At 35.3% G+C, this 144,179-nt stretch overlaps 5 protein-coding genes and 1 long non-coding RNA gene across 7 annotated transcripts in view; 2 read left to right on the top strand and 4 right to left on the bottom strand.

Annotated features, from left to right (window-relative positions):
* Nucleotides 1-10,495: 10,495 nt before the first annotated feature.
* On the bottom strand, nucleotides 10,496-23,907 carry LOC111058869 (thioredoxin, mitochondrial). Of its 2 annotated transcripts, none has more exons than XM_039438517.1 (4): nucleotides 23,756-23,907; nucleotides 22,417-22,623; nucleotides 17,815-18,047; nucleotides 10,496-15,915 (listed from the first exon to the last, which is right to left on the bottom strand). In XM_039438517.1, exon 4 carries the CDS (start codon nucleotides 15,897-15,899, stop codon nucleotides 15,489-15,491), a length of 411 nt encoding a protein of 136 aa, XP_039294451.1. In that variant the 5' UTR covers nucleotides 15,900-15,915; nucleotides 17,815-18,047; nucleotides 22,417-22,623; nucleotides 23,756-23,907; the 3' UTR covers nucleotides 10,496-15,488. The 2 variants fall into 2 exon arrangements, with proteins under 2 accessions (XP_039294451.1, XP_039294449.1); XM_039438515.1 differs by having other exon boundaries at nucleotides 23,613-23,897.
* Nucleotides 23,908-24,860: 953 nt separating this feature from the next.
* LOC111058868 (eukaryotic translation initiation factor 3 subunit F) lies at nucleotides 24,861-40,026 on the bottom strand. Its single transcript, XM_039438518.1, has 5 exons — nucleotides 39,381-40,026; nucleotides 37,085-37,155; nucleotides 36,408-36,717; nucleotides 32,758-33,008; nucleotides 24,861-25,015 (listed from the first exon to the last, which is right to left on the bottom strand). The coding sequence occupies exons 1-5, from the start codon at nucleotides 39,487-39,489 to the stop codon at nucleotides 24,929-24,931; spliced, it is 828 nt and encodes a 275-aa protein (XP_039294452.1). The 5' UTR covers nucleotides 39,490-40,026; the 3' UTR covers nucleotides 24,861-24,928.
* Nucleotides 39,967-118,993, top strand: LOC111051701. Its single transcript, XM_039438519.1, is given in 26 exon segments — nucleotides 39,967-40,102; nucleotides 45,078-45,321; nucleotides 46,540-46,733; nucleotides 48,910-49,172; nucleotides 51,466-51,745; nucleotides 53,101-53,266; nucleotides 59,159-59,326; nucleotides 62,811-62,999; nucleotides 63,001-63,169; nucleotides 68,684-68,912; nucleotides 70,348-70,568; nucleotides 73,743-74,056; nucleotides 77,185-77,368; nucleotides 81,452-81,606; nucleotides 84,997-85,155; nucleotides 87,504-87,735; nucleotides 88,814-89,318; nucleotides 90,841-91,045; nucleotides 92,283-92,388; nucleotides 94,256-94,627; nucleotides 98,789-99,141; nucleotides 102,226-102,352; nucleotides 106,629-106,859; nucleotides 108,006-108,325; nucleotides 111,633-111,858; nucleotides 115,910-118,993. Coding segments are annotated over 25 exon segments (5,763 nt in total). The 5' UTR covers nucleotides 39,967-40,102; nucleotides 45,078-45,084; the 3' UTR covers nucleotides 116,068-118,993.
* Nucleotides 118,994-121,156: 2,163 nt separating this feature from the next.
* Nucleotides 121,157-132,283, top strand: LOC111051703. Its single transcript, XM_022338249.2, has 5 exons — nucleotides 121,157-121,455; nucleotides 121,693-121,815; nucleotides 127,297-127,560; nucleotides 129,776-129,901; nucleotides 131,861-132,283. Exons 1-5 carry the CDS (start codon nucleotides 121,426-121,428, stop codon nucleotides 131,993-131,995), a joined length of 678 nt encoding a protein of 225 aa, XP_022193941.2. The 5' UTR covers nucleotides 121,157-121,425; the 3' UTR covers nucleotides 131,996-132,283.
* A 242-nt stretch (nucleotides 132,284-132,525) lies between these two features.
* On the bottom strand, nucleotides 132,526-135,538 carry LOC120353714. Its single transcript, XR_005572536.1, has 2 exons — nucleotides 134,583-135,538; nucleotides 132,526-133,933 (listed from the first exon to the last, which is right to left on the bottom strand). It is a non-coding gene; the product is annotated as an uncharacterized LOC120353714 (long non-coding RNA).
* Nucleotides 135,539-135,852: 314 nt separating this feature from the next.
* LOC111051702 overlaps nucleotides 135,853-144,179 on the bottom strand; it is a 31,617-nt gene continuing 23,290 nt past the window's right edge. Inside the window, exons 5-9 of the mRNA XM_039437317.1 lie at nucleotides 144,172-144,179; nucleotides 143,944-143,995; nucleotides 142,754-143,019; nucleotides 139,354-139,551; nucleotides 135,853-137,589 (exon numbers count right to left, since the gene is read on the bottom strand). The exon at nucleotides 144,172-144,179 is cut by the window's right edge and continues 258 nt beyond it. Of these exons, the coding sequence (XP_039293251.1) occupies nucleotides 136,689-137,589; nucleotides 139,354-139,551; nucleotides 142,754-143,019; nucleotides 143,944-143,995; nucleotides 144,172-144,179 (1,425 nt within the window). The 3' untranslated portion in view covers nucleotides 135,853-136,688. The remainder of the gene's footprint in view (nucleotides 137,590-139,353; nucleotides 139,552-142,753; nucleotides 143,020-143,943; nucleotides 143,996-144,171) is intronic.

Consider the following 144,179-nt stretch of genomic DNA (forward strand, 5'->3'; position numbering starts at 1 on the left):
TAATTTAATTAATTAATAGCAATATTGATAATATTTTTTTGAAATAATGGGATAATTTTGAACGGCTACTCAGACTAGCCGTACAATTTACTTCAGAATATGCAGCGCAGAGAAAAATAGAGGGAGATTTGCCAATTACAGTTGCCAATTTGCCAGTCGTCTGACCGCTTTCAGACAAGGAGCATGAGTGGTAGGATTCACTAGAAGTTGGAGAACGCTGGCCGCTTCAAAACGTCTGCTATGCATGTCCATCCCAAGTCTCAAGTAATTCTGTACAGATAGCATACCCCCCCCCCCCCCCCCGAGAAAATGTTTCGTGGGTTTTACACGGTTTCACACGATTTTAGTGGCCAGTTAGTTTGGCTTCGCCTCTGCATGTCTGGAAATTTACGACACATTTACGACCTGAATTGATGAATTTTTCACATCCATATCGTCCAGTTTGGGCCAAAAAGAGTCGATAACCATTGGCGATAACCATATAGAGAGAGAGGCCCAGAGATGCCGAGATCTTGTGCGTAAATAGTTGACGCTGATTCCCCTGCACACTCTCTCTCAGCTCTCATTACATGTTGAGTTTTGAGATGAGAAGAAAATAAAAATATTGTGTTGGCAGGCAGACCCTTGCCAATTCATTCAAATAAGTAAAGTATCAATTATTCCTTATCAAAATTTGGTTCACAAGTAAAGAAGACTGACTACTAAGGAATTAATTAATTAATATGGCAGAATAGTGTAATAAATTCATGAAACCAAATTTCTTTTAGAAATTTCATGAACTAAATAAAATTCTATCTGCCTGACGCCTAGCCCCACTAGGTAGCTAGGCGCTCGCTAGCTAGTAGCTCGCTCGCTCGTTCGGGTTCCGTTCGGTGGTGGCAGGCACATAGGCCCTTTTTCCACAGAACTTATCAACCTCTCTACCAGGGCTGCATAACTAGTCACTGTCACTACCCACCCAGCATGATACGCGTTGCATACTGGCTGTGTTTGGAACTCGCGCGTTGCAACCACCTTGATACACAATGCCACACTTGCACAGCATTCCACACCTACCAATCAAGCTTCCGGTCGATGCTGGCAGCCTGGTACTCAAAATCGTCCACTTCGAGAACTTGCATCGGTGACATTCCACGTCGAACCAAACCAATAACGTCGATAGCTTTCCAATAGCTTCCTCCCCATCAACTCCTCTCACTTCCACCTCCTCAAATTCACGCCTCTCACTCTTCCACCTCCTCAAATCCACCTGCTTCAACACCCCCACCCACATTCCACCAACTTTCCCCTCAATGAGTCGACGCTAAAACCAAAATCCTTGTTCCCCTCTCACATTCCTAACCCCCTCACCCTAAATGGTTTGGTTGATGCGCACTGATGCGTGCGTATAAAACAAACCCTATTGAGCCTTACAAAGGTACCTTGCGTTTCCCTATATTATATATATATTGTAGAATGAGTGGGGGAAATATGAATTGGAAGAAATATGGATTTTTGGAAATATGAATGGATTCAGGAGTGCCATTTTTTTTTTTTTGAACTGGGTTCAAAACCCCAACTTTGAACTGGGAACTGGGTTTTTTAATTTTGTCACAATACATTATTTTATGGTCTCAGTAGTCAGATTGGAATATAGTCAAGAATTTATTAAAATAGGCAGTAGCAGTCGCGGCATTCCCATAGGATCTTGAAAAAAGGCATGCTCTGTAGTATTGAATTCGAAAAGATCAAAAGTTGAAGCCGTCTGCTACGCGCACTCTTAATTAGAGAGTGAAGCAATATGGTGAAATTATTTGAAGTAAAATGAAAGAACGATTGGGATGAAGTCGGCGAGTTCAGGATAGATAATTATCTATTACATAACTTACCGGCTAGACAGACAGCCGAGTTAGCTAAGTAAGAAGACGTTGCACCGCTTCGGGTTCGAATCCCGCCGAATCCTATCGAATAGGCATGGACGTTTGATAATACTCATACTTATTAATAAAAAAATAAATAAATAAAACTTCTTCTATCTTATTAGACCTAGAAACAGTATACACTGATTATTTTTATTATACACAGTTTGGGAGAAGATGTGAGCTATTATTATTATTTTCGAAGAAAATAGAAGAATTTTAGATAGAATCTGAAAAAGGCTTGAGTAAAATAGAGAAAATTAAAGACTATTTGAAATGATAAAAACGGTTCCTCCCCATTGATTCATTAAAATAGTCCAGAAAAGGTTTTGTCTATAGTTAGTTTATTAATTGTTATAATAGTTGTTAAAGTTGATTTATATAGTTCATTGTTTTTCTCCTTTGTCTAATAAAAAACATCTTCCTCCAAAACACTTGAAACAAACAAAAAACTTCTCTCAACTTTTGCTGCAATTTTCACTTTTTATTGATAGCGCTGATAGCGCCACTCTGGTAGAGAGAGAGATTTTTTCTCTCCATAACCTGGATTAAAGATGGTTTCAATTGAGGGTCTTTTTTTCATTCACCCACACCCCTTGAATCCCAAAATTTCAACAGGTAGGCAGGCGGTGTGTACTGTCTTCTCATTTCGGAGGGGCCATTGGCAAAGAGGGGGTCATAGAAGGTCATTCACATTTGACTTGTGTCTTTCTTGCACTGAACTCTTCGAATTATTACCAGGCAGGCAGAAAAGCTCAGGCGGATCACGGCCTATACTTACTGTGGGAGAGGGTCGACTATATTGTGAGGTACAGTATATTTGAGAATTGAGACAGATATAGACATAGAGGTATTGTGGAGACAGTAAGTAGTTTTTTAGAAAGAACTAACTGTTCAGTTTACTTGTTAATAAAAACAGTTCATAAAAAAACTAAAAGAACATAAATAAATAATAAACCAACTCTCGATATGTTTGGGTGATCTGCTCGGAACATTTAATTAGAGATAAATAAAAAATAAATTACTACATTATAAATATCATAATTTAAACACACTTTTTTCTATGTATTTTAAATCATCACCTATAATTTAAACATTATATATAATATCACTAATTTAAATAGTGGTAGTCTATTTCTGACAACATCCCAGGGTTTTTTTATTATGAATAAATGTATAAATAAATCTGAAATTCATTCATTTACAAAATAATTATTTTAATGAAAAACCACAGAGATTCAAACCGTCTGTTTCATCTGTGAAAAAAATAAATGTAAAGTACTTTCAAGTAGGCAAGGAAAAAGGTAAACAAAAAAAACCAACAAATTTAGTTAGGTAAAAAGGTAAATCAACTATTAAACTATAAGAAACTATTATTAAACTTCATATTTGTAAACTATAAGGGCTAATATTAGCCCTAAGGGTAGGTAGGTAGGTCCTATGAAAGAAGGATTATTTCTTAAAGTACCTAGATAAAAAATACTGTATTTGAGTATCAGATCTAATCTCAGCGTATCATGCTGGTTTAATTTAAAACCAAACAATCCATCTGTAAAACAATATTAAAAAACTATTCTACCTAGGTAGAGTATTTCAGATTGACCAGAGTATTTTGTTAATTTTTGTGTAGTTGAAGAAGTTGATTGATATTGAATGAAAAATTCAATTTTGTCAAAAACCCATTTTCTGTTTTTTATAAATAAAAAAAAATAAATATAATTCGGTTACCAAATAATAATAATAAATAAATTCAAAGATCACACAATAAGGACAAAATAATACAGCCATGCTGGTTAATTTAAACCAACCCAATCTGTTGAACAATATTAAAAAATTCTCTACATTCTTGACTACCTTGAATGGGGGGGGGGTGTTCTCCATTTTTAACGTTCCACGTTGAGGTAGTTAGTACGCTCGCGCGTTTTTTCCGACTGTTTTTCTCAACGACAACTAGTTAGTTGCTAGAGTTTAGTTATCGCAACTGTTTAAAAATTTATTAAACGGTGAGTGACGACGACGACTGACTTTTTACACACAGTTTGAGCAATTTGGACTTAGCTTGTTTTGCTCGAAAACCGTTGATTTCACTACCAGGCTGACATAACGTGATAGAAGCTGTCCTGTCTCTATACTTGCCAACTCCAGAATCAATGTTCATACCCTATTGTATACCTATGTAGTAGGCATATAGCTGCGAGAGAATGCTATATACAAACGTTAGGAGATGCAGAGCCGAAATTCGAAATGACCTCGGTCACGCTATCTAGAAGTAAAAGTTGAAATTATTTTATACAATGAGGCGGGAAATAATTCATCTTTCAATAGCACAGAGTAATATTATTGAGATGTTATATAATTGATAAGCACTTGTACTTGATGGATGTATTCATATATTTTAAACTTCATATTGCCTTTGGTAATAACCATGCATTTGACATAAACATACGGTAGGCCCCCTACTGTCCAATCTCCAATAACTTTCATAATTATTAGGATATTCCATTTTTATTCGAATTTAATCTATTTTTACTCTACCTAATAATAGTACTGATTCAATCCATTTCAAGATATATTATTAATTTAGTCTATGCGTATAGATGATGAATACTAGTCAAGTTGTATTAAAAAAGAACCGATTTTCCCTCAATAACTATGGTGTCTAATCATATTATGTGGGAGAATTTATATAGGTAATAGAATTATTATAGTACTCTTTTTTCTTCAGGTTTTGAAAAATAAATTTCAAATAAACGCTCTACGAATCAGTAAAACTAATCAGTTTTAGTAATATTATTATAGACTATTATTAAATTTATAGTAAAACGTTTATTTGAAATTTATTTTTTAAAACATGAAGATGGTGTAGAACACTGAAACTAGTTGTTGTAATTTGTATTTTTAATCTATTATTTTATCAATTTAAAAAAAGGGTAGGCCTACTATAATATTATATTTTATAAATAAAATTAATAAGTAGCCCTTAATTCATAAATTTTATGTAGAACTTTTCATCTCGCAATATGAATGAGCCCATGTGATCATTATCTTTATAATATTGCAGCAATTATTATAAATTTCAACAATAACTTGAAATAAATCATACTATAATACCAATTATTATTATCTGCTTAGTATTTCCACCCTCTCAAGTAAAAACCAGTAAGTTTTTACTGGAACATGAGAAATTGGATTGTCATGTTTTATGAGGTGAGAAAGATAAAAAAATCGAATTAGATTGCACCAATAATTTTAAATACACTAAGATGCGTTTACACCAAAGTTATTCACAAATTGTTTATTTTTCCGTCTGTATAAATACTATTAGATTAAACGGAGCTTGACTAGTCGCTCTTTTCGCTCTTTGCACTTTTCACTCAGTCGAAGAGATCAAAAATGGCTAGAACCCGAGGTGAGATTGATAGAGCTAATTCTTCAGCACAACAGAACCTCAATAATATAAAAAATGATCTAATTCACCAGGAAGTTGCTGACGTTGCTGTGACTATTCACGGAATACTTTCTGTGATCTACTGTAGCAAGTACTCTAGTGATGCGATCATTGACTTAGTTCCGGAAATCACATCATTACTGAACAGATAAGATGCTTCTATCAAGGTTAATGATGATTAACAAAATTATATTAGTAATTTGGCTGAAGAGAATACATTTTTAGTGAGTTCTTTGGAGTCGGAGAAAAATAAGAGACGAATTGATTTTGAGGATTCTTTGCAATGTGAAGAGGTAGCGGAGGGCGAAATCAAATCTCTGAGAGTGGAAAATGAAGAGTTGAAAATGAATCTGCTTTTATTAAATAAAGAAGTTCATGACAAGGATGCAATCATTGATCTACTAAAAATTGACTGTGAGAGACTCTTTCTGTCACAAATCATTTGACTGAGAATAAAGAAGTTGGAGATCAGATGAGAGCGATGTCTGTGACTATTGAAACCTTGGAGGCGGACAACAACACTTTAAAGAATGAGAACAGTTTTTTAAGAAGTAGCGCTATTAAATTGAGTAATAAAAATAAGAGCTTCTTGAGTTCCAAATCTAAGAATAATGTTATCAAGCAATCAGGATTTAAACCAAGTCGATCAAGATGTTCAAATTCAAATGTTGATAGTGATGCTGCCGTTGCAGAAGATTGTGAATCCGTGTCCGTCCCAGCATCTCCTAATCTCACAGTGCACCACTACGCCGACAGCCAGGGTAGAGATGTCGGAAGTCAGTTCAGGAGGAAGAGCAACATCAATTTCAACTCGTTTGTGAAGCCAGGAGCCAGGTTTCGTAATGTTGTGCCGGATAGATTGGCGGATTTCGGCAGGAAGGATGTTCTGGTGATTCAGGGTGGTTCTAATGACATCAGCAGAAATGAGGCAAATGAAGTCCTGACAGCTTTACGACAGTGTCTGCCAGCCCTCTATGGAACCAATGTCATCATTTTCTCGATTCCACATCGCTTTGATTTGGCGGACTGGTCGTGTGTGAACAAACTGATCAAAGACACTAATATATCTATGAAAAAAATATGCGATTTGTTTCCAAGTTTGTGGATATAAGTCATTTGGGAAGGAGATTCCATACAACGCACGGACTTCATCTTAATAAGTTTGGCAAAAAGATTATCAGCGATTGTATTGTAAAGTGCGTACAAAGTAATTTCATGATTACAGAATCTACTCCTGCTATTCCACTTTATAGTTCTTTTTTAGTTTAGACCACATAACTTCTAGCTCAAATTTGGTAATTGATAATGTTGTTCCTATTGAAAATCGATATAATCTTAATAATCTCATTGGTGTAAAGCGAATTTGTGATTCTTTAGATAATTGTAATAATCTACTTAGTAACGATCAGTCATCTAATTTAGTTGTTGCTCATTGAAATGTTGAAGGTTTGATTAGTAAATTGGATGAACTCACAAGTTTCAACTGCAAATTTGATGAAGACATATTATGTGTTTCTGAACATTGGTTGGATTCAAATGATCTGACTGAGATTGAAATTGGTGGCTATACATGCATCAGCGCATATTGCAGGCCTACAAGGCAAAGAGGTGGATCTTTGATCTGTGTTAAGTCATCCTTAATTGCAGTTGAAATTCCATATTTGGTTGAATTATCCGTTGAAAGGGTTTGTGAGATTTCAGCTGTGTTGATTGAGCAATATAATGTTATTTGCATTGAAATTTACCGTGTTCCTTTAGGGAGTAATTTTGAGGCTTTCATAGAAACGCTTCTCGGCATGCTTGATGTTTTAAATAGCAATAATAGTACTAATGCTAGCATTATCCTCTGTGGGGATTTCAATGTAAATTTGATGATAGATTCTAACTACAGTATGGTCTTAAAAATTTGCTGTCAAGTTTCAATCTCAATTTAACAATCAATGAAGTTACTAGACCAGGTGAAGCTACTCATTGTGAGGGGGCGTGTATTGACAATATTGCTACATCAATTCATTTTGAAAGAATTATCTCAGCAGAGGTTGAGCCGATGATTGTCTCTGATCATTTTGCTCTAGTGCTTAGCTGCCAACTTGATGTGACTGATCCTACAGCTTCAAAATATTTAATAGGTAATAATAAGTCTAGAAGAATTATCAGACCACTTAATTACACTAATATTGTTAAATTTCAATCAATAATTGCAAGAACTAATTGGTTAGATGTTTATGCAATCAATAGTATATTGAGGATAAATTTTCCCACTTTTTCAATAAATTTCTTTGTATTGCTGATGCAGCTCTTCCCATCAGATGTGTTGAAAGTGGCAGATGTCCTCCAGTAAAATTATTTTGGTACACTGAGGAGATAAAAAATATTAAGGAGCAATGTTTACTTATGTACGACCTCTATAAGATGTCCGGTTCTGCCACTCATAAAAGCATATATAATCAGTTGAAAAGATCTTTTAGAAAAATGGTAAAAAAGGCTAAACTCGATTACAATAATAATCGTATTTTGCGTGCTAAAAACAAGCCAAGGGAATTGTGGTCAATAGTCAGAGAGAATTTGAATAGGAATGAAGTAGCTAAAGGTGATAAAATATCTAGTCATACACCAGATGGTTTCAATGATTTTTTTATTGACGTTTTTCATTATCTTGACAATTACAAAAATTCAATGCCAAACTCTTCAAAACCCTCTTTCTCTTTTCATCTTACTATGTTGAGCAGGTTGATAGTGTAATACTATCCTTAAAGAATAGTGCTTGTCTTGATGTGTATTAGGTACTTGAATTCTTACTTGTTGAAACTGGCTTCTCCCCATATTTGTGAAGTACTGTGCTCTCCTGTTTAATGATTGTATTCTTGATGGCGTTTTTCCTGAATGCTTAAAAATTGTCAAAATAATTCCTCTTTTCAAGAAAGGTTCTGCAAGTGAGTATAATAATTTTAGTTTCATGCAAAGTTTCTCGGTATTACAGTTCAAAGCAATTTAAAATGGGACTTTCACATCAAAATATTATGTGGCAAACTGTCGAAGGGAATTTTTATGTTAAATAGATTAAAGTTCATTGTTGATAAGAGTGTTTTAATTTCAGTGTATTTTGCTTATCTTCATTCCCATTTGTATTATGGTGTTGTTGTCTGGGGTAATGATACGAATGTAAATAAACTATTTGTGTTACAGAAACGAGCAGTAAGGGTCATTGCTAATGTGAATAGTCGTTTTCACTGTGTAGATTTATTAAAAAAATTCAAGATTTTGACAGTACCAGCTATTTACATTCTTGAATGTCTTATGTATGTAAAAATTAATTTAGCAAGTATTTCTGTAAATAGCAACGTTCACAACCATTACACTAGAAATTCTGAATCGCTTAGGGTGAACCAGTGCAATTATGCAAAAACATTGAACTGTTTTAAGGAGTTCGGTATAAGAGCTTATAATAAGCTTCCTGCACATTTAAAAGAGCTAGAAGTTGGTAATTTTAAAAGAGTCATAAAAAAGATGTTAATAGAAATATGTCCATATAGAAAAGAGGAGTTTCTAATTTGAGGGTATTTTGTTTGATGTTTGTATTTTTATTTCTTTGAATGTAGCCTAAATACTTTTATTTACCATGTTTAATCTATGACGATGCTATGCATTTGTATAAATGTTTTCTGCAATAAAGAAATCTTGAATCTTGACAAACACATATGCACATCATGTGTATGATAAGTTATGTTCAATCTAATGAATCTATAAGGACGGAAAAATAAACAATTTGTTAAAAACTTTGGTGTAAACGCAGCTTGAAGGCTGCCATTCATAAAATGCTTTAGATAGGTAACATAACAATGGATTAAAATATTATTTCAAATAAATGTTATATCCTACTGTTTCAACAGCCAATATGTGAACAATACCTTGAATTGTATTATTTTACTATTCAGTCAGCAGAGCAGACCTTTATTGGAAAGTTTTTCTAATAAGATCTATACTAATAGTTACAGTATTTATTATAAAAATATCACAACATTTAAATGTAAATTATAAAACAAGGAATGTCACTGTTCGGTAGCATATTACTGTACTCTAAGGCTCAACTCACACTTACGCGACTCAGGTTGAGAAGAGACTCGACTCTAGTCGAGAGCATGTGTTTCCAAATGGTGACACTCAGATCAGTCGATTCTTGTCTCCGCGACGACACCCATTTAAAAACACATGCTAGAGTCGAGTCTCTTCTCGACCTGAGTCGCGTAAGTGTGAATTGAGCCTATATTTAGGCTTTAGTCCAATTAGTTCTTAGCTTTTAGAAGGCAGCCGAAAACTCGAGTTCAATTTTCCATAATAATAAAGGATGAATATTTCAATAAAGAAACTAGAGACACTTTTAAATATTTATTAAAATAATATAGGGTAAGTCAACAGCTAAACAATTATTACAAATAATTTCTGATATTATTATAAATTCTTATTATAAATTCTGAAACATGAACTACAATTGATAATATCAAATCACAATACCTGTACTAAAAATCTAATATAAACAAAATTAACTAGTTTTATAATTTTAAAGTAATTTGCTACATCAAAGAAAATAGTTTCAGAAATTTCAAGTTGTTTGGTTCAAATTTCAATATACTTTATTTTATTTAATCTAGCCTATTTATAAATGGACAAACAATATTCTCAATATTACAATTTCACCTATATTTCTTATAAATTGAAATATGATACATGTTTTGAAAAAATATTTCAATATTATTTGAAGCAAGCCAATGAATAGGATATTCAATATTTTGAAATTGCTTTCACTTTATAAAGGGACAAATTGTAGGTAGTAAATAATTACAATACAATATTCTTATAGAAAGTGACAATGGCAAAGAAAATAACTACTAGTTCTTCAGTATAAACATCAATTAATTTCTGTTATGTTTTATGTATTATTATTCTTTAAAACATTTGGAATAAACAGGTAAGGTTTCATAAAACTGAGAATAGAAAGCTTGTACCTAGATTATAAATGTAACAATGCGAGTCTTACAAGATGAACATTTTTATCACACTCTCCAAGTCCCCGGTATTTACACATGTAAATAACACGTTATCTTCATAGATAAAAAAATCTTCTGTTTGAAAAGCAATTCCAGTTGCGAAATTTTTATCAAGAAAAGCACTTGCAAAAATCACAGTGTAATCTCATTGGAGTAGTTGGTTGCTCATAAAAGCAGTATTTTACTCATTCATTAGATAAAAGCCTTGGGTCTTAAGTATAACAATGTACAGTACAAAAATTACACCTTTATTTGTTAATGCTGACCAAAGAGGCTGTACAATAAAGTAGACACATTGGCGTTAGATCAGCGTACATATTTGAAGATCCGTCATTAAGGGGTCTTTTTATTACCCACTTACATAAATAAAACCCTCTTAACGAATATTATTCAGCAATTATTTTGAAATAAAAATGTATTATTTACATATTAGTTTGTTAATTTATATCTTATAAGTTTATCAGCTGCGCCTCTTTTTAATCTGGATCTTCAGTATTATTTATTTTTGTCAAGTGTTTTATACAACCTCTTTGATATCAAATGTACAGAATATTTGAGAACAAAATAAATTGAATATTAATAACAATCACTACAGATATTTTACTGTTATTTGGTTATGAATTGATATGACTAGAATATTAGCAGTGGGATAATATATAAAATGTTGAACAACGTTAATAATAATATTGTTAGTAACAGTAGCCTATTAACTCACAAATTTACAATAATATCTATTAAAATTAGTCGAGCAAAGATAATTTCCGTAGATTATGTAAATTTTGTTTCCTTTCTTTGTATTCTTGATCAGATTCTTATTTATTTTCACTGTATGGCTATCATTCGCTTCACTTACTAATAAAAGCATATTTTCTTTTCAGATTTATGTCATAGCTTGGGTTATTTCCCGCTCTAAATCTCGTCTATCAATCATTCAAATTAATGTTATTTACATCCAGGAAAACTATTATATCCATCATATAAATTAATAGAAATTACCCAATCCACACTAAACTCAATACTCTACCAACATCATCATTTTCAATTATTTTAGAAAATTATTTTAATTACTCATATGAAAATGAATCATAGTTCATAAGCTTTGAATACAATCTATATTTTCATTGTGAAAACACAATTATTGATGATATAATTTGGGAATAAAACACAAGATTAATGATGTGAAAAAATGATGTAATTCCATAAATTGACTTGGTATTCTGAACGAATTGATAGGATAAACAATTCTTCGATAATGAAGATCTTTTCCTAGCATTAGGAAAACCTATTCCAAAATTTCATATTTAATTATTTTTAAAAATATACACTTCCTTAACAAGTAGATTTCCGCCTCTGAATCCCATTTATATAAAGTTCAAAATTGAATTGAAATATTTTACAGATTATTTTACTATTACTAATTATTGTACCTATTATTATCATGATTACTCTAAAACATGGCGTTATCAATTTTCAGCTAATAAGGACAAATCAACAGAAAATATTGGTTTAAATAATGGTCGACAATAACTCTCAATACATCAATCCACTTACACCAGAAATCAACACAACTAATGATGAACATATAGAATTTCTTTGACAACGAATGATTGACAAAGTGAATTAATTTTTTTAAACTAGGTAATGAAAATACATCAATCACTGATATAGAAATCAAATTATCTGCAATTCTAATATTATACAACAATATATCACATTAACTAAGATACGCGTGAATTCATTAATTTACATAATTTAATTTCAAATGAAAAACGTGATAAAAAACATGAATATTATGCATAGTTTGGTGTAAAACTTAGTTGGAAAAAGAACAGAAAAATAACATTAGTAGAGCACCAGTTTTCATTTTTTTCATTAAATTATTCCTACAACAATACTCTACGCAAATTCAAAGATTTATTCATTGAATTTGCCCTTCTTTATAATTGATGAAATAATAGGATGATTGTTAATTAACATAAATCAATAGTTCTATGGAAATAATTTACAATTTATAAGATAAAACGGTATCCTTTCTTATAAATTATAGAATAATATACCAGTGCCAGAAGTAGAAAAATCAAAACAATGCACTTTTGTTCTATTATTCATTTTCCTTGAAAAGTTTCAAGTTTTTGTAACTCATATCAAATCATAGAACAAAATGATATATATTTATCTAATCAAACCAAGTTATGCAAAATTGTTCAAAACATAGATTTCTTATCTCATTTCACCTCAAATCGACAAAAATATCTCAAAACCGTTAAGTTCTTTGAAATGCTAGAGTTTATGTTTATAATAAACACGTGTATACTTTTATAAGCCTTGAAAGAAAATGATTTGCGCATGATTACAATCTTATCGAAAGCCTTAAATTCAATGTAAGGCACTTTTAAAGTTCTTTCAACTTTTATTGTGATAGAAAATAAACAATGTAAAATGGTAAAATTTTAAATTTCATACCCAACATAGTTCCTCTTCTCATTAAAAATTATCAATAGATAAAATGAATTTGTGGGAATAGTAAAACACCCACAATACATTATAATAATATGAAATGGTATCAACATATTATAATATAAATATCAATTTATATTAACTATGCTAATATATATTAATAACAAGAGATTAGCTGCAAGATAGAAATATCTGAGTACCTATTAATATACGGAAAAATAGAATACCAATTTTCACACAATAGATAGAAAATAATGAAAAATAACATTTTAATATTATTCCTGCCTTAAAGCAGGAGTTAAACTTTCTTGAGTTTGTTAAACCATAAAGAATAAATAAATTCGACCAAGACCAAATTGTGTTTTAAATAGTTTAGTACAATATTAATGTATTTTAAGACATTAAAGATTTGAATTTTATTTTAATATGAAAGTTATCTTCATCTCATTTCTAAAGACTAACTTTTGAAGTTCTAAATAACGTTTTGGTCACTTTTTTAGAACTGTTGTAAATAATCTTTAAATTTTAGAAGTATCTCTAAAATCTAGTAGCAGTTCAACAAATGTAAGCAATCATTGCTATAAACTGCACACTCGACAGTTTAAAATTGAGTTTTCTAAAGTGAAGTTTAAAATTCACTAGAATTTTGCAGATCAATGAAGATTTTTGTCCCAAATCATTGGATAAACATTACAGTATAATAGCTATCTTATTGTTACTGTAAAAGCTATTATTAATAGACATTAGTTGGATGTTGACTCTCATGTACCTCTCTCATTTTTTGATGAATAATAATCATGAATTTATCCACAATCATAACTTACTGGAGCGGCGAAGGTAGGATAGAAGGTAGAAGAATGCGGGGACATTTAGATACACGCATTATTTCAACACTCTCAGCTACACTCTACCTTCACTGCTCCTCTATGTTTTGAATCTAATAAAGTCATAATCTGGCTCATGCCCGATTTCAGCAAGCTCAGTTAGATTTGATCATGGTCAAGCCGGGTATACTTTTCAAGTGTGCACTGGATTTATCGCCTTAGAAACCATTTTATGATCCAGTGCACTCGCTGTAAACAAGTTTTCAATTGAATTCAATTCAAAACGGTACCTTATTTTTGACCACGTAATGCCGTGACCGAGCTTGCTGAAACTGGTCATTGGGCGCCTGAAGCTTGATTCCTTCATATCAGTATCAGTAGAAGTGTTCGGCACAGTGAAAATATAATCTCCATGAGTCCTGATTGGACTATTCACACTCAACACGGCCGAGCGAGTGAATAGTCCCATTGGAAGTTATAGGGATAATATTTTCACTGTACCACTGACACGTGGGAATCCAGTTTAAGGCGACTAATCAAGTCACAAACCGACTCCAATTTACACTATCGATGCAGATTCCAACGGGAGGGGCTCAGTTCCTCTTGATATCAGTTCATCTAGTGCCTATTTTTACCAGTTCGTGTGAAACCGAAACAAGTGGGAAGTTAAGCCGTTTAGTTAGTAGAATCTCACAGAATTACGACAACTCAAAAGGATATTTTTAGTATGTTTCAAAGGTAAAATGGGTGGTTAAAGGGTTGGGTTTTCAATAATTAATTCAATGAGAGCTAATTATGTTAAAAAGGTAAAATAGTAGGTTACAGGGTTGGGTTTTTAATAATAATTAATTCGAATAAACAATGAAAGCTATATAAATAGAACTAAGGACTTCTGTTATTGAATAATTATATTTACCGAAGAACTAAATAGCAAAAGGAAAACTGTCATAAAAACAGATTAGATTTCTGCTTTTAGATGGCAATATGCTGGTATTATGAGAAAAATATTACTAATATATATAAGTGGTTTTATTCTTTATTTTGTGAATTTAAAGTTTGTTTCATGTTTTTACAAAAGTTTTACTATCACTCTATCTAAATTTAAAATTGTTTGTTTTATTCTAATCTATATTCTCAGATTGTGATTTGGTGTAGAAAATTGAAATGGACATAGCCTATGTATAATATTCGGATAATTTGAAACTAAATTAGGAAATTGAAGAAGTTTTGGCAATAGCCCGTTTTTCTTTTGCGATCATTGTATTGTTTGTGCTAACCTAATAAATAAATATCATTCGATAGCATACAGTATATAAATAAATATCATTCGATAGCATACAGTATCCATTGAACTTTTTGAAAGCAACAGTAACTAGCCGAACTAGCCGAAATTTTGAGAAACTGATACGCTCCCAGACAGCTGATTCGAGATCAACTGGAATATCATTCGAATATAATATGATACTGTATCCACTGGACTTCCTGAAAGCAACGGGAACTAGCCGAACTGAAATTTCGAGAAACTGATACCCTCCCAAACAGCTGATCCGAGATCAACTGAGATATTATTCGAATATTTATGATACTATATCCACTGGAATTTTTGAAAGCAACGGGAATAGACGAAGTGAAATTTCGAGAAACTGAGACCCTCCCAAACAGCTGATTCGAAATCAACTGGAATATCATGATACTTTATCCACTGGACTTTCTAAAAGCAACGGGAACTAGCCGAACTGAAATTTCGAGAAACTGAGACCCTCCCAGACAGCTGATTCGAGATCAACTAAAATGAATGTCACCCACTCTACCCAAATCAGGTCTGACTATCACTCTTAGCCTTGGCTGGACACAGCTTATTGATAAGACTATCAATCATATCGCCATCCACCAGTCCGATAAACTTGTCAATGACCAGTCCATTCCTGATAGCGATGACAGCCGGCACAGCTTTCACCTCGAAAGTGTGCACCAGTTCGGCGCACTTCTCCACATCCACTGTTGCCAGATTTATGTCGTCGCGCGTCTCGATCAGTTCGTTCAATTTGGGCGTGAGGATATGGCACGGTTCACACCACTCGGCGTGGAAGTTGACGATGACCGGCACCGAGCTGTTCATCACGTTTTGCACGAAATGGTCGTTGTCGTTGATTGTGAACGACTTTTGAGTGGCTCCCGCCAGATGGATGCTACGCCTCGACGCCAGACGCCTGCAGACCGCCAACATTTTCAACCCAGTTGCCCTACAACACAACACAATATTTTTTATTTCACATAAAAACAAATACTACGTATTTATAAAAACTTAGCACATAATAAAACTAAGTAAGAAGATATGGAGTGATCCATGGTCTAGTGGATAGTGCTTGCGTAGCCAGTGAGCATAGAATGTTACATTCTATAATTACTGTGCGTAGTAGCAGCCTAAAGATCCCGGTTCGAACCCGCTCATAGCAAAAAAATCTGTTGTGGCGCACTCACACAACTTTCCTTGCCGTTATGAGAATTTATCACCTGATGCTAGTGTTCACGCGCATCTCAAGTCTACTTATAAACAAATATACTGTTGGAGCCAGCTGGTGACAGGGCAATAACGCTGGAGACACACATGAGGTCTGCTATCTCTTCATAGTGAATGATTTAATAGAATCAACAGTTGCCAATAGTTTGCAATTGAATAATCACATTTTCTCGAATTTCGCGAGATTCAAAAACGAACATACCTGTCAAATTTCATGAAAATCTATTGCTGCGTTTTGCTGTAAATGTGCAGCATATAAACATTTAAACATAAAGAGAAATGCAAAACCATCGACTTGAATCTTAGACCTCACTTTGCTCGGTCAATTATTATTGTTATAAGAAGAAGATATCCTATGGTGTAGTTGGTTCCGAATTTCATGCCGATTTTTGATCACTTAAGCCGTTTACTGTCGACTATTATCTATTATTGCTGGTTTGGCCGGGTGAGAGTATGAGAACGGCACATAATAAGAGTTAAATAGCGTCACATAGCTTCACGAAAAGAACTACTAGGACCATCGACTTGATTTAATAGTGAAATTTGGAACATTAAGGCCCTATACCATGGATATCTTCTTGTGCTACCTTTTCTCCATGATAACACTCTTTTCACTGATTATAATTTGATTCATTCATATGATTTGCATAATATTATTTATTGTAAAATATAAAAATAGATAATAAAAAATCTATAGTGAGATTGACGTTATAAAGTCGGTGAGTGATAGAACGGCAGAGTTTCCAATTATCTGTTACAATTAATTAAATGACAGCTGTACTCATATATGAGGTGATCTGTGTGTGTGTAAGGCTCAAAACATAGTGGAGCGGAGAAGATAGAGTAGCGTTAAACGTGTTGAAAGCAGAACAGAGTTGATAGTGTGAATGCATATGCATAATACATGATAACTCATCTATTTATATATTACTATTGTTATCTTTTAATATTTGTTAATTCCAATTTAGTTGCTAGAAGTAGTAGTCCTGGTGAGAAATATCTTTTTCCTACAGTTACGTTGAAAAGTGGCCATTGCTGCACTGATTACAGAACGCAAAGAATCACTTTTCCGCTCTAGTGCGGGAAAAATTTTTCTGCACTCCAGATTTGCAACATGGCAACGAAAAATACTTAGTAGGTTATATGGAGCAACAGTGCAGCAAAATCAAAATGAAGTTGGTAACAGTGACTGCTGTGGCTGCTATAGTGAGCAGAGCTGCAACGAAGCACAACGCGCTAATTATTATTCATTATATATTATAACCAAGGACAACGAGGACTTTAGGATTTTAGGATTAAGGTTTTTATCAATAATAAAATTACACAGAAAAACATTTGATGCATTTCAGGCAATTTTACCCATAATTACCCACTTTTCATATTCAATGGTAACTGTAGGAAAAACTTAATGTGAAATACGTGCGCAAAGTTCCTCTGCTGCACTCAAGAAACCATTCCGCCCTCGCCTACGGCTCGGGCGTAAACGTTTCTTTCGGTGCAGCAAACTGTCACTTTGCGCACTAGTTGCACAAATAACTAATTTATATTTAACCCATTATTATATTAGGGAAAAATAGATTACAATAAAAAATTAAGAAAAAAAATGAAATATTTTGCTTACCGATCACAGCAAAGTAGAGCTGCCGAATATTTTCGAGAGATAGTTGGTTGTTGTTAGAAGTTGAGGTCAGGTTGTCTCAGATAGCCCAGGTCTCAGATGGTCCAGCCCTTGATTTGGCGAGCGTGCAGGGGCTGCATTACACTCTCAACAAGCAGTAGACAGGCAGCAACCACAGTGCACAATGCTAGCACTACGACCAGAATCACCCGCCACACGAAGAGGTAGTCGTATACCTACAACAAATCATCAACAAAATTTACTATGATATATATAGAATACGATAGATTGATGTCATTTTTACACTTTGAAACATCACAAGCGATGTGGGGGCGGAGATGAGGTCATAATAGCGGAGTGAGATGGTCTTGATAAATATATAATGTATCAATAAGTGAATGATTCAGATGATTGAAAAACGAAGAAATTACTGAATGATTATAGTTAGATTTACGTTATTGATTCAGTGGAAATTATAGAAAAGCATTGTTGCCTAATTTCCTTTTCTATAGCTTTCTACAGTAACTTACATAGCTGAGAGCCTGTTTTTTGATGTAATATGAATTGTTGGTTCTTCTGAATAATGTCAATTATATCTCTATTACATCAAAAATGTACTGTTAAACTATTAGATATGTCATTAAGGCTCTACTGGAATTTGTCTGTAAGAATTTCTATGTTTGTATCGAATAAATAAATGAATGGTATTCAGGGGATGAGGAGAATAAAAGGGAATAAGAAATACGAGAGGGAGAAGAATTAAAATAATGATGATAAGAAAGAAACAGAATTAAGAAATAAAAGAATAAGAAATAACGATATAATGAGAAACAAGAAGAGGAGTACAGTAGAAAAAGTGTGAGAAGAATATATTATTATTGTGATGAAGAAAGATGAAGAATAGAGAGGCAATGACGACGAGAAAAGAAAAAGGCAAGGGTGAAAGAGAAGATATATAGTATGGTTCCCTGTCAGCTAGACTAATTAAAAAACAATAGAGCAAAAAATAGTACTCACGTCAATATTTTAAAATACACAGAGATGGTTGAAAAGTATAAATAGTTTAGAAAGTAAGCTATAAAGATGAAGTTAGGAAAAGAAGAGAAGACAATGAATAAAGAAATTCAAGTAGCCTAACTGAAATAAATAAGGGTGCGTGAGTTCAAACTTAAGAAATTTAAAAGAAGGAATTCTGGTGCATCATTTTAAAACAGTTTAAATAGGAAATGTTGTCAAAATATTATCAGAATAAACATGTCATACAACTCTGCTTAAATACAAAAAACAAAACACAATAGTGATGCTGCAGAAGAAAAATCCACTTCAAGAGGAAAAAACACTTAAAAAGAGGAGACCTCTTAGACCCCACATATCAAGGAGTGTCTGTGGCATAATAATGGCTCTTATCTAAACGACCCTTACTTCAAAACTGCACCCCTTAATGTCAAGCAGTACTTTTGTCCAACAACTCTCTCTACTATGTTCCTGTCTGAATGTGAGTCACTGAATTCATATAGTAAGGTCCAAGTTATAATGACAGTATTTTATCAGCATTGCTGTTGCTATCCTTGTCTATCATTTGACAACGCAGATAGCGCTATCTTTTCCTAGCTCCGCAACGTAGCCTGACCGTTTTCAACAATGTAGAAAAAAAATATCATATAGAAATACATCAAACATTCAAATTTAATCAAATAAAATCAAATTTCTTGCCAAATTCATATAAATAATTCAAAAATACATGGAAAACAAAATTCAGTTTCATATAGGCCTATTAGAAATTTACTAACAAAATTATAAAAGCTTTTATTGAAACTAAATAATAATCTAATATATAATATTGGCGTTGCCAGCAAAACAAAGTTTGTGCCCTAGCAACGAGCATTCAGTAAGCACTCCAATTAGAGAGAAAAAGAAAAAAGTAACTGTATGAAACAAAAAATAGCATACACTTTCAAAAAAAAAAACACGATAGTGGAATAGTTTATAGCATAAACATAAACAAAATATACTATGATATATATAGAATACGATAGATTGATGTCATTTTTACACTTTGAAACATCACAAGCGATGTGGGGGCGGAGATGAGGTCATAATAGCGGAGTGAGATGGTCTTGATAAATATATAATGTATCAATAAGTGAATGATTCAGATGATTGAAAAACGAAGAAATTACTGAATGATTATAGTTAGATTTACGTTATTGATTCAGTGGAAATTATAGAAAAGCATTGTTGCCTAATTTCCTTTTCTATAGCTTTCTACAGTAACTTACATAGCTGAGAGCCTGTTTTTTTATGTAATTTGAATTGTTGGTTCTTCTGAATAATGTCAATTATATCTCTATTACATCAAAAATGTACTGTTAAACTATTAGATATGTCATTAAGGTTCGAACTGGAATTTATCTGTGAGCCTTTCTATGTTTGTATCGAATAAATAAATGAATGGGATTAAGGGGATGAGGAGAATGAAAGGGAAGAAGAAATACGAGAGGAAGAAGAATTAAAAGAATAATGATAAAAAAGAAACAGAATTAATAAATAAAAGAATAAGAAATAACGATATAATGAGAAACAAGAAGAGAAGTACAGTAGAAAAAGTGTGAGAAGAATATATTATTATTGTGATGAAGAATAGAGAGGCAAGGAAGACGAGAAAGAAAAGGGCAAGGATGAAAGAGAAGAGAAGACAATGAATAGAGAAATTTAAGTAGTCTAACTGAAATAAATAAGGGTGCGTGAGTTCAAACTTAAGAAAATTTAAAAGAAGGAATTCTGGTGCATCATTTTAGAACAGTTTAAAGAGGAAATGTTGTCAAAATATGAAAAAAAATAAACATGTCGTACAACTCCGCTTAAATACAAGAAACAAAACACAATAGTGATGTTGCAGAAGAAAAATCCACTTCAAAAGGAAAAAAACACTTAAAAAGAGGAGACCTCTCAGACCCCACAGATCAAGGAGTGGCTGTGGCATAATAATGGCTCTTATCTAAACAACCCTTACTTCAAAACTGCACCCCTTAATGTCAAGCAGTACTTTTGTCCAACAACTCTCTCTACTATGTTGCTATCTAGAAAGCATAGTCACTGAATTCATATAGTAAGGTCCAAGTTATAATGACAGTATTTTATCAGCATTGCTGTTGCTATCCTTGTCTATCATTTGACAACGCAGATAGCGCTATCTTTTCCTAGCTCCGCAACGTAGCCTGACCGTTTTCAACAATGTAGAAAAAAAATATCATATAGAAATACATCAAACATTCAAATTTAATCAAATAAAATCAAATTTCTTGCCAAATTCATATAAATAATTCAAAAATACATGGAAAACAAAATTCAGTTTCATATAGGCCTATTAGAAATTTACTAACAAAATTATAAAAGCTTTTATTGAAACTAAATAATAATCTAATATATAATATTGGCGTTGCCAGCAAAACAAAGTTTGTGCCCTAGCAACGAGCATTCAGTAAGCACTCCAATTAGAGAGAAAAAGAAAAAAGTAACTGTATGAAACAAAAAATAGCATACACTTTCAAAAAAAAAAACACGATAGTGGAATAGTTTATAGCATAAACATAAACAAAATATAATTCGTTATTAAACAAATATTCATTTTGATGTATCAAAAATTTGAAATACAGTACAGGATAACATTATATAAATTGAATTCAGTCTGAGAGACAACTTTCAGGTAGCAAAGGGGGAAATAATTAAATAAAACATGGAAATGAAGAATTTATAAATGCCTAGAATTAAAATATTTTGACTACAACATTTTCGGTCTTGATCCAGTTCTCAATTTTCGTTTCAAGTGCTTTTGAGGGTTTTATTTTTATAAAATGTTCTGGAATAATATTTATTAGTTTATTTAATGTGTAGTTGAGTTGTCTTCTGAAATTATAGTAAAGTCACTTCGAGGAACAATATATCTATTTGCAGATCTGAAAATATAATTAGTTTGATGCCGTGTGAAGATATCTGTATGATTGCTGATATATTTAATGAGATTTCTAATATATAGCTGTCTGACTGTCATAACTCCAAATTCCAGAAAAAGTTGGTGACTAAGATATCGTCTGTACACTCTCAAGCTGCCTATCGAATATCCTTTTGAATAACATTCAATTTTTTTAAATGTGCATTGAATCGCACCACCCCACACCCTAATTCCATACTGGAAGACTGACTGAGCATTATACTAGGTACGGTATACCATTTTACTTAAACCTTTGTCTTTGAGTAATCATTGCAAAATACATTTTCTTGGCAAATAAAGTATGATTTATCATTTTAAACAAAAATGAACAAGTTAATATTGGATCAGATATACCGATACCGCATCAGCTATCCTCTATAGAAGGCAGTGAAAAGGCAGAGAATCGGCAACGCTGTTCTTCTATCTTTCTCCACTGTCATTATAATGTAGACCTTACTATAGAAACCACTTTAGATCCTTAATCACTCCTACCGTCAATTTGTCTTTGAATAGATATAAGTTATTCAGCCGTTTTCAAACTTTTACTTAAATTTTATCAACTAGAGTAGTTATAAAGTAGAATAATATATTTAGTAGCTTATTAAAATACTTACTTTATGTATGGATTGCTCCTCACTCTGGGGTCCTCTAGGCAGAAGTAAGAGAACTAGCATAACAAGTATAGCCACTGAAACGGCAATTGGCCCAATATTTCTGTGAGTTCTCAGTGATATGCAGCAAAGACATAGAGCTGATGACCAGACTAACACCAGAATAAACGTTCCTACTCCGGTGCCAAATAACAGGGTGGTCATGACGACCTGAAAAAGGGAAAGTTAGATAAAAATTCCCTCATGATGGATTGGCATTACCTTCATTATCGGGATTAAAGTGGTGATTCACAATAATGTTTACACGCTATGGTGACTCCCAATGTTTACACTCTATGCTGACTCACATTCTATGTTTAGATAGAAACCACCAATATCATTGATAGATAGATAAGCCTACAATATCATTCTCATCTATGAATGAATAATAATCATCAGAGTAATTTGTCTGCAATTGTAAAGTTTTAGATTACCGGGTAACTTATAGGACGTGATATCTCTAGAACTAGAAGCTTATCTTCTTTATAATTTAAGTATCAAATCTATGATGACATAATTTGATAAATTCTGTATGTTATTTGTTTATTGAAAGGTTTCTTGGTATCCAGAGGTACAATCAAATTGGGGTTTCTAGTCTAATGGCTTCAAATGTCTGAATTTAAAGTATTTTAAAACTATAACTATAATATTACAGACAATCACTCTCTTTATATCAAACACGACTAGTTCTGGCAATAATTCTATTAGCCTATATCAGTAACCTTTCAAAATGCAAGATAATTTGTATTTTTCAAATCTGGAAATATTTTGGCATATTGTTCACAGAGGTATAAGAACCCAAAATTTTACGGTACCTACAATACAATTACGCCGACTATATTACTTGAACTTGGGCTGTTTAAATCCAAAATTTTCATAAAACATTTGAAAATCAGCTTATTATTTTGACCATTTTGTAATGGAACTACCTACTTAAGGTTAGGATTTCCCATAACCAATAATAAACTGTAAAATTACTGACAGATAGGTAGCACACATTTATATTGACAAATAATAAAGAATCATAATTCTAATGCAGGTGTCTACACCAGTCAAATGCTAATATTGGTAATAAAATCTCCAGGTCAAGGTATAAAAACAAATGAAGGACAGGACAAGGCATCATTTGAACAAAATCACAAATAAATGTATTACCATACCTGCAATCTATTCTAAAGTATTTCATGATCACAGCTTTGTTGAAACAAGATGTATTACAAACAATAATTATTGGATCTATTCAGTATTCATCAATATTTATAATGTTCTATTTTGGTAGACGACGTTATCACTAGAAACTTACTTGGTTGAAAGTTGAAGCAAAACTGAAGAGCTAACCTTCAACAAATAAGCCCTAGCGGCTGTAATTCGTACTAAACATAACAACCACACGTATTTGAAATTCCGCTTCAATCAACTAATTATAAAATGAAATGCGTCATTTAATTTGACAATGTGTTGGCTTCATTATTGAAAATTGGCAGTTCAACAGTCAACAATGAGGCCAATAGGAAATGTTTTGGCCGTTTCCATGGCAACCAGAATGTGACGTTCACTTTGAAAGCAACAATTCTTTTTGACGCTGCTGGAATTTTGTTAAAATTGAATTATTTCGCAAGTTGTAATGATATACGAATAGAAAATATTGATGTTACATTGTTAATAATAACTGAGGTTCCATGTTAATTATACAATAATAAAGGCTTGTTCCACCTAGGTTTCACCATTACAATATTGAATAATGCAATATTCTCTTTCATTAACAATATTCTAGTATATTGTTCAGTTATTTCTAATACAGTCATTAAATTTCTCATTAGCTAATGGACTTTCCAAGTGAATAGAACGATTCTGATATCCAATTAGTAAATTACAATTCTAATTTAATATGAATACTTTTTGTTCATATTAGAAGATACATTTTTGATACTTCCAGTAATAGATCAATGAATAGCCTAATGATACTCAATCAGCAAGTAAACTAAATGTGTAGTTGAGAAGTTGATATTGTGGTAATTATTCATATTGAATGAAAAAGACTAAGAAATTGTCAAAAAACCACTGATTTATTGATAATATTGGAAAGACCGGTTTCGGTTATTACTTGAATTACTTAAATCTCTTAAGAGATTGACAATGGTGTAATAACCAAAACCGGTCTTTCCAATATTATCAATAAATCAGTGGTTTTTTGACAATTTCTTAGTCTTTTTCATTCAAGTAAACTAAAATTGAAATGAGAAATACATTGAAGGTATTTAAGAACGGAGTTCTTATAATGTAATGTATCTAAATGACTCAAGTCTCAAGTAAATCTTTTAGCAAGAACAATAATTTACAAAATAGCCGATTTTTTATAATTGAAACAAAAAGCCAAAATACAGGGAAGAGGTAAATAACAACAATCGTACTGTTCATTTTAGTTTATTAAATTATGAATGGTTTTTAACAAAAGAGCTCTCTGACTGATGGGAATTCACAAAGATGTCAACAACGTTAATTTCTCATTGAGTTGCAGCTGCGTTTTGGTGAGTTGACATAGGGTCATAACCATCAGTAGATCCTGAAACAGAAAAACAAATACAATTTATTACAAATATCGTTTTTAAAAAACAATTTTCTACGTTTAGTCATATTGAGAATGGAAAGTTTCATCCATTTAAAAACATTCATCTATTCACAAACTTTTATCCATCATTCATAAAACATATTAAACATAACTGTTACAACAGTAAAAAATCTGGTAAGGTACACTCACACAACTTTCATTGCTAATTGATCTATAAGCCTCATTCTTAAAAGAGGATAATTTCGGGGAATAACATTATGCCGATTGGCGGCTAAATAATTAAAACTATGATTATACTATTGTTATTGTTTTCAGAGTACATTTTCCTTTGTTTGAATTATGAATTTTGAGGATTTTTTAAAAGTTGTCAAAACAGCTGTTCTACAAATAAAATATTGACATGTTGTGTTCTTTTGAATTAACTGCTCTACCTACCTACCTCACGCACGAGAAGGAGGTTACAAAGTAAATTTCTCAGGGATGGGGTGGACCCCCTGTTAGTTTCCCAGGGAGGAGACTCATGCCAGTTAATAGAGCTGATAAATAACTATACAGGGTATGAATTTGAAAAAAAATCGGTCAAGTCATTTTTGAGAAAATCGTGATAGAAATTTAACAAAATTCGTTCTTCTCAAGAATATTACGGAGCTCCTGCAATTTTCCCAGAAATGAGACTCATGTCAGTTGATAGGGCTTATAAATAGCTATCTAGGGTATAAATTTGAAGAAAATCGTTAGAGTCGTTTTCGAGAAAACCGTGAAAAATATGGTTTTCAGCCATTATCCGCCATTTTGAATTGAATTTTATTGAATTTCTTATTGTCAGATACTCATGGTATAAGGACCTTAAGTTTAAAATTTCAAGTCAATCGGTTAATTAGGAATGGAGTTATCGTGATCACAGACACACACAGACCAACACCCAAAAATCATGTTTTTGGACTCAGGGAACCTTGAAACGTATAGAAAACATGAAATTAGGGTATCTTAAATTTTTTTGGAAAGCAATACTTTCCTTACCTATGGTATAGGGCAAGGAAAGAAAAAATATATGACAGAGAAAAAGAGCTGAATTTAGAGGTGAATAAACTGAAACATGATGTTACTTTACTTACAATATTAACAAACATAACAACTTTAGGGATAATGTAAACAAACATGTGCATGTGAGAGCATATTCTGAAGCAGCAAAACCGATCTACAGCAACAATCTGCACATTGTTGTCATATACTGCTGAATAATGGAGATCCTTATTCAGTGTTAATTTATAAATTGGCCACCACTTGCTAGAACCTTATTCTACAGAGCCACAGCTAAGGCCGCAATTGAAAGAAATAACAGTCGAATCTTTGTGATTTCTTCAAAAATTGCTAATTCCGACGGCTGTGGCTCGGTATAATACGTCTCTTAAGAAGCGATTGCACTATCGAACTACGCAGCTATAGTAAGGCCTACGCTATAATGGCAGTGAAGAAAGATAGGAGAACAACATTGCCAACGTTGCCTTGCCACTGCCTTCTATAGAGGATAGCTAATACTGTTATATCACATGTGATATTAGCTGTTCATTCTTGTTTAAAACAATTAATTCTATTGCAGCATGAAAATATATTTTTCAATGATTGATTAATACATTTTTATAACTGAGAATATTTCTACATTGTTATAACCCGATCCGGCTACGTTGTGGAGCTAGAAAAGGATAGCGATACCTGTTTTGTCAAATGATAGACAATGATAGCAACACCAATGTTAGTCAAATACTGACATTATAACGTGGACCTCACTATAGCAGCCCCGGGTACAGTGAAGGTAGATATTTCTAACTTGACCACAGTTAGAGTTTGTTTGCACTATTGAAATCGAAGTTCATAGAAAGAGGTCTAGACACCAATATTGAATATGGAGCGGGCATAGTTATTTATATATTTATAGTAATCATTTTCTACAAATTATGAATGATTGGGAAATGAATAACAGGATTGAAGGCCAAAACTGTTCCTTCCCCAAATTTTGATAGAAATTGTCCAAAAATAGGTTATGTTATTCACTTCATAAGTTTTGTTCAATTCTGAGCCCAAAATCATATTATATTAAGCTAGCGATTTCTGTATATTTCTATATATTTTCATATCTGGTTATTCATGTTCAACGGATCTCCAAAACGGCTCTAACGATTATCACGAAATTTGGAACATAGCAGGTTTATGATATAAAAATTCGATTGCACTTAGTCTCATCCCTGGAAAAACTCGCTGAAGGACATGAAAAGGATAATAATTATTTATCCTTGGGAAAAACAGAAATATCTGTTCTATTTTTTGTTTTGAAGCATCTAAATTTGGAAATTTACTTTGTAAACATATTAGTGGTCTGAAAATTTTGCGAAGTGAAGAGCTACAATACTTAACCTATTTCGGACTATGTGTAACCATATCTAAATTGGGGAGAGGAATAGCACAAGGTTACCTTATTTTTCCTCTCCCTATCATTTATATGATGATGTATACTTATTATATCAATCAATAAAGAATTTCAATAAAGAATTTCGTCATCTGTCGATAACAGAAGATGCGTGTGTGGGAGAGATACAGAATTATATTCAGCTCTGTAATCAATCAGCTTACCTCAAGAGAAATATTAATCTAGAAATTTTAATCGACTTGATCAAAATAATCTGATTATTTGTTGACATGACATGGTATATCATTCTAAATTAGAGTATATCATAATTAATAATTATTTTACAGTTTTAAGTGATTAGTGAGTGTCATTTTTTTATTCAATTTGGTTTGTAAACAATCTAAATTGGTACTTTTATGTTTGGATTGGAAATTGGACCTGAATTCAAGTGTATGGAACATAACCTACTTTTTGGACTAATTATAGTGTATGAATAAAAATTCGGAGAAGAAACAGTTTTTGGCTTTGCATATTAGTCCTTCCCCAATCATTTTAAATATTTGTGTTTTGTTTATCAATATTTATTTATTTAGCGTATGGCAGTATACACAACACATTTATGATCACAAAATTCGAAAAAAAGAAAACAATAGAAAATTCATATATAAAACGAATGAAAATATCTTAGTCACTTTTGACCTGGAAATTAGAGGCATGCTTCCAGGGTATTTAAGTAGGCTATTGATGCTGGTTTAGCCACCAGGAAATCTTCATGTGCACCCGTGTATGCTGATCTGGGACACTCCTCCACAATGTGTCTCATAGTCTGGACTGCTCCACACTCACAGAAAGGGGAGTCAGCCTTCCCCCACTTATGCATCAGATAGGCACATCTACCATGATGAGTTCGTACCCTATTCAATGCCGACCATGTTTTACGAGGCAAATCGAAGCCTGGTGGCCTTTTGGCTACAAATGGGATGTCAATGTTCTGCTTTGCTGTCCACGCTTGTTGCCAGGCCTCAGTTAAACGGAAACCTGTATCTAAGGCTGTAATTACCGTCCTAACCGGTGGCTTACGAGATTGCAGACGGCTCTGATTGGCATCTTGTATATCCTCATGTATTGGCAGGCTTCGATTTTCCTGTATCTTCTTGTACTCTCTAGTGAGGGCATTCATGCGTCGAAGATTTGGGGGTGGGATGTGACTCAACACCGGGAGCCATTCCACAGGGGTAGATTTCAGAACACCACCTATCATTCTCATTGAGTTATTTAGCTGAACATCAACCCTATGAACATGAGAGCTATTCATCCAGACTGGAGCACAGTACTCAGCAGCTGAAAAGACAAGGCTTAGGGCTGTAGAGCGTAATGTAGATGCTGAAGCTCCCCATGTTTATCAATAAATAAATAACGAGCGAAGCTCGGTACCCCGATATTATATATTAACTAGGAATTTAGAATTTAGATAAGTTGAATAGGTATCAAATCGAATAACGATATTTCACTGCATCAACAATGATAACTGGAAAATACTGTATTGATTGAAACTTTTTTGGAAACTTGAAAAGAAACTCAAACTTACTTTTAATATTAAAGCTATTATGTCGGCAAATTTTAAAGACAAATCAAAATTCTATTGTAAACTAGCTTGAATATGGTCGTTTTGTAATGGATCGTGTCTCAACCTCTTTATATAGATCTTGATCTAGCTAAGCAACAGTTGCTTATATGATAGTTACAGTACCATCATTAACTACTTAATGACCGACCTTGATGTTAGAGTTGAACATGTCCTGGAACTGTTGATGTGTCATGTTGGGCACACTGTGCACCATATCGAGCAGGGCTCTCCCGACAGTGTTGTCAGGTTGTGCATGGCCTGCCAGAACATCGTCCACATAGGCCAGCACCGAGTCTAGGAGGCCACTCAGCTTCTTCGCCGCCTCTGCGATCTGAGCCAGGTCGTTCATCGGCTCCACGGTCTTCTTCTGTGTGTCCACTGTTTTCTGGCACAGTCGGACTGCAAATAGACAGAACAATTCAAATTTATGCTATTGTTCCAACATTACAGAAAATGTAAAATGAAATCAAATACAAACAAGTCAAGTTAGTAACAGTATTGACTGAACAAATATCTTAAATTTTTTTGGAAAGCAATACTTTCCTTACCTATGGTATAGGGCAAGGAAAGAAAAAATATATGACAGAGAAAAAGAGCTGAATTTAGAGGTGAATAAACTGAAACATGATGTTACTTTACTTACAATATTAACAAACATAACAACTTTAGGGATAATGTAAACAAACATGTGCATGTGAGAGCATATTCTGAAGCAGCAAAACCGATCTACAGCAACAATCTGCACATTGTTGTCATATACTGCTGAATAATGGAGATCCTTATTCAGTGTTAATTTATAAATTGGCCACCACTTGCTAGAACCTTATTCTACAGAGCCACAGCTAAGGCCGCAATTGAAAGAAATAACAGTCGAATCTTTGTGATTTCTTCAAAAATTGCTAATTCCGACGGCTGTGGCTCGGTATAATACGTCTCTTAAGAAGCGATTGCACTATCGAACTACGCAGCTATAGTAAGGCCTACGCTATAATGGCAGTGAAGAAAGATAGGAGAACAACATTGCCAACGTTGCCTTGCCACTGCCTTCTATAGAGGATAGCTAATACTGTTATATCACATGTGATATTAGCTGTTCATTCTTGTTTAAAACAATTAATTCTATTGCAGCATGAAAATATATTTTTCAATGATTGATTAATACATTTTTATAACTGAGAATATTTCTACATTGTTATAACCCGATCCGGCTACGTTGTGGAGCTAGAAAAGGATAGCGATACCTGTTTTGTCAAATGATAGACAATGATAGCAACACCAATGTTAGTCAAATACTGACATTATAACGTGGACCTCACTATAGCAGCCCCGGGTACAGTGAAGGTAGATATTTCTAACTTGACCACAGTTAGAGTTTGTTTGCACTATTGAAATCGAAGTTCATAGAAAGAGGTCTAGACACCAATATTGAATATGGAGCGGGCATAGTTATTTATATATTTATAGTAATCATTTTCTACAAATTATGAATGATTGGGAAATGAATAACAGGATTGAAGGCCAAAACTGTTCCTTCCCCAAATTTTGATAGAAATTGTCCAAAAATAGGTTATGTTATTCACTTCATAAGTTTTGTTCAATTCTGAGCCCAAAATCATATTATATTAAGCTAGCGATTTCTGTATATTTCTATATATTTTCATATCTGGTTATTCATGTTCAACGGATCTCCAAAACGGCTCTAACGATTATCACGAATTTGGAACATAGCAGGTTTATGATATAAAAATTCGATTGCACTTAGTCTCATCCCTGGAAAAACTCGCTGAAGGACATGAAAAGGATAATAATTATTTATCCTTGGGAAAAACAGAAATATCTGTTCTATTTTTTGTTTTGAAGCATCTAAATTTGGAAATTTACTTTGTAAACATATTAGTGGTCTGAAAATTTTGCGAAGTGAAGAGCTACAATACTTAACCTATTTCGGACTATGTGTAACCATATCTAAATTGGGGAGAGGAATAGCACAAGGTTACCTTATTTTTCCTCTCCCTATCATTTATATGATGATGTATACTTATTATATCAATCAATAAGAATTTCAATAAAGAATTTCGTCATCTGTCGATAACAGAAGATGCGTGTGTGGGAGAGATACAGAATTATATTCAGCTCTGTAATCAATCAGCTTACCTCAAGAGAAATATTAATCTAGAAATTTTAATCGACTTGATCAAAATAATCTGATTATTTGTTGACATGACATGGTATATCATTCTAAATTAGAGTATATCATAATTAATAATTATTTTACAGTTTTAAGTGATTAGTGAGTGTCATTTTTTTATTCAATTTGGTTTGTAAACAATCTAAATTGGTACTTTTATGTTTGGATTGGAAATTGGACCTGAATTCAAGTGTATGGAACATAACCTACTTTTTGGACTAATTATAGTGTATGAATAAAAATTCGGAGAAGAAACAGTTTTTGGCTTTGCATATTAGTCCTTCCCCAATCATTTTAAATATTTGTGTTTTGTTTATCAATATTTATTTATTTAGCGTATGGCAGTATACACAACACATTTATGATCACAAAATTCGAAAAAAAGAAAACAATAGAAAATTCATATATAAAACGAATGAAAATATCTTAGTCACTTTTGACCTGGAAATTAGAGGCATGCTTCCAGGGTATTTAAGTAGGCTATTGATGCTGGTTTAGCCACCAGGAAATCTTCATGTGCACCCGTGTATGCTGATCTGGGACACTCCTCCACAATGTGTCTCATAGTCTGGACTGCTCCACACTCACAGAAAGGGGAGTCAGCCTTCCCCCACTTATGCATCAGATAGGCACATCTACCATGATGAGTTCGTACCCTATTCAATGCCGACCATGTTTTACGAGGCAAATCGAAGCCTGGTGGCCTTTTGGCTACAAATGGGATGTCAATGTTCTGCTTTGCTGTCCACGCTTGTTGCCAGGCCTCAGTTAAACGGAAACCTGTATCTAAGGCTGTAATTACCGTCCTAACCGGTGGCTTACGAGATTGCAGACGGCTCTGATTGGCATCTTGTATATCCTCATGTATTGGCAGGCTTCGATTTTCCTGTATCTTCTTGTACTCTCTAGTGAGGGCATTCATGCGTCGAAGATTTGGGGGTGGGATGTGACTCAACACCGGGAGCCATTCCACAGGGGTAGATTTCAGAACACCACCTATCATTCTCATTGAGTTATTTAGCTGAACATCAACCCTATGAACATGAGAGCTATTCATCCAGACTGGAGCACAGTACTCAGCAGCTGAAAAGACAAGGCTTAGGGCTGTAGAGCGTAATGTAGATGCTGAAGCTCCCCATGTTTATCAATAAATAAATAACGAGCGAAGCTCGGTACCCCGATATTATATATTAACTAGGAATTTAGAATTTAGATAAGTTGAATAGGTATCAAATCGAATAACGATATTTCACTGCATCAACAATGATAACTGGAAAATACTGTATTGATTGAAACTTTTTTGGAAACTTGAAAAGAAACTCAAACTTACTTTTAATATTAAAGCTATTATGTCGGCAAATTTTAAAGACAAATCAAAATTCTATTGTAAACTAGCTTGAATATGGTCGTTTTGTAATGGATCGTGTCTCAACCTCTTTATATAGATCTTGATCTAGCTAAGCAACAGTTGCTTATATGATAGTTACAGTACCATCATTAACTACTTAATGACCGACCTTGATGTTAGAGTTGAACATGTCCTGGAACTGTTGATGTGTCATGTTGGGCACACTGTGCACCATATCGAGCAGGGCTCTCCCGACAGTGTTGTCAGGTTGTGCATGGCCTGCCAGAACATCGTCCACATAGGCCAGCACCGAGTCTAGGAGGCCACTCAGCTTCTTCGCCGCCTCTGCGATCTGAGCCAGGTCGTTCATCGGCTCCACGGTCTTCTTCTGTGTGTCCACTGTTTTCTGGCACAGTCGGACTGCAAATAGACAGAACAATTCAAATTTATGCTATTGTTCCAACATTACAGAAAATGTAAAATGAAATCAAATACAAACAAGTCAAGTTAGTAACAGTATTGACTGAACAAATATCTTAAATTCATGAACAATTCGTTTTTATTGTAAGGAAATTATGTCAACAAGTAGAGCTTTCATATTAAAAAAATATCACAATTTCTTAAAACATTTGGTAACTTATTGAAAAGCCTAATGTCATATTCTATAAACCCATTTAAAGTGTGAGAATAATTACACTGACTAATTTTTAGTACCGAAACCGAAGTATATAGTATAATGAGTATGAACAGAGCCAACGGAACTGGAACACAAGGCAAGTTTTTCTTAATGCATAGAATACATTCAAAAGCATGGAAAGCAGGCAAAGTCAATATTTTCAATTGCTGAAATAGTTATTTGTGCAACTATTGCGCAAAGTGACAGTTTGCTGCATCGAAAGAAACGTTTACGCCCGAGCCGTAGGCGAGGGCGGAATGGTTTCTTGAGTGCAGCAAACTAACTTTGCGCACGTATTTCACATTAAATTTTTCCTACAGTTACCATTGAATATGAAAAGTGGGTAATTATGGGTAAAATTGCCTGAATAATGTATGTGTGTTTGAATGGCGGGGGGCAGCTGTGTGGTGTGTGCTGTGATGGCACTGTGCTGTCGTTGTCCTTGGTTATAATATATACTTAATAATTAGCGCGTTGTGCTTCGTTGCACCTCTGCTCACTATAGCAGCCCACTCACTGTTACCAACTTAATTTTGATTTTGCTGCACTGGTGCTCCATATAACCTACTAACTATTTTGCATTGTCATGCTGCAAATCTGGAGTACGCAAAGTACTCACTTTGCGCACTAGTGCGGAAAAGTGATTCTTTGCAGCCTGCAATCAGTGCACAAATGGTCACTTTTCAGGGTATCTGTAGGAAAAAGTGGTTTACAATGTGCCTGGCTATGAACATGAGCAATTATCCTTGCAGCTCTTTTCTGCGAAATAAACAACCCTTTACATAAGTGTCATTGCCCTATGCAACAATGCCAATGCCGTACGGCTGGCTAGGCTGTACAAAGGCTAAAAATTAACTTTATACTGGTGATATTTTCAAAGTTTTTCGATTTGTATATCATCCAGCTATCAAAATGAAAAGTTTTCTCAGAAAAACATTTTTTTCCCGATCATTACTTTTTGAGATATGAGCGTCTAAAGTTTAAATTTTTGGGACAACATTTCAAATTCGGTAGGAGAAATCCATGAGATTTTCAGGATTAATTCTTCATGTTATTGTTGATTGAATGAAAGAAAAATTTCTGAAAATATCAAATTTTGAAAAAGTTATTCAATTTACTAAAAATGACCAAAAATAGCTTTTAGTTGAGTTATTTTTCGTAAATTGAATAACTTTTTCAAAAATTAACTTTATACTGGTTAAGTTTAAATTTTTGGGAAAGAACATTTCAAATTCGGTAAGAGATAAATCCATGAGATTTACAGAATTAATTCTTCATTTTATTGTTGATTGAATGAAAGAAAAATTTCTGAAAATATCAATTTACTAAAAATGACCAAAAATAGCTTTTAGTTGAGCTATTTTTCGTAAATTGAATAACTTTTTCAAAAATTGATATTTTCAGAAAATTTTTCTTTTATTCAATCAAAAATTCCATGAAGAATTCATCCTGTAAATCTCATGGATTTATCTCTTACTGAATTTGAAATATTCTGTCCCATAAATTTAAACTTTAGGCGCTCATATCTCAAAAAGTAATGATAGCGGAAAAATGTTTCCTGAGAAAAATTTTTCATTTTGATAGCTTGATAATATATACAAATCGATAAACTTTGAAAAAAGTTACCAGTAGAAATTTTATTTTTAGCCTTTGCACAGCCTCAACAGTAGGATATGAATGATTCACATGTCGTTATGAGCTCCTCACCCCTCACTCATACATGGTTGTTTGGTGTGCATTATCCCTCAGGTTACTTCTGCTTCTAACTGCTTAGTGATGAAATGTTTCACCAGTATTAAACCTATGTAATTTTTCTAATAAAGCTGATCGTTTTATAAATGTAAAGGCTTGAGAGTGACATAATTTCAAGATTTTTAAAATGGGACCGAAAGCTTATACGAATTGATTCTCCTATAATCTCTCTCAATGACCACTTCTGCAATCTAAATACCAACACGACGCAGCTTGAATTTCCCCCAATACCATATGTTAGAGGGGAGTGAAACAAAGCGAAGTAAACACTTCTAAGAGCCCTAAGGTCCAGAGGTGTTTGTAAATTTCTCACAACAAAAATTGCTGAGTTGAGTTTTTTAAGGTCTTCGTGGTGCTGTTTCTATGGAAGGTTAGATTAGATTAGAGTTCTTTATTTATGTATGTTACAATATTTACTGGCTTATACCCTAATTTACATAAAATGACGGTAATGCTAATTATTCACGAATTTTACAAAGTATAAAAAACTAATCAATGAGAATAAAGATTGAATGCAATTAGAATAACGATAATATAATATTGTGGTGTAACTTCATAAATCGGCGGTGTTTCAACAATATAATATTGTGATGTAACTTCGTAAATCGGCTGTGTTTCAACAACATAATATTGTGATGTAGCTTCATAAATCGGCGATGTTTCAACAATATAATATTGTGGTGTAACTTCATAAATCAGCGGTGTTGCAACAACATAATATTGTGATGTAACTTCATAAATCGGCGATGTTTCAACAATATAATATTGTGGTGTAACTTCATAAATCAGCGGTGTTGCAACAACATAATATTGTGATGTAACTTCATAAATCGGCGGTGTTTCAACAATATAATATTGTAATGTAACTTCATAAATCGGCGGTGCTTCAACAAAAAATTGCCGATTCTCTGAAAAGGATATAAAATAATAGCCTTCCCATCAACACACGACCGGGACAAGAGCCTATTACAAAGGTCAGAGCCTATTACAATTCCCAGCACTATAATATTATTCAAGGATACTATTTTGTAATATTTGACATTCAAGTTTACCCTCTCTCGTTGTTCAGAACGGCATTTCTTTAGTTTTACTAGTACTCATAATAAAATTGTTAGCAGATAACCATTTTTCTAGTTTAATAAGGGCAGTATGTTCATGGCGCTCAAGTCTGTACCCAGCTATAAATGAAGACATGAAAGAGGTGAAGAAGAAGATAAAACAACAAGATTGTGGTAAGGAACACTTATGAGCAGTGACTGTTGTTCTTTCCATCATTTTCTTGAATAGTGTTTAATTCAGTTGGATAAATTAAAGGCATTTCAAAGTTTTACGTACAGCGTTCAATTCAATGGAGTAATGAATGAAAGCCACTTGCAAGTTAGTGTACTCACTTCCGACAATCTCCGGCTCATAGCTGACAATCTCGACCTGGATGGGCGTGAACATACTGCCCGAGGTGCCACCAGGGACCCCGAGGGGCACATTGAGATAGGCCTTGATGCCCATATGCGCGCCCTGCAGTGTCGTGTCGACCGTCATGTGGACTGGGTTGACGCACTCGCGCGAGTAGTAGTCGTGAATGACGCACGAGTATGACGTCACCTCGTTGCCGGTCGCCCACCACCCAACTATTAACTCCTGCTTGTTCACCTTCTGGTTCATCTCGTACAGGTCCTTGGCATAGTTCAGTTCGGCTTCCACCTGGAACATCATACAAATTCATTCATTTACTCACCATTCATCAATAAGGAAAGGAGCTGTCTAATACATGAAATGAATACGAAATACATTTTTGACGCATGAACTACTGAGCTGAATAACTTAAAATCTATATCTATAGTATATAATATAAAGTAAGGAATTGTTAGCTGAATAAAGAATTATAAGAATGTCAGCTGTGCTTTTCTGGCTCTGAATTTTGTAAAATTACGCAACAATTTCTCTATGAAATATATTTATATTATATAAAATGCTTAATAAACTTTATGGATCCAAACTGACAATCTACAGAAAACTAAACACAAGACATAGCCTACTTGAGAAGTATTTTTAAATCATCATAGCTTACCATTTCTTCAAATTCTTTATGTGGAACACAAAAGCAGTTGGTCACTTCAACGATTCCTTTATCTGCACTCCCTGTAACAAATAGGAAAATTATATTGATATTGTATCTTAAATAATAATGAGATAATTGAAGGGCAATTTAAACTTATCAGGTGTCAAACTTGCAAAACTGTAGAAACCAATATGGAACGTAAAAGACATTGGATATGTTTTTTGGATATCTTACAAAAGAATAATGAATAAATTACTATGAGGAAGATTAGTGGGACATTGAGACCAACAGAGACTGAGTGGTTGCCTGTGCTTAGTAACATCATGCCTCCAGATCTCAGAAGGTTGGAGAAGAAGAAAAAGTTCATTTCCCAGTTACAACACATTCATGAGGATCTCCCAGTCTCTAGAGATTTGGCTAACCCTCCACCAAGGCGCCTCAAGTCAAGAAGATACTTGAGACTTGATGAGCAGGAGGAAATTAGAAGTGCAAGGGAGTTATGGAGACTGAGATGGTTGCAGGGAGAGGTCAGGAACAAAGGCCTTGTGGATGACCCTAATAACATTGTTCCTGGCACCCAGCTGAGATGTAGAGAGTGGTGTGGCCTTAACCGGTTCAGGACGCAGGTGGGAAGGTGTGCTGAGCTGATGACAGCATGGGGATACACATCTGATCCTCTGTGCCAATGTGGACAAATCCAATCAATGAACCACCTAATATCTGAGTGTCCACAACACTCCTATCATGGAGGGCTGTCGGCCCTCCATGATGCTGGAGAAGATGCGTGTCAGTGGCTCCAGAACATTCTAAATTCTATTGGTATTTGAAATATTAAGTGTAAAATTATGTTTTTTTTCTAATTTTGGCCTATGTATGCATATGCATATATATATATATATATATATATATATATATATATATATATATATATATATATATATATATATATATATATATGAATAAATTAATTTATTTCCTCCACAAATTACATAACATATAAGTAGAAATTGAATAGTATTTTGGAAATTATATCGATCACGTTTCCAGTAGTGTGATCAGATAGACGAAAACATTAACAAGGTAAAAAATTATGAAATATAATAAATAATATGAATAAAAAAAGAACTAGTATAAAGTATGAATTAAAAGATTTGAGTTTCAATGCAAAGATTACAACATTGCTGTGATTCTTTTTATTTTGAGAATCCTGAAGGTACAATTCCTTAGCATAGCAGCGACTCGAGACGCGTGGTTAGAGCCGCCGCTAGATCACATAGGCCCGGTTGCACAACAGCCGGTTAAATATTAACCGTGATTAATTCCGCGAGAACCAATCAGAGAAACCGTCTTTTCAAAAACGCCTTCTCTGATTGGTTCTCGTGAAATTAATCACGGTTAAAATTTAACCGGCTCTTGTGCAACCGGGCCTTAGTCTTGATTTCACTGCCATCTGAACTGTTACAGTTTTCTGAATGTGTTTTGATTTTTTGATATCATCGATCCAAAAATTGTGGGTAATGGATGAAGCTGAAGGTATTAACAGTATTAGTCAATAATTTCTTCAAATTCGATGACTTATTGGACTTTTATGTTGTATGAAATTTATAGCGGCAGATGATTGTTATTAAAATTAATATTGCTTTTACGATTTATATCTAATAAATCGTTGAACCTAATGATATTATAGGTTATGATACTTACTTGATACTTGTATGTACTGTAAACAAGTATATATACTGTACTCTAGTCGCGGCGGCTCTACTTAATACATGATACTTGAATATTATGATACTCTAAACATGCGTCTCAAGGCGTCTAAGGAATTGTACCTTCAGGATTCTCAAGATAGAAAGATTCAAAGCAATGTTTTAATCTTTTTTGTGGAACTCACAACTTTTAATTCTTACTTTATAACATACTAGTTCTTTTTGCACCTCAACTAATAGGAACCTAAAAGTCATATAGATATGTGATAACTTTATCAAAGATTTGATTCTCCGTAAGACCCTTGTAAACAATCATATATTTAATTTACACAAGAGAATGGAGATGCATAGCTGACAATAGTTATTTCACAACTATGATTGTGGTAGACCTTAGAGAAGGAATTCAAGACATATAAGTAAAGTATAACCTCACTTTTTTGAACTGTTTCCTGTGCTTTAACGCACAAACTAGATATTTATAAATCCATACAGCTTAAAATCTTGATGATAATCTCAAAATCAGTTATGAATTGAGAAGATTATAACTGTAGGCATTAAAATTGAAGTAAAATATGATAAAGTATGGTATTATAACCTACCCAACAGTGTACCAACAACTCTGTCTGCCTCAGCATTTCTCCTTTCGTAGGCATCTACAATTTGAAAAAGCACCACTGGATGAACTTTTACTACTAAATTAAGCGACATTTTGCAATAAATTGATAACAGGTGGATTAATTTCAAAGACAGGAGAATAAATTCGACAACGTGAACAATTCACATCGACAGCATCACAGGCAAAATCGCACACACTCACACAACAAACTAGATAACTTCTCACTGCTATAGTAATCATGTAGTAGTTTCTCGTTCTTTTTACAAAAATTATAATATGTAAATTTGTTAAAATTTGATGGAAAATTGGCTATATGATGCTAAAAATATTTAAAAAATTTCTTCAAATATGGTTTTATTAGTATGAACGATTTTAAGATAGGAAATTAACATTACATTCCAAGGGAACATGAGTATTATTGAGATATTCTCTAAATGAACCACAAAAAAAGTTTATATCAAAGAAATTGATTTATTCACGCTGAAAAAATAAGTACTTGGTAATAAATTTTAGAGAATTAAATTCATTTAAATTGTGGTAACATTGATTTTCGTAATGTCTACCAAAAATAACAATAATCATGGTTCTTGTTCTGTCCGCTATTACCTCCTTTGCTAGAACGTATATTATCTGCAATGCAGAACGGGAGACACAATATAGGCAGATGGAAAAATTAGATAAAACTTGATACTCATCCTTTACAAGGTTGGTGATATTTATAAAATTAAAATTAAATATCATAATTTTACCGCCACTTACACCAATGAACATAGCCGGTATTCAAAGTTCAAACTCTTATTTGAAAATTGTGAATAATATTTCACTTTCTGTACGTGATTTTGACCTTAATTATTGCATTCCTACAATGAAACTTATAGCTCTTACATTGTTTATTTCTTTTGTCAGATTGTCATTATTTGTTATGTCAGGAATTTCTTATATTTAAGTAAAGAAACTACCTATCAACTCAGTATGTACTAAGTACTGTACTGTAGTACCTGCTATAACTTTGCAAAGTATGCTGTGACCTTTTTCATGAATGAAAACTTCACTAATACACGTTCAGTTGAAATAAATAATAATACTTCTGTCTCAATTAATTGTTATTCATAATATAAACTGAGGTAAGAGCTCATAAATAGTAATTAATTGAAATACCTTAGACCTAACCTCAAATAGGTCATTAGGACACCTTTGCTGTATTTTACCATTACTGTAATTAATTAGTTTATGCATAATTGTTTGTTATATTTTGAGTTGAAGATGTTCATTCTACTTTCATAGTTTTGGGAAATATTTTTAAATTTAATGAAACTGTATTATTTTGTATTTGCTGTGCTTTAGTTCATACTAGCAGGTAACCCATGCTCTACAAGGGTCTAATTGGTGTTACTAAAATCTTCAATAATTTAAAATGTGCCTATAATCATCCTCGGTATATTGAGAATCGATATGCACAGTTTCAAGCTCATCAGTCCAGTAGTTCAGATGTGATGAAGCGTCATTCGTGAATTTCCTATCTAGTAAGTGTGTAGGCAATTCTTTCCCTTATTATATTACAAAAGATTTCTGTCTTAGACTGCGAACTCTGCTAGGGCAGTCATATTATACAGCAGGTGACCAGTCGACTCTCCCGCGTATGCTTCCTGCTACTCAATATGAGGTATCTTAACTGAGAGGTATTTTGTGATGATATTTCACGCTCTCTTCTATTGCCAAATCATCTATGGTTTGCTCTTATCGGCAAATCCTGTGGGACCTCTCAGCAGAAGCTGCTGATGTCTTAAGGGTGCAAAAGAGTGATATGAAAATCATAATGCCGCAGCGACATGTTGGCCCTTGATACTTCTGTAATCTTCACCAGCAGCCAGGGCTGCGGGAATCGTCAAATTGGCCCAATGAAGGCCAATGTTGACCAGCGCCAGTGTCTCATCAGCATTAAATCCTCTTGTGCTTAGTGTATGTCAAGAGGACATCATTCTCTGGCTGCCCGTACTCTCTACCACAACACCAGTCACCGTGAGCTGTTGGATGTCCCCAGGAGACTCAATTGAGTGATACTATCTCCGACCCTAATATTTTGTACAATAAGTTTCACACAATGGTAATCTTATATTTTGAACAATCTTTCCCGCGAAAACCTCATACAAAAGAAAGATTACTCAACTGTGATAAGGGATGGATTACATCTGGAATACGTAGATCATGTGCCAGGGCCAGGGAGCTACACATGCAAGGCAGATCACGTGACTGCTCTGAATTCAGAGAATATGTGAAACAGTATAAAAAAATATTGAACAGATGTATTAGACAGGCGAAAATAATATACAACAGCAATAGAATAAAAAATTCTGACAATAAGACAAAAATGGCGTGGAAAATTGTTAAGCAAGAAACAGGCATAAACACTAAAGAATTGAATCTATCTAAAGTATTTGAAAAAACTCCTATAGAAACCACACTGAACTCATTCAACAACTTCTTTGCTAATATTTGCCAAACACTCAATCTAAATATCAACATGCATGCAGCTCTTGATTATTGTAGAAAGCAACCAGAAACAAATAATATTCTCATTTCATTTAATCCAGTCACAGAGCATGAAATAATTAATCTAATGAAAAAATGAAGGCATCAAAGGCACCTGGATGGGATGAGTTCCCTCCTTTCCTCTTAAAGAAATGTATTGTAAACTTGGCTAAACCCTTAACCTTCCTAGTCAACCAGTCTTTTAGATATGGAGTGTTTCCCGATCTCTTAAAGTACAGCAGTGTGCTACCCTTTCTGAAAAAGGGAGACCCACAGGACTTTGGAAATTTTCGACCCATAGCAATACTATCTGTATTTTCAAAAGTATATGAAATGGCGGTCGCAAGCAGGTTGACTGCTCATCTTGAAAATAATGGATTATTTAATGAGAATCAGTTCGGTTTCCGTAGGAGCAAGGACATTGTAGGTGCAATTTATGAATTTGTCAGGGTTATGTCGCATGCGATTGACAGGTCGCAACATGCTGCTAGCATCTTCTGTGACCTGTCAAAAGCTTTTGATTGTGTGAATCACGAGATATTACTGAAAAAGTTAAGCTATTATGGAATACATGGCACCGCTCTAAAATGGTTCAGCTCATACCTTTATAACAGGCAACAATGTGTGAGAGATAAATTGTCCGCTAAATCTTCTTCATATGCTTTAGTCCCAAATGGAGTCCCTCAAGGATCCGTACTAGGACCTTTGCTTTTCTTAGTATATATTAATGATCTGACAAGTGCTGCACCTGATATAAGATTAATTATGTATGCAGATGACACAACTGCTCTGGCAACAAGCCCCGATCACATCACTCTTGCAAGTAAATTGAAGAGTGCACTGTCAGCAATGTCAAAGTGGTTTGAAGCAAACGGTCTATCGTTAAACTATAATAAAAGCCATCTTATTCAATTTAGCTCTGCTCGTAATCAAACAGCAGTGAACAGAGTACATCTTCCAATAATTGAAGACAGTGTTGAAGTGTCCTCTTCAACAAAATTCCTGGGACTTATAATAGATCAGAGTTTTACTTGGAAGGAGCATATTCAGGTCCTTGCAAAAAAACTAAATCAAGCTTATTTTGTAATTCTCACCCTCTCTCACTCACTAGACAAAAGCACCCTATTGGCCGTCTACTACGCATATGTCTACTCATATCTAAGCTATGGAACCATTTTCTGGGGAAATTCTGTTGATAGCGGTAAAATTTTTATAATCCAGAAAAAAATAATAAGAGTCATTTGTGGATTGAGATCAAGAGATTCTTGCAAAGCATTCTTCAAAAACCTAAACATTCTAACGCTACCATCTATTTATATCTATCAATTGTTGGTTTTTGTTAAACAGAATTTAGATAAATTTCAATTTTGCACAGATAATCACGGGTATAATACACGCAATAGTAGTCTCATTGCTTTTCCAGTACATAGACACACAGCTCTAGAAAAAACTCCATTCTACTCTGGAATACGTTATTTTAATAAATTACCTGCAGCCATCAGAAATCTAGATTCAATAAACAAATTCAAACTAACAGTCAGAAAAATGCTAGTAGAGAAAGCCCTATACTCTGCTGCCGAATTTTAATTTGTGAAAAGGGGCTGTAGAGTGTAACTTAACTTTTTGTGACTTTCATTTCCATGTGAATTTGATGAGATACATCATAGAGTGTATTTATTTATTTTACTTTTAAGAAGTTAGAACTAAGTCTTTTAGATATAATTTTGTTCTAGTATTGACATGTCACCAGTCAAATGAGTGTTACTCAAAAATTGATGTAATGTGACGATAAATAAATGAATGAATGAATGAATGACAACTTCACCAATCACAGGATCTCTATTTTGAAATTGCCTTCTGGAAAACAAACTGCCTCCTGGTGTGAAACTGTTGGTTGAGGTCCCCTCCAAGAGAACCGTCAGAAAGCTGCTGTGACAACGCATATTCTAGTGTGAATATATCTACAGATGGAAATTACTGAGATATTGCATAATTATTCCTATTAATTCATTAGCATTTGGAAAAATGCTATATCTCAATAATTTCCATAGTATAAAATGAGCGCTGCTATCCAGAGATTATTAGTTTGGTGTAAGGGTAAGCATTCCTGACTAGCAATCAGGAGGTACCGGGTTCGATTCCCGGGCTGACAATTAATTTTTAATAGTAGCGCTCATCGAATTTCCATCTAGCTCTACCCTGATGTCAATATTTGCAGTAGAAGAATACTTAGGGGTGATTTACAGCATTTAATTTGAATTTCCGTTTAATAATAATTATGAATATATTTATGGGTGATGATTGAAGTTTTATTAAAAATGGTCACTGTTTTTGGATCTGACATCTAAATAGTTGCGTGATTTAGTGATTTGAGTTGCGTAATAGTGAGGTCCACGTTATAATGGCAGTGGAGAAAGCTAGGAGAAAAACGTTGCCGATCCTCTGTCTTGTCAGTGCTTTCTATAGGCGGTAGCTGGTACAGGTTTATTGATGTAATATTAACTGCTCTCGTTAATAATCAATTATATTTTGCTAAGCAAGAAATTATATTTTTCAATAATTTTATAATGAATTTTCATAATAAATATGAAATATTTTGTTAATTATTAATTCTACATTGTTAAAAGACTATCTGGCAACAGAGTAAAGCGGGAAAGAGATAGCGCTATCCGCTTTGTTGAATAATAAATTATAGCTGAGAATATTTCTACATTGATAAAATCCGATCTGGCTACGTTGTGGAGCTAGAAAAGGATAGCGCTACCTGCTTTGTCAAACGATAGACAAGGATAGCAATACCATTGCTAATCAAACACTGCCATTATAACGTGGACCTCAATTTATAATCGAAATGCGGCTTAAGTGTAAATACAACCAAACTGACAAACGTTTTGAACATTTTCTGAGTGGGACCAAGCTTTTGTATTTTATATATTCTATAATATATTATGATAAAGGTGATAAATATTATGATAAATCCACACAAGTGTGGATTATGGATGAAGCAGGAGTTATTATAAGGTGTTTGGTTGTTATTCATTGAAGTTTTTTCAGTTACCTCATTGATAGTTTGACACCTTGTGGGACCAAACTCCTCAATTACAGCAGAATAAATTGATGAAAGTGGAAATATTAATAATTTTTTTTTTAGAGAAACGATGGATCCATCCATGAGTTGGAGCAATATGTCGACAACGGCTTCGTCGTCGGACGGGGAAACCGAATCGACCTGTTCGGATGACTCCGATGAGGCTGATCGAATGGAGGAGGCCCTCCTGGGCAATTCCACCATTCTACTACCTCAAGGTCTTTGCGAGTCCCCGGAAGTATTCAAACAGCTGTTATCTCCAGAGTTATGGGAGAGCTTATCAGATGAACACAGAAAACATTTGAAGGTAAGAACTTATCGACATCGGTTATAAAACATTCAAATTGAAAAAAAATCTGGTGTGGTACACTCACACAACTTTCCTTGCTCATTGAACTGTAAGCCTCATTCTTAAACGAGAATAATTTAGGTGAATAACATAATGACAATTGTCGGCAACATATTATTTGAAACTACTGTATTATCAGACTACTGTATATGTGTATAAATATAATTGTTTTCAGAGTACTTTTTCCTAAAGTGTAAATTGTGAAATTCGATGATTTTTTTAAGAGTCGTCAAAACAGCTGTTCTACAGATGAAATATCTCGTCTAAGTTATGTGTTATCTTTATAAACTGCTCTACCTACCTACCTCATGCACGAGAAGGAGGTTATCAAGTCCATTTCTCAAGGATGGGGTGGACCCCAATTAGTTTCCCAGGAAGGAGACTCATGCCAGTTGATAGAGCTGATAAATAACTATACAGGGTATGATTTTGAAAAAAATCGGTCATGTCATTTTTGAGAAAATTTTGAAAAATTTGAAGAAAATCGTTAGAGCCGTTTTCGTGAAAATAGTGAAAATCATGGTTCTTTAGTGATTAGGCCTATTCGCCATTTTTCTCAAGAATATTACGGAGCTCCTGCAATTTTCCCAGAAGTGAGACTCATGTCAGTTGATAGGGCTTATAAATAGCTATCCATGGTATAAATTTGAAGAAAATCTTTAGAGCAGTTTTTGAGAAAACCATGAAAAACATGTTTTTTTTAGTAATCATCTGCCATTTTTTCCGCCATCTTGAATTGAATTTCTTATTGTCGGATCCTCATGGTAAGGTTTCCTTACCTATGGTAATAGGGCAAGGAAAGTAATAAAACGCAAGTAGATGTTTCTGCGGCAGACCTGTTAAATGTATTTGAGAGAAAGATTTTGCAAAGAATATATGGACCAAATGCAGAGATAGCAACACTCTATAGAGAACCCCCACTATCGGCCCACATAAGTTTGATGCGGCTCCGATGGGCAGCACATTTGCATCAGATGCTAAATATACGTGTGGCCAAAAACATGATTTATATGTTTAAGTGATGAATTTTCTTTCAAATGTATTATATTCCATTATCATTACCAATTTACAAGTTAGTTATTTCTTACACTTGCACAAGTTGGGTACTTTTTTGAAATCTTATTTTGTGGAAATAAATATATTACATCTATTCATATCATTTTTCCATGATTCCAGACTTTTCTACCGCATTTTCCTGAGAACGATGAAATGGAAAAAGAAGTTACCTGCCAAAGACTGTTTAACAGAGAAAACTTTAAGTTTGGGAGTCCCCTGGTGGATTTTCACCGCAACCTTCAGGCCGGATATTTTAGACCCGACATTTGTCAAATGCGCACTCTTTTGAAGAAAGTGCAACATCGTCAGTACAAGTAAGTCCAAATATTAGATATATTGTAAAGTAATCAAAAACATAAGAAAGGAGAAATTACGTTCTATAGTCCTATAGTTCGTTCTCTGTCCTGAAGAGATAGTCAGAGCTAGGTAGAGAGAGAAATAAACTAAACGCGATAATCAAGCACTGTTCTGCTATTCAAACCAATCAGACATAGCTCATTTCGACACTTGAGAATGGGAGAAATGTTCAGTAATAGTTGTGTTTTTTATAAAAATATAGCAAAGGTAATATAATTTACAAATGGAAATTACTGAGATATTGCAATTATTCAAATGCTAATGAATTAATTATTATTATTAAACGAAAATCCAAATTGAATGCTGTAATTCACCCCGAAGACTTCTGCTACTGCAAATATTGACAACAGGGTAAACAGCTAGATGGAAGTTCGATGAGCGCTACTATTCAAAAATGAAGAGAAATGATTAGGGAGAGGAAAAATAAGGTTACCTTGTGCTATTCCTCTCCCAAATTTATATAAGGTTACACATAGTCAGAAATAGGTTGTCTTTAAGATCTCAACTTCACAAAATATTTCCTGTATCTGTGGGAATCATCCTACAAACTGCATTTTTCTCCAAATTGTTGTGTGTTGGACAATAGTAGCGTCGCTACCGCTTTATACACTGAGGAAGATCCTACAGTGAGGTCCACGTTATAATGGCAGTAGTCTATTAACATTGGTGTTGATATCCTTGTATATCATTCGACAAAGCATATAGCGCTATCCTCTTCTAGTTACACAACGTTGTAAGATCATTTTTCAACAATATAATTAACAAAATATTCAATATTAATCATGAAAATTAATTTAATCGTTGAAAAATATACTTTCTTGACGCATAAAATAGAGTTTATTATTTCAAACAAAAATGAACAGTTCTGTTAATATTACATCAGATATACGGAGAATACATCAGATATCATTACACCGGTATCAGGTATCTTCTATAGAAGGAAGTGGCAAAGCAGAGAATCGGCAACGCTGTTCTTCTATCTTTCTCCACTGTCATTATAACATGATGCAAAAGCACAACTTTTAAAAGTAGGCTTCCTCTTTAATTTTCTTCCTCAAACAAAGATGAACAGTTAATCACATCAGACAGGCATCAGCTTTCTTTTATAGAAGGCAGTGGCAAGGTAGAGAATCGGCAACGCTAACGTGAACCTCACTATAGTATTGTTTATTGTTTTTGAAGGGACGGATTCAAGGATTCAAAGTTTCAAAGAACCCCACACGTCAACCGAAACTTATTGTGTTCCCAAGTAGTATGTTAGTTGCGCAAACCAATACCTGTGTCCTTTACAAGAACCAGAAGTTTTTCTCTATACTATCATTCCATTCATCACCTGGTTGCAATCCTTGACGCAATCCAGTGTGATATGCTTGGCAGTCTCTCCAGACTGATTAGTCCTCGTGACCTACGTGAGTTCTACTCCTGGCCTTCTTTGTAGGTCCTTCCACTGAGGAAGGGGTGACCAAGTTGCCTCTAGGGCGCTCGGCCACCCTTGACTCAGCCTCTTGACCCACATTTGTGCCTGGTTTTTCACCCATCACTGGTCTCTTGGGTTTTTTCTTTTTGCCCCTCCGAAACTTCGCAGGGTCAAAAGCCTCACCTCTCCCAAGAAGTTTTGCCTAAATGGCCGCCCTTCTTTGAGCAGTGGTGAGTTTTAGCCTTTCCACCCACAAACTCGTGACCTACGTGAGTTCCACTCCTGGCCTTTTTTATAGGTCATTCCGCTGAGAGAGGGAACGCCAAACTGCCTCTAGGGCGCCCGGCGCCCGGCCACCCTCGACTCAGCCTCTTGACTCCCACTTGTGTCTGGAGTTTCACTCATCTCTGGTCTCTTGGGTTTTCTTTTTGCCCCTCCGAAACTGCCCTGATGGGGCAGATCCCGTGGGTTTGAAGGCAAGGCATTTTCTGGAGTTGCCATGAGGTCCATTTTAGTCGCCTCCTACGACAAGCATGGATGAATTCTGGTTTTCAACACATTCTTGAGTACGATGATCGACTCAAAGCTCCCCCAACCCACAGGGGACATAGTATAATATGATTCTCTTCATTAGAAAACTCATGGAAAGACTGTTTGTTGTATGTGTGGGAATCCTCATTTTAACTGAAATTTCCTTCTCAATTTTTGTTTATTAGACAACAACAGCGTCGCTACCACTTTCGCACGCTGAGGAAGATCCTAGTGTCGCGACACAAGTTGCTGGAGAGTGTGTCGAAGGGTGGCAACCTCGGGCAACCTATGTTGCGCAACTCGGATTGCAAAGTGTTGCTTGGCGCATCGCAACAGCGGGCGAGTGCCGTGGAGCAGCGGGTCAAGAGACGCTACTTCCAGGAGTTGAACGCCGTCAGGGAGGAGGTGGGAGAGGTGGGACTCAGCTCTGACGATGAGAACTACCCAGGTAATTATTTTTTCCTACAGATACCCTGAAAAGTGACCATTTGTGCACTGATTGCAGGCTGCAAAGAATCACTTTTCCGCACTAGTGCGCAAAGTGAGTACTTTGCGTACTCCAGATTTGCAGCATGACAACGCAAAATAGTTAGTAGGTTATATGGAGCACCAGTGCAGCAAAATCAAAATGAAGTTGGTAACAGTGAGTGGGCTGCTATAGTGAGCAGAGGTGCAACGAAGCACAACGCGCTAATTATTAAGTAGATATTATAACCAAGGACAACGACAGCACAGTGCCACCACAGCACACACCACACACCACACAGCCGCCTCGCCATTCAAACACACATACATTATTCAGGCAATTTTACTCATAATTACCCACTTTTCATATTCAATGGTAACTGTAGGAAAAATTTAATGTGAAATACGTGCGCAAAGTTCGTTTGCTGCACTCAAGAAACCATTCCGCCCTCGCCTACGGCTCGGGCGTAAACGTTTCTTTCGGTGCAGCAAACTGTCACTTTGCGCACTAGTTGCACAAATAACTAATTTATACATTGTTACATACAATATCATTCTCAACTATGAATGATTGGGAAAGGAACAACAGGCTTAATGCCCAAAACTGTTCCTTTCCCAAATTTAGATAGAAATTGTCCAAAAATAGGTTATGTTTACACTTCATGATTTTTGTCAAATTTTGAGTCTAAAATATTTATAAACTAGGAAATTAGAATTTAGAAAAGTTGAAAACCAAACTAAATAAGAATACTTCACTAAATCATCACTGAAAACTGAAAAATACTGTATTAATAATTGAAAATTTTAAAACTTGAAAAGAAACTCAAACTTACTCCTAAAACAACAGCTTATTTTTTTATTTATCTATTCATATTATATCACACTATTGCCTGTTCGCTAGCAGCACGTAGGTGGAGGGGATTTATAAAACGTCGGAAGCGCGCATGGCGACATTTTTTCTAATTCAGCCTAGTTCGCCAATCAGGCCACAATTTAACACAGGGATGATAGGGATTATAGTTGCATTAAAAACTCAAAATAGTTTTCCTTTATAATAAATGGAAACAACCTACACAATGAAATATATATTTTTTTGTCATAATCATTCAATCTCAGCTGTTTTCCATGGATGAAATCATTCCGGTAAACAGCTGTATGCAGAACAAATAAACATATGATTCTCATTACAGTATACTCTACTGTAATGGAACCATTATGTTTTCTCTACAGTCGAGTATGTTTCCTAGTTCTGAAATAGGAACAGCAAAACTGCTACAAAAAGCCACCTTCAGCACTCCAGGTGGAAGTTTTGTCAACATTCACAAAATTCCTGATTCTGAATTTGCAAACTAGGTTATGTTTATAGTTTTTTTTTCTAATTATCAATAAATCAGTGGTTTTTTGACAATTTCTTAGTCTTTTTCATTCATTATGTTTATAGAATGCATGTAGTAGGTACAAGCTGGTAATGCTTTCTATTTCTCAATTATTCTTCTTTAGATTATTATGACAAAAATAGTGTACGTTACTTGGATGTGAATGTCTTTTGCAGTGCTTGAATGAAATTCTAGTCTCGGCTGACGCCTCGACTAGAAACATCATTCTCGCCTGCAAAAGGCCCCTTCCCGTCCTTGTGACGTAAGATACTATTACCATATTAAATTTTTACAACATTTAATTTTATTCTTCAATTAATTTATTGATATTCCTTTTGTCCACAACTGCTTGGGAATTTTTATGATGTACTTATTGTATGAATGAATGATTAAATAAAAATAAATCTGCTTGAAGATAAGCAATTTGTTTTAAATTATTGAAAACTTCAATGTCCTCCCAATCAGCCAGTACATTCTCTTGAATAGTTTGATTTCAAGTTTTTCTATTTTCCTCTTTACATGCTCCTTCCATTATTTAAGCTTGGCATCTAGCGTCATGCCTAGATATTCTACAGTGTTGAAGTAGGGTACATTATTCCACTTTGCTTATTTGTGAAGTTAAGATGAAATTTATTAATTTTTTGTCACAGCTATGTCCAAATATTGATTCTGTTGACTGCCATCTGTCATAATGTAGATAAACATAGTATATGACTCTGTAGAGTCTTTTACAGTTTCACAAGCTGATAAAATTGCAGTGTCATCAGCAAATGTTGCTATTGTTACATTTTCGGGCCGAGGTATGTCAGAGAATTATTAATCTAATTAGATGCTATAGTAATAATAATAAATATGGAAAAAATTATTGATATTCTATACTAATTCGTTTGTTGTTTTCAGAGGGTCCCCCGATCGGCCTGAACAAGCGACAACGGCGCCATCTGGCCCACCTGGAGCAATCGCTGTCTCCCGACCTGCCAGTGGTCACCTCCACACTGTGCACGCGACCCGGTCCCGGTCTCGACCTGGAGGCGCGCGTCACGCCTGCGCACAACCCGTTCGACATTAGCGACGACGCCTATCGTCACATGCTCGCCAAACACAAGCGCCGCAGACGAGCCAACCACGCGCATCCCGATATGCAGACTCGCGGCATCACCTTCAACGATATCCTCTCCAGGTAAACTGTAGTAAACTCCACTTTATAATAGCTGTATTTCATTGACAATGGTGTTGCAAACCTTGTCTATCATTCGACAAAGCAGATAGCGAATGTATCAAATCATAGTGTTGTGTATGAAGTTGAGATAGTTTAAAAAGAAGAGGTAGATATGAACATTCTTTTCCTCTATTTCAGTGTCTTGGATGTTTGCCTCTTAGATATATCATGTATGTGTTCAAGGACCAGTATATGTTCTATGTAATGTCTGGAAACGGTGGTCATGCGTTGCTCAGGGATATCCCCAGCTATCAAACAAGGAGAGTGACAGCTGATTTACTGAGACTTCCCAAATCATATACCACTTGTTTCCAGAAATCGTTTGTATTTCTTGGCCCCAAGTTTTTTAATAACATCCCAATTGAAATCAAGAGGATTCACAATCAACTTGTTTTCAAAAAAAGAATTCTTAGATGGCTCAGAGGTCTTATGCCTGACCATTTAGAATCCTTATTCAATGTTATTTCTTAGTTTAAATGTAATTTTGGTGGCTTGAAATAAGCATTAGTAAGATGAGCTGTTATTGAAAAGTGTGCAAGTTGAGTGAATGTGAGAGTGAATGGTTGCTAGTCTTTTCTTTCTCTCTTCTTTTTCTTTCTCCATCTATTCAATAATTTGAAATTAATTGAAGTGATATTCATTCCTACTTGCAAACGTGGAGTATTGTATACTTCCGGCAAGTAGTATTTTTTGTTCCAATTCACGAATTTATTTCTAATAAAACATACCAGTATTTATTTTATTAATCTTTTATTAATTATTTCTTATCTTACTGAGCTGTGTGTTTTTGTTTTTCTAATAATTGATTCTGATTGTAAATATTGTGAGTTTGAATAAATAAAATTTGAATTTGAAATGGTACTGTACTATGTGTGGTGATACTGTATCATATATTTTATATTGCGTATGATGCCTACATGAGCTGTTTGCTTGTGCGTGGGTAATGGGAAATGCGAGGGTGATTTATGAGATGACCAAACGTCCATGCCTACTCGATGGGATTCGAACCCGCGACCAGGTAGCACTAGCAGGCTAAAGGGTGCAACGCATTAGTCAACTCAGCTATCTGGCCGGCAAAAGTTTGAAATAAAAAAGCTTGAATCGTATAAATTCCTAAACTAGACCTACTATCTTGTTTTATGAATGTAGTAGACTCCACAGGATGTTTTAACTTGAATAAATTATATTTTATACAAATTCATGCTCTTCCAGTATAGCAAAGTTATGACAGAAAGTATTAATTACTGTCAATTTGTATTAATGTCAGAAAAAAATACCTATTGATTCAAATTTTTAATCAATAAAATTTTTTTCAGGTGCCAGCTGAACAGAAAGCCTTTCCAGATAAAAGCTGAACGGGATTCGAACACACATCATCATCATCATCATCACCATCATCATGTAAAATCAGCTGTTGCTCCTGCCGCCTCACGTAAACCCAAGGTCAAAGTCAAGGTCGAAACAGCTACTGCTTCGGTGGGGGTGAGTTGATTCATTCAATTCTCCTTTTATTATTGATAATTGAAGATTATTAAAAATCTTCTAGGCTATTATGAGACCACCTTATATAGTCAGTGGAATTTTTTTTTTTTTTTTTTTTTTTTTTTTTTTAAGATTACGTCCTAAAGACTCCAGTCATGGAGTATAAGACAAGTCATGTTATTACATAATAATTCTAACACTAAGTAGTTCAACCTAGTTTAGGTTTGAAAGGAATTCTTGAACACTATAAAAAGCTCTATCAACTAAATATTTTTTAATTTGTTTTTTGAAAATCTTCAAATCATCATTACTTTTCAAGATTTGAGGTAGCTTGTTATAAAATTTCCTACCAATATAATCTGGTTTTTGTTCAAATAACCTACTATTGTGACCCATTATATGATAATCTGCTCTGTTTCGCGTATTATACTCATGAACATCTGAATTCTGGATCACACCACTCGTTTTCACATGCATTACAACTTCATATACATACAAAGATGGCACAGTTAATAGACCAAGCTTTTTAAATAAAGGCCTACAAGAGTCTAACCTATTCACTTTCTCTATACATCTGAGTGCCTTCTTTTGAATCTTAAACACCCTGTCCATATTTTGTTGAGATGAATTACCCCATACTAAAATAGCATACCTAATATGAGATAGTATAAGTCCATGGTAAGCAGTTAACAGTAGTTTTTTATCATTCAGCCTAGCAAGCTGCCGCAGGACAAATACCCCAGATGATATCTTATTACATATCCTCTCAATGTAAGGATGCCATGTTAATTTCCTGTCCAATAAAATTCCCAAGAATGCTACTTTCTCTTCTTGGTCTAATTCATTTTCCTCTACAAACACATTTATTTCTCTATCCTCTACTGAATTATATTTACTTTTGAATTGTAGGAATTGACATTTCTTACTATTTATTGTTAATTGCCTTTGCTTCAAGAATTGGACAATTGACTGTACTCCAGTAAAAGCATTTATTTCTAGACTATCTAATAAATAATTGTTAAAGATAAGCGATGTGTCATCAGCAAACAACAGAGCTCTGTGATCTTTTAACTCTTTTGGTAATTGGTTCACATACAACAGAAACAGTAAGGGACCCAGAATTGAGCCTTGAGGTACTCCAGCCTGGACCTCCAGTTTTTGAGATTTAATTTTTACTATTTCATTCCCATCCACCTTGGTAAGCTCAACACACTGGTTTCTACCTATGAGATATGATTCAAACCATTTTAGTTCTATACCATTCACACCTACAGTTTTTAGTATTTCCAATAATATTCTATGGTTCACACAATCAAAAGCTTTGGATAAATCAAGAAATATTGCGGCTGCCTTCTCACCTGAATCTATTATATCTATTAGTCTTTCAACAAGGGATACTATTGCAGTCTTAGTAGATTTCCCTTTCTGGAACCCATGCTGTTCATCACATATGAAATTAATTTCTTCCAGGTGCATCAATAGCCTATTTAAAACTACTCTTTCAAAAATTTTACTTATTACATTTAGAATACTAATGGGTCTATAATTTTCAACTCTTTCAGAATCACCGCTCTTGAAAATTGGCAAAATTTTTCCTTGTTTCAGATCATCAGGGAAAATACCCTGCTCTAGTGAAGTATTAAGGAGATGCAATAAAGGGTCCAGTAATTCATTTTCACATTCTTTTAAAATTTTGCTTGAGACCCCATCCAATCCTACTGTTTTTTTGTTATTCAAATTTTTTATTATTCTTGACAACTCATCTCTTGATAATGGATGAAATTTAAATACCTTTTCAATTGGCTCAGCATTTAATGTAGTTGTATTATAAGTATTAGTGTTCAGTGACTTTTGGAGATTATATGCAACCTGTTGATAATACTTATTGAAAAAGTTACAAATGTCTATACTATCATCCATATAATTTCCATGTTCATCGATTATCCTAGGGACATTAGTAACTGTATCTTTTTGAGCTGCTCTCCTATTTCTATTAATTACCTCCCAAACAGCAGAGTTAAAATTGGTACTAGTTGTTAATATTTCAGCTGTTTTCTTACACTTAGCTTTCCTCACTTCTTTTGCATAGTTTTTCTTTAGACATTTGTATTTGACTTCACTCGGAACATCCCTCACTAATTTAAATTCCTCATAAGCTTCCCTAACAATATTTCTTTGAGTAAGAATATCTTCAGTTATCCATTCATCTACTTTGTTTAATTTACTTTTTACTTTGACTTTTTTTATTGGACAGCATACACTAATGTGAAATCTTAGAGTATCAATGAATTGCTTATATTTGTAATTTAGGTTACAACTGTTATAAACACTACTCCAATTTTCTTGAAGCAGTTCCTGCTTCAAACAATTTATATTTCCTAGCTCATATTGCTGAATTTCTTTCACAAAAGTTTTTTTTCTGCTTGGATTCTGGCCCTGCAACTTAACATCTAAAATTTGATAGTTATGATCTGATAGATCTGAGCTACCTAACCTGACATTACAACCTTCTATATTTGTGAGGATATTATCAATAATTGTCTGTGAAGTTCGAGTTACTCTTGTATATTCGTGGACCTTAATTTCTAAATTATTCATATTAATAATATCTCTAATATCCTCTGTCATTTTATCCTGCCTGGCAAAATCGGTATTGAAATCTCCTACTACTATAACATTTGTGAAACGAGCGGTTGTAATTTCCAAAAGTGTATGGAGCAGCTCACAAAATTTTTGCCAGTCTCCATTTGGTGACCTATAGATACCTAACACTGCTACCTCAAATCGATCATCAATTTTTAACCTTAGTCCCGTCACCTCTAAATCCATCTCAACAGAAAATCTCTTAACAAAATCCAGTTCATAAGTTTGGGTATGTTTAGCATTGCTAGTGAATATACATACACCACCACTTCTATGAGCTATTCTACAAAATTCTGATCTCAGTGAATAGCCTGGAATCCTAACTTGATTTATTTCCTTTATTTTTAAGCCATGCTCTGTGAAAATAACAATGTCAGGATCCTCCTGTTTAAGAAATACTTCTAATCTGTCAATTTTGTTGCGAAGATACTGAATATTTTGATGATAAATACTAAAAACCTTACCATCTTGTGCTACTCTATCTCTAGCATTTGTAGCTATTTCCCTTTCCCTGTTTTGAGCCAATTTACTAAAAAATCGTTATTTGTTTTTTTGACTGTTTTTAAACCAGAGGATTGCAAACGGCTTTCAATCAGCTCTGCCAATCTATTACAAAAGATTACTTTGCCAGATCGATTTAGATGCAACCCATGATTAGTGAAGTTATGTCTTTTCAGCCTTTCATTTAGAAAACAAATCCCCAGTTGTTTAGAATTCTTATTTTTTAGGCTGTTGATTGTATTATGGATTGATTTGTTTGTCGAATTGATTGCTTCATTTAATTCTGGCCTATCAAACCTATTAGGAATAGTACTTATTATTAAGTTTGTTTTTTTGCTGAGTGGCACAATTTCCTTGATTTTTTCTGTTACTTGAGGAAGATGATTCAAGTTAGGTTCATTTATATTATTTGAGCCACCCAGTACAATTAGATAGTCATTTTCATCAAAGTCTTTAGTTTGTTCCCTAGCTGACTCTACAACTGCATTAATTGATGCACTTGGCTTGAAAAAACATTGGACATCAAATTTATTTTTCAATCTTTTATCAAGGAGATCACTGCAATCACGTCCATGACTGGACGTCAGTAGCAGAACTCTCCCTTTCCTATCTTTATTTCCCTCAGCTATATTTTTGGTTGCTGTCTTCAAAACCTCACTGTACGTTTTATTTCGACCATTTTCAGAGCATTTCCCATCATTTAGGTTAGATTCTATTTTTTTGCATTTGGACGGAGGTTCTATCATACATTTAGTATTATCAAATTTAGATTTTAGTTTCTTTATTTCCTCCGACATTAGACTACATTGATTTTTTAGATTTAGTATTTCTTTTTTATGGTCTTCATCTTGTAATTTTATAATCAGTTCCAAAGATTTAATTTCTTCTACCATCCCTAACCTTTCTTCCTCAGACGTTTTTAGAGTTACTTCTAATTGGTTTTTTAAATTAGTGTGGCTACTTTGTAGTTGAGCAACTTTTTCGGCTAAAGTAGTTTGAGGAACTGGGGTTTTTGGTTTTGGCGTTTTTGAATTTTGGTTTTGGGAACGCGTAAGTACTCCCGCAATGTTTACATTTCTATTAATAACCTTCGGTGTTCTATTTGAAATAATAGGAACACAGGGTTGCCAGTTTTCTGTTTCTACAGCCTTCTATAGTAGATAGCTGTGATCCAAGTGACGCCGGTCAGATTCTTACCTATATTAACTATTGTAATAATGTTCAATTATATTTGGAATATATTACAGTATATTATCATAGAGAAAGGATAGTATTGAATGATATTGAATTGTGTATGCTGACAATGCAGAAATTCTTTACATGTTGTGAAAAATGATGTAAATGAATGAAAGTGCAAATGAATAATTTAAACTTGAATAGATTATTTTATCATATCATGGTATATTATTTATGTTCCAAATTTCAAGCAGATTGTCAACTCAAATCACTATTGTCTATTATTAATGTTTTGTTGGGGTGATAGTGTGAGAACGGCACCATATGTATTTATTAATGTATTTATTGTTGTTGTTATTCTATTTGTTAATAGTAACCATCATTACATGAGCATTGTGTATATACTACTATAGAAGTGTGTGACTTGAACTTATCGTTGTTATGTTATATATTGACGTTGTCTATGCTGTAAAGGCTTTTCGACAATGATTTTTTATTTTATTTTATGAGAGACTATCAGCGTCACATAGCTTCACCATAAACAACTACTTGTTAACTCAAACCACTATTGTTTATTATTAATGTTTTGTTGGGTTGATAGTGTGAGAACGGCACCATATAAGAGACTATCAGCGTCACATAGCTTCACCATAAACAACTACTTGTTAACTCAAACCACTATTGTTTATTATTAATGTTTTGTTGGGTTGATAGTGTGAGAACGGCACCATATAAGAGACTATCAGCGTCACATAGCTTCACCAAAAACAACTACTTGGACTAGGACGATCGGCTTGAGTTAACAATAAACCTTGGAACATAATCGCTCAATACCATGCCATGGGATATTTCCTCGTGCTATCTTTTCTCTATCAACTAATAAAATATAAAATTCATCAAGAACAAAAATTTTAACACTTTGCACAGAGATGTTGTGGAATTCCTCCATATTAAGGTGAAATAAAAATATGTTGTCAATTCCACAAAGTTTTTATTTGAGTCCAAACTAGTTTCGATGCACTTGGCATCATCATCATCAACTTCATCCGGCTCTACAGTTTTGGGTGAACTCTGGCCTCCTCAACGTAGCGCCTCCATTCGTCTCATTGGCCTCTCCTGTGCAATCCATCGTTAGTTTGCCACTTTCGGCACACGGAAGTCCGTGTGTATATACATAATATGTATTTGTATTTAATTGAAGAGACTTGAAATGCGGTCATCAATCCACTTTATTTGAATAAAAATTAATATTTTACATGAACATGCTTTCGTGTGTGCTCACACATCATCAGCTGTAAGTAACAGTACAGTTGGAAAGTAGAAAGATTCCAACCTAGCGAAAAGAAAAGCAAGAGCTACTTGATCATTCTAATTATTTTCTATTTTTAATTTATGATTTTTTTAAGAATTTTATTTGTATTTACAGTATTTAATTGGGATTTTCGTATAATAATAATTATTCATCAATTAGCATTTGAACAAATGCAATTTTTTATTTATTTCCATTTGTATTATGTGTTTGATTTTCCACTAATCTTTCCTGTGCTAATAATTGTATTTGTTTGTTTTTAGACGGACATGGATTTGGACGGCTTTCCCTCGTCGGATACCGATGAAGGCGGGGCAGAAGAGGGGGAATGTGGTGTAGGAGGGGAGGGAGAGAAGGTGGACGTGGTGGGGATGGGAGATTTGTCCCCTTTTTTCAAGACATCGCCGCACAGTTCGCCCCACTCCTGTCACGTGAGTTGTTGTTGCTGTTTGTTCCTTGTAAAAGTTCATACAATTGCACTTTTTATTATTTATTTCATTGACAATTACAAATCATAATTATAATATATAATAATTATGATTGGGAGAAGACAACAGACATAGCCCAAAACTGTCTTCTCCCAAATTTTTACAAATAAAAGTTTCAAAAAAGAATTAGGTTAAGATTTCACTTTTCACTTCAAAAAGTTCAATTTCCATTTCAAAACTAATCATTTTATTTATTTATTTTGAGTATTACAATAGTGCGATAGTATCCCTCTAGCTGTAAGCTATTTGAGGGATATATAAAAATAATCCTTTACATAAAATAAAAACAATCAATAACAATAGTTATATTTCTCACTCTACCTGATTATATTTCTTCATTTTGTGACTAATGACTAAACTGAAAATTTTAAATTTAAATATTCAAAAACTAATTAAAAACAAAAATATTCCACTCAAATCTGGAAATTTTTGAGTAATTTTGTAAAATTTTGAACAATTATATTAACATAAATAAAACTTTCTTGCTTTCACCACCCATGTTGAAAATTTCATGTTTTCCGCTAGAAATGTCTGGACGAACATAATCATTAATTAAAAATAACTGTAGGTCGGATAAAAATGATCCAGGCTCCAATAGAAAGGAGACATTCTCCCCGTTATTTTGATATAGGCCTACATTTTTTTCGCATTACAACCACCCATGATTCTGAGAGAAGTGATATTCAAAAGAAAATCAAATTTTCGCGATGTTTCCAATTCCACCAAAAAAGTTAAATTTCCTTTTAATATGTCAACCCTGAAATTTTTCCAGCTCTACTGGGATGTTGGGGATTATATTCTACAACCAATTCAAAGGTTAAATTGGAAATTTGAGAAAGTTGCAATTCTACACGATTTAGCAACACTGTAATTTCTTCGGATGGGGGGCCAAGTCTCAACTTTTTTTATACAGAGTATAGCTGTAATGGGATGCGTAATTGGCAACTGGAGAGTACTTGGCAACTGAAAAATACTTTTTCCTACAGTTACGTTGAAAAGTGGCCATTGCTGCACTGATTACAGAACGCAAAGAATCACTTTTCCGCTCTAGTGCGGGAAAAATTTTTCTGCACTCCAGATTTGCAACATGGCAACGCAAAATACTTAGTAGGTTATATGGAGCAACAGTGCAGCAAAATCAAAATGAAGTTGGTAACAGTGACTGATGTGGCTGCTATAGTGAGCAGAGGTGCAACCAAGCACAACGCGCTAATTATTACTATTATATATTATAATGGAGGACAGCAACAGCACAGTGCCACCACAGCACACACCACACAGCCGCCTCGCCATTCAAACACTACTAAGTTATTTGATGGATTTCAGGCAATTTTACCCATAATTACCCACTTTTCATATTCAATGGTAACTGTAGGAAAAACTTGATGTGAAATACGTGTGCAAAGTTCCTCTGCTGCACTCAAGAAACCATTCCGCCCTCGCCTACGGCTCGGGCGTAAACGTTTCTTTCGGTGCAGCAAACTGTCACTTTGCGCACTAGTTGCACAAATAACTATTGCAATTCCAATTCCAATTCCGTGTTCCCGTGACATCTAGTTGGTTCTTAGTGGAAACCAGTGCAAATATTGTTTGCAACACACTGTTCGTTATGACCATTGTTATTTCTTACGAGAATAGCAGCACTTGATTGTGGTTGACATGCTGATGCTATCAAAATGACTCAAGATCTTTTTTTCTGAAACAATTAGCTCACAGGTTTTCTGGCTCCTGTGAAATCTAATAGCACTTTACTCCACAAGAGCAATGCTGCAATCTAAGACTGGTCACCAACTGTAGGACAGGGTCGCTGCCAACCTGTCTCCCCGACAACTAGTCTCCTTGATATTTTGATCACAGGCGTCAGTAAACCCCCTGGCAAAATATACCATTGCCGTCAACTAGTCTCTCCGACAGTAAACCCCCTGCTGGATAGGCCTATGAGGCGTCTGGTTGTCGTGATCGTACCAGACAACTAAGCTCCCCGACAGCTGATCCCATATTGAACATTGAAACCAGCTTGAAGCGGGTGGGGAAGTAGTACAATCACAGACACTGTTTCACACATTCTATGAATTCGATTATTAAGAGAAAAGCTTGTTGATGTTGTCACTTCTATCACTGCAAACTTGAAATGAAAAAATAAACGATTTTCTTTCCGAATTCAACTGACTTGGAAATGTTCCTTATTGAATTGGCAAGCATTTTCAGAATGAGTGTGTAAGTCTCGCAAGTGATTACTGCATGTATGTATAGAATATAACATATATCATCAAGCAAAACTCTGATCTACTGTTTAGTCTTCAACTTATGTCATTCAAAACGTCAGATTGAAACTTTATACTCTTATATTTTTGTTTTTCCATGTAATGTGAATTGTAGGAATAATTCTATATTGATTTGTCACTGTTCTCTTTTGAATAGCTATTCATTATTGTAACTATTCTCTTTTGAATAATTATGATTGATCAAAGTTAATCTTGATTTTTCAATATGAAATGTAAAGAGTTGTGTGGCAGCGAGTCCTAACTTCGACCTTAATAAAGGCAGTTATACTGTATCACATGTGCTGGGCAATCTTCAAAGTTAGTAGACCTATGCATTCAAATTCGTTTATTGAGCTCCTTGCACGCTAGCGTCAACTAGTCTCCCCAACAGTAAATCCCCTACTGATTCAGAGGGGACTAGTTGTCGGGACCGTAGACGACAACCAAGCTCCCCGTCAGTAAAGCTCCTCTATCTGGAGCTCAGTTGACGCCGTCAGTAAATCCCCTCGAAAGTGGGTTTAAAAGGAGCCTTACTGTCGGGGAGCTTAGTTGGCGCGTTCCCATAGGACATACATGATGCCATACGTTGTTGTGTCATTACAGTGAAAAGCATCGAGCCACATTTTTTAGGTTAGGTTTATGTATCTCCGATTTTTGTGTTCATTGTTTCTTTGTTGCTCTATTCAAGCTGAAATTATTTTCTATCATTGCAATTTGTAATTTTCCAGTGGTTTATTTATTGTTATTGGTTGTTTATTTTATATTAGAAGCTTCTCGCTGATGATGAACATTTGTATGTGCATGATAAACACGCATCTCCTAGTCTTAGTGGCCAGTCTAAGGCTGGGCACACACCGGTTAGTCAAGACAAGACTAGTCACGTTTAGTCACAATACTTCACATAGTTGCTTATGAAGACATGTCTAATTTCAATGACTAATTAATGTGAGGTGCGTCATAAGAAACAATGTGAAGTATCGTGACTAAACGTGCCTTGTCTTGGCTTGACTAACTGGTGTGTGCCTAGCCTAAGGCTTGCACAGCTTATAGTATTCTATATTCAATTAAAGTATTTAATTTAGCCCTTATTATCTATTTTATTATTTCGAAAGTAGCCCTTGTTATTCATAATCATTAATAATTCATTGTGTGTGTGTCGACAGCTGTTCATCTCGATCCAGCAAACTGCTGGGAGGTGGAACCGTGTCAGGTGTGATCAGTCCGGCTGTCAGCCAGCAACTGAGCACCGCTCGCCGTGTCATCAAAGTGGAGCAGCCGATGGCCGAGGTGGAAGCCCCGCCCACTTTGCCCCCACCCCCACCACCTCCAGCACCACCACCACCACCTCAGCCGCCTGCTGTTACACCATTGGTCGCTCCTCTTCCTCCGGCCACGCCTCTCCCGCTGGCCACGCCACCCACCTTTGCTGCTCCGCCTCCTCCTCCTCCGCCTACAATGCCCCAGCAGCAGCAAGGGAAAGCTGTGTTGGGGGGTAAGGGAAAGCCGATGACTACTACGCCAAGTAAGTTTACAAATTGATAATTTTGTTCATAATACATTTATTTAGGGTTACACCAAGCTGGACCCAAACGGACATAGTGGGAATTGGGAATAGAAGGACATGAATGGACATAGAAGTCAAATGGTATAATTGGAGAAGGTAAGGACATAAATAGAATAAATTATTATTATTATTATTATTATTATTATCATTAATCATCCACTGACCACCTATAGAAGGGGTATTCGGATTTGTCAATCAATATTATTCAGAAGAATAAAAAAAAAAAAATCATTTAACTTACATAAAACATTACAAACTAATTATTTTGTACCTCATAATAGGTAAGGAATTCTTCAATTGAATATGCACATATATTCAGTAATTCATTTTTCATCAAGGCCCTGAATTTACGGCCTGTCGTTGCTTTAAGGCTGGCAGGTAATTTGTTATAGAGTCGAATCCCAGCACTTTTAACTCCTCTCTCATATAAAGTTGTTCTGTGGGTATCATCTCTTAAATCTTCACGATGTCTAGTTCCGTAACTGTGGAAACGTGCACCAGTTTTAAATTTGTCCTTATTTTGATCAATAAAACATAAAGCCTCTAGAATATACAAACTGGGAAGAGGGAGAATTCTCATCTGTTTGAAGTGTGGTCTACAGCTTGATCGTATTGTCTCTCCAACCATCACTCTTATTGCCCACTTCTGGATTCGAAAGATGTCTATTACTTGAGTTGAGTTTCCCCAGAAAATGATTCCGTAGGCCAGAAGAGAATGAAACATTGCAAAATAGACATCTTTGAGGGTTCCATTGTCTAATAATAATTTCAAATTTCTAAGAACAAACACCACAGAGCTCAACTTGTTTTTTAAAGATTCTATATGAGGTTTCCATGAGATTTCAGAATCCAATACAACTCCTAGAACTTTAATATCATTTACAGACTCCACATTGCTGTCTTCCACTCCCAAAGTTACTTCTCTAGCCGTTCTAAAAGGTAATTGCTTAGTCTTTCCATGATTCAATATCAGCATATTAGCAGTCAGCCACATCTCAAGTTTCTCAAAAGCAGTTTTGCACTCAGATTCCATTTCTTTCTGACAGTTATTCCTCAATAAAATGCTTACGTCATCAGCATATAACACACAGTGTGCCGGTTCCAGATAAGATGGTAAGTCATTTATATACAGAAGGAAGAGGAGTGGACCGAGCACCGATCCTTGAGGGACTCCACTCCTTGTCTTCAACCATTCTGAATTATATTCATTCAAATGGATGAAGAAGGCGAATGGCATAATTGGAGTGGGTAAGGACATAATTAGAATAGACATAGAAGTCAAATGGTATAATTGGAGTAAGTAAGGACATAAATATATGTCCATTTATATAGAATAAATGGATATAGAAGGCGAACGGCATAAGTGGATGAGGTGAGACACCAGACGCATCCCCACATTTTCTATAAGCGCAGTGCATTTTATGTGTCCAATTAAGCCTTGTCCGATCTGGTGTTAACAATTCTCTTGACTGATAAATCAACAAAATCGATAGTTAGATGCAAGGAAAGCAAGAGTACATTCTTTAGTTTATATACTGATTAAATTTCCTCCAAATGTAGCCTTCTTTGCATTCATACAACAAAATCGGATGTACATTGAATGTGTTTGATCTCACAAAAGATCACAACATTTTTTTGAACCTTCCTATCTTGAGAATATTGAAGGTGCGATTCCTTAGCGGCTACAGCACATAACCTATAACTTCATTAGATTCGATGATTTTTAAAGGTGCTTACAAACTCATGCGCCACGAACACACTAATTTCGCTTTTCATCAGGGGCCTATTTCACAAAGGTACAAGTATTGTTACCAACCATGGTTACGAACAAGTACTTGTAGTTACAAGTTTACAAGTACTCACGTTTCACAAAAATTTATGATCTACAAGTTTACAAGTTTACAATTTTACAAGTCTACAAGTACTTCAATAGTAAACATAACCTATTTTCATGATGATTTCCTTTTTTCATCCTTTATAAAGGTTACTTGTACTTTTCAATAATTACTTTGAAAATATTTGAAAGCAATATAATGTTTTTTGTACAGTCTACTTCATTTATTGCTGAATTTGTAATAATTTTATAGTACACATAACCTATGAGGTAACACATTAATAACTATTTTGGAAATTATTAAATTTGATTTCCAGATGCATATATTTCCAAAATAATCAATTTTAGAGGAATATAGGGCATTTTTGATTATTAGGAATATTTATTGAATATTTAAAATCATTTTAATGATCACTTGTAAATCCTTTACATAGCTTTCCACCTCGGTAGAAATTTCATAGTTACGAACAAGTAATTTTGACAAAAATTGTTGGCTACAATGAAAATCTTTGTGAAACACTTCTTCGTAACAAGCAAATCACTTGTAAACTTGTAGAAATTCATTGTAACTACAAGTTTACAATTCTGCTTTTGTGAAACGCTAGTAATCAGCTGTTCTCCAAAACCATGGTTGGCAACAAGACTTGTAACCTACTTGTACCTTTGTGAAACGGGCCCCAACTGTTGCTATGCTTATATGTATAAATAAGCATAATCTGTATAATATAATAATCATATGTATAGTCTGCATCTTGCGGTTTCTGAACAAAAACAAATATATACAGAATGGTCCATAAGTCGGTTGACGTTAAGCAATTCTTAAGGTCAGCTGTTGTTTCAAAGCAGATCACAACTGTTTAGGTTTGTTCACCACAGTTTAATTTAGAGGTTATGTTTGATGGTTCTCCGTGATAGTGTGTTCATTGTTAATCGATAAACAATGAATATAAAGTTAACAACAGACCAGTGTGTCAACTGACTTGAGGGCCACTCTGTATATAAGAAGCATAGATCAGCTGATGAAAAGCGAAATGCGCGTGTTCATGGCGTAAAAGTCTGTACGCACCTTTAGATATGAATGGTAAAAGCTGTAGGCTAGGCACATACCAGTTAGCCAAGACAAGACAAGACATGATCAGACACCTTCAGTCACAATACTTCACATAGCTGCTTGTGACGCTACTCACACTGATTAGTCATTGCAATTAGATATGTCTTCATAAGCAACTATGTGAAGTATTGTGACTAAACGTGACTAGTCTTGTCTTTACTAACTGGTGTTCGCCCAGCCTTATAGTAGCCGAAACTTATTTTTTCTTATTTCTTATTTTTTATTGTGCAAAATACTACAATCATAATATAATTATGACATTGGAGGAAAAAATAGGCTGATCCTGTACTATTTCTCTCCAAAAATGTTGATAAAAAGTTAATTCATCTACCGCCATAAGCTACTTCTAATTCATCTATCGCCATAACGTTCTTACAACATAGAAATCCAATGAGTCATCAAATCTAATATGTTTACAGGTTATGTGCTTTAACCGCGACGGCTCTGAACATGCATCTCTAGACGCTCGTCTCAAGACGCCACTAAGGAGTTGTACCTTTAGTCAGCTTGAAAACAAATACTTTACTCTACTTGTCCATCAGAATATGAAACTGCATTAAGGGAGCAACGCTCCCGCAGTATATGGCACGTCAAAGTGTAATCTAATATAATACTACCATCCTTCATATTTCAACACAGCAGTCAATAAAACACAACTGATTTCACATAACATTCATTAATCAAACATTAGAATAGAATAGAATACGTTAATCCACCAATAAATACAATTTAATGTACATTAGGTGTTGCCAAGAATAAAACTACAGAGCCAATTCATACACATGTGTATTGAAAAAAAAATCAAAAACAAATTGAAAAACAAATTCATACACATATATTAACATCACAAAAAATAAGTATTTATTATATCGACGGGCAAATTGAAAAATTCCTCTACATTATATAATGGGTTCTCTGTTAGCAGCTTTTTAACTTGTGTTTTAAAACGGAATTAGCCAACAAGGAAGACTGCTAATCTGTAAGGACACAATACAATGAGGAATTCCCTTAGTGTTTTTGAATTCCTTGAAGCTCTCAATTTGTCTCATGTGAGATGGAATTGAATTGAATATTTTCATTCCCATATAAAACGGGCCATTCTCTAGCAGACAATGGCCGGGTTTCACCAGGAACTAAACGTGTCGTTAGAGGAAGCGTAAACTCCAATTAGCCCTTAACTGACAAAATCGGATTTCACCACACGCCGTTAGAGCTAATGAGCAGTTATAAAGTTAACTGGCCAAATCTGGTCAGTTAACATATGTAATCTGCCATTAAGAAAAACTGGCGGCGTTCTGTTTACTATCATGTTGATAGTAGTTTGTTAAGGTTATGTTTAATTATTTATTCATGGTTTTTACGATTATTTTTTATTAGATTACTTCGTTGTTCCAATATGGAAAGGCCAAGTAATGCTAGAAGAAGAGTAACGAATTAGCATTTGAGAGTGACAGTGATTATGATTATGTTGTTCGCCGACCTAGATGGATAAGAGAAAGGGTTGATATTTTAATAATTTGGACAAAATCGACTTATTTTTCAATAAGACTGACTGGATGGGTTTTTTCACTGTTCGTGAATGTTGAGTGCCTTTTTTTGATAGCTTTAGGTAACACAACATTAACAGAGTGGATAGAAGACATCCTGTGAAATTTGAAATTTCACTTATTTACAAAAAAACCAAACAATATAGAACAAATATTAAAACACTACAACTTTAATAAATCATACAAATAAAAAAAAACAGCAATATAATTATCATTAATTACTAAAATTTGTAGGCTAATTTCCACTCATTTTGGTAAACAAAACTTGTGGTTTCGGAATCTAGTTGGATTTTCTAGGTTAGGTTTTACATGCTAACCTTAGACCAGTTATAGAATAGACACGCTGGGAAGTCTAGCCTCTGAAGCCAACATCTACTGCCATATCGCCCCATCGTGACGTCAGCATCGGATAGAAAACTTTCAGATTATGTCTATTTCAGATAGAAGTAAATTATTATTTAGGGAAATGGTAAACTCCCGCTGCGCTCCCGCTGAAATAGATAGACACAGTCTGCTATGGAAAACAATGTAAACAAACTCTACAGAAAAGTTTCCTATCCGATGCTGACGCCACGATGGGACGATATGGCAGTAGAAATTGGCTTCATCGACTTTCAATATGAATATAAAATGGGGCGTGTCTATTCTGTAACTGGTCTAAGATGCAAACAATGTGAAACAAGTGTCATGGCGGCGCACTGCCACCCTGATCCACTCTAATATGTCGTTTCGTAACGTAACATTAGTTTTCGTTGGTGAAATCAGATTTCTTAATCTTTCGTTAAAGTCATCAGTTAGTGTTAATTGGAGATTACTAAGCGAAGCGTTAACGTGAGTTTGGTGAAATTCGCCGTAAGTCTATGAGGTGGGTAAACAAAACCTCTAAATCTTGTATTATGGTTATACATGATAAAATATTTGTGGATGTGTTTTCAGTGTTGAGCTATTTATTTATGGATTGATAACTTTTTTTGATTTAGTTTCAGTAGCGAGGGTGTTACAACAGCCGCAGCCGCAGCTGCAGCAGCAGACCCCAGTGGTGGTGACTTCGGCCATCATATCGATACCTCAGGGCAGCAGCAGTGCACCTCTGGTCAGTCACATAGGTCAGCTCAGGACGCCGGCCACTCTCTCCGACCTCGACGGCATTGACATGATGGATCTGCCTGTCGACCTAGATGACACCGACATTACCATACATGACTACAAGTCAGTAACCAAAACAAACACTCATTTATAAAAAGTAAATAGAAAATCTGGGTTTACTCGTTTTCCAGTTTGATTATTTTCTCATTTGAGCCGCTTTTCGATTATTGTAAGATCCAAGTTATAATGGCAGTATTTGATCAACATTGGTGCTGCTATCCTTGTCTGTCATATGACAAAGCAGATAGTGCAAAACAGGAACGCTTAGAAGTGTTTCTTTTTTTGTGATTCATTCTCTCCTTCCACACGGTGTTGTATTTTGGGGCAATTCAACTAATCCAATACATTATATTTAGGATTCGAAAGTGGACAGTTGTGATGGTGGGTGAACCTATTAGAGCAAGTTTTAGAGATTATTTCAAAGAGTTGAAGATTCTACCACTACCAGGTGTATATATTTTCGAGGCTCTTTGTTTTATTGATAAGAATAAAGATAGATTCAATATAGGAGAGTTGTTCCACTCATACAATATAGACAAAACTTCAGAGACGACATTCATCGAACTAGTATGTATGAGAGGGGGGGGGGTAAAGAGTGAAGGAAATCGGCTTTATAATTCATTGACACATATTAATGCTCTCACAGGTGAGAAATTTAGAATTAAGGTGAGGGAGGAGTTTTCCAGTGAAGAATTTTTTTTTGCATCACAAAATGCAAAGATTGACTTTTGAAGAATATAATTGAATCCGTATACCCCTTTCATAGGTGGTCAGTGGAATGAAAAATGAAAAAAATCCTTTTCCTACAGATACCCTGAAAATTGACCATTTGTGCACTGATTGCAGGCTGCAAAGAATCACTTTTCCGCACTAGTGCACAAAGTGAGTACTTTGCGTACTCCAGATTTGCAGCATGACAACGCAAAATAGTTAGTAGGTTATATGGAGCACCAGTGCAGCAAAATCAAAATTAAGTTGGTAACAGTGACTGCTGTGGCTGCTATAGTGAGCAGAGGTGCAACGAAGCACAACGCGCTAATTATTAAGTAGATATTATAATGGAGGACAACGACAGCACAGTGCCACCACAGCACACACCACACAGCTGCCCCCCGCCATTCAAATACTACTACATTATTCAGGCAATTTTACCCATAATTACCCACTTTTCATATTCAATGGTAACTGTAGGAAAAATTTAATGTGAAATACGTGCGCAAAGTTCGTTTGCTGCACTCAAGAAACCATTCCGCCCTCGCCTACGGCTCGGGCGTAAACGTTTCTTTCGATGCAGCAAACTGTCACTTTGCGCACTAGTTGCACAAATAACTATTTCTATCTCAGTAACATTGGCAGTTTGTTTTTTCTGCATTGATAACATTTTATAAAAGTGATGCTACTGCAGTTGTTAATGAATGGGAAATACATTTTAGATCAATAACACCTTCTAGACAAACAGTGTATTTATTAATATCGGTTTCCGTGTGTGTTGTTTCAGACCGGACGTGGAGCTGATGCAAGAGACGCATGCCTCGTTCTTCTCCCTGCTGCGAGACATAATCTGTTCGACGGCCGATCACCGCATGTCTCTGCCGGAGCTGGAACAGCGGCTCACACAGTGGGCAGAGTCACCCATATCGCCCTTGAATGAGTGGTACATGCATGACCCACATGCATGGGTCACGTCGTCGCTCGCCTTTCTCGCCGGAGAGTATACTGGTCAGTCAACAGAAGAAAATATATTTTCTTGAATAATAAAATATAGTTCATAAGAATTTATCATTATTAACAAGAATGAACAGTACATCAGATATACGGGTTTCAGCTATCCTCTATGGAAGGCAGAGAATCGGCAACACTGTTTTCCTATCTTTCTCCACTGCCATCATATCGTGGACTTCACTACAGTCACAGTCATAACTCAGATATCTTAAACTCGGTTGCACAAAAGCCTGTTAACTTTTAATCCTTTTTTTTAATTTCACGAGAAATAATCAGGGAAGCCTTTTTCCCAGAGAAACCTTCTCTACTTTCGTGGAATTTAATCATGATTGAAATTTAACAACCCTCTGTGCAACCGGGTCTTAGTCTCAACATACATAACTCAGTGATAATATCATAATATGTACTACTATTAAAAATTTGGGTTATGCTTTTGATACCTCCCTCGCGTTCGCTACCTTTCAGCCTGCCGCTCTGCTCTGCTCCCCACGCCACGCATCAACCAAATGAGTGGTTGACCCACCCGCCACCAGGGTGCGCCTCAGTCGCCGCCACCCGTTCCTGCGTTTCTATTGGCCGAGCACCGCCGGCCAATAGCAGCGCAGGTGAACTCGGGGACTGTGAATAAAAGGGGGCTACTCAGCTACCCTCGATAGCACTTGCTCACTAGCAGCCTTCCACTGAAGAGCCAGAAGAGACCACCAGCCGAGACCACTACCAGAGACCACTACCAGCCGAGACCACTACCAGAGACCACTACCAGCCGAGACCACTACCAGAGACCACTACCAGCCGAGACCACTACCGAGACCAGGAGCAGAGCAGCGAGCAGGCCAATGAGGGAACCACGGCGAGACTAACCGCAACCTGAGGTGTCTTCCTTGTCTACTACCCAGCCGATGCCTAGGAGGAACCGAGCCGGCCGCCGAATCCAGAAGAGGAGGGCCCTACGTCGGCTTCGCCAGGTGGAGGAGAGGCTGAGGCTGTACACCGCCGCGCCAGCTGCGCCCCAAGACCTAGCGCCCCAGCCTAACAACTGGCGCGCGGTTCTGGATGCGCGGGTTGGGTGCCGAACCGACATCGGAGTGTGTGCAGCGGAAGCCTACGATCCTGCCTGCCCGGGGTTTGACCGAAGGCCCCTTCTAAACGAGGAAGTGGTCGAGGAGGTCCTCCCGGCGTAGACGACTACTAAACATCTAGCCTGCCTTGGTCCCTTTTTAGGGCCACCAGCAACAATCTTGGTCCCTTTTTAGGGCCACCAGCAACAATCTTGGTCCCTTTTCAGGGCCACCAGCAACAATCTAGGTCCCTTTTCAGGGCCACCAGCAACAAACTTGGCCCATTTCAGGGCCACCAAAAGCCATTTCTTTAGACAGTGGTAACAAACCCCTCGCTCGACCCGACTGACTAGCCCAATTGATGAACGAGCCACACCTTCCGCCATATCACTTTACTTATCCGGTCCAAAATATTCTATTCATAGAATAGGATTTTGAAATTTGAATAATTAATCTACTGAGTAAAATGGGTTTTTAATAAGCAAACTAAATAGCTCATTGACCGAGCGAAGTGAGGTCTACGATTCAAGTCGACGGTTTTGCATTTCTCTTTTATGTTTATATATATTTTTTTGTTTATATTTTATGTTCCGTATTTACGGCGAAACGCAGCAATAGATTTTCATGAAATTTGACATGTATGTTCCTTTTTGAATTTCGCGTCGACGTAAATATAGGGTTTTTTGAAATGTTGAATTTTAAGGATAATACAAAAGGAAAAGGAGTCTCCTTCTAATGCCAATATCACCGTGAAAATCAGACTATAGAATTATTCATCATAAATCAGCTGTCGAGTGGTTTATTAGTTGCATACAATAGCGCATGCAATTAATATCTCAATGTAACTTGGTAAACAATCAGCTGCTGTGTGGACTATTAATTGCATTCCTCATTGAATGCTATTTTCATGCACTATTAAATGAACTATTGATTGCATGCAATTAATAACTAAAATAACATAGTATTGTCTCTACCTTTCTCTTCTTTTAACTCGGGCTGTCCTGTTGCCAGTATGTCTTGAAGGAGATAAGTTTTTGATGTTAGCATTTTTGATACACCAACCCCAACAGTCATTAGCCGGTGGTTAGTCATTAGCCAACAGGTTCGCCAGCGCTGTCCTTCACTGGCCTTCATTGGTTCACGCCACATCTACAAGTTGATTTAATGAAGGCCAATGTCGACAAGCGCCAATGTGTGGATTGTGGATTGGTTTGGCAGCCGCGCTGGCCTATTCTGGCCTTCATTGTTCTATGCCGCATCTATATGTTGTCCCAATGAAGGCCAATGTCGACAAGCACTAGTGTGTCGATAGGTAGTTTGCCAGCGGTGGCCTTGATTATCCTTTGTAAGGAGTTGCACCTTTACCAGGCTGGGTCTACATGAGGACAAGGCATTACTAAACACTTTTTCAATATTCATATTTCATCAAAAACACAAAAATAATACAAAGATGTGACAATTAGACAAAAGAATAATTATTATTATTCTAAATAACTATAACAATATCTTATTCTTATACCAATAATAAGATCTTCATAATAGAATCAATCATGGAGAACAATTAGTTCTATGAACACATTTCTCATACTCTTTCATTCTTATTTTCTCCATTCTAATATTTATTTTGTTTCATTAGTATTATTATAAATGGTTTTTGTCTAGAATTTCTGCATCATAGGTTATCAATTTCCTTTTCTAAAATTGTTTTATGACTTGCAAGATGTATCTTTACTAGATTTTTTTCCATTCTGGCATGAAAACTAAAGAAAAATTAGTGGCATCCCGACACATATTATTATATAGTGGGTGCCACATTTTATCAAATCAGCAAATAATCTATTGTATTGCATACTTTGTATATAATCGTAGCTTGTATATGAATTTTGTATTCAACATGTTAATATTTTGAAAAAATCTTCTGGTCGTGTAGTACTCTCGAACAGAGAAATTATTATTAATAATTATACGGCTGGAGGTGAAGACTTGTGATTGTGCTTCTATCCGTTCCTGTGATAATTTACTGAGCATTTGATGACCTAATTAGACTGGTTTGTTGTCGTTCTTTTTCATTCCTTAATATATAATAAGTTGATTAATTTTCATCTTTTTTCAGAATGGCAGCCGGATGACTTTGTGCCCTACCTAGAGTACAAGTCAGCGTTGCGCGTGTACCAGTGGATCGGTGCGGGGAGGGACACCGACGCCCACCTCACCCCCCTCTGTCGCCTGTGGTTGGACAAACGCGAGCAGATGGGTGGCAGGGGTGTGGGGGTGAGAGGAGGTGAGGAGGAGGAGATGGATGAGGAGAAGGTGTTGACAACGGAGAGAGAGAGACTGTTGGCGGCCACGCCTCCTCCGCCCCGCTCGCCCACTGATTGGATAGTGACTCCCTCCACGCCTGAAGAGAGGGAGGAGTTTAGGACTCAGGTAACTAATCATACATTTCATTTATTTTATTAGATTTATTTTATTTATTTCATTCATTTTATTTGTTTTATATTTTGTTCTATTTGTTTTATATATTTTATTTATTGTTATATAAATAAAATAATAGGAGCGGTTAAGAATCATGCGCATGCTACTCCCGTTGGAAGGGTGACCGCTTGAGCCAAATCTTCTGAATATGATTCATGAGTTGTAAAATCGTATCCCGGTGGTTCAGAACCCACCTCAAACTATAGGTCCATTCATCTCTCATTATCATCCGCCTCATTACCCACGCACAAGCCTAGAGCTCACTCTCAGCAAAAAAATGTATTTTGGATTTTCTTCAGGGCTACTCAATAGTTTTTGACTATTTATAGTAATATTGCCAAATCAAATCAAGTTTATTGCCAAATTCACAAAACATGAAAAAGAAAATTCAGAATTGGAAATTTAATAACAAAATTACAATATAGTAAATTCACTAAAGATTAGATAGAGAATATACATTTAAAAAAAAAAAAACTAGAGTTAACGGTTGGTAAATGTTCGGCTGGCCCCTAACGACAGGACATGCATGATGAATATTTGTTTATACATGTCGTCATACATTGTTGTGTTGTCACAGATGTGATTACAGCGAAGCTTTTTCTTAGCTTTTCTCTGAATAGCTTGTTATTTCAATCTTTTTATTATATATGTTAGTTTGTTGATTTTTCAACCACACAACGATTTAGCTATGTAGTACTTTGCTAGAGTGGTCTGAAGGTGCGTACAAATTTACGCGCCGCGAACATGAGTAATTCATTTCTAATCAGCTGATGCCAAGCTTTTTATATCTGTATCTTACCGTTTCTGTAAAAATACAGATATAGTCATCTGATTAAAAGTGAATTGCTCATGTTCGCGGCGCGTATATCTTTACGCACCTTTAGATAAAATAGTGATACAACAGTTTTATAATGTCTTTAAAGCACTGGTGAGAAGTTTAAGATGCTCACTTGTGTCTCAATTCTAAATCAAACTTGTGCATTAAAGACCCTTCTCATAAAACTGTTGTATAAACTACTATTTCGGTTTAAGCTTAATTTTATTTTACATTGTATAATTTGTGTGTTATAGCAAAATGGGGTCTGGGTCTCCCTGGTGCTCCCACATACTGTACCTTTCAAATAAATAAGCAATAATTGTGTTGTCTTTTTTTCTTTTTTGTATATAAATAAAAATATAAATTTAAGTACCCTTTTTAAAATTATTTAGTCACAACATGTTTCGGCTATGTGTATATGATGCCATTAGCAAATCAAGACTTGAGTAAATAATCAAGATAAATAAATAAATAAATAAACCTTTTATTGCAACTTTTACAGTATTTACCTATTGGTACATAGTAAAAATAAAATAAAATTTTTCATGGTTGCAAATCAGCTTCCGCTGAGGTTACTACTTTGGTTGGCACCAAATGAAATATGAACATGATAGATAACATTCACTTTTGAAATTTAGTCTTTGTATAGCCAAACACCGCCGTACACCTTCTTCATCCTCTCCCATTCCGTCCTCTCCTGTGCTACCCTCTGCCATGTTGCTCCACCGCAGACTCTCCTAAATTCCTCGTCCCATCAGTTGGTTGGTCGTCCTCTGCTTCTCTTCAGTGTTCGTGGATACCAGTCTATTATCTTCTTTGTCCATCTGTTGTCTTTTGTTCTCGCTATATGTCCTGCCCAGTTCCATTTTCTTTCTACTATCAACCGTCCTATGTCCTCAACCATTGTCTCTTTGGATATCCATATTTTCGTCTTTTTATCTCTTTTAGTAACTCTCCCAACATGATCCTTAGCATTGCTCTCATACTAGTTCTCATTTTCCTGATAATTTTTCCTGTGAGAGTCCATGTTTCACAGCCATATAACATAACTGGGATTATACACATCTGAAGTAATTTTCGCTTATTTTCCATAATAACCGCGGAGCGGAAAAGGTGATTAAATCTTTTAAACATTGACCATCCCAACGCAATTCTTCTTGTGATTTCTCCCCATTGACCGTCTTTTCCAATTCTTTGCCCTAAATATATGAAGCTGTTGACATTTTCGATAATTCTTCCTTGGTTCAAATCAATTACTTCATCTGCTTGACAATTGAAACTCATAACCTTTGATTTTTCAAAATTTACTTTAAGGCCTATTTGTTTTGTTTCTTCCATCATCTCCTTTAACATATCCTTAACTTCACTTGCACTTCTTCCTATAAGAACAATATCATCGGCAAATTTCAAGCAGTTCAACCTCTCCCCATTGATATCTATGCCTCTATCTTGCCAGTCTAAATTTTTGAAGGTTGTTTCTAAAACGGCATTAAATATTTTTGCAGATGGGACATCACCTTGTCTTAATCCTCTTTTCACACGTATCTCTTTACTCTCTCCTCTTACTGAACATTCTAATTTCATATTCTCATATATATATTTAAAAATTTGTAATTATTCATCTTCAACACCAAGTCCAGCTAACGTATTCATAATAGCATTGGTTGTTACACTATCGAATGCTTTTTCAAAGTCGATGAATAGTAGGACCATTTGGAAATTGTATTCCCTCGCCTTTCGTATCAATTCCAGCAGTACTAAGATATTGTCTAGTGTAGAGAAATTTTTCTTGAATCCGGTCTGATCGTTCTGTGTTGCGGCATCTAAATTTCTTCCTATTCTGTATGTTATTATTGCAATGAAGACTTTGTACATTGTACAGAGGAGACTTATTGGGCGATAGTTCTTTACTTCTTTTCTGTCTCCCTTTTTATACAGTAGTATTAGGTTAGCCTTCAACCATAAATCAGGAACTTTTCTATTTTTTAGACATATATTAAACAACTTAACTAGTATACTGGTTACAGCTCTTCCTCCCGCTTTTATTTCTTCATTTGTAACTCTGTCCGGTCCTCCCGCTTTTCCTTCTTTTAATTTGCTTATTACTCTCTCTAAATAATCAAGACTGTAACTAAATAATCCTAAAATACCTAAAAATGTGACCTAAATAATCAAACAATCTAGACTGTGACTGAATAATTTAAAAAATGGTACATAGATTTCTATTTTTATTTATAATAATTGTGTTGTTTGTTTTGTATAGGAGCGGCTACGCTATGATAACCCACACAAGGCGTTCACGTTCAGGCAGCACGGCTATGAGTCGGTGGTGGGACCTGTGAAAGGCATGTATTGTGCCACCAGCCAACCACCCGGACCCCTCAAGGCCAGAGGACATTCCCTGCTCAACGACAAACGACCAAACTATGTCACCATACTTGCGCTAGGTCAGTGATTTGGCAACGCTGTAAATAGTATGTAAATATAGGTCACTTTGAAACTAAATTAGGAAATTCAAGAAGTTTTGGGAAATAGCCTGTTTTTTTCTTTTCCTACAGTCACGTTGAAAAGTGGCCATTGCTGCACTGATTACAGAACGCAAAGAATCACTTTTCCGCTCTAGTGCGGGAAAAATTTTTCTGCACTCCAGATTTGCAACATGGCAACGCAAAATACATAGTAGGTTATATGGAGCAGCAAAATCAAAATGAAGTTGGTAACAGTGACTGCTGTGGCTGCTATAGTGAGCAGGCAACAGTGCAGCAAAATCAAAATGAAGTTGGTAACAGTGACTGCTGTGGCTGCTATAGTGAGCAGAGGTGCAACGAAGCACAACGCGCTAATTATTATTCATTATATATTATAACCAAGGACAACAAGGACTTTAGGATTTTAGGATTAAGGTTTTTATCAATAATAAAATTACACAGAAAAACATTTGATGCATTTCAGGCAATTTTACCCATAATTACCCACTTTTCATATTCAATGGTAACTGTAGGAAAAACTTAATGTGAAATACGTGCGCAAAGTTCCTCTGCTGCACTCAAGAAACCATTCTTTCGGTGCAGCAAACTGACACTTTGCGCACTAGTTGCACAAATAACTATTTCCGATCATTGTATTGTTTGTGCTAACCTTATAAATAATAGGGAAACGCGACTATGGTCATCTTGTAGTTCCTGCTTTACCATTTCTAGGCACTAGAAAATACAGGAAAGGTCTCCTCACAGTCTCTTCAAGCGCATCTTAAGACCGTATTTTTTGTGGATGAAAATCAGTGATTAGTTACAGTGAACTCTCTGCTCTATGTTAGCATGTTTGAATACTTTCTTCAACCTCAATTAGCTCGAAATCCTCTTTTTTTAAAGCTTGTTTTTACCAAAACATGTTTTTGGAGCATCACTGATACTTAGTTCTGCTATTACTTAACTTTACTTTACTTTTCTCGTTCGTCACAATAATTATTAAACTGCATTAAGGGAGCAACGATCCCGCAGTATATGACACGTCAAAGTTTAATCTAATATCTACCATCCCTCATATTTCAACACAACAGATTCCACATAACATACATCAATCAAACATTAATCAACAAGGAAGTCTGCTAACCTGTAAGGACACAATACGATAAGGAATTCCCTGAGTGTTTTTTTGAGCTCCTTCAAGCCATCAATTTCTCTTATGTGAGATCGTATTGAATATTTTCATTCCCTTATAAAACGGGCCACTCTCCAGCAGACTAAGTCTATGATGTGGGTAAACAAAACCTCTAAATCTTGTATTATGGGGATGACTCACCTGGTTCTCCTCATACATTCTAGCTTGCCGAAGTTCGACTGGTTCCTTCTTCAAGCTCGAGCTTGCTATTTTGGGGAAGTAGCTCCTATTATTTCATTTTCTAGGATAATTTTATTATTGGAGTGTATATTGCATAGTTTATTGATTTATTTAGTAATTCATGGGGAATAAATAAATAAAATAAAAGCAAGATGATGTCACCTGCCAAATATATAAATAAATAACAACATACATTACATTATATTACATATTTTTTAATATAACAATATTCAGGGTTTAGAAAATGATACCTCACTATATAATATATGTGTCGAGGTTATCATCAAATTAATACTAATTTATGCTACAACAGATAATACAAAAATTCCAAAAAAAATCTAAAACTATATCTATCACCCTAAGCATCACCTAGTACAAAGATACTAAACCGAGGTACTATTTCCTACCTATAAATTACCTTATTTAAAAAGAATACTACTTAAATCTCAATCCTACTTACTATTAGTTCCTCACTACTTTGTATCCCAATACTGAATAACCAATGTCTAATTTTTCTTTTGAAGCTATTGAAATTTTCCTCTCCTTTGATTTCTAATGGTATTCTATTAGATATTGTAGGCCCTAAATATCCTAGTGATCTTTGCCCAAATGCTGTATTCATCCTTGGTACTTCTTGGTTGTAACGTTCTCTTATTCTAGTATTATGGCTATGATTTATGATATGGTTCCTATTTTGATGTTTTTTCATATACCCTGATAACAACAATATATACAATTGCCTAACGCTGAGTACTCTATTTTCTATAAATAATTCTACAGTTGGAAACCGGATTTCCCTGTTTCCCATTATTTTCAAAATGCGTTTTTAAGTTTTAAATAATGGATTTATAAAACTGAAGTTAGCTGCACCCCAAACTAGTATACAGTATACAGTAACAGTAACAGTATACAGTTTTTAACATTTCTTTGTCTATGATACGCCTTAATTGATAGAATTTGTATATAAGCTTTCTTATTTTGGCAGTTGTATATGTTATGTGCTTGTTCCATTTCAATGAATCATCTACCATTATTCCTGAATACTTTATATTGTCAGAGCGTTCTATTAGTGGGCAATTACAATTATTGTTACTATTTCTATCACAATTATGAAGCTTCATAAACCAAGGTATCTAAAACAGGTCCGGTCAGCAATGTTAATTTGGCTATATTGAGTCTAAATCGGGACTATATGAACAAATTGGCAAAGGTGTGGAGGTATATCAGTTCAGTTTTTGTTGTTTATATTAATTGGCAAATTAATATCATCTTGTCTTTTTTTCTTTAGGGCTACTTTTGAATATAAATAAAAATATAAATCTGAGTACCCTTTTTAAATTATTTCGTGACGACATGTTTCAGTTAGTAATGCCATCACTTGAAAATTACATTTTCCTACAGTTACGTTGAAAAGTGGCCATTGCTGCACTGATTACAGAACGCAAAGAATCACTTTTCCGCTCTAGTGCGGGAAAAATTTTTCTGCACTCCAGATTTGCAACATGGCAACGCAAAATACTTAGTAGGTTATATGGAGCAACAGTGCAGCAAAATCAAAATGAAGTTGGTAACAGTGACTGCTGTGGCTGCTATAGTGAGCAGAGGTGCAACCAAGCACAACGCGCTAATTATTACTATTATATATTATAACCAAGGACAACGAGGACTTTAGGATTTTAGGATTAAGGTTTTTATCAATAATAAAATTACACAGAAAAACATTTGATGCATTTCAGGCAATTTTACCCCGTAATTACCCACTTTTCATATTCAATATATATAATATAATATATTTTATTCATCTTTTGACCACCTATAAAAGGGGTATGTAGAATCGTCAAAATAATAAGTCAATAGAATAGAATAGTCACTATATCCTAAGTATTATTGCTCATAGTGAGCCGTAAATTCCGAAGTTGAATAGGCGGAAATAGTCAACAACTCATTTTTTAGTTTAGTTTTAAAAAATTTACCGTTCAGTTCTTTTATATGTGTTGGTAACGTGTTGAACAATCTTATACCAGCGCTTCTCACTCCCCGTTGGTAAAGATTTGTTCGATGAACTCCATCTCTTAAATTGTGCCTATATCGAGTTTCATAGCTATGAAATGCCTCTCCTGTATAAAACTCGTGTTGGTGTCTCTTAATAAAACATATAGTTTCAAAAATGTACAAACTAGGCAAGGGAAGGATTTTTAATTCCTTAAAAATAGGCCTGCAACTAGTTCGTCTTGTTTCTCCCGACATTACTCTCAGTGCCCATTTCTGTAGTCTGAATATTTGAATAACATCTGGTAACTGTAGGAAAAACTTAATGTGAAATACGTGCGCAAAGTTCCTCTGCTGCACTCAAGAAACCATTCCGCCCTCGCCTACGGCTCGGGCGTAAACGTTTCTCTCGGTGCAGCAAACTGTCACTTTGCGCACTAGTTGCACAAATAACTATAGTAGCCGAAACATGTGACGAAATAATTTTAAAAAGATACTTAGGTACCCTTTATATTTATTTAGAATATCTTTCTTGACTGAACTTAAATTTGAGGACAATGTTACTGTATCTTATTTATTTTTGGCTGAACTCAATGACAATGTCACTGTATCTTCTACTTATCAATTTATGTTTATTAGTTGTTAATTTGAATGAATTTGACTGAATGTATCTAATTCAGTTGTATTTGTTGTTTGTGTAGTTCGAGATGCGACAGCTCGACTACCGAACGGCCAGGGTACGCGGTCAGATATCTGCACCCTGCTGAGAGACTCACAGTATCTGGCAACATTGGCACCCGACAGTGATCTCAATTCGGTCGTCAGTGGAGCTCTAGATCGACTGCACTACGAACAGGTAACAATTATAGATTGGATAGACCTGTCAGGTATCTTTAGACAAATATAGATAAGATAGACTTGGACCCGTATGCAGATAATCGTTTTAATAATAAGAAAACAAAGATATTGTCAAATTTCACTATAATATTTATTAAAAAATTCAAAACAGTACCATGGTTGCAGGTTTACCAACCAATCCTCATTCCTCAGTACAGCTGATGATGCGTTGGTAAACGTGAAACCATGGTACTGTTTTAAAGTTTTTAATAAATATTATAGTGAAATAATAACTCTGTCCTTAAGTTGATTGTAAATGATGAATAAATAAATAAATGAATTTGACAATATTTTGTTTTCTTATTATGCAGAGATTTCACAACATCATCATTAATTCTACTAAATTTATTAATCGTTTTAAATTGCGTTTAGGCCATCACCCCGCGCATCCGTATGCTGATTCCATATTCAGCCAGTGAACGCTGTTTTTAATCTGTAAAGGGGAGTTCACATTAGTCAAGTTAACTTGAATTCAAGTTTTGTGAACAATGAATGTATTTTTAATTTTAAAAACACTTATGAAGTGAAAATGCACTTACTATTAGCAGAGACGATTGTTTCGACCTGGTGTGAGTCCAACGTTAGTAGACAGAAGGTTGATCACTCACATGTGAAAGATTCGAAGTGGTGGGGGAAACGCCAGCGTGACGTCACGTGTAGTAAAAAAGTGATAGAGTAACCACACTGAGCATAAAGTTTATTCACTGTATCTTCAAATACATCGTCGTTTAATCCCCTCAAGATTGATCTAGAACTTAAAAATTCTCCATACTTATAGCGATTGAATCACTGATTCTAATGATGTTGTTAAATACTTCAAGTTCATTCAACTTGTATGAATAAAGTTAAGTTGAAAGTTTTTCAAGAATCTAAAAACGTGACACGAAAAAGATAATAAGCTGGAAAAGCGTTAGTAGACAACGTTATACTATTATAATTTCAGATTAACCCATAAAAAATCTTGATAAATCAATGCATTGCAATAATCCGATAAACCGATCCCAATAAATCCGAAGAATTTCATTCATATAAATGCACTGAACATATGCTGGTATCGAGCACATGTTCTACGAGAATCAAAATATCTCATCCCTGAAATTCACAAGCTGATGTATAGCCAAACTACAAAATATAAACACGACCTAGAAGATGAAGAAACCTTGAGGATTTGAAAGGGAAGGTTAGGAGGTAGGGTTTTTGCTTTTATATGGCAAAATACTTGTATTATTCAAATGTTTTGATAATTATTGTAAAGCAGAAACAGAAATCTTGCATGTCAGAAAATGTTTGTGTTATATAATTTGACTATACGTCACCGTATGATTCTCAAGAATGCGATATTCTGCCTACTCTGTACTACAGCCTACGTCACGACTGCAGTTCCCCCACTCCAATTGCATTTCAACTAAAATACTATAGATGACTGACCAACCTTCTGTCTACTAACTTTGGTGTGAGTCATCATCAGACTGTAGAAACTTACTGTAATATCTAGACAGATTGAATCGATCACGATCGTCACTAATAGTATACTCTGTCCAAGCAGGCATGAGCTCTGAAGGATTAGGCCGACCCTTCTAATACTCACACGAGCGCAGTCTCCTTTTGAGTGTGTGAGTAAAGGAACGGTCTGCCTACCTGTATACTACGTAGTATATATACCAATGGCGCATGTAGGCCGGGCGTGTGTGCCTGCGCGTGGGGGAGCGAGGGTCGGCTTAATCTTTCAGGACTCATGGCAAACTGGACAGACTATAAGTGCATTTTCACTTCATAAGTGTTTTTAAAATTCAAGTTTAATTTTAATAGTGAAAAAGTATGGATATGCAATACAGAATGCATTTGAATGAAAAAGACTAAGAAATTGTCAAAAACCACAGATTTTCTGTGTTTTTTTGACAATTTCTTAGTCTTTTTCATTCAATATGAATAATTACTACAATATCAACTTCTCAACTACACAAATAGCAGAATGCATTTTGTAAACTACAAGTCTAGTTTACAAGCTTTAATGAATATAGATTCAAGTTTAATCCAAAAGTCAAACATGTTCAACATCTACTTGAATCCACAAAACCAATGTAAACCCAAGTTTTGTTGGTTCAACCAAATTTTGAACAACACGTTTGACTTTTGGATTCAAATTGAATCGATATTATATTAAAGCTTTTTGAAGGAACAATCCATCCTAAAAAATCGATAAAAACAGTTGTCAGTCAATGCAGATTGTATAGAAACAATAATATAGAAAAGTATGATGCAAGAAAAGTATAAAAGATGAAAACTCTCCACTGCCGTTATAGTGGCCTCACTATTATTTTTTCCTACAGTTACGTTGAAAAGTGGCCATTGCTGCACTGATTACAGAACGCAAAGAATCACTTTTCCGCTCTAGTGCGGGAAAAATTTTTCTGCACTCCAGATTTGCAACATGGCAACTGTAGGAAAAACTTAATGTGAAATACGTGCGCAAAGTTCCTCTGCTGCACTCAAGAAACCATTCCGCCCTCGCCTACGGCTCGGGCGTAAACGTTTCTTTCGGTGCAGCAAACTGTCACTTTGCGCACTAGTTGCACAAATAACTATTATTTATTTATTAAATCATTCAGAATTATACAACTTACAGAAAAGTACCACAGGCTAACTTACGCCCAAAACGGTTCCAATTCTAATTTTTACAACAGTCCAAATGTAGCTAGAGGTTATGTGTCTTAGTATAGTACTTTTTTTTTTTTAGCACTACAGCCCAATATGAGCTTTGGCCGCCTCCACTACAGCTCTCCACGCTTCTCGGTCCTCTGTTAATTGTCTCCATCCTCTATATCCCATTTTTTGGAGATCGTCTCTCACTTCATCTTCCCATCTTATTCTCGGCCTTTCTATCTTTCTTCTTGAATGTAGCCTCTCCTTGAATATTATTTTAGGCATTCTGTTTTCGTTCATTCTACAGATATGTCCAAACCATCTAAGCCGCTGTGCCTTAATAAATTTTACAATATTTCGGCCTTTTATCAATTCCTCGAGCTCTGAATTAGTTCTTCTCCTCCACTCCTCTCCTTCTTTAACTGGACCATAAATCTTTCTTAGGATTTTCCTTTCAAAAACGCCTAAATGGTTTTTGTCTTCTTTTGTTAACGTCCAAGATTCACAGCCGTACGTTACAACAGGTCGAATTAGGCTCTCATATATTTTAAGTTTTGTGTTTCTACATATGAGCCTGTTCTTCAAAAGTTTCATGTTACTGAAGTATGCTCCATTTCCAGCCAATACTCTTTGCTTTATATACTCTTTTTAGTATAGTACTTGGGAAAGATTTATCTATTGATTAATGTGTGTGTTTGATTGACAGGACCCGTGCGTTAAGTATGAGACTAAACGGAAGATCTGGATCTATCTGCATCGTAATAGGACTGAAGACGAATTCGAGAAAATGCACCAAATCCAACAGAAGTCGGGAAAGCCGAAGAACACTCGCAAGGCTGCCAGGGCTAAGGCCGCTGCTGCTAACGTCAGTAAATTATATATTTTCATTTATTTATCCATTAATTCATCCATATGCATCATCCAAATTATCGTCATAAAACACAACAGGTTCAACTATTCAACGCTCATACTGATGTCCATGTTATAATGTTTAGTTAGAATGTATTTGTCTGTCGAAAATAGTATGGATTGATTGATTGAGTACTTTATTTATGTAGATTACAATATATACTGGCTTATACACTTATATACAATAGCTTACAATACAGCAAAATTATAGATGAATTTACATAATATACACTAAGAAAATAATTATTGAACTGTATATGATATGAAAAAGCAATTTGTAATAATATAATAACTATAGATAATAATTATATTGTCATGCATCTACATAAATTGGTGGAGCTTTGGACATATCAATGTCCATTCTTCGGAAAGAATATTAAAAATATCCTCCCCACTAACTCTCTACCAAAAAATGGATTAAAGGCTCTTCGATACACTCTTATGATACTTGGAGACGTCACCATCTTAGAGATGAACAGTATAGAACCCACAGGGTTGATAGAATTGGCTAACTCGGAACTCGCTGACTCCATGTTAAACTGCCATATGAATCAATACCATATGATCAGAGCAGTTTTGATTCAGATGGCAGTTTAACATGGAGTCAGCGAGTTCCGAGTTAGCCAAATCTATCAACCAGACCCACACTATATGCTAAGGGGGTTAAAAGTTTAGGTATTAATATCCTTACTTGATAACATGAAGGGGCTGGAGGGGAAAAGATTTAGAATGCAATTAAAGAGGGAGCTGGTGAAGCATTGCTTTTATTTCATTTTCGAAATTCACGATCACTTCGCCGGCACCAGACAAGCGATACCACTGATGATGATGCCTCAAGTGCATTGAACCCATTATAGTTTTGTATAATACATTATGTGGAACTGACAACATCTCTATTCACGCCACTAGAATTTTCCCAAAAAATAATTCCGTAGGTTAGGAGAGTGGAACAGAGAGAAATAAACACTTCTAAGAGCAGTCGAATCCAGGGTAGCTTTTAGATTTCTCAGAACAAAAATTTCAAAGTTTGTTTTTTAGGCATTCCAGATGAGGTCTCCATGTAAGGCTAGAGTCAATCACCACTCGTAGCACTCTTATCTCATTGACTGATTCTATATTTTTGTCATTGACTTTCAAGCTACCTGCTTCAGTTGTCCGTAAAGGTATTTCTTTTGTTTCATCTTTATTCAAAACTAGCTGGCCCGGCGAACTTCGTACCGCCAAATAGTTAATGCATCTCATGACAAACTTTAGCTGGATGCACACCTTAGGAGGCGCGATGCAGCATTTTGCATCCAGGTGCAAATTGGCTTATATTGGTTTGAATGGAAGAACTCACACACACTGAATCGGACATGGCGTGGAACGGTGTGATAAGGCGATCTCCATAAGATCAACACTATGTATCACCAAGCCGCGCCTCCTCTGGTGTGCTTAGTCTTGGCTTAATCTGATGCACTATATTTTTATGAGAATTATCCAACAATCACTATTTTATATCTCAATATGGAATTCCTATGTGTTTAGTTAGTTGTACAGCAGTTTGTATTTTTAGATATAGTTGAATGCAGCTTGCTGGGAAATTGAATGGCATATCTCCTTCCCGTGCATATTCTAAATTTACAGCATTTCGAGTTCTACGACCCAAGTTTGGACGTCGTTCGCACCGCGGCATTATTTATTTATTTATTTATTTATTCGTGGAAAGAATCACAAATCATATAAATATGATTAGGAAGGAACAACAGGCTTCGCCCAAATCTATTTTATTCCCAAATTTTGATAAATTAATAAAATGTCCAAAAAATAGGTTGTTTCTACTGTAGAACGTTCAAGTTCAATTTTCGTCCAAAAATATATATAAGCTAAACATTTTGAATTTAGAGAAATTGAAACACCAAACTATATTTAAATATAACACTTAATTATCACTTCATATTGAATTAATCAAGCTTATTATTAAAATTTTGTGAATCAGTAGAAAGAAAAAACTGGAAAAACTGATCTACCGACGACTGTTGGATGACGCAATGATTATAACAGCTGATTTTTATTTCTGTGTGTGGCCAGTTCACAAATATTCTTCCATAAGGATTACATGTAAACTTTGAAGGACCGTAGTAGGAAAGAGTCCTGAAGTCAGATCATAAATTTTATAGGCCATAAACCTGCTCCTGAACATAACAAACACAACTAAACCAAAATCATCAAATTCGGTGCACACATGAAAAAGTTATTGAATGTAAAAATTTGAGGCTCGATTTTTATTTATATAGATTAACATGATTGATTGATCGTTTGCAGAGCCAAACCAAGTCTGACCAACCGACGACTCCAGGCGGCAAGTCCAAATCCAAATCAGCTGCCAGCAAAGCAGCAGCTGCACAACAACAGCTGATTCAGCAGCAGCAGCAACAACAGCTGATTCAGCAGCAGCAGCAGCAGCTGATTCAGCTACAGCTGCAGGATCATTCGTCGGTGACAGCGACCGCGGCAGCTGTGGCCGGCATTCCCATACAGGTCAACACCAGCGAAGGTCAGCTCAAAAATAATATTATAATTCTTTATAGCATTAAGAAAAGATATCCCTTGGTATAGGTTGTTTATGTTTTAAATTTCAAGCCGATTCTTCGTTAACTCAAGCTGACTACTGTTTATTATTACTGTTTTGGCCGGGTAAGAGTGTGAGAACAGCACAGTATCAAGGTCTATAAATACACAATCCCGTGATGCATTGCAAAATCGCCATTTTATGGGGTCCTAGTTCACCAATTTTCAAATTTATCAGCTGTTATCGTTATGGATTGAACAACATGATGTGTTATTTTGTGATATTGTTCAAGGAATATTGCTTGGCTTTGAATTGTAAAATAAATTGTTCCAACAGAATAATAATATTTAGATTCCAACTAGGAACTGAATTGTTGATTTTTAGATTTAATTGATCGGGAACTTGAAACTCTTTTTGAAATTGGCCTCGCATATTTCTGTCTTGTCCCAATGCTTTTTGAATCATAATCCTTGAGCTACAAGAATAAGAACAATTTTTAATAATAAATAAATGAATAATTAAAGCATCTATTATTGAAATTTCATTATTAAAAAATTGAAAACCTGAATTTACATATTATCTGAACTAGAATATTGTTTTTAAAATGCACAATTTTGTTACGAGCAAATTGAATTAGATTGGATTTTCAAATGTACCGCCATAAAGACCCCATAAAATGGCCGCTCCATAAGGAACATGAGTCTCATGACCTGTATTTATAGACCTTGCACAGTATTAGAGACTACTAGCGCCACATAGCTTTTACCAAAAACAACTACTAGGACTATCAGCTTGATTTAACAGTGAAATTTACAACAAAAACACCCTATGCCATGGGATATCTTCTTGTTCTATATTTTCTCTATGGTATTTTTCTCGGGCCACTCCCGTGTCCCGAGCACGTTAAACAGTGGGTCCCGGCTACCTGAATAACAGTCGTTAGGTCATGTCAGAGGCCCTGAAATTGCCACCAGACCTTAGCCAGCTAGGTCACTTATTATTATTATTGATAATTTCTGTGGTGTGACTTCCACAACTAATCCCAAGCTTTGTTTGATTGCAGCTACAGTGCTGCCAATTTTATCGTCGACCTTGGCAACAGCTGTGAACACAGTTACCACCAGCACAGTTGGCAACACTGTAACGGACAGCGCTATCCACCTAACACAGGGCACCAGTGTTGCCAACAATCCAGTGCTAACACAACGAGTGACCAGCATAGCGCAAACGTTGGCAGTGGCTGCAGCCAAAACGGTCACTCACAAGACCACGGCAGCCAATCAGAAGACAGCTGCAGTTGCGGCAGCCAATCAGAAGTTAGCTGGAACGGCGGGAGCCAATCAGAAAGCGGCTGGAACTGCGGGATCCAATCAGAAGGCGGCTGGAGCGGCAGGAGCCAATCAGAAGGCGGCTGGAGCTGCGGGAGCCAATCAGAAGACAGGAGGAGTGGCTTTGGAAGGGGGAATGGAGCAAGTTACCTTGCCTGGCGCTCCTAAGAAGATAATAAGAAGTAAAGGTGCGGCGAAAACAAAACAGGCCAAACAAGCTGGAGTATCGAATGTTAGAAGGTGAGATAATAATGATAATCATTTTTGTGATGGTGCATATCCACCACACGTGTTTTATTATTTACAATTCGCATTTCAATAGAAAATTCATGTATAATAGGCCCGGTTTTTAGAACACTTGTTAAATTTAATTAACTATTAGACATATTTATCTGATGGTCATGTCTTATATTTGTATGTTTCATGTCTTATAGATGAATGATTCATGGTTTTAATTTGATAACCCCTCACTATATAAATTTCAATCAGGATGAAAGTAGTTTAGTCTGTTTTTGAGGAGAGATTCAAGATGAAATGGAAAAAAGAAGTCTCTTGGTACGATTTTGTCAAGGAAAAAAGTGTAGAAATAGTTATTTGTGCAACTAGTGCGCAAAGTGACAGTTTGCTGCATCGAAAGAAACGTTTACGCCCGAGCCGTAGGCGAGTGCGGAATGGTTTCTTGAGTGCAGCAAACGAACTTTGCGCACGTATTTCACATTAAATTTTTCCTACAGTTACCATTGAATATGAAAAGTGGGTAATTATGGGTAAAATTGCCTGAATAATGTATGTGTGTTTGAATGGCGGGGGGCAGCTGTGTGGTGTGTGCTGTGGTGGCACTGTGCTGTCGTTGTCCTCCATTATAATATCTAATGCTAATAATTAGCGCGTTGTGCTTCGTTGCACCTCTGCTCACTATAGCAGCCACAGCAGTCACTGTTACCAACTTCATTTTGATTTTGCTGCACTGGTGCTCCATATAACCTACTAACTATTTTGCGTTGTCATGCTGCAAATCTGGAGTACGCAAAGTACTCACTTTGCGCACTAGTGCGGAAAAGTGATTCTTTGCAGCCTGCAATCAGTGCACAAATGGTCACTTTTCAGGGTATCTGTAGGAAAAGCAATATATTCTGCATAATACCATTCCCTGCACACGGACAAATCATCCAGGCAGGGAGAATTATTCATGTTATTCATAACACTTTTATATTTTGTAAATATGTCATAGTTTATTAATAAACCAATTGAATTTTAATTTAATAGTCTAGTTGCTTTAAGCGCCCGGTCACAAAAAGACCCATCTGCGATCCTATAGGTTTCTTTATCTATATCTAAGATGCGTAAAGAAATCCATGGGGTCGCAGTTCTATATTGTATTATATCATAGAGAAAAGATAGCATAAGAAAATTCCTATGGTATAGGTCGTTTATGTTCCAAATTTTAGGCCGATTTCTTGTTAACTCACGCCGATCACTGTCGACGAATGTCTATTATTACTGTTAGACAGTAATAATTAGAGTGTGAGAACAGCACAGTTAGTATGAGAGACTACTAGCGTCACATTGCTTCACCAAAAATACTACCTGGACTATCGGCTTGAGTTAACAGTGAAACTTGGGACATAAACGCTCTATACCATGGGATATATTCTTCTGATGCTATCATTTTTGTACGATTTTATCATGTATATATTTTTTAAAATGGCAATAGAAGTAATTCATTTTCAATTCAAACTTGTTGTTTGTTGTTGTTTATCAGGATATCAGATGCAGCTGGGGGCAGCAACTTGGCAGTGACGGGTGTTCGGCGTATAATGGACCCAGGAGGCGGTGGAGTGGGGGCAGTGAGGCGAGTTGCCACCCCGGAGCAGCGCCAGATCAAGACACTGAAGCCGGCTGGGGGCGGTAAAGAAATAGCAGCAGCCGCCTCCAGTATCATTGATTCTAGTGCAACTCAGGCTACTGTAAGTGAACTTGAATGAAATTAAATAGTTTAAATTTAAGTTTACTATTCAAATTTAATAGTAATTTATACAACGATTTTATAATGAGAGTCTTTAAAGCTCGAGTGAGATGTAAGCCAACTAGGCTAGTAAAAGGATTATGGTAAAAAGATTAATATAACAATATAGTCCAGTCAACGAAGGGGAAAGAAAGTTTGAAAGACAATTTTCGACCCCGCAGTTCTGTTGAGGGTAGTAAGGAGGTAAACATATAAAAAGTCCCCACCCCTACCCACTGTGCTAATGGGGTGATGGTGGTTCAAAGGTACAATTTTCTGGTTTCTCGCTTATAACTCGAAAACTATGCATCTTATGGCCATAACTATTCAATACAAAATTGAAGTTTATATAATTTCCTTCAATATTTATCAAACAACTTTTACTATATGTTTTATAGTTTTCGAGATATCCGCTCTTGAAGGTGTGACATTTTTGAAAGAAACACGTTTGTCTCCATTTTTTTCTATTCTTGCTTTCATCACTTTTTAAAAATCATTAGCTTATAGATCATCAAATTCTCTTCTATTTGATGTATAATTTTACAATTCACGCATTTCCCCACGACTGTTGCAGCAGCTTTATCTTTGAGAGTGAAATCTCCAGTTTTGCAACAATATACCAATAATTTATTGACAAAGGAATTTGAGGGAATGCTTTTATTTCTAACACAATTTTTGACTTTGCAGCTTTGTTGTGACCAGTTAGGAGGTGAGCATATCAAAAGTCCCAATCTCTACCCCTTGTGCTAAAGGAATAAAGATAGTTTAAGAGTTGATTTTTTAAATTTTTGCTTCAACGCTTATTATCTTAGGAAACATGCGTTTAACCGACATGACTAACAATTAAAATAATGAAGCTTGATACCCCATTTCTTGTCTTCGTTTTTCCCTGAAAAAACTGAGGCCCAGTTTCACGAAAGCCTGTTAATTTTAATCATGATTAAATGCCACGATTATTAATCGTTTTTCCCTGACAAACTGAGGCCCAGTTTCACGAAAGCCTGTTAATTTTAATCATGATTAAATGCCACGATAATTAATCAGAGAATGTGTTTTTGGAGAGAAGGCTTCTCTGATTGGCTCTCGTGTCATAAAATCTTGATTAACATTTAACAGGTTTTTGTGCAACCGGAACTTATTCTTTTAATACTCATTTGAGCCAGTGTCGTTATCCAATTTGTTTTTCTTCATTTTTACAGTTGAACAAGTTAGCGATGGGGGCTGTTTCGACACAGGCATTGCAAGGCATCACGAAAACCACGCCCGCTAAGTCTTTGGTCAAAGTTATCACTACACAGGCTGGTGGTGAGTTGTACAATAATTATTTCCTACAGTTACGTTGAAAAGTGGCCATTGCTGCACTGATTACAGAACGCAAAGAATCACTTTTCCGCTCTAGTGCGGGAAACATTTTTCTGCACTCCAGATTTGCAACATGGCAACGCAAAATACTTAGTAGGTTATATGGAGCAACAGTGCAGCAAAATCAAAATGAAGTTGGTAACAGTGACTGCTGTGGCTGCTATAGTGAGCAGAGGTGCAACCAAGCACAACGCGCTAATTATTAGTATTATATAATTATTATAACCAAGGACAACATTTTTATTCAATTTTACAATAAATTAAGGTTTTTATCAATAATAAAATTACACAGAAAAACATTTGAAGCATTTCAGGCAATTTTACCCATAATTACCCACTTTTCATATTCAATGGTAACTGTAGGAAAAACTTAATGTGAAATACGTGCGCAAAGTTCCTCTGCTGCACTCAACAAACCATTCCGCCCTCGCCTACGGCTCGGGCGTAAACGTTTCTTTCGGTGCAGCAAACTGTCACTTTGCGCACTAGTTGCACAAATAACTATTTCATACTAAACTACAAATACTAAGGTCCAAGTCATACGAAGCGTTTTTTCAGTCGTTATCAGATGATTCGGCAGTGCAGAAGCTCTCTGATTGGCTGATTCCCGAATACCAACCCAAAAACCTAATAATCACCCAATCGGAGAGCTTTCTGCCCTGCCGACTCGTTTGAAAACGCCCGAAAACACGCTTCGTATGGCTTTGCACTAAGAATACTATTAGTGGTAGAGTAAAGTGGTTCTAGAGCCAAGATCTATTTCTACTGAATACAACAACAGAAAATCTAATTCAAAAACATTCTGCTCAGACACCTTACAATTATAGTGAGTTCACGTTATAATGGCAGTTGACGAAAATATGAGTACAGCGTTGCCGATTCTCTGCCTTGTCACTACTACCTTTTATAGAGGATAGCTGATACCGGTATATCTGATGTAGTTAATATTAAATGTTCATTCTTGTTGAAAATAATCAATTATATTTCATCCCTCGAGGAAATATACTTTCCAATGATTCGATAATAAATTTTCATGATTGGGATTAACTATTTTGTTAATTGATTATATCTCTACATTTTTGAAACGATCTGACAATGATGCGGTGCTAGAATGATAGACAAGGATAGCAACACTAATAACGTGGACGAACTCACTATAGACGTTGCTATAGAGATGATAGACAAGGATAGCAACACTTATAACGTGGACGAACTCACTATAGAGGTTGCTACAGAGATGATAGACAAGGATAGCAACACTTATAACGTGGACGACCTCACTATAGAGGTTGCTACAGAGATGATAGACAAGGATAGCAACACTTATAACGTGGACGACCTCACTATAGAGGTTGCTACAGAGATGATAGACAAGGATAGCAACACTTATAACGTGGACGACTTCACTATAGAGGTTGCTACAGAGATGATAGACAAGGATAGCAACACTTATAACGTGGACGACCTCACTATAGAGGTTGCTATAGAGATGATAGACAAGGATAGCAACACTTATAACGTGGACGAACTCACTATAGAGGTTGCTATAGAGATGATAGACAAGGATAGCAACACTTATAACGTGGACGACCTCACTATAGAGGTTGCTATAGAGATGATAGACAAGGATAGCAACACTTATAACGTGGACCACCTCACTATAGAGGTTGCTACAGAGATGATAGACAAGGATAGCAACACTTATAACGTGGACGACCTCACCATAGAGGTTACTTGTAGCAACGTTTCGTTTGTTTATGAAGTTTATTTTTCTGTGTTTTTCAATGGATGAATGCTTGTGTTTGTTTAGGACCGGTAACTGCCCACATGACCCAACAACAGATGCTGTTACTGAAACAACAGCTGTTGAATGAGCAGAAACAACAACAGCTGCAGCAACAGCCAGCGCAACAACAACAACAGCTGATTGTGATGAAGCAGGCGACATCAGCTGATCAGCAGACGTCGGCCGGCGGTGGCGGACAGATGATTGTCATCAATCAGCAGATGGTCGATCAACAACAGCTGACGGCCAAACAGCAGAAGCATCTGCAACAGATTCTCGTCAAACAACAGCTGGAACAACAGCAGCAGACACAACACCAGTTGCAGCAGTTCAAGAAACAGTTTCAGCTGGCCAAACAACAACAACAACAGCTGATTGGCGAACAACAAAAGGCTGGTGAGTGAGAGACGATAACTGTCGCTTTCATCAATCTATTTCAAATCTTCAACACATCTTTTTTGAACCATAAGGGTGCTCGAATAGTGAGAGATAGAAATATAAGTAAAGTCGAGATAGAGATTCAATTCAACACAGATACACTGGGCCTTATGAATAAGGTTGAGCATTTGCTTATACTTCTAAAATATGGAGCATTTGCTTCATTTTCTATGAATAAACGTGAGCAAAACCTTTTGCTCATGCTCATCAAAAAAATAGTTTGAGCATTTGCTCAAAAGTAAAACCTTATGCTCAAAATTGTATGAATAAACTAGAGCATTTCCTGAACTTTTAAAGCAAATGCTTCAAAAAGGTGAGTCTACTCTGGAGCAGCTTTTCAGCTATTACTCATAGTAAAATGGCTCAACTAATTCGTGTGAGTGAGAGGAAACTATACCAGATACGATCACAAACAATAGTTGAGAACTAAAAAACTATTTTTAGATTCAACCTTGATATATATCACCATTATTCCTACAAAAGATAACTATCTGATATAAAGATAGCCATCACAAAATAGGAAATAGGCATTTAAGAAGATGAGAGTGTAGACGATTATAAGAAGAATATTGATATTATAAGATTATGCTGAAGATTATTATAGAGATTACATTTTTCACGCTATTATTTCAGAATTCTAAACTCAACTAACCTAAAACTCAATTCATAAAGAAAACAGAGCAGACGATGCAAACATAAGCGGTGTCTCCTACTTGCATATTTAGCGCTTACGTGAGCTATAAAAACAAAGTAAGGCCACAAAGGCGAATCAGCTGATGAAAAATCTTTAAAATACGTGAGCATTTGCTCCAGAGTTCAGGAGCATAAGGTAAGAGTATAAGGTAAAGCTTATTCATATAAAAATGAACAAATGCCTATGCTTCTACCTAATGCTCATGAGCAAAACCTAAAGCCGCGTCCACACTATGCCGATCGACACCGATCGACAAAGTCGATCGACAATGTCGAACAAGTCTGGACGTGTCGCTAGACATTGTTGAGCGCTGTCGAGTCGAGTCGAACGCAACCCGAATCAGGTCGGTCCGGATCAAAGACAGTCGAGTCGAAGGCACCAGTGTGGACGTGTCGATCTTGTCACTGCCGTTTTAAAAAATAGAATAGTGCTATACTGTTGTTCAAGTGCTTACATTTTTATTGAAAATGAATCATTTTCAAAAGATTTTCAAAATCGGAACTTTTCATTCTAAAAAAGTTTTTAAAGCCCGCGTCACATCTATATTCTAGATTTAATTCGTCAACCTCATCCAGCAATAAATCTTCCATAAATTCCTCTGTACTATACTTTTTTCTGCCTCGAACAAGGCTAGGCCGTACCCAAAATCTCCGCGGGCGACGATCTTTTTGGCTTCCCAAGATGGCAATAAGAATTGCAGCAGAAGCCGCTGCTCCAGCATCTTCATCATCACTCATTTTATATAAAAACTCGATTTATATTTAAAATAAAACACTCGATTAAATATAAAACACTCGATTATGTATGAAAATTTATGATGGTTGTCGGTCGACTCGTCCACATGTACTGAGGCAATTTTGTCGAGTTGACACAGTCGAAGGTGTCGAGCGACTTTATCGATCGACCGGGTCGACAGAGTCGATCGACATAGTGTGGACGCGGCTTTATGCTCCATGCTCATGCTCATGAGCATATGCTTTGGTTTTATTCATATGGCCCAAGGCGAGAGATAGAGGTCGAGTACCAAGAGACCTAGCGTGACTGCTATGGAAGACAACCTGGTTGTGTTTTCAGCCGTCTATTGTGGGGTGCTTCTCGGTTCAAGGCAATATTATTGATATTTCGGAAAATTGTGCCAACTCCAGCTTTATATATTAATATCGAGTGACCTGGCTGGCTCAGGTCTGGTGTCAGAGGTTTCAGGTCGCACCTGATCAATTTCAGGGTCTCTGTCATGATCTAATGACTGTTATTAACTTCAGCTCTAAAGGGGAAGGAAGGCAGTGCGTTTACCATAACAAAGACCGAGTTTGTTGTCCAATAAAATTTACTCACTATTTCATCTATTTTAAGAATTATTTTAATAAATAATTGTGTATAATTGAATCAATAAATAAATATTGCAATATAACAGGATATAGTTGAGAATATATATAGTTGCCAAAATTTCAAATTTCAAGCCGATTCTTTGTTAACTCAGGCCGATTACTGTCTATTATTACTGTTTCGGCTGGGTTAGAGTGTGATAACGGCACAGTATGATAGACAACCAGTGTCACATAGCTTCACAAAAAAGTACTACTGTAGTGAGGTCCACGTTATAATGGCAGTGGAGAAAGATAGCAGAACAACGTTGCCGATCCTCTGTCTTATCAATGCCTTCTATAGACAGGTTTATTGCTGTAATATTAACTCTTCATTCTCGTTTAAAATAATCAATTATAATTTATTAAGCGAGAAATTATATTTCTCAATTATCTCATAATGAATTTTAAATGAAATATTTTGTTAATTAATTATTAACTATAAATTGTTTAAAGACGATCTGTCATCAAAGCAAAGCGAGAAAGAGAGATAGCGCTATCTGCTTTGTTGAATGATAGACAGGGGTAGCAATACCATTGCTAATCAAACACTGCCATTATATCGGCTTGAATTAACTGTAAAATTGAAACATAAACGCCCTATACCATGGGGTATCTTCTCATGCTATATTTTCTTCTATGGTTATTCTGATTCTTTCTCAGAAGCATCGTTTTTGTGCCCTTGAAACTCGATGGGTCATGCGAAAACACATCCACCCCACCAACAAGTCCATCTACCAATCGTGGCAAAATGTCTACTATGTCTATTCGTCAATCTAATTTATATTTTGATAAAGATACCATCTTAATCAATTCCACATTTGAGTGATCCATCTGCATTAAATTTTATGTATCTAATTGTTTCCTTGTGCAAATATTTGTACTGTCTCTTATATACAGAGTGTTTCAGAAATAGTATCGAACATTTTAGGATATTGTTCCTGGATGATAGGAGACTATAAATGACATATTTGAAGTTTCCAAAACTCAGCGGTTATCCTTATAGTTGCCATTTTGTTTTTCACTTGGAATTTTCATCTCAAGAAGGAAACGTTGTATTGATTTGGCATGAATATTTTTGCTAAAAAAGACTCAACTTTAAAAAATAAAATAGAAACTTTTCAATGTAAGTTTTCAAAATTTTAAATTTTTGATTGCAAATTTCACGAAAACCGTTTACTTTACAGAAAATTTACAACAGACAAAAAGTTAGTAAATTTTATCAAGATTTCAAGGATACCTTTTTTATTAAGATTGGTCAGAGAATTTTTTTATTTTCGTATAGCATGCATGATCTTGGACAAAAAAGATCATCTGAAAAACATTGTAAAATCAGCTGGATGGCCATATGGAGCCATACCGAGTTTTAAATTAATCTTCATCTTAAATATAATTGGATTTTAAAATGTAATATTGATGTTTAAATTTTGAAAAATGGTCGTAGATGCAATACGAAAATAATAAATTTCTCTGTTATCTTGAAATCTTGATAAAATTTGCTAACTTTTTTGTCTCTTGTAAATTTTCTGTAAAGTAGACGGTTTTTGTGAAATTTGCCATCAAAAATTTAAAATGACCGCCATTTTGAAAATTTACATCAAAACGTTTTTATTTTATTTTTTAAAGTTGAGTCTTTATAGCATAAATATTAATGCCAAATTTCAGATCAATACAACATTTCGTTCTTGAGATAAAAATTCCTAAGTGAAAAGAACAAAGTGGCAGCTATAAGGATAATCGCTGGGTTTTGGTTGGGTTTGTAGTCTCCTATCATCCAGGAACAATACCCTAAAATGTTCGACACTACTTCTGAAACACCCTGTATAGATGATGGAAAAATAAAGCTGGATTCCCACATATTTAAAAGTGGAAATATAATTCACATGAGTTCTTATTGGAGTATTCACACTCAGTACGGGTGAGCGAGTATGAATAGTCTCATTAGTACATAAGGGAATCATATTTTAAGTAGTATAATACTTTTACTGGCACTGATATACTGTTGAAATCAAGCTTAATTATTATCAATGTTGACTTTAGTTTGAACTGCTGATGTTCTAGGTAAACCACAACAACAAATGATAGTACTCAAACAACAGCAACAACAACAACAGGTCGGGCAGGCACAACAACAACAACAGAAGTCAACAACTGAGCAACAGAAAACAGTGCAGCCGATGATATTTGTGAAGCAGCAACAGATTGTTGGTGATGCTTCACAGCAACAACAGATCACGCCGCAACAGTTTCGCCAGCTGCAACAGGTGCTGCTTGTCAAACAGAAGCAGCACCAACAACAGCAGGCGCAGCAACAGCCGAGCCAACAACAGATTCTGCAACAACAGCAGATGGTGTTGGTGAAGCATCAGCTGGAGCAGGCTAAGATACAGACGGCTAGTGGGCAGCAGGTCAAGGTATGTCTTTTAATTCATTCTATTTTATTATTTGTGAGTACGATATTACAGAAGCAAATATTTGGCTCTGTTGCACGAAAGCCTGTTAAATTTAAATTGTGATTAAAAGCCATGAGAACCAATCTGAGAACCCTTTTTTCAAAAAAGCCTTCTCTGATTGGTTCGCGTGGCATCTAATCTTCTATTTAATAAGAGAGAGTAGGGTTGTGTTTGTTCGCATCAAAACATGTCAACTTGTGGATTGCATACCGGAAAAACGGGAATGATTTAGATCTCCAAATTTAGCACATAGATTCTAAAAATATCAATCTCGTGCACCTCCAAGCCTAAACTCCAATTTTCTTTCTAGATTTTTCAGAATTGATGTTCAAATTTCATTTATGGGACATGAATTATTGAAAACTAACCAGTCCAATTTTGTCAGGTTTCTAAACGAGATTTGAGTTCTGTCACTTTATTATGTTAGTACCAAGTTGAAGAACTTATCTATACTATAATAAAGTAGAGAACTGGCTTATACACGTACGGGATAGAATAATATTATGTTTGACGCATCTTCACGTCTAAACCACTGAACTGAAATTAACTTGAAATTTTGCTTATAGATTAGAATCTCCACTGGGACCTATGTGTCCCATCAGCATTGAACCGATGATGTTTCTAGGGCTACTTCAAAATTCCACTCGGTCATGTTTTCAGTTTGTTTTAAAATAGACCTTTGCGGAGCACAGGTTACCTGCTAGTCTATACTATAATAAAGGAAAGAATTGGCTTGTATACGTACGGGAAATAGTTATTTGTGCAACTAGTGCGCAAAGTGACAGTTTGCTGCACCGAAAGAAACGTTTTATTCAATGACATCATTTACATAACAAATTCCGTTACACAAATGATATTACAGAACATTGAATACAATACTGCTCGCTTATAGTTATTTGTGCAACTAGTACGCAAAAGAAACGTTTACGGAATGGTTTCTTGAGTGCAGCAGAGGAACTTTGCGCACGTATTTCACATTAAGTTTTTCCTACAGTTACCATTGAATATGAAAAGTGGGTAATTATGGGTAAAATTACCTGAAATGCATCAAATGTTTTTCTGTGTAATTTTATTATTGATCCTAACCTTAATCCTAAAATCCTAAAGTCCTCGCTGTCCTTGGTTATAATATATAATGAATAATAATTAGCGCGTTGTGCTTGGTTGCACCTCTGCTCACTATAGCAGCCACAGCAGTCACTGTTACCAACTTCATTTTGATTTTGCTGCACTGTTGCTCCATATAACCTACTAAGTATTTTGCGTTGCCATGTTGCAAATCTGGAGTGCAGAAAAATTTTTCCCGCACTAGAGCGGAAAAGTGATTCTTTGCGTTCTGTAATCAGTGCAGCAATGGCCACTTTTCAACGTAACTGTAGGAAAAGTAAATTATGTGTGACGCATCATCACGTCTGAACCACTGGACTGATGTAACTTGAAGTTTTGCATGTAGATTCTTGATTTACCGAGGATAGTTATAGGCCTATTTTAAATTCTTCAAGATTTCAGTTGATCAAGTTTTCAGTTTGTCAAGTTTTTGATTAGACCCAAAAACTTGCTTAGCACGGGTTACCTGCTAGTCATGATTAAAATTTAACGTGCTTTTGTTCAACCGGGCCTATAATACAATTAGTTCAAGCAATTTGAGTTTGATTCACGTTAAACAGTCAGTGGAATTTTCAGTCAGGACGGCTCTGAGTTGTCAGTTATCTTTTACCACTGCCTTCAATAGTAGATAGCTGTGATTTAATAATTCTTCCCTGTATATCTGATATAATATTAAGGGTCAAGTCATACGAAGCGTTTTTCAGGCGTTCTCAGTCGGCGTTTTTAGAGTCGGTAAGGCAGGAAGCTCTCCGATTGGCTAATTATCAGCTGATTGCGTTGACGTTTGGGAATCAGCTGATAATCAGCCAATCGGAGAGTTTCCTGTCCTGCCGACTCTAAAAGGTCATCTGAAAACGTCTGAAAAACGCTTCTTATTGCTTGTTCCATATTATTGATTCTTGTTAATAATGGCCAACTCTGTATCAAATATGTTATATTGGCCAAGGAAATATATGCTCTCATGATTTAGTTACAATATTTTTTTAATAATTGAGATTGAATAGTTTTGTTGTTCATTATATTTATTCATAGCAACAAACGATTTGGTAACGGTGCGGAGCTAGCAAAGGATACAGCTTTCTGCTTTGTCCAATGACAGACAAGGTTAGCAAACCAATGCTGATCATTTGCTGACCTTATAACATGATTTTCATCATAGCACGACGTAATTTTGTAATCAGGTAATCGAGAATAGATCAGTGAGACTTGCGCAGTTGACTAAATACTCAAATCAAACTGAATTATAATTTCTAATTCCGGCCGCCTCTGCATCAAACTACTAGGAATTTTCTTATTACAGTATATCATATCTGTATAATTACAAAATAAGTTTTTCAGTTTTCTTGGTGCACATTGGGTAACGCTATATGGACTAGCAAATAATGGCGGTCAGACAAACTTATGTTCTTCTGATCGAAAACTACACAACATCTCAAAGAATTTGGAAATGTACAGTGTATATCTAGGCATTTGAGACTCATTAGCTATATATTTGTTGTTTTTCTGCCATACGCTAAATAATAATCTGTATAATTTTTGTCTTGTAACTGAATGAATGTGTTTGTGATTGGAATGAATTGTTTCTGAATTGAATTGGATCTTTCCGACTGTGGGATGGAATAGGATTGGATTGGATTGGATTTGATTTGAATATTCTTTGATTATAGGATTGGATGTGATTTGATTTTTGTTTGATTATAGGATTGGATGTGATTTGAATTTTCTTTGATTATAGGACTGGATGTGATTTGAATTTTGTTTGATTATAGGACTGGATGTGATTTGAATTTTGTTTGATTATAGGACTGGATGTGATTTGAATTTTGTTTGATTATAGGACTGGATGTGATTTGAATTTTGTTTGATTATAGGACTGGATCTGATTTGATTTATTTTCATTATAGGATTGGATTTGATTTGAATTTTGTTTGATTACAGGTGTCGTCAGCCCAGCCTTTGACGTTGTCACAATTGCAACAATTCCAACAGCAGCAGGGTCAACAGCAGACGCAGAGGATAATTGCCACTCCCAACGTCCTGGCGCAGACCAGAGTTGTTACCAGTGGTCAGTTTTGTCACATTTTCTCAGGCACCATTACATGGTCATCTGTATTATTATATGTAGGACTTGAACAACCTTTATGAAAAATTTGATCCCTTATTAGACACGTGTTGAAACTGTATGGGCCGGTCACACAGATTAGCCAACGTCTAATAGGATAATTACCTATATCTAAGACGAGCAGGTGTTATCTGCGATCCACAAGGGTCTGTTAAAAGTACAAATTGATCAAATTTCATTTTATAGTTCCATGTTTATATTTATAGTATTATCAACAGTAATAATTTACAATAGAAAAAAATAAAAATAGACCTATAACCATCCTTGGTAAACTAAGGATTTTTATCTAAAAATCTGCAAAAATTATTGCATTGTACAAGAGTGGTGATAAGGCAAATCCAGAAAATTATCGACCCATTAGTATTTTGAATAGCTTCTCTAAAATTATGGAAAAGATTATTAAAAAAAGAATGTTAAATTACCTAGACATCAATAATTTCCTAGAGAAAAATCAATTTGGTTTTCAGCATGAAAAGTCTACAACTGATGCAGTTATCCTCCTAACTAAATTGATAGATGAAAACTTCAACTCTAAACAAAAAACATTGGCTGTATTCTTAGATCTAGCAAAAGCGTTTGATACCGTCCCTCATAGCATTTTATTGAAGAAATTAAATAATTGTGGGATAAGAGGCTTATGTAATTAACTTCTGAAAAGCTACCTTCAGGACAGAAAACAAACATTAAACTTGAATGGTACATCAGTTACAGATCAATCATCTAGTTTTGGTCTACCGCAGGGTACAGTTCTGTCCCCGGTATTAAAATTGATCTACTTGAACGATGCTCTAAAATTAAAAATACCACATTGTACCCAAATTTCATTTGCTGATGATACAGCCTTAGTTTTTTCGGGTGAATCCTGGCACCAAGTATACCAATCTGCTAATGAGGGTTTAAAAATTATGAAGAATTGGATGGATAATCATATTCTAACTGTTAACTTGAAAAAAACAAAGTATATCACCTTTTCTCCGACACTAGCAGGTCAACCTGAGGACTCATTCCATTTGAAAATGCACTCTGATCCTCACTGCTTGAATGATGGGTTGAACTGTTTGTGCCAACAAATTGAAAAAGTTAATTCTATAAAATATTTGGGAGTGATGGTGGATAGATATTTGAAATGGGATACTCATATGAATTACCTATCTTCTAAACTTAAATTTCTTATTTATAGTTTCTACAAAGTAAATCAATTGAAAGACCTGGATGTAAAAAGATCAATTTATTTTGCATATGCCCACTCGCCGTTTCAATATGCGATTGAAGCTTGGGGTGGTGCATATGAGACTTTAATAAACTTTAAACTTTAATAAACTGTAGTGAAAAGACTTTAATAAAGTCTTCACACTACAAAAGCATCTTATAAGGGCAGCACTGGGTAAACCAAGACGATACCCAAGCAAGAAACTTTTTGAAGAATTAAGTGTTCCCACACTAAGACAGATGTATGTAACTAGGATTGTTTTGCACTTAAATAAGAATAGAAGTAATCTAGAAATTAGAAATATACCGTACCAAACTCGTTCATTAGCATTAAATAATTTCAATATCAACTTAATAAAACTAGTAGTTTGTCGACATCAATTCACCTATCTTTGCAATATATTTTCAAACAAAATTCCAATAAAACTAATTAATTCAAAAATTACTAAAGCACTTATCAAGGAAATAAATGTATGGGTTGAGCAGAATATATATTTTACAATACCTAAATGTTAATAAATCTATTCATGATTCTTTTGAGTTTTGAATGTCTTTCTATCTTTTGTATTATTTATGAAAATTGATTAAGCACTGGGATGTTCTCACAACTGAAAATTTCATTTTTTATTGTATTCTTCTTCATTAGTTTGCATTTAGAAGATTTAAATGTAGGCTGTATGATCTTGTTTTTGGTTATCACCTGTATAATTGGTTGTAACACGTAATTATTCAATTCTTATCATTGTATTATTTATAAGAAGCATTACTATAATATTAATTACATAGGTATATATTTTTTTCCATTTTTCAGTATTGCTATAGGCTACTTCGTACTGTTTGCTTTATGAACTCACAGCTAGCGCACAAGTTTAACTTTGCTGGCTGTGCCAAATCATTCATTTTTGTAACTATTATGTGAAAATTTGGCGAAATAAACATTCTTATTCTTATTCTTATTCTTATTCTTATTCTTATTCTTATGAAAAATCTCAAGTTAATCAGTTCAGTAGTTCAGATATGATAATGCGTCAAACATGCATTTCATATCCCGTAAATGGACAAGCCAATTCCTTTCTTTATTGAAAGGCTATATTTAGAAGCTGGAATTTGCTCCCTCTCACAGGACTCGAGATCAGGGGACATGCTAATACCTCCGCGACCATTTAAGGAAATATTCCGAAGATTTTACTTGTATGTAGCCCCCGAACATTCAACAACTTGCCGGTAGAATTGAAGCAAATCAATAATAAAAAAACATTTTAAAAATGAAGTAAAAGCTTGGCTTCTATTACAAAATTATGTGGAGAGTTTATTCTCAAGAGTAGAATAGATATGAATTTACGGGTTTCATTGGATGAATGTCTTCTCTCTCTCTTGGAAATTGTGTGGAGATAATATTATTATTCAAGCTACACTAGTAATTTTCCTGAAATGTTGTAAAATGAAATTTATTAGTCTGCTAATTGCCTGGAATGTGCATTGATTGTAGGTTATTCTTTTCAAATGAAGGGAAAGTAGATAAAAATTTAATATACATGTATTTTCTAAACTAAAATTCCTCACCCTGTTATATTATGCAAGCTCCGACTCGGCAAAATAATTCATTGCTTTTTTTCTTTCCCAATTAAAAATATGAAGGTGCCCCAAACAGGACTTTTAGTCCTCGGGGTACTTGAAATTATTTATTCTTATTTTGATGTAAATGAATTATTGTGATTTCTTTGTACAACGTGTAATTGTATTATTTTTATTATCTTTATATTATCTTTATTTTTTATAATTTGCAAGATTGTTGTTGTTATATATCTACTGTACTATTCATAATTTCTGATTATGTGTAATGTATAAATTGGAAGAATAAATGAATTTATTATTATAGATAGATAGATAATTTAGCAGCCACTGACCTCCTCTAACAGGGCTATATGGAATTGTGAATTATTTAAATTATATAACTTAAATTTTGCATATATGAAACTGATTGTTAAATATACTCTCGAAGGTCTACGAAAAATCATCGTGAACTGAAGCAATTGAAAAACTCCTGAATCGAATAGAATTCAGTATAGATAGAATATAATATATAGTATAGTATAGATATGATCTATGCGTATCTATCGCTATATTCTCCTAAAAAATTCTGAATGCAGATCGCTCTCTGTGTGGGTGGGCCCTAAGTATACTATGAATCGAGTGTAGACGATCAAATATGTTTGATCTGATATATGATTGTGTGATAGTGATGAGGCCCTTAATTAATAATTGGGATCAAGCAAATGAATCAATTCATAACGTTTTTCTCTTTCCTTGTTCCTTTTAGGGCCGGTTTCCGAACTCGGGATTTACCCAAGTTCAAGACTTTAACAAGCTGGATTCAGAAAATTGGATTTCCGAAACGGAGCGTAGTCGCAGTTTTTATGACAATCTTTATTTTCTCATTCCTATAATTGGGAACGTTTTTCCTTGATGAAATTAAACATTCCTAAATAATCCAAAATAGCTGAAAATTTACACTATTATCTCTTTCTTTTATTTTGTGTTCAATTTTCTGGTTTTTCGAAACTTAATTCAAACGTAATGACAATGACTGCGACTACGCCCCGTTTCGGAAAGCCAATTTTCTGACTCAGCTGTTTAGAATCTAGAATCCCGAGCTCGGAAATCGGCCCTTAGATATTCCCTTTAGCTGACTGATTACTCGTTGCCATCGCTCAAACTACTTAGTTTTGCTGGTAACGCCAATGATAATATTATAATCGATTTTTAAATGGAAAATATTTTAATTTTAAGTTTTTGTAATGTATTGTATATGAGAATTTTTATATTTTTCACATTTGTAAAGTTTGTTTAATGATTTTGGCAATAAATATTTCTTCTTCTTCTTCTTCTTCTTCTTCCCTCTTCTTTTTTGGACTGATAATGATTACCAAGTATTTAAATTTTAATACTTGTAAATGAAATGTTTAAATTTTAATAAATAAAAAATAACATAAATAAATTTGTGTTTTAGGTGGACAGACAATGGTGTCAGCGGCCAACACGAGTCTGTTGAAGCAACAACAACAACAGCAGCAGCAACAGCAACAACAGGCGGTGACTGGTGGCACCCCTATGGTGGCCAAAGTGGTGACCGCTCAAGGACAGTCGGTGCTTTCAATGGAGAGTCTCATAGCGCATCAGAAAGCGGGTGGAGCTCTGCGAGTAGCCGCTAGCAAGCCTGGAATGCCTACACAGTACACAGGTCGGTTCATTTCACAACAAATTTATACTACATGTATAATAAAGGAAAGAACTGGCTTATACACGTACAGGATAGGAAATTCACGAATAGATTCTTAATTAAAATTAGTAGAATTGATGGTGATGTTGTGAAATCTCTCCATAATAAGAAAACAAAGATATTGTCAAATTTCACTAAAAATTTATTAAAAACTTTAAAACAGAACCATGGTTTCACGTAGTTAACGTGATCACAGCTGATGATGCGTTGGTTAACTACGTGAAACCAAGATTCTTAATTGACCGAGGATGGTTATAGGCCTATTTTCAATTCTTCAAGATCCCACTCGGTCAAGTTTTCAGTCTGTCAAGTTTTTAGACCCTTGTGGAGCATTGGTTACCTGCTAGTCTATAATATTATAAAGGAAATAGAGGGCAGCTGGTATTCCATCTGCACTGCTAGTTAGATAATTATCTACTTCTGCAATATCACCCAAGCTATATTCACGAAACACATAAAACATATTTTAAATTAAAGTAGGTATCTTATTCTTATGAAAAATACTTTATACTAAGAGTCGTAGATAAAATAGTGTATGCAACGGTTTTATTCGGTGTATAAAGCACTTGTGAGATGTTTTATCACAAGGTTCAACAAACCTTAAGGTTCATGTGAACGTAGTTTCAATAATTGTGAACTTATACTTATTCTATTATGTATGCTTTAAATAAATGTACATTGTATGCTTGTATTTTGTTGGAAACAAATAAATTCAATTCAATTAATACTGAACTTACATCTAACTCGTGATTAAAAGACCCTCATTATAAAAATACTAATACTCCAAATTATTATTTAAAAATTAGCACCTTGTCAGAGACTAATAAGCTATTTCTTTTATCCTAATTTTACTAAATGGACTTTTTCAAACCTCATCCTATGATTCAGTTTTTGTCTAGTTTTTGACTGCAATTAATTAGTCTAGTTTGTATCCTATAAAATAGTTTCATACAATCAAGTTAGTAGGCCAATAATAATTTGTTTGGTTTGAAGGGATGAACATTTCACTATCACTAACACCAGCTTCAAGCCATCAATTCACAACACAAATTTCACTTCACTAACTCATGCGGTTTCCAAATAAATGAATTTGAATTTGTGTTTCAGTGGTGTCAGTAGCGGCAGGCAGTGGGCAGCCGCGCTTGCTGCAAGCGGTAGCGGCAACCGCGTCATCGCAACCGTCGACGGTGGTGAGCAGTGGCGGTACCGCAACGTCGGCTGCGGTTGCGGCAAGCGGCAGCGGTGGCGGAGGCAAGTCTGCGGCCGCGGTAGCAATGCAGCAGGCAGTTGCGGCGGCGAGCGGAGGCGGAAGTGGAGGCGCGGTTACCGCAAGCGGAGGCGGAATCCGCATGAGCGGAATCAACCTGACGCACATCGGCGGAAAGCCAGTGTTGTTGGCTAGCAAGCCGCAGTCTTTGCAGGCTCAGGTATAAATCTGTTTATTTTTTATATCTTCAATAGTCGAATCCATTATCAAGTGAAGAATGTAATATCGCCTTAGTACAATCGGTTTTACAATATGGGGTAGTCATATGGGGGTGCAGCATTTGATGTACACCTGAACAACCTTTTTATTGTCAAAAAAAAAAAAAAATATTAAAACCATTTTGAATGAACCGAGATTATACCCCACTCATCTAATTTCTCAGGAATTTGATGTATTTACAGTTAGACAACTCTACGTTAAAACTTTACTTGAATACTTATTAAAAAATCTGGTGTGGTACACTCACACAACTTTCCTTGCTCATATTTGAAACTACGATCAGACTTCTGTCAGTATATGTGTATATATAATTGTTTTCAGAGTACTTTTTCTTTGTGTGAATTGTAAAATTCGATTTTTTTTTTCAGTCGTCATTTTTTTAAAGTCGTCAAAACAGTTGTTCTACAGATGAAATATCTCGACTATGTGTTCTTTTTATGAACCCCCATTAGTTTCTCAGAAATGAGACGCATGCCAGTTGATAGTGCTTATGAATATCTATCCATGGTATGAATTTGGAGAAAATCGTTTGAGCCATTTTCGAGAAAACCGTGAAAAACATGGATTTTTAGTCATTATCCGCCATCTTTTTCAAGAATATTACGGAGCTCATTGAATTTTCCCAGAAATGAGACTCATGCCAGTTGATAGTGCTTATGAATATCTATCTATGGTATGAATTTGAAGAAAATCGTTGCAGCCGTTTTCGAGAAAACCGTGAAAAACATGGATTTTTAGTCATTATCCGCCATCTTTTTCAAGAATATTACGGAGCTCCTGAAATTTTCCCAGAGATGAGACTCATGCCAGTTGATAGGGCTTATAGATAGCTATCCATGGTATAAATTTGAAGAGAATCGTTAGAGCCGTTTTTGAGAAAACCGTGAAAAACATGGTTTTTTAGTCATTATCCGCCATTTTTCTCAAGAATATTACGGAGCTCATTGAATTTTCCCAGAAATGAGACTCATGCCAGTTGATAGTGCTTATGAATATCTATCTATGGTATGAATTTGAAGAAAATCGTTGCAGCCGTTTTCGAGAAAACCGTGAAAAACATGGATTTTTAGTCATTATCCGCCATCTTTTTCAAGAATATTACGGAGCTCATTGAATTTTCCCAGAAATGAGACTCATGCCAGTTGATAGTGCTTATGAATATCTATCTATGGTATGAATTTGAAGAAAATCGTTGCAGCCGTTTTCGAGAAAACCGTGAAAAACATGGATTTTTAGTCATTATCCGCCATTTTTCTCAAGAATATTACGGAGCTCCTGAAATTTTCCCAGAGATGAGACTCATGCCAGTTGATAGGGCTTATAGATAGCTATCCATGGTATAAATTTGAAGAGAATCGTTAGAGCCGTTTTTGAGAAAACCGTGAAAAACATGGTTTTTTAGTCATTATCCGCCATTTTTCTCAAGAATATTACGGAGCTCCTGAAATTTTCCCAGAGATGAGACTCATGCCAGTTGATAGGGCTTATAGATAGCTATCCATGGTATAAATTTGAAGAGAATCGTTAGAGCCGTTTTTGAGAAAACCGTGAAAAACATGGTTTTTTAGTCATTATCCGCCATTTTTCTCAAGAATATTACGGAGCTCCTGAAATTTCCCCAGAAATGAGACCTATGCCAGTTGATAGGGCTTATAAATAGCTATCCATGGTATAAATTTGAAAAAAATCGTTAGAGCCGTTTTCGAGAAAAACGTGAAAAACATGGTTTTTTGTAATTATCCGCCATTTTTTCTGCCATCTTGGATTGAATTTTATTGAATTTCTTATTGTCGGATCCTCAAGGTATAAGGACCTTAAGTTTAAAATTTCAAGTCAATCGGTTAATTAGGAATGGAGTTATCGTGTTCACAGACATACACACATACACATACACAGACCAACACCCAAAAATCATTTTTTTGGACTCAAGGGACCTTGAAACGTATAGAAAACATGAAATTGGGGTACCTTAAATTTTTTTGGAAAGCAATACTTTCCTTACCTATGGTAATAGGGCAAGGAAAGTAAAAATAAAAGCAAATTTCCTAAGTTGAATAAACATGTCTACAACTTCAGACCAAATATAATAGAAAAATTCCAAATTTATCCTACAAAATCAACTTTCATTAGAAGACAATTGATTTACACAAGCAGCAAATTAATAAATGCAATACCTTTTGATTTAAATGATAAAATATCAAAGCAGAGCATAACGGAGTGGATTAAAGGTGAATACTTCTTCACTTTGAACATAGCACTGTGATTTGTTTTTTCTGTTTCAGTTTTCAATTTGGTATTTCTTTGGATTGTGACCTTTTATAAATTATCAATATAGGTGTGAATTATTCTACTTTCGACCAAATTTTTAAAGTATATTGATTTAAAGTATATTTTTTGTCTCTACTTTTGTTATAAAGCTTTTCGTTTCAACTTCTAGTTATTTTAAGGATTTTTTAAGCAACTCTCACCAGCGGGCAAAGATTTTTCTTTTTGCTGGTGATGTCTAGAAATTTCATAATTAGTTTTTTTCTTCTCTCATGTATATGCATGTATGTGTAATATTGTATTATGAACATTTTAATTTTTGCTCGTGTATGTATGTGTATGAGTAAATTTTTGTTTGTTTTCTTTTTGGCAATAAATGAATTTGATTTGATTTGAAGTCAAGTACACACTGCTAAGTCTCATGTTGTCCTTCTCGATAAAATTGCAAAAAAAAAATTGTAGAATTCTCAGCACCAGCTGAATGTAATAACGCTTCTAAAGAGGAGAAGAAATAGATCAAATATCAGGAACTATTCATGGATCCGTGAAAGCTATTCTGTACGACTGACAATCACTGCTTTCAAATTTAAAATCAATTCCTGTTTATGAAAAGAGTGCCATTACACTATATTAGGGCAGATACAGAAAGCGGTCATTTTGGAGAAGAATGTATCTATTTCTTGTGTTATGGCTGTGGTTTCTTTCAATTAAATTGACCAACTAATTAATTATTAATTGTGCAACTATACTCCGTACCGCATAACTTCTCCCGTGAGGTGGTGAAGGATCCAGTAGGGGAAGCAAGCTGCCCGGGCTGAATATGACCCCCCACCACATGAAACTCCGCCTCAAAAACTGAAAGGAAACCACCCTCCTCATTATAGGTGCCATAATAGGTCCTCATTGAATGGGACCATTATAGTGGGAGAGAATCCAAGTAACAAGTTATACGATCTGGACTATAATACTTGTTTTGTTGTCAGAACGTGATCCTGGCGTCGCAAGCGGGTGCGGCCGGCGGGGCGCAGACGGTGCTGCTGGCGCCTCAAGGCCTGCGAGGCGCGCAGACGGCGGCACACGGCACACTCACGGTGCTGCAACAGGCGCCCCAACAGATCCTGCTGCCACCCGGCTTCCAGGGCGGCACACTCAACATCAAGACACTGCAAGGCCTCAAGGTCATTCCGCTCGCCGCGCAGACTACCGAAGGTAAACATAGTCAGCTCCACGTTATAATTACAGCTGTGCTTTTTACGGATAAGTTAGTTTCTAATTTTTGAATCAAATTTTTTCAAAGTAACTCATTATTTTACAGTTTAAAAGTGTTGTGTAAGTGTTTTAAGTTAAACTATAGTCAGCTCCGCGTTTTAATTACAGCTGTGCTTTTTACCGATAAGTTTGTTTCTAATTTTTGAAACAACATTTTTTAAAGTAACTCTATTATCTTACAGTTTAAAAGTGTTTAGTGAGTGTCATTTTGTTATTTGATTTGGTTTTAAGCAATATAAATTCAAAATTTCTTGTTTTAAGTGTTTGGACTAAAAATTTGACCCAAATTCACAAGTGAATGAACATAACCTACTTTTTGGAGTGTATTAATCAAAATCCGGGGAAGGAAAAGTTTTGGGATGTGCCTGTTGTTCCCTCTCCAATCATTTTAATGAGTTGTTCTTTGTATCTAAATAAATAAATACGAGGGTCATTCAATAAGTAGCGAGACAAATTACTAATTTTCAAAAACGGCTAAATTAATCCATATGAAACTTTCAGGACATGAAGTTGGCAACCTTGCGATGACATCGGACCAGTTGTTTCTAAAACATAATCGCAAATTGGCTCAGTTAACAATGGCGAGTCTGCTTGAGAATTGTACCTTGAGAACAACGTGCCATGATCAGATTTGACTGTCTGTCGTTTTGACACTGATGGCTCATAATGGTGGATCCATGTTTCATCACACGTTATAATTCTTTTAGAAAACCATTCCCCTTCAGTCTTATATCGATTTTTCAACTGTTGACTGATTTGGAGCCGGGTTTCTTTGTGAGCGTCCGTGAGTTGTCTAGGCACCCATCTTGCACAAGTTTTGTTGTTCTGCAGCTTGTTGTGAATGATATTATGGACAGTTCCAACACTCTCATTTACTTTTTCACTTATAAATTCAACAGTGATATGCCTATTGTCCCAAATTAACGAATAAATTCGAGATTCGAGAGAGGAAGACCCAACTTTGACTGGTCGTCCACTGCGTTGATTTTCACTAACGTTTTTATGGCCACTTTGAAACTGTTCTACCCATTTGTGAACGTTTAAACGATTCAAACAATGGTCTCCGTACACTTTTAACATTCTTTTGTGGATTTCACTAACTTTCTCACATTCTGCGACTAAAAAACTGATCACAGAACGTAGTTCTTCCACGGTGCAAATCTCAAGTGGACTCACCATCGTTAACTGAGCCAATTTGCGATTATTTTTCTCTTATGATTATGTATTACCACGAAATACGGTGGAACAACTGATCAGATGTCATCGCAAGGTTGCCAACTTCATGTCCTGAAAGTTTCATATGGATCAATTCAGCGGTTTTTGAAAATTAGTAATTTGTCTCGTTACTTATTGAATGCCCTCGTAAATGTCCAGTAAATTGATTGACATTGGTGTTGATATCCTTGTCTATCTTTTGACAAGGCAGATAATATTAGCCTTGTGTTAATGCCAGATCGTTTTAATATGAATGTAGAAATATAATGAATAATTAACAAAATTTAAATATTTTTATTACAAATTGCAGTTTATCCAACTGCTGGAATATTATTACTGTATAATAATAATAATTTCAAATGTCCAATTAATATATATGAACAGAACTAAGGACTGCTACTGAAAATATTGACCAAAGAACTAAATAGCAAGAATCGGCAACGCTGTCCTCTTATCATTCTCCACCGCCATTATAACGTGGACCTCACTATAGTCAAAGATAGCTCTATCCTTTCCCAACTCGACACTTTTGCCAAATCGTTAGTAAGCTGTGAAGAACTACCAGAGTATATAATCTCTATTAGTATCAGCTGTCCTCTATAGATAGCAGTGGAAATGGAAAAGCAGAGAATCGGCAACGCTGCTCTTCTATCTTTCTCTACTATTATTATTATTATTAATTTGTTACGTTTAGCCGCTTAAGTGAGCAGGGCTCTTGCAGCATGCAACACGGCAAGTTGTCGTCTTATTCTATATAATTATGCTGGAGTTGGCTCTATCCCCTGATAGCTACACAGCATTCACCCAATGTGTAGGGTACTCTTCCCTCTTTCTTTTTACTTTCCTTGCCCTATTACCATAGGTAAGGAAAGTATTGCTTTCCAAAAAAAATTATGGTACCCCAATTTCTAAATTTCTATACGTTTCAAGGTCCCCTGAGTCCAAAAACATGATTTTTGGGTGTTGGTCTGTGTGTGTGTGTGTGTGTGTGTGTGTGTGTGTGTGTGTGTGTGTGTGTGTTGTGTGTGTGTGTGTATGTGTGTATGTCTGTGAACACGATAACTCCATTCCTAATTAACCGATTGACTTGAAATTTTAAACTTAAGGTCCTTATACCATGAGGACCCGACAATAAGAAATTCAATAAAATTCAATTCAAGATGGCGGAAAAAATGGCGGATAATTACTTAAAAACCATGTTTTTCACGATTTTCTCAAAAACGGCTCTAACGATTTTCTTTAAATTTATACCATGGATAGCTATTCATAAGCCCTATCAACTGACATGAGTCTCATTTCTGGGAAAATTGCAGGAGCTGCGTAATATTCTCGAGAAAAATGGCGGATAATTACTAAAAACCATGTTTTTCACGATTTTCTCGAAAACGGCTCTAACGATTTTCTTCAAATTTATACCATGGATAGCTATTTATAAGCCCTATCAACTGACATGAGTCTTATTTCTAGGAAAATTGCAGGAGCTGCGTAATATTCTCGAGAAAAATGGCGGATAGTTACTGAAAAACCATGTTTTTCACGATTTTTTCAAAAATTACTCGACTGATTTATTTCAAATTCATACTCTGTATAGTTATTTATCAGCCCCATCAACTGGCATGAGTCTCCTCTCTGGGAAACTAATGGGGGTTCACCCCATCCTTGAGAAATGTACTTTGTAACCTCCTTCTCGTGCATGAGGTAGGTAGGTAGAGCAGTCTATAAAAATAACACATAGTCGAGATATTTCATCTGTAGAACAGCTGTTTTGACGACTTTTGAAAAATCATCGGATTTCACAATTTACACAAAGGAAAAAGTACTCTGAAAACAATAATTATATACACACATATACAGTAGTCCGATCGTAGTTTCAAATAATTATGTTGCCGCCAATCGTCATTATGTTATTTCTCTAAATTATTATCGTTTAAGAATGAGGCTCCCAGTTCAATGAGCAAGGAAAGTTGTGTGAGTGTACCACACCAGATTTTTGTACATGACAATGTTCAATTGTATAGTTATGATTCATAATGAATGTATTGAACAAATAAAAAATATTATTATTTCCAACAGCCTTTGAGTCAGAGTTCTTGAAAGAGTCATTATAACGTGGACCTCACTATAGAAGTATAGTTATTTGTGCAACTAGTGCGCAAAGTAACAGTTTGCTGCACCGAAAGAAACGTTTACGCCCGAGCCGTAGGCGAGGGCGGAATGGTTTCTTGAGTGCAGCAAACTGTTACTTTGCGCACGTATGTCACATTAAGTTTTTCCTACAGTTACCATTGAATATGAAAAGTGGGTAATTATGGGTAAAATTGCCTGAAATGCATCAAATGTTTTTCTGTGTAATTTTATTATTGATAAAAACCTTAATTTATTGTCAAATTGAATAAAAATGTTGTCCTTGGTTATAATATATAATGAATAATAATTAGCGCGTTGTGCTTCGTTGCACCTCTGCTCACTATAGCAGCCACAGCAGTCACTGTTACCAACTTCATTTTGATTTTGCTGCACTGTTGCTCCATATAACCTACTAAGCATTTTGCGTTGCCATGTTGCAAATCTGGAGTGCAGGAAAGATTTTTCCCGCACTAGAGCGGAAAAGTGATTCTTTGCGTTCTGTAATCAGTGCAGCAATGGCCACTTTTCAACGTAACTGTAGGAAAAAGTTATTTAAGTTCTGTTAAACTATTTTATGTGTAATTTGACACATTCATGTACAGAGTGTTTTGAATGGAGATATTTATTGATTGATTGATTGATATTTCAGGTGGCACGGGTCGTCAACAAGTGTTTGCCCGTATAATCGGACCAGCCGGCAGCATAAGACCAACAATAGCGAATGTTGCCAACATTGTGCAACAGGAATCCAATGCCGCTCCAGGGCCGCATACTCAACCATCTCAACAGTCGCCTTCGTTCGAATAGAACGCCGTTAAATCTATTTGACCACCGTTAAAGTTGGTGGAAGTCCTATTAGATCCGTATTTATTTGAGGTCATATTTTTGCTTGTATAAGATTAGCCATGAATGAATCCTATCATAAACGAAACCCGTTATTTAAATACAGTACATTAGATTTGAGATTCATTTTGATTTAGGATTTTATTGTTTTGAATAAATTCAATTTCAAACGAAAACTGTTATTCAAATACAGTACATTAGATTTGAGATTTATTTTAATTTAAGAACTTATTGATTTGGATACGAATAACGTTAGTCCAGTCACTATACATTGGTGCTTGCAATTTATATTTTAGTTCTGATTTTATTCTGTTTTGCCATTTTTTGTGTATTGGAATATCGGCTTAAGTACACTCAACAATAAATTTTCCAATTTTTCAACCAAATTTCACTTATGATGCATAATTTTGGACCGTCTTGACGAGCCGAGAAGAATGAAGTGTAGTACGATGAGATCTGAGCATTGTGTCAAAAGTTATGTGTTTGAAATTTTGATTCTAGAGGTGTCCTGATGCGCGCCTCTCCACTAGGGAATACTGAAATGAAGTGCATGTAACAGGTGATTCTCATAGAACATAATCTCATGAACTTATATCATTGTGCGAAATATCAATGTGAGGACAAAGTAGTTGGTGATGATGGTTGAAGCTGAAAATTGAGTGTTTTTTACAATACAAAGAGCATTGTTGTCAGGTGTACCTGGAAATCTATTTGAGATAGAGCGCTCTACTTGATCTCAGATTGTAGAGCACAAACATACGCCCAGAGGGATTTTGAATTATACATCTAAATGCTATCAATCGTAAGATATTGTTGATCAAAAACTAAAATTCATTAAAACTGATTTTTTTTTAAATTTTTGAAAATTAATCATAACTCAGTACTCATTAGAGATAGAGAGTTCCGAATGATTTCATTTTATTCAGTATTTTATATTCTAAAAAAGGCGAAAGCAGATTTCTCTGTCCGATTACTGGAAAATGAACAGAAAATATGAGTTTTTTGGGCCATTCTGTATCTAGCACAAGGAAATTTTGCATGAAGAAATTGGCTCGGGACTTCTCTCATGTATCCAAATAATATATTAAAAAATCAGAACTGTAAAATAAATTGCAAGCACGTCCGCTTTTTATGTCTATATTTACTGGACTACATTGAATAAATTCAATTACAAACGAAAAACGTTAATTTGAATAGGCCTAAAGTAGATTAGATTTGAGATCCATTTTAGATCAAACAGAAATTTAGTGGTTTAAACCATGGTTTAAGTAGCAATCCCTATTAAATCCATTGATGATCCATTCTAGATCCATATTTAAGATCTTATTTGGATAAGAATGACCTCAACTAAAATTCAAGTTTACCAAACTCTGATGTAGGTAATTGAATGTACACTAATTGTACAAGTCAATAAAATGACATCTAAAACAGATCAAACAAAAATTAAGTGGATTAAAGTAGCAATTCTAATTAAATTTTATATCACTCAGATTAAACCATGGTTTGATTCGAAAGCTGGTGGTTTTTCAACACTAAGCCCCGATTTCACAAAAGTCGGTTAAATTCTTCAATGTTGTTTTCCATCATGAACTGCTTATTATTAAATCACTTTTTGCCATTGAAAAGAACGACTATCAGTCAGAATTTTTTACAGTAAATGAATTAATCACTCACTGTGACGAGATCTTTCGGCAGGTTCGCCATCTTCTTGGTTGTATTCATAGACAAGTATAAGGATAGGATGGCAATTTTTAGTGTGCTGTTGGTCGGTTAAATTTTAATCGTGATTAAATGTCACGAGAACCAATTAAATAATACTTGTTTCGGAAAAGCATAATAATTATATTCTGTTTGACTCTCATGGCATTTAATCATGATTAAGAATAAACAGGCTTTTATGCAACTGGGACTAATAGGATTCACCTTTTTTGACCTAATGTTTCTACAACGCAATATACTAAATATTATATTAGATTTATCTATAGAGAAAATTTATTATAAGGAAATGGATGTGAATATAGTGATTTATATCAGTTTTATATCAAGATTATAATAATAAATAGTTTATAAATTGTATATATTGAATGTAGAGGTATACCAAGATGTTAATAATATTCAACAAGTGATGTAGACATGTAAGATAAGTTATAATTTGTTTTTCTATCAAATCGGTTCAGTGTTTAATAATGAATTAATTACATGCTGCCTGCAATCTGCATATGAATACAAAATGTAGACCAATTTAGAAATATGATAGACTAATGTTGCAATAATATATAATGCTAACTATGAGTGATATTTTCATACAATAGATTAGGTTTAGTATTCATTTGATTATCGTTAATATTGATGTACAAATTAGGAGGTAATTAGTGAATAAGCCAGCAGTTCTAACTTCTAAGAAGGTGTAAACCGATAATACTCATTTTATTCTAAAAATTATTTATTCTAAATTTATGTTCTGTGTTGTACTGAAGTTGATGTGGTGTAGGCTGTATTCAAACTTCTCTGTGATTGATATCAGAAATATTTATTTGTGAAAAATGTTATCCTCAAAGTTTATTTATATGTTTATTTCTTATACATAAGAAACCTAGAAACGGACCAAGTCCAAGACGACTCTTTTTCCTAATTTTGATCAAAAGTTCAAATGTAGACTATGTAGCTATTTCCAATATTTCTTCAAGATTTCAGTATTTTTCTGAAGCCTTTTGGGATTGGTCTCAATAAATTTATTTTAGTTAGTTAATGGAGTATTTCAACAATCTGGACCTGTACTTATGTACTATTCTATTATTTAGTTATGTTTAAAATTGAAAATGGGTAAAATTCTAAATAAATATCAGTAAGGATAATCCTATGCCAAAAATAAATGCATACTTAATACGAATAGAATTCTATTCTTTATCCTCTCCTCAATATAAATTCAATTAGATCATAAAAAGAAAATTGAATTTTCAATTTCTAACGAAAATAAACTTATTTTTGTTTAACTTACTCGGGTAATTTGTTTCATGTTTCCAACAGTTTTTGGGATTGGAAAAGTAATCCAAAATTTAAAACAATGTTTTTAGGATCTAATGTTTCATATTTGAGCGTGAATAATATTGTTATATTTTATGGCCTTTTAAAGGAGTGTTGAATTGTTGCTGAATGTTTAATCTTTCTAAACGTTTCTAATATAGTTCATTTTGTCAGATATTGTTTCAGTAGCCAATATTTATTTATTAGTGGATATACAATCTAAACTATCTTATCCTAACGCTGGTTACACACTGGGCGGTTTCTGCCGCCCTCTAAAAAAAGTCGAGCTTACACATTCAGCGGCAAAATACCGCCAAACATCGAGCGGCAAAATTACCGCCAAAATAATTTATCATAATAAATTTATCAGTATAGCCAAAATAATTCTTGTAGTTCTTCATCGCAAATGTGTTGTGACTTCTCTGTTCTATGAGTTTCAGTTGATTGTATTTTGCACATTTTTTAAAAGTATACATTTTTAAGTTTTCAACTCAAAATAGAAAGGCCCTAACTTTTAGCACTTTTGTTGTACCGTCGAAGGAAAAGAAGACAGCACAAAAATGCATTTTTTCCTTTTCATCCAGACTTTTAAAATCCCCCCTAATCTCCATACACACTACTTCCACGCATTCCTTGTTGCATCTCGTTCCATAAATATGTCGAGGGTTTTGTCCCACAAAACTGGCCTCTATTCTACAAATGATATTAACAACTCGTTATCTATTAACTCACTCATTTTCTCACACTCGTCATAAAAACACACTTATAACAATAAATAAATGTTATAAACAACTCACAAACTTTACAACAAGAAACAAATTAAAAGGCTGATTTTCAAAAACCTTTGACTTGGAGTAACTGGTAAAGACGACTGATCAGCGGCGACGGTAGACAACCGCCAAATGTGTTAACGCCCATTTGGTTACGCACGCAACTGCGTAGACAAGAGCGGCAAAAACACCGCCAGCCGCAGTAGACTGCTGCACAGCTGCCGCCAACGGCAATATGGCCGCGCGGCGTTTCTGCCGCCCAGTGTGTAAGCTTCCATTCAAGTCTATTATAGACTACTGCTCGAACGGCGGCGACGGCGAAATTATCACCGCGGCTAAAACCGCCCATTGTGTAATCGGCGTTAGATGTGGATTTACAGGTTGAGGATAAATAATTGTTATTACTCTATCACAATTATCTCGTCAGTGTTGCTGAAGGCTTGAAAGCAGAATGTAAGTTCCCAGAACTCATTTGTTCATTTAATTAGTAAATAACCTACTAAGAAAAAACGAACTGGGCTTCTATAGCCTACACTAAAAGGTTGTCAGATAAATTGCCATGATTTTCTAAATGTAATTTTACTCATCATATTCACTATCTTTCTTCTATTTTACATTGGCATAATTGATAGTTGTTCTAATATTAATCTGATTTATTATCACTCATTTATTTGCTTATAATATTTTACATATTATACTAAGTTATTTTCCCAGGCCTTGCTCGTATTATTATATTGTAGATTCTATCCTGTCATGAGTCATGACAAACGTCGGGGTTTACGGTAATAGTTACCTTTTTACCTTAGTTCTATTTTAATATTTTATCCTTCAGCCAAACCCATTTTGTATAATCTAACAATATTAGATATCGTAGATAGGCTGGAATTTTTCCAGTTAATATGATCCTTCACACTTACCTTAGTCCTTAACATTAATAAATTAAGTGTAGCAATTATGTTTATTTTAGCAATGAGCTCGTTACGTAGATAATAAATTTTGAATTTGAATTTTTGAACGAGCAGTGCTACAGCCAAACTGATATTATTTCATTCTTGTAGAAGATGATTATTTCTGTTACTAAAGTAATAATAAACTAGAATTTTGTAGTAGGACTACATCCATAAATTTTATGAGGCTCTAAAATTAATTTTTCTGTGTCATGAATTTTAACAATATTTAAAAGAATACTGGTCAAATATTCTAATTTAATTCAGTCATGTTGGCACCAGTGGTTTTCTGCTCTCAGCTGTTATGTCTGTCATCTTGTTTCAATTCAATCTCAAAATCAAAACATAACCATACTTTACTTTGTGATTAACATTTGGAACTTCAAAAAACAATAATTTGATTATGTTTTTAGCAAATTGAAAAGTGAATTAATATAGGTATTTGGCGAGTTATGTTCCTTGCAAAATTACGTGTGATGCATAGCATAAATAAAAGTTGACTACTTAATCTTGTTTTTATAAAGCAAATGTAACTTATAAACCTCGAATAGAGACCAATATTAATAATATTTCACAAAAGGATGTTTTTCTCACGATTATCAATTCTTTTAGTAAGTAGAAGTTGTCTATTACAACAATATATATAAATACTTCAAGCTCCGCAACTAGCCGGTATAACAATAAATTAAGCTTACTAACAGTAGGCTATAAAAAACTAACTTAATATACATTTTTTATAGTTTGTTGTAGCAACTGATCTCCAAGAATATCTTAATTTAAAAGTCATTTTTGATTATGAACAGTTCAGTTTTCAATAACATTCATTTCATACCTTATTTGTTTTGCAGAGGAGTAACATAACCACCAATGTGAGAAGATACTTACCGGCTGGTACAGTGGCACTGATTTTACCATTAGCACATTGTAAACTGCCAAAAGAATTTGATGAAGAAGAACGTAAACGGATCCAGGTAAAACAATAGGCTACAATAACAATGAAACTGAATACCCAATAACAACGAAACTGAATACCCAATAACAACTCCTGTCTTCAAGAAAGGTGACCTTGAGGAACTGGGAAACTTCAGGCCAAGTTCAATTATTATCCCTGTGTTTGGCAAAATATTTGAAGCGGTTTTGTACACCCAACTAAGTGCCTATTTTGAGGAAAACTCACTCTTCTCGCCTCATCAGTTAGGATTCCGAAGGGGACGTTCTACCACAAATGCTGTTCGTAGCTTGGTTGAATCCTTGCTGACAGCAATGGAGGATAAACACTCAGTGGCAGTAACCCTGTGTGACCTAACCAAGGCCTTTGACTGTGTTTCTCATTGTATATTGTTAGAGAAATTCGAGAGATATGGCGTTCAGGGTGTGGCCTTTGGGTTGCTGAGGGATTATCTGGCTAATTGTAGACAGGTGGTGTCAATTGGCGTTGCAGTGTCGGATGCTTGTGATGTGTGCTGTGGCGTGCCTCAGGGATCGATCCTGGGACCTCTCCTCTTCCTTATCGTAGATCAATGACCTCGGGCTGGATGGAAGTGCTCTGCTATTTGCTGATGACACAACCCTAGTTGCCAGGGATGAGGATGTCGACGTGGCGATACACAGGTCTGCCCAATTATTGGAGGTTGCCAGTGATTGGTTCCGGGGGAACAGACTTGCACTGAACGAGAGGAAGACGCAAAATCTACTCTGCACTCTGAGGCGGAACCCTTCAATCTTCGGGGATTGCGGTGTGAGGCTGCTCGGATTCATGATTGATGCTACTTTGACATGGGAGCAGCATGTTGACATGATCTGCAATAGACTGTCAAGAGTCTCTTATTTGATGCGTAAGCTGAGGGGTCATGTTTCTTTGGAGTACCTGGTTACGGCATACCATGGCCTCTTCCACAGCCTTATCAATTATGGCATATTGCTGTGGGGTCATGCAGCAGGCTGTAGAAGGATCTTACTTCTGCAAAAGAAGGTCCTCCGGATCATCACCTCATCTCATCGGCTAGAGCACTGTGCACCAATCTTTAGGAGGCTGAGGATTATGACGGTCTATAGCCAGTATCTCTTTAGTTCCCTGTTACTGTTGAGAAGAGGACATCATACCTTTCATCAGAGAGGACATGTGCATAGTCACAACACAAGGAGGAGGAATGACATCAATTTGCCTCAGGCCAGACTGACTCGATCTCATAATAGCTTCATTGTCCGTGCACTTAAGATTTACAACAGGATGCTGGTGTATTTCCGTGAACAGGAGGAAAAAATCTTCAAGAAGGCACTTTGTGAGAAGCTTGTGAGTCTGGCTCTCTACTCCCTGGATGAAGAGTCCTCCTTTGTGTCTTTTGATCATTTCTTTTTCTATATGCTATTTCTTATTTTATTTAAGTGTGTGAGTGTGTGTGTGAATGAAATTCCAATGAAGGTAAATGAATTCGATATTCATTTTGAATTTCTGGTGTACCACCAAATCTCTAATACCTATCAAATATTGTTTAAATTCTATGAGTTATGATGGACGATGAAAATAGTTGTGTCTTGTTGAGTTCTATTGATGAAGTTAATATTTCTCATATTTCATCAAGTCATAGTTTTACGATCTTCCATCAAAACATACAAAGTATAAGCAGCAATTTTGAGAAGTTTGTCACATATATTAGTTGCTGGAAAGTGAGGCCAGCTATTATAGCGTTGACTGAGGTGTGGTTGGATACAGATGAGCAGGTGTCCCAGTATTATATTGATGGCTATGAATCTTGTTCAAGTATTTCCTCTTTCACAAGAGCCACCGGCTTGATTGTTTATTTTTCCACTGAATTAGTTGGTTTCAACTGCAGTGTAAAGGAATGTGAGTTGGATGGTGCGGACGCTCTTTATCTTCAGTGCACCTTATCGAACTATAAATTCAATCTAATTGTTCTTTATCGATGGCATGGCTTTGAATGCGATAGATTTCTTACCAGTCTTGACACTATTTTAAACATTCCTTCGTCTTGTGATACTGTCATAATAGGAGATATTAATATCAACATTTTGGCGACTGGTGATAATAAAGTTGATGATTACTTAGAAGTTCTCAGCTACTACGGTTTTGAATCGATTATAGACATACCTACTAGAGTAACGGAGACAACATCAACCTGCATTGATCACGTATTTATGAGATCACAAAATTTTTCACATTTTGAAAAATGTGCAGTTATTGAGGATTTAATTGGTGATCATAGAGCTATAACATTGACAATTCGCGCTAACCTAGATAATAGTAGAAGGAATTCTTGTAAAGAAAAATACAAAATCGATTTAGACAAACTGAATAATTTTCTCCTGTCTCATGATTGGGGTGATGTTTTCTTAAGTAATAATGTTAACTATAAGTTTGATAAATTTATTGAGGTATTTAAAAATTATATTGATTGTTCAAAGGTGAGAGTCGAATGCAAAATAAAATCAATGAATTTGAAGAAACTCAAACCATGGATAACTGATGGTCTGTGTGCAGTAATCCACTCGCGTGATAGATTATTTAAAATAATGAGAAGAAACCCTGATAACTTAAGATTAAAAAATAACTTCAAAAATTTCTCTAGAAAAATAAAAAATTGGATTAAAATTGAAAAAATAAAGTATTATTCTTCATTAAATCAAATGCCTCCACGGCAAAAATGGCAAGTTTTGAATAAGCTGTGTGGAAATCCGAAAAAATGTAAACCCCTAAAAGAATTAAAAATAGAACACAGGGATGAAATTGTTAGTGATGCAAAAAGATTGTCAAATATTTTTAATGAGTATTTTGTTAGCATTGGCAGAGATGTCGCTGCTAATTCTAATGGTGGAGCTGATAACATGGACTATCATAATATCTTCAAGGAAACTAATCAGCAGAAGTCTATATTCCTTGAAGCTGTTACCTATTGAGCTCTTAGTTTACATTAGAGGATTAGAAAATGGTAAATCTTGTGGGTGTGACTGTATATCTTCTGGATTATTGAAGAATGTTGCGCTGGCCATAGTACCAATTCTAGTTGATATTTTCAATTGTAGTCTCTCTACAGGGGTGTTTCCTTCTGGGATGAAGCTGGCAAGAGTGGTGCCAGTTTTCAAGTCGGGTTCTCGATTAAAGTTGAACAATTATAGACCTATATCCCTGCTGTCAGTATTTTCAAAGTTGTTGGAGAAGATAATGAAAAGGGGACTTCTAGAATTTCTTGATTCATGTAATTTTTTCTATAGTAACCAATTTGGCTTTCGTGAATGTATGAATACAGAAATGGCTCTTGAAAGGTTTATGGCAGTTGTTTTCTCTGGTCTCAACTTCAGGCCAGCACGCTGTGTCGCAGGACTGTTTCTAGATATAAAAAAGGCATTTGACACAGTGAACCATTCGATCTTGTTAAATAAATTGTATAATGCTGGCATCAGGGGCGTGGCTCATGACTGGTTCTTGTCCTATTTGAATGACAGACAACAATATGTAGCCATTGGAGGTGTGAAGAGTGAGGTTCAGGTAGTGGATTGTGGTGTACCACAGGGATCAGTCCTTGGGCCAATCTTGTTCCTCATTTTTATTAATGATCTCTATTTGTTCAGGTTCTCTGGTATGCCTGTATCTTTTGCAGATGACACTGCATTGGCATATTGTGATCTGGATGGCCCCAATTTGGTAAGATTAATGCAGGATGATTTGAACAAGCTGTTGCTCTGGTTTAGACACAATAAGATTCAGCTCAATCTTTCAAAAACAAAATACATGCTGTTTAAACTATCAACATCATGGACATTGCCTTCTGCACTGAAGTTTCATGGTAGCTGTGCGAGTGATGACTGTGACTGTGAGGTGGTTGGTCAAACTGACTCATTAAAATATTTGGGTGTGATTGTTGCTCACTTGCTCACTTGGTCTCATCATATTACTAATATAAAAAGCCATCTGCTGTTAATGCTGAGGAAGTTCTACTTTTTGAATAAATTTCTCCCTATGAGTGTCCTGAGGCAGCTATATTTTGCACTTGTCGATTCAAAAATCAGCTACGGTATAAATTGTTGGGGCTCCACTTACATTAGTCACTTGAAGCCCTTAATAACTATACAAAAATCCATAGTTCGTGCCATCAAGAAGGAGGGTAGATATGAACATTCTTTTCCTATCTTTCAGAGTCTCAGATGCTTGCCTCTCAGATATATCTATGTTTTCAAAGTATTGTATATGTTTTATGTTATGTCTGGAAACTGTGGTCATGCGTTGTTCAGGGATGTTCCTAGTTATCAAACTAGGAGAGTGACATCTGATTTACTAAGACTTCCTAAATCGTATACCACTTGTTTCCAGAAATCGTTTGTATTTCTCGGCCCCAAGTTTTTCAACAATATTCCTCTTGAAATTAAGAGAACACAAAATCGACTTGTTTTTAAAACAAAAGTTCTTGGATGGCTTAGAGGTCTTATGCCTGACTATCTAGAGACCTTATTCAATGTGGTTTCTTAGTTAAAATACTCTGATAATGGTGGCTTTGCATTGGCTAAATGAGCTGGAATTGGAGAGTGAGCATGGTTAGTGTGAATGTGTGAGTGATTGGTTGCTAATTTTTCTTTCTTTCTTCTTTTTATATTTTTCTACTTCTCTATAAATTCATAAATTATCAGATATTCATTCCTGCTCGCAGACGTAGAGTTTTGTACTCTCAGCAAGCAGTATTTTTCTATCCAAATTCACAAATTAGTCCTGGTTTAGCATGTTCGAATTCTTGTCTGATGTTATTGTTATTTGTTTGATGAATTAGACTTTTATGTACTTTATAAAATATTAACTTATTACTCTAATATTGTTAAGCTGTATTATTTTTTCTCATAATTTGTAAGTATTGTGAATTGGATTGAATAAATTTTGAATTTGAATTTGAATTAGAGTCAATGAATTAGAGTCATTTTCTGAGATCTATGACTGACCTCCCATCTTGTTCTCAGTCTAGTTATAAAGTTTTATTTCTTATGACGCACTCTATCCAGCAAGTGCTTGTCATGGAGACTACTGAATTACTGAACAATAAAGGAATGGTCACATTGAATGTATGTGCAAGTGCACGTCAGATCATGCATGAGCCGAGAAAAAATTTCTTACAGCCAGCGCTGGCAAATCACTCATCTACACACTGGCGCTGGTCGACATTGACAGTGATTAGGCCAACATGTGTCTGCGACATAAGGCCTACAGTAAGCAACTCAACACTGTAAAGGTGAAATTTCAGCGTCTTGAGACGCACGTCTATAAGAAGTAGCGTCAAGACGCGTAGTCAGGCGTTTCGGGACGCGTGGCTCTAACCATGCGTCTCGACACGCCTACTTATAGCCACATCCAAGGAATTGTACCTAAGTACTTTTAAACCACTTGATATTTTTGTATAGTAGTACAAAACTTTAGTAGTAGTAACAAGATAATTGTGGAACTTTTCTTTCAGCACTTCGATCGTCCACAAACACATGAGTACCTGATACACCAAGCATGTCACGCCAGTGTGAACTCAGCCTCGCAACTGTTGCTGCAAACAACATTCGCCCTCCTGGACGCCGGACTAGAGTACCGCAAGGCTCTATCACGCATGCGCACTTTGCTCAACGACAGCCTACAGCGGACAGTCAACGGACTGGTACAGCCCCATGATTTGGATGACATGATACTTGAAGCACGGTCCACTACTGAGGAGCTCAAGAAAGTTGTTATGGTAAGGGAAGTGTCGTGTATCATAAAACCTCCAGACATGCGTTATTCAGCAAGCAGCGAATGTTCGGCGTTCGGCGAACTATTCGTCTTGATATTTGCCGATTAATGAGCACACACATGCGTGGTTTCCCGAGCACTTGCTCGTTTTGGGAATAGCTAATATTCGTCAACTGAATGGCATCTACCGTCAACATGGATCTCGATATTGAAGATGCTTTTATTGCTTATCCTGCTTTTATAAAATCAAGATAACCCCTATGTACCCCGGTCAATTACTGTATAGGACATGAAAAACCCTAGAATTTTAACTACAATTGATTGAAAATAAATATTTGTAGAAATTTTTAAAACATTTAGAGAATTCAGGTTATAATTCAGTAACCTGGACGGTACTGGTTATTACCTAGTTTTCAGTAAGATTTGAATTATTCATTAACTAGCAGGGGACCTTGAAACGTATAGAAAACTTGAAATTGGGGTACCTTAATAATTTTTTTTGGAAAGCAATACTTTCCTTACCTATGGTAATAGGGCAAGGAAAGTAAAAAACGAAGATACAGAAAACCAACATGAAAACGTTTAGTTCAAAGCCTTTCGCTGTGATGATAACACAATGTATGACATGTGTATACACACACATGTTCATCGTGTATGTCCTGTAGTTAGTGGCCAACCTCACTAAACTTGAATAAAAACAAGAAATGAATATGATGTAAAAAATGGCCCAGTTGCACTCACTTCTGTTAGCTTTAAATCATAATTTAATGCCGCGAGAACCAATCAGAGAAGGCTTATTTGATTAATTCTCGTTGCATTAAATCACGGTTAAATTTAAACAGGCTTTTGTGCAACTGAACCAATCACTTTTCTGAAACACAAGGCTCTGATTGAACATTGTTTGATCCCAGCCAAGAAAATCTTGACTTTTTACCCCACATGATTTGTCGATAATACAAAGATTAAACTATATTTGAAAAGTGTGAAAAATTGGGTGATTGGCAGATATATTCAAGTTTTCTTCAACAAATAATAGAGTGTGTAGGAAGAGCGTTATGGCAAGCCACCAGTCTCGGCCAACAGTAGGTCTCCAGAGAGTAACTAATAAATTCGTATGGCTTTTGTTGGTGGGGAGTCCCTTGCGGGAAGGTCCCACCGCCTGAATACATAATTTGAGTCGTCAATGGGCCTTACAACTGTCATACTTCAGCCGGGACCGACAATTAAACGTGCCCATCCAATAACACGGGAGTAATATGGTTAAAAAACTTTTGGTTATGAGAGGGTTTGAACCCGGGATCTCTATGCTGCTACGCAAACACTCTATCCACTAGACCACGGATCACTCCAGAGTGTAACTATTGGCAGCCGAGTTCAAAGCACGCTGGGACACCAAGATTGGCTGCCGGACTGGCAACTCGAGTGAGACTCGAGCCGGCTCGCAAAAATGTGGAGGCCGGATAACAGAATGTTGGGTAATAAGCGCAATATGAAACAAATAAAAAAATACCTTTTCCTACAGTTACGTTGAAAAGTGGCCATTGCTGCACTGATTACAGAACGCAAAGAATCACTTTTCCGCTCTAGTGCGGGAAAAATTTTTCTGCACTCCAGATTTGCAACATGGCAACGCAAAATACTTAGTAGGTTATATGGAGCACCAGTGCAGCAAAATCAAAATGAAGTTGGTAACAGTGACTGCTGTGGCTGCTATAGTGAGCAGAGGTGCAACCAAGCACAACGCGCTAATTATTAGTATTAGATATTATAACCAAGGACAACATTTTTATTCAATTTGACAATAAATTAAGGTTTTATCAATAATAAAATTACACAGAAAAACATTTGATGCATTTCAGGCAATTTTACCCATAATTACCCACTTTTCATATTCAATGGTAACTGTAGGAAAAACGTAATGTGAAATACGTGCGCAAAGTTCCTCTGCTGCACTCAAGAAACCATTCCGCCCTCGCCTACGGCTCGGGCGTAAACGTTTCTTTCGGTGCAGCAAACTGTCACTTTGCGCACTAGTTGCACAAATAACTATTGTAAAGTGATTGCAACAAATTACGTTATTGTAATGTTGCAATCCACATCTACTAAATCAATTACTCTTTAAAATAACAATATAATAGAATTGATGAAATTTGCTACTAGACCAATGAAATTTAAATACACTGTAGAAAGATATATTTGTTTTCAATTGTTTGTTACAGAACTTGCAAAGTTTGATGAAGTATGTTGAGAATCTAGTAGAAACGACAGCAGAGACAGCCTTTATTGCTGGCACAGAGTACGGGTGCAATGCCATGAGTGATAGACTACATTCAGCTCAAAGAGAGGTAATTCTACAAACAAATTAAATCATTTGTTGACAATTTGTTGAGTGATATCATTTAGTAGAATTCAGTTTGATATCATTTAATGAGAATTCAGTTTCAAGTTTTATACATTTGAATCCGAATCCATTGAAATCTACTTATTATTCAGATCAGAAATGGATGAAATCAATATTAAAAATTGTATTTTTTATAGAATCACTAGTATTCTACATTCATTTTTTAAAACCTCGACCGGTTTTGACCAATTATACCATTATTAAGTGTCAAAAAGAATCAATCATTTGACAGAATAATATTAAGGGTTATAGTGATTCTTCAGAAAACCCATCACCTTTTCCGACTGTATTTCAGAAAGTATCAATTGTGATTGAGAATAGTCATTTGTATTTGAGAAAACGTCGTATGTAAATGAGAATAGTCAATTTTATTTGAGAAAGTATCATTTCAATTTGAGAACATACGATTTGAAATCGAGAAGTTGTCAGTTGGGAAATGATTTCAAAAAACCAGTAATTCCATTTTCCTACAGATACCCTGAAAAGTGACCATTTGTGCACTGATTGCAGGCTGCAAAGAATCACTTTTCCGCACTAGTGCGCAAAGTGAGTACTTTGCGTACTCCAGATTTGCAGCATGACAACGCAAAATAGTTAGTAGGTTATATGGAGCACCAGTGCAGCAAAATCAAAATGAAGTTGGTAACAGTGACTGCTGTGGCTGCTATAGTGAGCAGAGGTGCAACGAAGCACAACGCGCTAATTATTAAGTAGATATTATAATGGAGGACAACGACAGCACAGTGCCACCACAGCACACACCACACAGCTGCCCCCCGCCATTCAAACACACATACATTATTCAGGCAATTTTACCCATAATTACCCACTTTTCATATTCAATGGTAACTGTAGGAAAAATTTAATGTGAAATACGTGCGCAAAGTTCGTTTGCTGCACTCAAGAAACCATTCCGCCCTCGCCTACGGCTCGGGCGTAAACGTTTCTTTCGATGCAGCAAACTGTCACTTTGCGCACTAGTTGCACAAATAACTATTTTCATAACTGTACTCATATGCAATAATATGATAATATATTTAATATTCCAATAAAACCATTAGTTTTTGAAAAAAAAAATTTCAAGCGCCAAAATCCATTGAAGAATTGCCGAATTGTTTGATCAAAAGATTCAGATGATTGATGATAAAGTTCAATTGCGCCGTAAAGACAGAGAATTTGATCTTCATCAAGTGCAATATTTCACAAAATGTTTGAAGACAAAAGTCGCGTTGCCAATACATACTTAGAAATGATACCTTTAATCATTCGTAAACAGTACAATGGAAATACTTTCACCATTGAAAATATTAATTTGCCCCATGCAAAGCCTATGGCAGTAATTTGAATACTGTGTACGTAGTAGAGTAGTATCCTTTCCTGCTCAAATCAAACCTGTACTGTAGGCTACAGAAGAGTCACGACATGTCAATTGGAAAATTTTCTCATTTTCAAATGATATTTTCTCATTTACATTTGACGATTTCTCAAATAGAATTCACTACTCTCAATTACATGTGATGACTTCCCAAATACAATTTATTATTCTCATCTACATCCGACATTCTCTCAATTACAAGTGACTATTCTCAAATGCCCTTGATACTTTCCCAAATTAACTTGATACTTTCTCAAATACAATTGGAAAAGGTGTAGTAACCCTAGACTAGAGAAATGAATAAGAAAAGCAGAGAATTATAATATTCTACTAATAGAATTCCTGAACATGATTTTAATTTTTTTTCACTGGACATGATAATAAGCCTAGATATTATTCTGAATGATATTCGTTACGATTAAAAGATTATGTAAAATGATACAATTATGATTTCAATCTACATTATAATTCATTCGAATAGATATTTATAATTTCATTCAATTTTAATATATTCCACTGCTATTTCAGATTTCGGAAGACACCAGCAAAACCACAGACCTTGAAAGAGAATGTCTAAGATTACATGCTGAACTAATAAGCTATTCACATCGACAAACTGATACAAAAGAAGAGGAAATAGCAAAAAATCCTAAAGTTGACTGAATAATTAATAAATCAATACACTGTAGGATTCACGCGAAATGGCATTATGGTAGACTTTCTGTTATGATGTTCACTTCAAACTATCAGAATTGGAAAATGATAAGTGTTTATGATATTCATAAGGAATGTTGAATGTTGAAATTCACCATTACTGCTACCAAATTATTTCCATCTTACTTTGAGTTGATGTATTACATTGAATATCTTAGTACTGTTTGAAATTACGATATAAATTTAATAATGTATTTTGAAAAGCTGTTGTTGATAAATTAAATATATTGAATATGATATGAGTTTTTTCATAAACTTTTATATTTTTTCCTTGAGTATGTAAGCCTAAATGATTCATAGAAGAAAGTTTTGAAATAGATAATAAAATATGAATTAGCAGATTGAAATGATAGGAGATTAATATAATTTTGTATTTCCTTCTTCAAGAATAATGATTTCCGAACATTTTTACATTTTAGAAATAATTCCATCTTCATTTAGTAAGAACAAGGCAGTGAATCGGTGAACAGAATCACATACAATTTTTAAATCTTAATTTATTTTCCACCATTTCATAACATGGATAATAATAGATAAAACGAACATCTAGGACAAAAAGAAGTTAAAACTTCATTAAGTAACTGGAAAGTCTTAGATAGGATAACACATAGCTGATGGTTACACAGAACAGTAACAATTAATTAAAGTAAATTAGATCAACTTCAAATCAATCATACTATTTACATCACATTAGTACAATAATTATTATCAAAGTAATTATTAGAATAAAATTAATGAACATTAAAGTAACCACTCCGAATCCAGAGATGCTAAAGTCTTTTCAGTTGCATTGTTCAAACAAATAAACATCGATGTACATTGGGACAATAATAGAACGAATGAAATATTTACAAGCAACTCTCAAAAAACCAAGCAATCAAACCAAATTCGATCAAAATGAGATTTTTTAAATCGTCTTTTTCAAATTGAATAAAATTTCGAAATTTTGGTTTTACAAAAGTTGAATTGAATAATCAATTCATGATGTTGAAAGTAGAAAATTACTTCACAGTTCTTTTGCCAAGTTGAAATTACACAAAGCCCTCTCAAAGCGTTTCGTTGAATCCTTATGATAGAATGGGTTTACAGGACTAGAATTGAATAGATTTGTAAATTAATACATACATTTTTATTCGAATGAATATAAATTATGTTTCTAACTGAATATCACATACGGGACTACAATCGAAGTAAGGTAAACGTTACTCTTAATATTATTTCATTACTTTCAATGAAAAGACATCATTACAAAATTTTGAAATCCTAAAAATAAACTTCCAGTTGTATGTATTAATATCAAGGTTAATATCGAAATTTGAATAAAAATATTCTTCAAAGTATGAGCTTAAGAGACTAGACCACATTCCAAGGTCAACATGACCTTGTACGATTATTAAGAACAAATTGACAACTTTTTCAAAATGAATAAATGTATTGAAAGTAAAATTTCAAATTTATACTTTGAATACATTAAGTAAAGTTTCAATTCGCATCCGAATCTGTGTTTGATAAATCACTCCCAATGCCCACAATTCCTTGTAGGCTTACAATAATTGTGAAATCAACACTCCACAATAAATTCACATTAGCTTTTCTGTTTTAATAAATGTTTATATGAACCGAATATCATCATGTTGTCAAGTAATGAGACAAGCCCAATGAATCGATAAAGTGAACTAAATAGTCCTCATTTAGACTATTTTTATCAAAATTAGAGAGAGAAACAGTTTTGGGTTTATCCTGTTGATTCTCTCCTAATCATTAATTTAATATTGTGATTGTGGAATGTGATAAATAAATGTATTTTATCGGTTTGATAGCTTGGCTTTGAAAAAACAGTTAAATAAAGGTCAATTCGACCAAGTATTACTCAAACAAAATATAAACCTGGAAGACATAAATACAAAATTTTGAAATCCTAAAAATAAACTTCCAGTTGTATGTATTAATATCAAGGTTAATATCGAAATTTGAATAAAAATATTCTTCAAAGTATGAGCTTAAGAGACTAGACCACATTCCAAGGTCAACATGACCTTGTACGATTATTAAGAACAAATTGACAACTTTTTCAAAATGAATAAATGTATTGAAAGTAAAATTTCAAATTTATACTTTGAATACATTAAGTAAAGTTTCAATTCGCATCCGAATCTGTGTTTGATAAATCACTCCCAATGCCCACAATTCCTTGTAGGCTTACAATAATTCTGGAATCAATACTCCACAATAAATTCACTTTGGCTTTTCTGTAAATTTTAATAAATATTTATATGAACCGAATATCATCATGTTGTCAAGTAATGAGACAAGCCCAATGAATCGATAAAGTGAACTAAATAGTCCTCATTTAGACTATTTTTATCAAAATTAGAGAGAGAAACAGTTTTGGGTTTATCCTGTTGATTCTCTCCTAATCATTAATTTAATATTGTGATTGTGGAATGTGATAAATAAATGTATTTTATCGGTTTGATAGCTTGGCTTTGAAAAAACAGTTCAATTCGACCAAGTATTACTCAAACAAAATATAAACCTGGAAGACATAAATACTAGCTAACATTTAACATCCTTACAAATAGAAGTTATTGAGCTCAAAAAGATCAGGCAGTCGACAAAATTTTTGTAGGAAACTTTCTAACTTGTCCAAATGTGCAAGAGGTAGAGCGATATTTAGTGATCTAGAGCACTCTAGTAGAGTATCTAGATGAGCACAGATTTAATAGCTCTTGATGTATGTTACAATAAATTATGTAACCTGGCAATGTCTAAAAAATGGTGAGTCGTGCTACTTTGGAGAAAAGTTTTCAACAATGAATTGATTTCAATTATAAATAAGCTGAGTAAAAGTGTGAAATCAGCATTTTACCAAGTTCCTCTAACTCTTGCACTATTGAACGCTCTTCTAAACCTGGTGCTAAAAGAAACATAACACAGGTTAGATCTAATCAATTTGTGTCTTTTAGACACATTTATGCACCGTGGATTACACACATGGATATCATATCGTTGTTTTTGACCTTCAGTAAGAGTCTCTCTCAAAGAGTTTTACATTTTCCAATGTAGGCACATCAAATGAACATTAAAATTTACATTTTCAACGTAGATTTCGATCATTTACCGGAGATGCAGTTCAACGTTACAATACTTTATAGATATTTGGATAGACGTTTCTTTTGAATACAATTCAAAGAGATAATAGTCTTAAGATTGCCTCCGATTCATTGATTTGAACGTTCTCTCATTGTCTGTATACGTTTTGATTCATAACGATCAACTTGAGAAGGTTCAGTTTCAACTCATCTGAAGAGTATCCTTAACTACCTTCAACAGATACACATCAAATTGGAGAGATGTATAGTTCAAATCAAGGTACCTAGAATATATTTTTTCCTACAGTTACGTTGAAAAGTGGCCATTGCTGCACTGATTACAGAACGCAAAGAATCACTTTTCCGCTCTAGTGCGGGAAAAATTTTTCTGCACTCCAGATTTGCAACATGGCAACGCAAAATACTTAGTAGGTTATATGGAGCAACAGTGCAGCAAAATCAAAATGAAGTTGGTAACAGTGACTGCTGTGGCTGCTATAGTGAGCAGAGGTGCAACGAAGCACAACGCGCTAATTATTACTATTATATATTATAACCAAGGACAACATTTTTATTCAATTTGACAATAAATTAAGGTTTTCATCAATAATAAAATTACACAGAAAAACATTTGATGCATTTCAGGCAATTTTACCCATAATTACCCACTTTTCATATTCAATGGTAACTGTAGGAAAAACTTAATGTGAAATACGTGCGCAAAGTTCCTCTGCTGCACTCAAGAAACCATTCCGCCCTCGCCTACGGCTCGGGCGTAAACGTTTCTTTCGGTGCAGCAAACTGTCACTTTGCGCACTAGTTACACAAATAACTATAGGTACATTGGTTCAAATGTATGAAGAGACTTTGCTCACAGTATGTACCGTCCAAGTCAAAAAGCCTGTATACACTGACACATTTGTGTTATTCTAAGTTTGTGAAGTTATTCACATGAGAATTTTGTGTCAGTACCTCTTAAGGTGCATAAAGATATACGCGCCGCGAACATGAGCAATTCACTTTTAATCAGCTGATTATGTCTGTATTTTTACAGAAACTGTAAGATACAGATATAAAAAGCTTGGCATCAGCTGATTAAAAGTGAATTGCTCATGCAATTTTATGATGATTATGTCTGTATTTTTACAGAAACTGTAAGATACAGATATAAAAAGCTTGGCATCATGCAATTTTTTGCTGATTATGTCTGTATTTTTACAGAAACTGTAAGATACAGATATAAAAAGCTTGGCATCAGCTGATTAAAAGTGAATTGCTCATGCAATTTTATGATGATTATGTCTGTATTTTTACAGAAACTGTAAGATACAGATATAAAAAGCTTGGCATCATGCAATTTTTTGCTGATTATGTCTGTATTTTTACAGAAACTGTAAGATACAGATATAAAAAGCTTGGCATCAGCTGATTAAAAGTGAATTGCTCATGTTCGCGGCGCGTAAATCGGCGCGGCGAGGAATTTTCATTTCAAACATCTGCACAAAGTCTATGCACCTTTTTCCACGTAAACATAAAGTTAAATCACAGCCTTACTTGATACTCCTAACAGCCAGCAACGGGGATTGCGATCCTGAGCCAGGCTCCGACTTGGGCGCCGGGTAGTCGTCGACAGGAGTCGGTAGGAGGTCGCCACTGGTGCCGCCTGGTAGCAGTCTCACATCTTCCGGCAACCGACCCTCGCTGCCACTATCCTTGCGTCCAAAGTCCAACGTTATTTGAACAGGGTTTGATGATGTAGAGTTGTTAGACACCACCTCTGGTTCTTCTGTGCTGGGAAACTGGTACCTGTTGTTCTGGTGGACTAGATCGATCACAATGGGGTCATCTCCGTCCTTCTCCAAACTGTCAATCTCAATGTTCACTGACGACTCAGTGTTGCCACCTTCACTGAAGCCCTGTTCGGGTGGCACCATGTCACTGCTACCAGGAGTCGCTGACACACTGATACCAGGCGCTCCTGCTCCATTAGTTGAACTGCTACCTCCTATATGACTACTATTGTTATTGTTGCTGGGTGACGATGTAGACTTCTGCCCAAATTTAATAACTATTTCAGCCTTTTTGATTTGCAGCTTGAGCACTGGTGACTCCAGGTCACCTCCGCCATTGGCAGGTCGCGCCACCTCATCATCTTTCATGGTATCCTGGTAGTCGTCACTAGTCTCCCCACCCGACTTACCAATCTTGATATGCCAAGACGTGCCAGTGTTATGGTTGTCACCAGAACAACCAGGGATGCCTGCTATTGGTTGACTGTTACCGTTGTTGCCGTTGCCATGACAACAGTCCACGCCCCCTCCATTCACCTCTGTGCCATCAGAGGGATCCAATGCTTTGTCTTTCTGCACCTGGATGCGTTTCTCATCATTGAAGAAGATGTGCAGGTTGCGCACCCCCTTCAGATCAATGCTCGTTTCCTCATTGTCCTCCCTGTGAAACGAGTGACAATTTTCACAACACTCTAGCAAGTAAATCATTCATATTTTCATTAAATTTGATTATTCATGTCGAAATAAATGGGAAGAATATATCCTCCATAATTAGTTTTAAAATAATTTTTGGAAGTGAACTTTATACACATTATTTACTCATTCTTAAATTTCAATATTTATTCCAAAAAAAAACCTATAGATGATAAACAATATCGAGTGACCTGACTGGCTCAGGTCTTGTGTCAGAGTTTTCAGGTCGCAACTGATCAATTCCAGGGCCTCTGACATGAACTATGGAAGCCAATTATGTATCTATTTATCAAGTTATAAGACAGTGAAATATTGGCAAGTCAATATTGTACCAATATTTTCATTTGGAATCCAACGTAAAGTAACCTACATATTGATTTGTCAATGAATGTACCAATTTGACTATTCATTGTAAAAAGACAAAAATAGAAAGACTATACACAATGCCCAAATTAGTATTCACCAATTTTTGCATAGCATTTATTGATATTATACATTTATTAACAATACGGTTGGAGAGAGGAAGGAATTTCCAATAAGATTTATATATTTTGTTCTTTGTTTAACGTTTTTGAACTTTCTATGAGCTAAGTTGGAAAAAAAAATTTGTCGAGTTCAAAGCCAAATTCCAAACAGTGGAACGCTCATAAAAAGTTCAAAAACGTCAAAGAAAGAAACAAATTATATGAATCTTATTGGAAATTTCTTCCTCTTTCCAACCATATCCTTAGAATTAGATTTCAACTGATAGCTTTCTAGTAATTGACATTTTTTTCAACAATATCGAAAAATCGATATATCTCGAAAACTAATGCCGATATAAAGCCGCGTCCACACTATGTCGATCGACACCGATCGACAATGTCGAACAAGTCTGGACGTGTCGCTAGACATTGTTGAGTGCTATCGAGTCGAGTCGAACGCAACCCGAATCAGGTCGGTCCGGATCAAAGACAGTCGAGTCAAAGGCACCAGTGTGGATGTGTCGATGAGTCGATCTTGTCACTGCCGTTTTAAAAAATAGAATAGTGCTATACTGTTGTTCAAGTGCTTACATTTTTATTGAAAATGAATTGGAGTGATACCCAAACGTCGAATTTTATTGAAATGTACCGTGATCGTTCTTACTTATGGGATTCAAGTGATGTTGACTATAAAAACAGAAACAAACGGCATGATGGTTTGGTGGAAATTGCGGTGTCATTTGGCATTGAAAAAGTGGAGGTGGAAAAGAAAATTAGAAATTTGCAAAGTCAATTTGCAAGGGCAATAAGCAATAAATCTTCCATAAATTCCTCCGTACTATACTTTTTTCTGCCTCGAACAAGGCTAGGCCGTACCCAAAATCTCTGCGGGCGACTATCTTTTTGGCTTCCCAAGATGGCAATAAGAATTGCAGCAGAAGCCGCTGCTCCAGCATCTTCATAATCACTCATTTTATATAAAAACACGATTTATATTTAAAATAGAACACTCGATTATGTATGAAAATTTATGATGGTTGTCGGTCGACTCATCCACATGTACTGAGGCAATTTTGTCGAGTTGACACAGTCGAAGGTGTCGAGCGACTTTATCGATCGACCGGGGTCGACAGAGTCGATCGACATAGTGTGGACGCGGCTTTAGAAAATTTTACTAGACATTTTTTGTTGTAAATTTCATGTAAAATCTATGGTGTTCGTCTGTTACACCTTTCGTGGAACACTCTGTATATATATTTGACACTCACCTTTCTCGCATACCGTCGCGATAGGCCTTAAACGGTTGCGGCTGATAGGCGGCGCACGGCGCATGCGCATTGGACGACTGCGCAACCACACACGCCAGCTCCCCTCCACCTACCCCCACCAATCCCTCTCCTGCACCGCCGCTGCTTCGCGACGGAGTTAGGCTTGGCTTCTCGGGTGCGTTCTGTACGTAGATCACTCTGCACAAAAAATATGACTTATTTATTTCAATTTACAGTATTTATTCATTTCGGTTTAGATTTAAATTTCTAGAATAATGCAAAATTGGTGTGTACTATAGTAATGATCATCTAAAATGGCACCTGCTGAAAACCCTACGGGTTTAGAAGGTCCTAAAACTGTACAATTTTCTCCCAGTAAATTGATTGAATTGAAAATATTTCATTAGAAGAAATAATTTGACACTAATTACAGCCTCTGAATGTTAACAAAGTTAATTTTAATTTTATTGGCACATCCTGTGAAGCAAGTATTTCTTCATTAATAGTACAAAACTAATCCTCTAGAAGCGATCAGACTCAGTGGTCGCGCTGATAAGTTATCGCTTAGATAAGTTGAGAATGCTCCTGGTACTCCCAAAATGTTCGGAACCCACCTAAATGTGGGTCCTTTATCCCTCATTATCATCCGCCTCATTACCAATGCACAAGCATTGAGAGCCCATGTGGGCATCACCCTCATCAAAAAAAAAAAAAAAAATAAAAATAATAATGATAATTCACACTGTAGTGACACGTTATAATGGCAGTATCTTATTAATATTGGTTGCTATCCTTGTCTATCATTCGACAGAGCAGATAGCGCTATCCTTCTCTAGCTCTTGTTCTTGGTCATGCTCTGTGTGCTAAATCCTATTATATTAAGCCAACAATTTCTGTATTTATATATCTGGTTATTTTTATATAAGGTTATTTATGTATAACGGATCTCGAAAACGGCTCTAACGATTTTCACGAAATTTGGTAAATAGTAGGTTTATGATATAATAATTCGATTGCACTAGGTCTCATCCTTGGGAAAACTCGCTGAACGACATTAAAAGGATAATTTATCCTTTTAAATAATTAGGTCCAAGTTCATTTCTTTTTTTCTTTTTCACTTCAATAAATTTGTTAGTGTTGTATTTTGTTATTGATACTCGCTGCCAGCACACAAACCTTAGAGGTTTGCAGGCAGCGCCTATATAATAAGTTTTATTATCAAAGTTTATTTTTATGTACTTATAGAAATTGTTTATATTAATGTGTGAAACTTTGTATTGTCTATTTTGATTTGTATTTTCGATATTATGGCAAATAAATTTGATTTGATTTGATTTGATTTGGCTGAAACAGCTGTGGATGGTAAAAAATCTGGTGTGGCGCACACACACAACTTTCCTTGCCGTTATGAAAATTTATCACCTGACGCTAGTGTTCCCGCGCATAAAAGTCTACTTTTCAAAGATCCAAGACAGCTGGTGACAAGAAAATAACGCACAAAATGAGATCCTCCCGATCAGCTGATTTTCGCAAATTAGAGATATCACACCCGTAGTTTGGTCCCAACACTCACCTATTGAACGCCTTCCCACATTTAGCAGATTCCACTCATAAAGAATCTGTGTGTGTGGGGAGCTTCCTCCATCTAGAAATCTAGTGTCTCTGAAACCTGTTGTTTTTGCAACACCGTGAATATTACCCCGCGAACCATATTTTGCCTATATGACGTTTCAAAGTCACGGTGGTAAAGCTGCAGGACGCGCACTGTACAGTGTTATTTTGTTTTCCTACAGATACCCTGAAAAGTGACCATTTGTGCACTGATTGCAGGCTGCAAAGAATCACTTTTCCGCACTAGTGGGCAAAGTGAGTACTTTGCGTACTCCAGATTTGCAGCATGACAACGCAAAATACTTAGTAGGTTATATGGAGCACCAGTGCAGCAAAATCAAAATTAAGTTGGTAACAGTGAGTGCTGTGGCTGCTATAGTGAGCAGAGGTGCAACGAAGCACAACGCGCTAATTATTAAGTAGATATTATAACCAAGGACAACGACAGCACAGTGCCACCACAGCACACACCACACAGCTGCCCCCCGCCATTCAAACACTACTACATTATTCAGGCAATTTTACCCATAATTACCCACTTTTCATATTCAATGGTAACTGTAGGAAAAATTTAATGTGAAATACGTGCGCAAAGTTCGTTTGCTGCACTCAAGAAACAATTCCGCCCTCGCCTACGGCTCGGGCGTAAACGTTTCTTTCGATGCAGCAAACTGTCACTTTGCGCACTAGTTGCACAAATAACTATTTTGTACCATTATGGGTATCATTAGACTCAGTGGAATTGTCATATTATTACTTTCCTTGCCATATTACCATAGGTAAGGAAAGTATTGCTTTCCAAAAAAATTTAAGGTACCCTAATTTCATGTTTTCTATACGTTTCATTACTTTCCTTGCCCCATAACCATAGGTAAGGAAAGTATTGCTTTCCAAAATAATTTAAGGTACCCTAATTTCATGTTTTCTATACGTTTCAAGGTCCCCTGAGTCCAAAAAAGTGGTTTTTGGGTATTGGTCTGTATGTGTGTGTGTGTGTGTGTGTTGTGTGTGTGTGTGTGTGTGTGTGTGGTGTGTGTGTGTGTGTGTGTGTGTGTGTGTGTGTGTGTGTATGAGTGTGTGTGCGTCTGTGTACACGATATCTCATCTCCCAATTAACGGAATGACTTGAAATTTGGAACTCAAGGTCCTTACACTATAAGGATCCGACATGAACAATTTCAATCAAATGCAATTCAAGAAGGCGGCTGAAATGGCGAAAATGTTGTCAAAAACAGGTTTTTTTGCGATTTTCTCGAAAACGGCTCCAACGATTTTGATCAAATTCATACCTTAAAAAGTCATTGATAAGCTCTATCAACTGCAACAAGTCCCATATCTGTAAAAATTTCAGGAGCACTGCCCCATCTATGCAAAGTTTGATTTTAGATTCTCAATCAGGCTTTAGATACAATTTAAACAAAAACTTTCGAGTGGAAAAGATTGAGCATGAGAATCTCTACAATTATTAATGTTCTGTAACATTTTCACCTAACATTAAAAATAAGCTCGAAATTCGAGAAAATGTGATTATCCAATGCAAACTGTTGGCAACTGTTGATTCTATTAAATAATTCACTATGAAGAGATAGCAGACCTCGTGTGTCTCCAGCGTTATTGCCCTGTCACCAGCTGGCTCAAATCTTTGAATAGTAGTCTTGAGATGCGCGGGAACACTAGCGTCAGGTGATCAATTTTCATAACAGCAAGGAAAGTTGTGTGAGTGCGCCACACCAGATTTTATAAAAATGGATTTGAATTTGAAATGTATGGAAATAAGTGTAGTCTGTACCTATTGAACGCCTTCCATCGCTGGCAGATCTGGAGATAGGCCTTGCACTGGATGTACATGAAGACGACGCCGCCGGTGAAGCCAATGGCTACGACCACCAGTTTGGTCCAAAATGGCCACTCGAGGAGACCATTCTGGATCTCGTCGGCCGTCCGGTCTATGAGCACATACAGTGACCACACCACACACGTCAGCGCCACCGCGTGGAACATCACCGCGCAGAACAGTTTGCGCCGCTCGAAGCCCGACATCTCCAGGTGTTCCCACTGCCAACACAAGCAAACAAAATAATTGACCGAGTGAAGTGAGGTCTAAGATTCAAGTCGACGGTTTTGCATTTCTCTTTATGTTTAAATGTTTATATGTTGCGCATTAACGGCGAAACGCAGCAATATATTTTCATGAAATTTGACAGGAATGTTCCTTTTTAAATCGCGCGTCGACGTATATACTAGGTTTTTGGAAATTTTGAATTTCAAAAATAATATAAGAGGAAAAGGAGCCTCCTTCATACGCCAATATTAGAGTAAAAATCAGACTATAGAATATTCATCATAAATCAGCTGTCGAGTGGATTATAAATTGCATTCAATTCAATATCTCAATGTAACTTGGTAAAACATCAGCTGATGTGTTGACTATTGCTTGCCTCATTGAAGCAATTTTTATGCACTATTAAATGAACTGTTGATTACATGCAATTAATAACTAAAATAACATAGTATTATTATTATTATTATTATTATTGTCATTTGTTACGTGAAGCCACAAATCTGAGCAGAGCTCAAGTGGCATGTAACATGTCATGAACATTTTTCTATGCAAAGTGTATGCATCTGTATAAACTCAAAGTGTGAAGGCGCCACAACATTCCTCCATTGTATAGGGACACGCTTCCACAAGTACATTAGTAATTGAAGACAAGAAAAGCCTATGACTACCACATAACTGTATTCTTTGAGGTAGACAATTGAAGAGCTTCAGTCCCGAATAATATGGTCCTTTTTCCAAAAGTGTCAGTCTGTGAGCGGGGTACTGATATACAGCTGAACTCTTTTCTCTTGTGCTATAGCCATGGCAAACTACATTTCCTTCAAATCTCTCTGAATTTCTGAAGATAAAATTTACAGTCTCAAGGAAGTGCAATGCTGGGACCGTGAGAAACCTGTATTTTCTAAAAATGGGCCTACATGAATTGGATGGCCGCAAGCCCTCCAAAACACGAACAGCTTTCTTTTGCATCTTAAATATTTTATATAAATTATTTTTACTATTCCCCCAAAAGAAGATGCTGTAGCGTATTAGGGCTAAACAATATCCATAACAGCAAGGAAAGTTGTGTGAGTGCGCCACACCAGATTTTATAAAAATGGATTTGAATTTGAAATGTATGGAAATAAGTGTAGTCTGTAGCCTACCTATTGAA

This window comes from Nilaparvata lugens, chromosome 11, assembly GCF_014356525.2.
Source record: "Nilaparvata lugens isolate BPH chromosome 11, ASM1435652v1, whole genome shotgun sequence".
NCBI classification, from domain to species: Eukaryota; Metazoa; Arthropoda; class Insecta; order Hemiptera; family Delphacidae; genus Nilaparvata; species Nilaparvata lugens.

What these genes read in the sequence shown, in the direction of transcription:
- LOC111058869 (XM_039438517.1), bottom strand. Translation starts at nt 15,899, where the DNA reads ATGTTGGCGGTCTGCAGGCGTCTGGCGTCGAGGCGTAGCATCCATCTG.
- LOC111058868 (XM_039438518.1), bottom strand. Translation starts at nt 39,489, where the DNA reads ATGTCGCTTAATTTAGTAGTAAAAGTTCATCCAGTGGTGCTTTTTCAA. An exon ending in TGAGCCGGAGATTGTCGGAA is followed by an intron (nt 33,009 to 36,407) that starts GTGAGTACACTA and finishes GTCTATTTGCAG; the next exon opens with TCCGACTGTGCCAGAAAACA. An exon ending in TGTTCAACTCTAACATCAAG is followed by an intron (nt 25,016 to 32,757) that starts GTCGGTCATTAA and finishes TTTCTGTTTCAG; the next exon opens with GATCTACTGATGGTTATGAC.
- LOC111051703 (XM_022338249.2), top strand. Translation starts at nt 121,426, where the DNA reads ATGTTTTTCTCACGATTATCAATTCTTTTA. An exon ending in CACGATTATCAATTCTTTTA is followed by an intron (nt 121,456 to 121,692) that starts GTAAGTAGAAGT and finishes TTTGTTTTGCAG; the next exon opens with AGGAGTAACATAACCACCAA. An exon ending in TACATTCAGCTCAAAGAGAG is followed by an intron (nt 129,902 to 131,860) that starts GTAATTCTACAA and finishes CTGCTATTTCAG; the next exon opens with ATTTCGGAAGACACCAGCAA.